General features: G+C 31.9%; 6 protein-coding genes across 8 annotated transcripts; all 6 read left to right on the plus strand.

Moving 5' to 3' along the window:
• Positions 1 to 7071: 7071 nt before the first annotated feature.
• Positions 7072 to 12446, plus strand: LOC134681132 (uncharacterized). The gene is made up of 2 exons (XM_063540581.1): positions 7072 to 7190; positions 9271 to 12446. The coding sequence occupies exon 2, from the start codon at positions 9388 to 9390 to the stop codon at positions 11539 to 11541; it is 2154 nt and encodes a 717-aa protein (XP_063396651.1). The 5' UTR covers positions 7072 to 7190; positions 9271 to 9387; the 3' UTR covers positions 11542 to 12446.
• A 4219-nt stretch (positions 12447 to 16665) lies between these two features.
• On the plus strand, positions 16666 to 35996 carry LOC134681133 (VWFA and cache domain-containing protein 1-like). Of its 3 annotated transcripts, none has more exons than XM_063540583.1 (14): positions 16666 to 16723; positions 21881 to 22057; positions 25229 to 25291; positions 25906 to 26070; positions 27697 to 27905; positions 28411 to 28576; positions 29448 to 29682; positions 30110 to 30235; positions 31367 to 31431; positions 32078 to 32222; positions 33061 to 33337; positions 34254 to 34365; positions 35063 to 35243; positions 35888 to 35996. In XM_063540583.1, exons 2-13 carry the CDS (start codon positions 21923 to 21925, stop codon positions 35222 to 35224), a joined length of 1860 nt encoding a protein of 619 aa, XP_063396653.1. In that variant the 5' UTR covers positions 16666 to 16723; positions 21881 to 21922; the 3' UTR covers positions 35225 to 35243; positions 35888 to 35996. The 3 variants fall into 3 exon arrangements, with proteins under 3 accessions (XP_063396653.1, XP_063396652.1, XP_063396654.1); XM_063540582.1 differs by lacking the exon at positions 16666 to 16723 and adding an exon at positions 18266 to 18359; XM_063540584.1 differs by lacking the exons at positions 16666 to 16723; positions 35888 to 35996 and adding exons at positions 18266 to 18359; positions 35724 to 35735.
• On the plus strand, positions 35890 to 49168 carry LOC134681135 (VWFA and cache domain-containing protein 1-like). Its single transcript, XM_063540585.1, has 11 exons — positions 35890 to 36024; positions 38284 to 38450; positions 40347 to 40457; positions 41143 to 41244; positions 41775 to 41877; positions 43422 to 43517; positions 43886 to 44020; positions 44663 to 44763; positions 45212 to 45331; positions 47468 to 47601; positions 48604 to 49168. The coding sequence occupies exons 2-11, from the start codon at positions 38389 to 38391 to the stop codon at positions 48918 to 48920; spliced, it is 1281 nt and encodes a 426-aa protein (XP_063396655.1). The 5' UTR covers positions 35890 to 36024; positions 38284 to 38388; the 3' UTR covers positions 48921 to 49168.
• Positions 49169 to 52344: 3176 nt separating this feature from the next.
• On the plus strand, positions 52345 to 78223 carry LOC134681136 (VWFA and cache domain-containing protein 1-like). The gene is made up of 19 exons (XM_063540586.1): positions 52345 to 52466; positions 56763 to 56963; positions 59543 to 59605; positions 60982 to 61146; positions 61885 to 62093; positions 62912 to 63077; positions 63832 to 64063; positions 65725 to 65850; positions 66481 to 66554; positions 67018 to 67162; positions 67602 to 67881; positions 68740 to 68851; positions 70450 to 70633; positions 72226 to 72362; positions 73550 to 73716; positions 74119 to 74229; positions 74993 to 75088; positions 77230 to 77333; positions 78126 to 78223. The coding sequence occupies exons 2-18, from the start codon at positions 56832 to 56834 to the stop codon at positions 77306 to 77308; spliced, it is 2478 nt and encodes an 825-aa protein (XP_063396656.1). The 5' UTR covers positions 52345 to 52466; positions 56763 to 56831; the 3' UTR covers positions 77309 to 77333; positions 78126 to 78223.
• A 39001-nt stretch (positions 78224 to 117224) lies between these two features.
• LOC134727754 (uncharacterized) lies at positions 117225 to 119168 on the plus strand. Its single transcript, XM_063592141.1, has 2 exons — positions 117225 to 117235; positions 118724 to 119168. Exons 1-2 carry the CDS (start codon positions 117225 to 117227, stop codon positions 119166 to 119168), a joined length of 456 nt encoding a protein of 151 aa, XP_063448211.1.
• A 15680-nt stretch (positions 119169 to 134848) lies between these two features.
• Positions 134849 to 135349, plus strand: LOC134727756 (uncharacterized). Its single transcript, XM_063592142.1, has one exon. The coding sequence runs from the start codon at positions 134849 to 134851 to the stop codon at positions 135347 to 135349; it is 501 nt and encodes a 166-aa protein (XP_063448212.1).
• The last annotated feature ends 8830 nt before the right edge of the window (positions 135350 to 144179 follow it).

Below are 144179 nucleotides of genomic sequence, written 5' to 3' on the forward strand. Positions count from 1 at the left end.
TTGGGAAAAAAAGTAAAATCACAAAAATACTGAACTCCAAGGAAAACTCAATCGGAAAGTGCCTAATTAGTTATCAAAAGTACCAGGATTATAATTTTTTTATACGCCAGACGCGCGTTTCGTCTACATAAGACTCATCAGTGACGCTCAGATCGAAAAAGTTCAAAAGCCAAACAAATACAAAGTTGAAGAGCATTGAGGACCCAAAATTCCAAAAAGTTGTGCCAAATACGTCTAAGGTAATCTACTCCTGGGGTAAGAAAATCCTTAGTATTTCGTAAAATTCAAAGTTTTGTAAACAGAAAATTTATAAAAATGACCATGTAATTGATATTCATGTCAACACCGAAGTGCTGACTACTGGGCTGGTGATACCCTCGGGGACGAAACGTCCACCAGCATGGCAATATCAAATGACAAAACACATCAAACGAATGAACAACATCTGTCATATTCCTTACTTGGTGCAGGCATCTTAAAATGTAGAAAATGGTTGATTGAATCGGGTTTTTATCGCATTTTACAACAGTCTCGTCGAATTCGTAATTTCTAAGTTCAACGCGTTCACTGATGAGTCTTATATAGACAAAACGCGCGTCTGGCGTATAAAATTATAATCCTGGTACTTTTGATAACTATCTTCTTTGCCATAGATTCTGGTAATAAGTTGACCACGTATGTCAAATTATATGTCTGTTTATATTTATCGTGTAGAGACGATTGATAATTCACAGCTCTTTTTTTGGTTTTTCAACTTTTGAATTCAACGTTTCATCCGAAACCTGATTATTTTGAAATATTCTGACATAGTGTTCAGTTTTTCTCTATCAGCCAATGCTATGGTGTATTCCTCAATATTATCCATTACTACATGTACTATTTTGATGTCAAAGTGTGCTTTAATTATTCTTTCAAATCATGGTCCTGCAATGCTTGCTTATAGTTTATTGCTACTGTGTAGATGTTACTGAAGGATACGATAAGAACAGAATGGTTTTGAAAATACAATGGCATTTAAGATCTTAACTCCGTGTGAGGAAAAAAAATGAAAAAATCAAATCCTTTATTTGAAAAATGAACTTAGAGTAATGTCATTTTCATATCTTGTAAATGTTCCGACCTTAAAGGTTCAAAAATACGGAAAGGGACAAAATTACAAATGATAAGATGTTTACGTTAAGGCCAAACCATTCTCTAATAAATTATCAAAAATTATGCACTCTCTGATGACTTTTTTTTAAAGAAGATAATTTTATGTAATGATTGTCATTGAGACATCTCAAATTAAATATCGTGTCATTAAAGAAAGAGTTTCTTCAGGTACCAAGCTTTTTTGTCAAAAATATGGAAAGTGTGAAAATTATAGATTAATATGAAAACCACATTTAGCGATTTATATTGAGTCTTTTTAATGAATTGATAGTCCAGAGACCTCAATTTATTGTGTTGCTGTGAAAAAAACCAGGTACAAACTTAGACCTAAAAGTGTAAACAACATCAATTCTAGGATTTCAATAACAACATGTATTTCTATGTCGAAAATCAATCCCAGAACTAATTTCAGCCTTTGAATAGAATTGATTGATAAATAAATGACGCTGATTTTACCAAAAAATAGTATATATCTTTTATAATAAGTTAACTATATATGTAGGTCATCGTACGGCTTTAATTTATCAATTAACAAAACACCATACCACATAACCATATGTGAAAGACCCTCACACGAGATATCAACGTCTTGATAAATTTACAAAACAATAGACAAAACGTATATGATAAACAGTAACAACGAAAAATCAATGACTATGGAAAGACATTTTCAGAAAAATTCATAACCAAATTACGACAACACCTTCTGAAACATGAGCATCTCATGCAACATAGTGTGGTTTAAAGTCACGTCTTCATAAAAAAAAAAAAACAAAAAAAAAAAAACTCGATGATTGATTTTGAAAAAAAAACAAAAAATCATGAGATATTGTTACATCAACAAAACATTATAAGTTATATGGTTTGCTACTGACCCCCTACGGATCCATAGAGGGTTAGTAAAATCCATAGGGGGTGAGGCCGTAGGCCGAGTCCCCTATAGATTTTACTAACCCTCTATGGATCCGTAGGGGGTCAGTAGCGAACCGTATAACGAATTTATCGCACTGAGAGCGTTTTGTGTCAAGTTTAGTATAAAATATCAAATTAATAACAATAACAATAGGAATTTATTAACACCTTTTCTTACAAGTATTTAAAGTATTTTCTAGTATGAATTTGGAAAGTAAGTCATTTGTTCAATGTTAGATTTTGAATGATTGTCACTTTACATTTGTGAAATAATTGAGGACCGGCAGCTTGTCTTGTGTTGCTAACATTTATTGATGATGCATTATAATCAAAGTCTCCTAATATAGCGTTCAAATCAAATCCTTCGACATCGGAATGCAAAGTCTGTGGAGTGTCTGCTTCAATAAGAGCAGGTGCCATAGATCCATTTACAGTAAGTACTAATCTTGTGGGAGGTGCTGTTAGTGCTTGTCTTATAGGAGGTGCTAGTAAAGCCGCTATCTGGGCGGGCACAGCTCCCATAGTTACTCCCAGAGCTTGTCCCATTTCTAACTTTTCTTGCGTGTCTACCCGTTGATAAACGGAAAGAGATTGTACGGATTTGTGACCGGTAACAGACATTATCTGAGCATCATTAAATTTATTTTTTGACAAAATTGAAGCTCCTGTTGCTCTGATTGAATGATTTGTGTATTTCTGGCTAAGTTTACATGACAAACTCAAGTCACTCATAAATGTTTTTAGTTTTTTCTCTCCAACAGGTGCGTTGTAATACCATATTTCGTTGTCATCATCAACAAAACAATCCCTTGGACGCTGCCACAATCTGAAAATTTTAAAATGAAGAATGAAATGAAGAATTAACATTAAAAAAATCTGTTTTTTCTCTACCTTTAGAGTAATTATTACACATGCGATCTTAAATACACTTTGAGTGGATTTTTTTCAGCTTTTTTTTATACCAATGATGTTTCATATTTTTGTTGTTTTTGGTCCTTATGATTTTGTTTAAAATTGTTTGAAGATTGTAGCTTTTTTTTTGCTAGATTTACTTACCTATCACAATCAGGATGCAGTTTGTCTGTATATTTTATAAAGGAATTCACTGGACAATACACTGAGCCTGGAATACAAAATTCTATATGATGTAGATCTAGGTATAGTAAAAATATACATTTTCAAAGTATACTAACATTGAGAAAATGTTGATATTTTTTTTTGTGCTGCAGTTATTGACAAGTAAAAAAACAAACCATACCATGCTTTTTTAAAGATATTTATAGATTGATTGTCTGTGAATAATCAGGTTACATTTTTATTTTGTGTTTGTTTTGGGATTAAGTCTCTTCAACTTACCAATAATTCTGAGGTTATTCTTAATAAAAAAAATGGGGTGAATGATTCATGTATAACTAACCTAGTCTGATAATTATAAAATATATAAACTAATGTACCTGTAGCTTCTGGCATGACCCCACTCGTTGTCTCCTTGTCATTTCCTCTATGGTTTTTGGTTAATTCATCTAAAATCTTTTCGATGTATCTCATTCCAGTATCTGGGTCTGTTTTCAGAGCAAAGGTTGACTTGGTCATTGTATGCATATTTTCTGCACCTCGTCGACAAAAGTACAGTCTTATATCATACTGGACTTTATTAAATAGTCCTGTGGGGGTATGTGTAGAAAAATAAACTGACTTGTATAGCTTGTCAGATTCCTGTATTATTGGATAGTGTTGTACGTTTCCCTTTCCAGCTTGTTTAAGTTCGGCCCTCGCAGCGTCGAAGCTCATGTTTGCATATCGGAAAGCTGTATCTTTTATAATGTCAAATACCTTATTGTTCGGAGGTGCTTTAAGGTGGCGATTTAAGCCATGTCGAATAGATTCCAAGGAAGAGGTTTTATACATTGAACCATCTATTTTTCTAACATCAAGGTAGAAATGAGACAACGCTTCATCCAAACGTTGTGTTGTAAAGCTTTCAAAGTCCGCTTCATGGTTTTTACTGGTAAGATATTCCTTGAACAATTTTGCAGATAGGGTGTTACTCTTTTGTGTCTTGTCGGCGTGAATGTTCCGTCTTTTATCGTCAATGTCCTGACGTGTTGACGTCCCGAATCTCTCCATTTTGTTGCAGACGAAAATATGACGTCACATGTTGTTTGCAATGGGAGATAACTTCTTTAAAGGGCTGATTTTGTATACTGATCAACGGGGGACAACTCCCAAATAATTAATTGAATCGATAAGGTTTGCGTTTAACAAATGTACCGTTTTGAAAATTCGAAGCGGCACATACGTCATCTTCCATCGCCGCCATGACACCCCATATGAATTCTATTGACCCCCTACGGGCCCATAGGGGGTCACCACGTGACGGCGTTAACCCAATCACAATGTGACTATTTACTCGAGGTGCGATAATACAATAGAAAGAAACAGTACAGGACAATCTAGGATAATTATAAACATACATGTATTATATTTAAAAATATGTCCCAAATAAAATGAATAACAAACAGTTCTACTCGTAGTGACTTCAAAATTAAAGCACATTAGCATCTACATTTAAAAAAAAGAATAAACTTACAAGTTTTAACCAAGACAATTTATACCATGCCTCAATGTTTCATTCCATATATTATTGATTACCACACGAACAAATATTTCAGATGCTTTGAAATCGACAAGAAAAAACAATAAGAAGTAAAAAATAAAGGATTTTGTTGACTGTGGGCCAACATAACAACATTTTATTCGTTGTATACAAAATATTGCAGAAACACTAGATACGTATAGAATCAATACACACATATAATTGACAGATAACCGATATAGTTGATACGAATATGAACTTTCTAATCAAATATAAACTATTTGTACAGACAAATAAATATAGATTACGTGACAAAATATTTGTAGTTCAATCAATTAAATATGCAAGTGGGTTAAAATTTCGATGATGAACAATGAAAAAAAAACAATGAACGACGCATTTTTCTTGAAAAATAAAGTAAATGCCTAACGAGCGGAGGGAAATATGTAGACGTTGGGTTTGACTAAAGAAAATAAACCAAAAAAAAACTAATAAACCATACGGAAGCTAGGACTAAAATATAAAATCTATTTTGTTGTACTTAGTATTAAACTTTCTGCATTTTTGGTGACCAGAGTGTTTACCTTTTGGATTGGTGACTTGGTTGAGAGTTGTTTGCTCTCAATACATTTATTCAACTCCTTTTTTACCTTAATCTAATGTGGTTTTGTAAGTTTTCAAATGGTTTATAAAGTATTTAAGTAAGCTTGAGTGGTCCGAATAAATATTGACAAAAAATAAGTCCATAATGCTGCTGTGGACTGATTTACCATTATAATATTACAAGACAGAATTAAGTACGTCGATGCTAACATAGTTTTTAACAAACATTTCTACGGGTTTTTTTTTTGGTTTGTAATCCTTAAAAGAGAGCTGTATGACTAGGTTTGAACTACCTTGGACAAAATAGACCTCAACGCTACCTTTCATTTTACAAATGCTGCTTCCGTGTCAATAAGGAGCACCACCTATAATCATTGAATTACAATCTATATCTCTTTGCTTCCGACCTATTAAAAGTAGCGGTGATCGTACTCGTGAGTACCTAAACGAATCATCATAAATACTTTTCTGTTAAGCTTAAAAACTTGAAATATATTTTTGTATGATATATTTGGTGTAATAAAAAAACTTCTGGTAGATATCAGGACTGAAAATTTGTATAAAACATTAGATGATTATATGATTATGAAATCAATAATGAATTATAGAAAGACTAGAAGAATGCTTTCTTCACTCCTAAACGGTTGATATGTCATACTAACCAGTTCGCATTGTTATCCTATATGATATATGCATTTATCATATATTTAGTACAAAATACAGCTATTTTGTATATCTAATAAAGGTTCGTTTTCCAGTCTGTATCACCTACCCTGTATCGCATACCCCGTATCGCATGGCTAAACCCGTATCGCATGGTAAAACCCGTATCGCATACCTTTTTTTTTTTCTTTTTTACATTAAGTCATTTTTTTGGCTCAAGAAAAAATTTCCTCAAAATAGGTAAATTTTTTGAATGACGTCATTGTTTGGTATGTAACGTCACGAACGTCAAGTTGTCATATTGTATGTGACGTCACGAACATCAAGTTTTCTCAACATATTTTTTTGCACAATAAATGCAACTATAAAAAATACAAAATACTCAAATAAATACAATAATAAACAAAATATTTATAAAACAACAGATTGTAAGGTAACCCAGGTGCTTCGTATAAATAATTAAACAGTTATTTTAAGGCTTCGAAACAAGACAAAAGCAAAACTGAAGGTAACCCAGTGCTATGGATCAGAAAACAGTTCATATAATATAAATAAATACTCTTCTGTTGAAATATATGATAACGCGTATAATACATGGCAAAATCCGTATCACATGCCGTATCACCCTCGACCAATATCATCCCTCGGGCCTAAATGCCCTTAGGCTGATATTGATGTCTCGGGATGATACGACATATGATACGGATTTTGCCATGTATTATCCTCTATGTATCAAAACCAGTTGATAATATTATCAATAAAATCGTGTATTATAATTACATAACAAAATTAATGTAAATGTAGTTATAATATAATTTTAAAATATATATATAATTGAAATGTAGTATTAACACGACAAACACACTGTAAAAAAAGAATAACATTGAAATAACAGATAACACGTGATAACCTTGGGAATTCCAATTTATCATCAACGGTATGTTTATGCTATCTTCACAAGAGATGTAATGCAATTAACATGCCGTACACTTAATTGGATGAACTATCTTTATAGATGTTTACAAGTTTGTCTTAGAGGTTATTGGAAACACATCCGTCGTACTATGTTATAATTGTCTTGTACATACTTAACCCAATAATGTTTACTATTTTCGTATCTATCTCAAGTGTGTAAGAAAATACACGTTCTGTTCTTATAAGTAAAGTCTATATAGTTTTTTAAACAAACGTTGAAGTTTCTATATCAGTTGGAAATATATATCAGAAACAATTAGCTTTGAGAGACATACTGCAATGTTTTATGGTAAGTCATTATCAGTGTTTATAGTAAACTTGATAAAAATGGCAGTTGTTATCTTATAGTTCTTTTTTTTTTTTTTTGTCGTTTGTGGTTGCACTTCATTGTTTCTGTTGTGTTGTTTTCCTCTTCAACAGTAGTATATCGCTATTCAAAATTCATAAATTGATTGAGAGAAAAAAATCCAGGTTACAAAATAAAAACGATGGAAACACATCAACTTTATAACAAACTAAACCGCGGAAAATACATCAACTACAACAAGACATTAGTTTTACAATATAAAAAGAAAAATGGAGTGTGACTGCTAATGAGACAACTCTCCACAAAAAAACAAAATGACAAAGAAATTAACAACTATAGGATAACCCATGGCCTTCAACAATGACCAAAGCTTATACCGCATAGTAAGATATATAACATGTTCGTTTAAATGTTCAAAAATTTGTCTGCAAGATATACCTATATCAGTAATGTTTTTCAAAAACATAAATAAAGGCAACAGTAGTATACTGCTTTTCAAAACTCAATGATAAAAAATAAAATCGGGCATCAAACTAAAACTGAGGGAAACGCATCAAGTACAAGATGAGAGCATCTACACAACATTAAAATGCAACACAAACACAGAAACGGACCAATCACTAGACAAAATCTGATGAGAACAACAAATATAACATCAAAACCAAATACATAAGATTGTCGTAAAAAACGTGTATATCATCGAGTTAAAAACTAACAGCTTGATTTTAAGTAACTGCATGTACTAACATTATGAAAATACGGTCAACTTATATTTCCATAAGAAAAAGATGTTTCTTATAATTCTATCGCAATAAAGAATAAAGAGATGTTCTTCACTGCATAAACTAATCGTAGATTTTATGTGCGCCTGACGTATGGTTCGTCTACAAAACAATCATTAGTGATGCTCGAATCGATATTCGGGTGAATAGTCCTTAAATTAGACGATGAGTTGTATTGCTTAAATTTGAGTCATGATAATGTTTCCGTTCATTCAAGACAAAAGTTAATCTATGTTGCTTTCAAATATTTAAGAAACACAGACAGTAAACAAATATTCCACTCAGGAAGTCTAGGTTGTTGTTTGTGCAATGTTCTTAGAGGCGTTATTAACGTTTACAATCGCTAATTGCAATTTGTTGATCTTTTATCATTAGTTCAAGGTGTTTCGCGTATCATTAGTTCAAGATGTTTCACGAGGTTATTTGGTAATATTAACATCCATCGGTAGGGTAAATCATAATGTGTGTCAAGAAATCGCAGGAATCGTTAAAGTGCCCAAGAAATTTGAAAATCAAATAATTACATTGATAAATGAAAAAAAATTTACTCAAAATAATCTTTTCATGGATGAATTATAAGAAGATGTATCAAACAGTCCCTTAAAGACACAATATATAAAAATGATAATAAAAGTGGCATTTGAGGTGAGCAGATGCTCTTCAAACAAACATTTCTTTTGTTTAAATACATAAAATAACTTTTTTCTAATTAGATGTATATTACTTAAGTTTAAACTTATATTCAGCTTTTATTCTAGATTAAAAAAAATCTTAATTCAAAATGTTACAGTATATTCGGTCGTATATGGACATAGTTTTCATACTTTGTATTCCATAATATACCATTGTGCATTTATTGTAAAATACCTGAAATATTTCACAGTCGTGTTAATCATAAAAATATTAAAGATAAGTGCATATAGCGTGTACGTGATAAACCTGCACACAACTGTTGTAATATAATCTTAGTAAAAAAAATTGAAGCCAACACATCCATTGGCATAAATAAAAGCAAACGTGTCTCATTGGCAATAATACCACATCTTCGTTTTTATATGTAGAATACCGCTGTTTGACAGTCATAAATCGATTGAGAGAAAACAAATCTAGGTTACAAACTTAATCTGACAGAAACACATCAACTATATAAGGAAAACAACTACACAACAGAAACACTAACGTGCAACAAAAACAAAACACCAAAACTAGCTATCTTCATTTCAATTTTGTTTTAGCATAAATACAGAGACATAATATTTGAATTGTTTATTTCTTTGCAGATGCTAAAAGTGGTAAAAGACTAAAATAGTTCTCAACTACGCAACGTGTCAATAACCTTATAATTCAGTTAGCCAGTTAATGCTTTATAAAATACTCAAAGGTGATCATCTTTAGATATGTATAGAAAATATGTATCAGTGATTTTACTGCAATTATTGTGTGTGATCTTATCTATACAGTCGATTTATACAAAGAAGGAGGAGATAGAGAGACTACAGACAGAAATTGGTAAGCTCTCCCGTCAAGTTATGCTACAACAATTATTTATAGAAGAAAAAATTCGAAGTGACGGCGATTCAGGTTTGAAACAAACGAGAATTATAAACGTTGGAACAAAACCGTACCACTTTCCGACAACGAGATCAAAACGGGGAGTTGCAGCCATTCATGATCACTCCCATATGAAACGTACAATCGGTGTCGGTGAATTTGTTGCCGTGTTAAATGGAGTTGAATTCAGAACACGACATAATGATCCTGAACTACGCATGCCAAGTACTACATCAAACAATTTCTTAGAAACTGAAGAAATACCTTTCCCTGATGTTCCACCTGAGGTAATACAGAAACCCACTGAGGCTGAACAGGTACAAGAAATGCGCGAGTGGTTTAGGGCTTTTAATAATCAAAATTACACAGAAAGGGACTATCGCAAATATTTCAAACCTGTTCTGTGTTATCTAGAGGGAATGTGGGTCTATGATAACTATTCTCATATGTTGGAACCATTTTTAAGTGACAGGCATCAGTTTGATGCAAGCACTTTTTATGACCTTGAAGAGAAAATAATGTTCACATCTTACGGAGGACGAAAAGACGGTCTTGAAAATTTTGGATGGCTACCAAAAACTATAATTAATATTGAAAATGGGAAATCCCCATTATACGGCCAATGGATATATAGAATTGTTTGTCATCCTTTGAAGCGTGATCTTCCATTAAACCGTTTGCGCATGGCCGATGATTTAAGCTCGAGAATGATGTTCCTACGTTCAGAAGAGGAGGAGATAAAGACTAGACGTGCCCGTTTTAAACTAAATCAACGTGACAGTAACGTCTGGAATGAAAGATTCAATCAAAATACCGCTTTAATTGACAGCTTAATGGGTGAAATACCCGGATTAGACAACTATGGCGGTAACTTGACAGACGAAGCGTTAAATCTTCCAGCATATAGTGCTGATGGTAAAAACATGAAAAAGAAAAAGTTATTAAACAGTGCATATTATCATCGATTTTGGGAGGAGATTCGACCTGATTACATGCGTTTATCGTTACGAAAACGAGCTTTTTCTGACAGCAATCTGTTTATGTCGATGACATCACAACCACAAGTTGGAGGAAAAAGTTTAAACTATTGCACGAAAGAGGAATCATTACAGAACAAACCTTGTAAATATTACAACCAGCGATGGTCATATGCTGTTCCATTTGAAATCATATACCTTAACCCACTTAGCAATTGGAATCCTTATAATATTACCTACAAAGGTCATTACAAGAATGACCCGGAAGCACAATACGTTACAGAGAAAGGGAAACGAAATGGCGGTAATGATATTCATACAGCATATAATGGTACAAATAGTTGGTATTTTTTCCAAACCCCACAAAGTTTTTATAGTGGAAAAGAAAGGAAAAGGGGAAACGCGGGAAACGGAGGCATCGGTGTGTTAGATCGAACCGGAAAAGTCAGATATACCAGGTCAGCAGGTATTCGGGTATTTCTTCCAGAAATTAAAGATATAGGGATCATTCGTCAGAGATACCCAATCATGCCACTCTACAGCGAAGGTAACGCCGCGTATAAAGAAATGGAATCTCTAAAAGACATAGTTTTGGAAAATAACAAATATCTGAAAATGTTCCACAATGTACTTGAAGATGAAAGTATTGAAAAATTGAGAAAGAAACAGATCAAATTGTCTATGAAAAGTGGGATAACGCTGATAATGTCAATGGCAACCATATCCAATCCGGGTCCGCATACTCATTATATTGATTTATCAGCAGAAAACGTCAAAGCCTTAAAATCGAATAAAAAGTTAAATGTTAGAAGCAGTGAGGATAGTGGTCATTTTCATCGTGTTAAAATTATCTACCGACCACATCTTAGTAATCCATTCGTTATGAAACGGTGTGACAACAAAAGGAAATGTTGGGATGGACATAAAAAGCTTTACCTTGAAAACGAGGCGCAAATGCCGGAAGTCGAAGAAGCGGGAAAAGACGTAAATGAAGACGAGAGACCAGAGAGTTATAATGAATAAATTTTACACTAATATTTTTCTGGATCTGAACACTAAAAAATTGCTCTACAGAATATTTGATTAAGATGGCATTTATATGTATGTTGCAATTTGTTATACCAGCTTATTATGGGGATAAATCATTTTGACTGTGGCACTTGTAGTTTTAATGTAATTTTTTGTAAACGTGCATAGCTCAGTGCATGCGAACAAGCTTTCGGCAAATTCGATAACGGGAGGACAATACTTTAATCGCAATACACTTCTGCAGATTATGATAAAATAAAAGTTAATGTATATAACAAAAATTTGCAAACACTGTGAATATACCATTGAAGTATATAAACATTTCAACTGAATCCTGAAAATTTGATGTTTTATGAGACTAAAATAAGTCTCTGTATAAGAGGGCCAAATGAAGCTTGTGTGTTATTCTTAAGAAAGGTATACGAATCAAACCTTCTTATAAGTTGCATGCTGGGTTTCACTTCACTTCATCTACCATGAATTGAATATGAAGGCATCCAAGCAAGAAACAACATATAAACATATGACAAATACAATAAATTCTTTCAAATTACAAAGCAAACTCATCGATTAAATCAATATTGCTATTGGTTTGTGCAATTTGCATTAGACATCTGGTTTGTAGAAACTGGAATTTGCAAAAGGGTCATGAAAATATTATGTGTATTCCAAGGTAATAAATAAAATAGCCTACTTTAAAATGTATATTCAAATAGTAGCTGGACATATACCCTTTAATATTCACAATTATCCAGCATTGATTTCAACTAACTTGTGCAAGAATGTACACACAATTACATATTGTTGATAAAGTTAGTTTAAAATCATCATTATCGTCTTATATTTGCAGTCAATTGTTTCAGATCAAAAGCAAACAAAAATTCGTTAAAAATCTTTTGGCGACCACCGATCTGAGGTTCACATATTGCTTTTCTTTTTTTTCAAATTCTTTTTTATTCCATGGATGTGTGATGAATAGTGAATTCGTCGATAAGTTTAGCAGTTATGGATGCTACAAAAATATAAGCATGTGGAACATGTTACTCTAATGTTGATAGGTAAAAAGTCATTACGTCTCTACTTTATACATTGGTTACATTGTATTAGTTTCCCTGATTCCAAACCTTTACTTTAGCAGGTATTTTTTTTAGGGTGGTACAAAACACTTCGACTAAAATTAATTTGTCTCGCTTACTTTTAATAAAGTTTTGACAAAATAAGTACCTTGACCCTTTGACAAAATATTTGTAAATTTGACAATTGTGCGTTTCAGAAATCTTCTGTATAAAAATTGAAAATACTAACAGTTAAATAAATTCAAAATGATTCTCTAAATTTTAATATTCATAGGTTATTGTGAACTGAGTCCATATTTGCATGTTTTAGGTTTGATATTCTATTTTTCTATAAACATCGATTCTCTTTGATATTTTTATCAAAAAACGAAATTTTCAATAAAAGTTTGAACGTGCGTAAATGTGTGGGTGAAAAATAAAGAAATAAGGACAGGTTTGGGTAGGCGTTAATTTCTCAAATATTTCATTAACAACAACTCTTTATTTTTATTCTAATACAAGTTTTATCGTTGTTTATGAAATATGTTAACAAATTGGCTGGTAAACAATAAGAAAATAGAAAAACAACATATGATAGAGATAAGAAGATGTGGTATGAGTGCCAATAAGACAACTCTCCATCCAAATAACAATTTATAATAGTAAACTATTATAGGTCAATGTACGGTCTTCAACACGGAGCCTTGCCTCACACCGAACAAGAAGCTATAAAGGGCCCCACTATTACTAGTGGTAAACCATTCAAACGGGAAAACCAACGTTCTAATCAATAAAAAAAACGAAAAACGAGAAACACGCATAAACAAATGAAACTGCGAGCTACTGCTTACTGATGATATCCCCGCCGTAAGTGAATAATTTTTATAGTGTACAAATATGCAAGTCTTGTGTTATCGGGGCATTTTATAGCTGACTATGCGGTATGGGCTTTGCTCATTGTTGATGGCCGTACGGTGACCTATAGTTGTCAATGTTTGTGTCATTTTGGTCTTTTGTGGATAGTTGTCTCATTGGCAATCATACCACATCTTCTTTTTTATAAGTGTTCGGTAAACAGGAAGTGATGAATCTGAAAACAAATCAAACGGTATAGCTGACTTGTGTAAATCATAAAACCAAATTTAAGAAATCCTTGTATTGTAGTTCCTGAGAAAAATGAAAAAAAATAACTTGGCTATCATGTGCAAAATCATACAAGTGTTTGGTAAACAGGGAGTTGCTAAGTGATGAATCTGAAAACGTATTGACCATCATAGCAGAGTAATAAAAACCCTGAAACCAAATTTCAGAAAACCTGAATTGTTGTTCCTGAGAAATATGTAACAAAAATTTTCAACTTGGCTTTCATCAGACAGACGGACAGACAGAGGTAAAACAGTATATCCCCCTTTTTCAAGGCGGGGGTATAACATGTATAATTACATAAACAAACCACAACTACTGTACATCAAATTCCTGACTCAGGGCAGGTGCAAACATTTGCAGCGGGGTTAAACATTTAATGGTACCAAACCATCTCCCTTTTTCTGAAACAATAGTATAACATCACAACATAGAAAAACACACAATGAAATATCAATTGAAAGGCTCAACTCAATAAAAAAACGTAAATTAACAACACATGAACGAATAAATTTGCGATTTGAATGCAAATGAAGTTAATAAAATATAAGGGACAAACATTTAAGACCAAAAAGCAAACAAACAAGTCCAAACAAAGCCATGACAAGACACCACCGGGAAATATATAAAAATCCTCAGAAATTGATCACTTTTGAAAAAAAAACGGTTTCTCATAATATATTCATATTAATATATATGAATCCATATTAATATGTCTGATTTGCACTCCAGATTTTCTGAGAAAGAAACAAGTATTTTATCATAAAATATGCATTCCAGTTTATTCGTAACTTATTTGTGCTTTGTACAAAATGACTAGCTGTTACTACTCAGGTTGTTTTCTTCGTTATTTAAAGCAATGACATAGTAAAAAATATTTTTCTGGTACTGTACTTCAAATCAATATTAACAGTATGTGTTACCCAAATTTTTGACAATCTTAGGGGAGGGTGGGGATCCCGCTAAAATGTTAAACCCCGCCACATTATTTATGTATGTGCCTGTCCCAAGTCAGGAGCCTGTAATTCAGTGGTTGTCGTTTGTTAATGTGTTACATATTTGTTTTTTTATATAAATAAGGCCGTTAGTTTTCTCGTTTGAATTGTTTTACATTGTCTCATCGTGGCTGATTATGCGGTATGGGCATTGTTTATTGTTGAAGGCCGTACAGTGGCCTATAGTTGTTAATGTCTGTGTCATTTTTTGATTCTTGTGAACAGTTGTCTCATTGGCAATCATACCACATCTTCTTTCTTATAAGAAGATATGGTATGAGTGCCAATGAGACAACTGTCAATCCAAGTATTTCTGTTTGTTTTGCCCACAATATTGTCAATATTATGGAATTCTATGAGACTGTCATACCAGTGATATGATCAGATAGCTTTAACTCAGATTTACTGTGCGTATTGTTGTGTTTTTTTGTTTCATTGGTATACGATACGGTTGAGATCCCAGAACACACGTTTTATCCCTCTGCATATTTGTACCTGACCCAAATCAGAAGTTTTTTTGCCTTTGCTAGTCTTGTATGCTTTAAAATATATACTATTTATATGTTTTGGAGTTTAGCATGACGCCCAATGTCACTGATGAACTGGTACACTTTTCTATGTAGAGGTCTGCTAAGGACCACCTCTGGTTCCGGGATTTTCTCTCTTCGTTGAAGACCCATTGATGGCAGAAGACTGTTCGCTGCTCTTTGGTTGGGTTGTTGTCTCTTTGGCACATTTTAACACCAGGTTTTATTCGCCGCTTCTACATAAGGCCATGACCAACGTTGTTTTCTTTTAGGTTGTTTTCCTCCGACTAGTAGTAAAACCCTCGCAAAAGTGGGGCATCCGTTCGCTGTGCGGGATGTACAAATGTTTAGATACGTCCGGTAAGTTATATCAAATGCCACGTGTAAAGATTGTCCGTAAGTGACCTGTTGCAAAGGTAAGTTTCTATCCCTATCAAATATACCCTCATTTATCGTGACAGTCTAAATTTTTCCCGACCTTAACCCCTGACGCCTCATTTACAAAACCTACCTTTTGTATCTATTTTCAAGATGTTCTCGTTCTAAATATGCATGAAGTATTTGCCACTGAACGTTTCGCAACCATCAATGAGTCTGTTCGCTTGATGTGTTTGAGGTTTTGATTTTTATCAATCGAAAAATCCTGTTTGAATTGGAAGGTTTTCTATGAAATTTAGCTGACAACACAATCTTGTAAAATGGCATTGCTTTTTCAACTGATTTTTATAGTTTGTTCTTATGTTGTACTGTTATACCACTGTCCCAGGTTAGGGGGCGGGTTGGGATCCCGCTAACATTTTTAACCCGACACATTATTTTTGTGTGTGTCTGTCCCAACTCAGAAGCCTGCAATTCAGTTGTTGTCGTTTGTTTATGTGTTGCATATTTGTTTTTCGTTCATTTTTTACATAAATAAGGCCGTTAGTTTTCTCGTTTGAATAGTTTTACATTGTCTTATCGGAGCCTTTTATAGCTGACTATGCGGTATGGGCTTTGCTCATTTTTGAAGGCCGTAAAGTTACCTATAGTTGTTGATGTTTGTGTCATTTTTGGTCTTTTGTGGATAGTTGTCTCATTGGCAATAATACCACATCTTCTTTTTTATATCTACTTTTAAATATTGTTCATTTATAATATAGAATATGTCTTTATATCTTTTTCGCCTCATCATAATCTGCAATTGTATATTATCACTTGGCTAAAATTGAAAGTTCAAGATTTCAAAGACGACCCTGACTGGTGACCTTAACGGGAAATACTTTTATAATCAAACACTTTCGGAAAACTTCCTAACCGTAACATACATATAATGTATATGCAAATTTACCCGCTACATAAATAGTTTAATCACGCTACAGTGAGTTGAAAACAGATATTCAGAATACATTAATATGCAATAAAAATTTAAATGTTTACAAAAATCACGATATTTTTATTTTAAACTGAAAGCGTAAAGGTAAGTAGTCATTGCATTTTGTTATTATTATCATAATTGACTTAGTTTAAACATATTTGTTTATAGTGGATTGGGAAACAAGTTTTACAACTTATATTAATCCCTTTCCACTTTGCGGGTGCGAGTGCTGCCTTGTAGCGGCATTAGCCTACTCTTTTAAATTGACTTGGATGGAAAGTTTGTCTCATTGACATTCATATCATACCTTCTTACTTATATATTTTTTTAATATTTTCTAATATTATACGAAATCACAAATGAATAAGTCATGGTGACTGGCAGCAAACATAACAGGAATACATGTATGTCGTGTTACCTTCAAACTAGTTTAAACCGGCCACATTTTGAATATGCCTGTCCAATGTCAAAAGCCTGTAATGCAGTGGCAATTATTTGTTGCTGTATATTATACTTGCATTTTCTTTTATTATTGTGAAAGAAATAAGGCGTTTATTTCCTGTTTGACTTGTTTTACATTTGTCGTTGAAGGACGTACGTTGACCTAAAGTTGTTAGTTTCTATATCATTTGGTCTTTCATTTGCAACTTTTTCACATTTTCTTATTTTTATATCCCACTTTAAGACAAAGATTATAAAAAATGACAACCGTATTCCATATATCTAGTTTTGTAAATGGTTGAAGCAAGTGAAAAAAATACTCATTGGTCAAGGGACATACGCTGTGAAAAATCATGATCACAGATTTAACTTGATCATACTTATACGTGCAAAAGCATCTAAAAAATAATAAAAAGCCAATAATTGAGAAACATAAATCGGGAACATTGTATTATCATTACAGGCGATTTTTTACCAGAAATCATGAAATTAACCATCGAAGTGACGTGAGAAAGCTGTCGATGATTATACGACTCAATATAAACACAAGTATACATTTTGTAGATAACAAACACGAGGACTGATCGTATAGTGACAATTTTTCTAAGTCTGTTTCATTCTATGTCATAAATTTTTAACTTGTATGATTTTTAAATGAAAGTTTTTTTTTCTCTGTTGCTTGATGATTTCTAATGTCTAGCTAAGGGTCAAACTAAAAGTTGCATAAAACGGATTGAACTACGTTTATAAAAACAATATTGACTTGGAAGCCATAAATACTTGAGCCATATTTTGAGCTTATTTTCACAAAATTTAACTTTACTGGCCAATTATATCGGAATAATGAGTGTGCTTATATAAATGTATGATACAAAAACTTTTTTTTTTTGGTTTAAATCGTAGAGTTTGCCTTTCTAAGGAAAAGAGTATAACATTTTTATTTATAATACATACAACTGCATTCATACACTGTTACAGTTATACGGTTGACTACAGAATAATAACATTCTTAATTTAGATCGGGTATTCCCAACGTTGGTTCCTCGACTCGCGGAAAGAGACAAATTAATAGCGCGAGACGGTTGCAAGAACAAAAACTGTGTCAAATTAGGCTATGCATAGTCATCCATGTATACGTAGGTGTACTGTTTTGTTGCTTTATTAAACTTTATTAAATAACTTTTACTTAAATTACTGTATTAAATTGTGTGGTGTCTATTACTACATTTATGTTGTGTAAATACCCACAACTTTTTAACAGGTAAGGCTGAGGATAACAACAGTTTCACCAAATGAGGTAAAGTAACTTTATTAAACTTAGCTGCAATTCTTATTTCTTGTGAATATTTTCTTTCAAGATTTAGGTGCTGAGAAAATGATAAGTGAGAAAGAGTCTCCGAGTATGTGTATATCTTGCTCAATAAACATATTGAATAACAATTGGTGGACTTCGGCTGTTGTTTGCTCTTTGGTCTGGTTGTTGTGTGTTTGACACATTCCCCATCTCCATTCTCAATTTTACGTATTAAAAAACATACGATATGGAAAAAAGTGGTGATTTAAAAAAAGAGTAAAACAGATATATCACTTGACCATTGGTAAACCCGCTGCATTTGTAATGACCTGTACTTAGTCAGGAACCTGTCGTTTAGTGGTTGTCGTTTGTCAGTCGTGTTTTATAAGACTGTTTCTTGATTTTATACAGATTAGTCCAATATTGTGCTACCTAATGCGGTACAACCAGACTTATACTAATATTTTTAATAATTTGTTATTTATTTTGCAACTTGTAAACTATTACATAAATTTTATAATTTAACTTAAATCTACTGATCAAAATTAAAAAGTGGATAGTTCATACATGTATTTCAAAATGCACGTGTATCACTGCCACATTTTATAGTCGGTAGCATCGGCAGTAGTTGTATACTACTTTTAAATGTTTGTTTCTATTATACCATTGATGCAATATCCATATATTTATTGTTATACACATTAAATAGAGTCTATTCAATTATAAATTAGACCTTTTTTATAGACACTTTTGGCTGGTTGAATACTTGTTTGAAATTGTATATAAAAAGAAGATGTGGTATGATTGCCAATGAGACAACTGCCAAAAAGAGACACAGACATTAACAACTAAAGGTCACCGTACGGCCTTCAACAATGAGCAAACCCTATACCGCATAGTCAGCTATAAAAGGCTCCGAAAAAATCAATGTAAAACAATTCAAACAAAAAAACTAACGGCCTTATTTATATAAAAAAAAAATTATGAAATCTACGTTGCCTTCAAGATTTTAATTGGTTATATTTGTCGTTAATTTGCTACCTCTCATTGTCGTCGTTAAGCCAACATCTACTTTAGCCAATAATAAACAATTGGAAAGAATGAACACAAAACTGTCATTTGCAAAGATCAAGTACAAAGATCGAATTATCAATTATTCTATTTTTAGACTTTCCTATAACTTTATTTTACACATATTTGGTATAGGTACATTAACATGCATGTACGGGGCGAAGGGTACACATTAGACTGCTAAATATTGTCTTAAAATTGAAAATAGTTTTTGTATACCATCACGTCGATTCCTTCTTGTTGAATAACGTTGAATGCAATTGTTCATTGCTACATCAAATAGACGGTGTACCGAATAGAAAAAAAAACATCTACTTATTTTATCTATTATACCAATAAACTATAAACAAATTCATTGGAAAGTACATTTCTTGTTATTGAACAAATTAAGTATTCAAAAACATAATGAGGGAAAATATATAAATAAAAAACTGAAATGAATATAACATCATTGAGATGGGAGCGTTCTCATTGGCCCTTTTATAAATAACCTGGGATCATGTGTTCAAATATACATTATTTGAATCTTATATTATGTGCATATGTTGTTCTTATTGAGCTATAACCTTTGCATAATGAAGAAAGGCATTCCAAAGTGTTTGATAAAAGATCCCCGTCGATGAAAGGTTGCTTAACTTCAATATGTTTTATTAAGATTAATAAAAATCACCAATATATATATAATGTTTTTTTTGTTTGCATACTATAAAACCATAACATGTTCATTTGTATATGGGTAAATGATTTTTGTGACATAAATTATGGCAAGCCGTTGTGGAATTTATTCCCTATTTATCAATATTGATAAATTATTTATAAATGATTGTGAACACGTTTTAAAGCTTGGTAATGCAGTGGAAACATTGCCAAAATATTATAATTTAAAGAAGGTTAAACAATAAGTTTAGAAAACAAACCGTTAAAGTATGCTTCAACGATATTTTCTTTCATAAGAAAGTACATGGCTATATAATAAAAAAAAATGGAATTGAAATTGAATTTTAAAAGGGTAAAAGATAAGTTACGATTTCTCATATGGTATGTATATGAAAGCGATCGATTCAACATCAATATCCAACCTGTCATCCGCAGTCAGTTTGATATTCAGATATTCTCAGTCCGACTGTCAGGAGTTAGTTTGATATTAAGATCTCAGTCCGACTGTCAGTACAAGTAATTGTAATTTCTCGTTGTCTTCGAATCTTAACCCTTTAAAAAATCAGATATTTCCAATTCAAAAGCCTCTTAGCGTTGGTTTATGTCTGTCAAGTTTGTTTGACGTTAACTGTTTTAAATGAGGTCGCAAGGTTTTTATTATTCTTCTGATTATTTTTTCTTCTTCTTGGTCTTCTTCTTCTGCGTCTGGGATGCTTTTTTGTCTTACAACATTTTGAATGGATTTTCGGCCAATGATGTTGTACAGTAATGGGGGTTTAAAAACTATCCCTGTGTGACCGAACACTTATTCTTATAGGAGTTATCTCCATGTGTCCCCTTTTTCTTGTTATCGCTATATTTCTACAACCGTTAAAGATTTTAGCAAACTGTTTTCACCAAATTGTTCGTCTACTCTTAAGAATGATTTGGTTGGTTTTGACTTGAGTGAACAGAAGACCATGGGGAGTTGTTTCCCTTTGAAAATTTAAGATAGGCGATTTGTTGGAAAATTTCATACGTTATAAGTCGTAGGGCCTACAGTATTTAGGTATAAAGCCCTGGATGCATTTGAAGGAAATTGAGGTCAAGGTCATGTAATAAATTTGAAATTTTGCTTGTTATTGTTATTCCAAAGAAACTGTGACAGTAAACGAAATGATGTGTTTCCCAAATAACTGTTTACAAAAAGCGCAACTTCAACCTATTTAAGTTGAGGAGTTTTGGTAAACCCTTATAGGAGTTTTCTCCACTTTTGTATTTGAAATCTTGGGGTCTTTTGATTTCAGATCACTGACCTTTTACCTCAAAATTGAGGTCAAGGTCAAAGGTCAATTTGACATTCTAGATTTTAAACTTTGCTAAAAATTCTTTCTGGTTCATTATAAAACAATTAAGTCTTCTGCATAAACCTATTCATCTTTTTTTATATATCAGTTTGATTTACCACATTTCATCAACACGGAGTGACATTTTTGACATCGTTTTTTAAATATCATTCTTATTATCGAGATGAAAAGACCTTCAATTGTTCTCGAGGAATTGGTTTTTAATTTTCCTTTGAAATTATTTCATATTTGTCATATCGGAGCCTACTTTGTCAGACAATAAGGTATATATTTTTTTAAATCGACAAAAGGCCGTATGCTTTTCTACATCACCTAATCCTTATTTAATGTATACTGTCAAAATTTATAACATATATAAGCTTGTTTCGAAACAGACAATAAATAAATCAGATTATACGAAAAGTACAAAGCAAAGTAGAAAATCCCAATTATTGTCCTTTTCTTTTGTAGGAAACAGTTTTAGCCTTAAGTTGCGTTAAATTAACAGTGGATATGTTTCTGATATTGACGTTTCTGATTGGATTATTTACATGTTCCACTGTAACTGCAGTTGACAGTATAGATGGCGCTTTATTAGCAGCTGAACTGAGAAAAGTCAAAGAGGGGATTGGTGTAAACTATTTACAGGTAAGACGCGTTGTCTTAAAAAGGTAAAAAGGGATATTGGTGTAAACTATTTATCCGTTCTCCTAGAAAGGTAAAAAAGGGGAATCGGTGTAAACTATTTACAAGTAAAGACGCGTTGTCTCGGAAAGGTAAAAAAGGATATTGGTGTAAACTATTTATCCGCTCTCTAAGAAAGGTCAAAGAGGGGATTGGTGTAAACTATTTACAAGTAAAGATGCGTTGTCTTAGAAAGGTAAAAGGGATATTGGTGTAAACTATTTACCCGCTCTCTAAGAAAGGTCAAAGAGGGGATTGGTGTAAACTATTTACAAGTAAAGACGCGTGGTCTTAGAAATGTAAAAAGAGATATTGCTGTAAACTATTTACCCGCTCTCCTAGAAAGGTGAAAAAAAGGGATCGGTGTAAACTATTTACAAGTAAAGACGCGTTGTCTTAGAAAGGTAAACGGGATATTGGTGTAAACTATTTACCCGCTCCCTAATAAAGGTCAAAGAGGGGATTGGTGTAAACTATTTACAAGTAAAGACGCGTGGTCTTAGAAAGGTAAAAAGGGATATGGGTGTAAACTATTTACCCGCTCTCCTAGAAAGGTACAAAAAAGAGAATCGGTGTAAACTATTTACAAGAAAAGACGCGTGGTCTTAGAAAGGTAAAAAAGGAATATTGGTGTAAACTATTTACCCGTCCTGTTAGAAAGGTAAAAAGGGAGATTGATATAAACTATTAACAAGTAAAGACGCGTTGTCTTAGAAAGGTAAAAAAGGATATTGATGTAAACTATTTACCCGTTCTCCTAGAAAGGTTAAAAAGGTGATTGGTGTAAAATATATACAGGTAAAGACGCGTTGTCTTAGAAAGGTAAAAAGGGATATTGGTGTAAACTATTTACCCGTTTTCCTAGAAAGGTAAACAAATGGGATTGGTGTAAATTATTTACCCGTTCTCTTAGAAAGGTAGAAAAGGATATTGGTGTAAACAACATCAGAAATCACATCCTAGACATGTATGCCCAGTACACTTTCACACCTATTTTTGAATGGAATTCCAGTTGAATTATCAGAAAATCATGATTGTTGTTTTAACTTGCTTTGATGTAAATACTGCATATTTTTAGCTTGGTATGAGTAAAACATTGAAGATTTCAAATAAAAAACACAAAATTTAATTGTTATTTTAAAGGGGCACTAGCAACGACATATTATGCTTAGAAAGATTGATGGTGAATTATTGACTTACAACGCCAAAAAGACATTGCTAAATCTCACTGTAGTTAGAAACAATGTTGTCCTAGAAAGGAAAAAAGAATATTGGTGTAAACTATTTACCCGTTCTCTTAGAAAGGTTAAAAAGGATATTGGTGTAAACTATTTACCCGTTCTCTTAGAAAGGTAGAAAACGATATTGGTGTAAACTATTTACCCGTTCTCTTAGAAAGGTTAAAAAGGATATTGGTGTAAACTATTTACCCGTTCTCTTAGAAAGGTTAAAAAGGATATTGGTGTAAACTATTTACCCGTTCTCTTAGAAAGGTAGAAAAGGATATTGGTGTAAACTATTTACCCGTTCTCTTAGAAAGGTTAAAAAGGATATTGGTGTAAACTATTTACCCGTTCTCTTAGAAAGGTAGAAAAGGATATTGATGTAAACTATTTACCCGTTCTCTTAGAAAGGTTAAAAAGGATATTGGTGTAAACTATTTACCCGTTCTCTTAGAAAGGTAGAAAAGGATATTGATGTAAACTATTTACCCGTTCTCTTAGAAAGGTAGAAAAGGATATTGGTGTAAACTATTTACCTGTTCATTTAGAAAGGTAAAAAGGGATATTGATGTAAACTATTTACCCGTTCTCTTAGAAAGGTTAAAAAGGATATTGGTGTAAACTATTTACCCGTTCTCTTAGAAAGGTTAAAAAGGATATTGGTGTAAACTATTTACCTGTTCTTTTAGAAAGGTAAAAAGGGATATTGGTGTAAACTATTTACAGGTAACGACGCGTTGTCTTAAAAAGGTAAAAAGGGATATTGGTGTGAACTATTTACCCGTTCTCTTAGAAAGGTAAAAAGGGGTATTGGTGTAAACTATTAACAGGTAAAGACGCGTTGTCTTTGAAAGGTACAAAAGGATATTGGTGTAAACTATTTACCGGTTCTCTTAGAAAGTTCAACAAGGGTATTGGTGAAAATTATTTACCCGTTCTCTTAGAAAGGTAAAAAATGGATATTGATGTAAACTATTTACAGGTAAGGGATAACGTAGAGTCTGAGTAAGACCAAAGAGGGGATTTGTGTAAACTTTTTACAGGTAAGGGAAGACACATATGCACGGTCTAAAAAAGCTCATATATAGTATTGGTATAAAACATTTACCGATAAGGTCAAAAACATGATCTTTGAGAGGTCAAATAGGTTATTGGTGTTACCTATTTACAGGTAAGGGAAGACACATGGTTTATTTCTCCTTTCAAACAATTAAAACATTTCAAAATTCAAAATGTAAAGTTTTTAATGAAATATGTTAGATAATTCAAATAGGGAATGATTATTGACTGCAATTTAGATATAGTAAAACACAATGGACTTTACAGTAAAGACTTGCTAATTCAGCTGTTGTAATTGTCTTGTGTCATATATTAGTTTTTACTTATCTTTCTTCTGTTGGTATTTTCGTTGTTTTACAGTTTGTCCTTTGATGACCCTTTATAGCTTATACCCGGTGTAGGAATTTCTCATTATACAAGGTCGTAATGTGAACTAATTCAAAGTAGCTTACATTTACATTATTTCGCAATCGACATTCATACCACACACATATATTATACAGTCCTTTATCATGATTTGCTTCGTATATTGATGATCTTATAATGAACTGATTAGGCCAACACATTTTCAACTGTAATTGACCATCGTAACTGCAGGCTAAATCATGATTAGAGAAATGTTTAAACTTAATATTTGCCTCATCGTAGTTTTTAAAAAAGGATGGACATTTGGAAGATGAGTTTCCATTAAATTACACAAAAATCACAAGGGGTTATAAAAAGTCAGGAACAGTTATTTGAATTGTGAAATAGGCAAGACGTTACTCCTTTCACACAATAACGGTTTCTTATTGGCGAAAACAAAACGTTGTATAATGCAAACTTGATAAAATAATCATTCTTTTCATTTCAGGAGCAATTTAACAGTTTTCCATATGAAACAAAATCAGACACCGGAAACCAGTTGTTACAGCGGGTAAGAAGACTCTAAGAGTTAAAAACGGTTTCAAGAGCTTGATGAATTATCGATCGTGCAGATGGTATTGCTAACAATGTAATTGACCAGCATACCGCACGTACTTCCAAAATTGCATACATCATTGCATTTACAAACAATACCTTATTTAAGTTAAGATTGCAGCGATGCTTACATTACACATAAAATCTATATAAACGACACATTATTATGATGTCCTTATATATTACAATACGGTAGTCACTACCTTTTGTTCATTGTTGAATACCGTGTGTTGGTCTATAGCTATATATCATTGTCCTTGATATTTATATTTCTCCAATGCACCACGGTATTTACACATAATAAGACAGACTGGTATGGATACTATGTTTTATACACAATTCATGTTATACTCCGAAGTTTGATATTGATATTTCTGAGTTTCAATTTGGAAATGGGATATTTTGTTATCTTTCAATCCAAGGATGAACTATTTCCATACGGACATTCACATGAACTTACTTCGTATAAATCTTAGCGATATTGTCAATACACGGGTAGTGGTGATACATGTAATCAATCAATCTACCTTGACAATGACATCTATTATGTAACACTATATTTCATCACAGATTCAGTCTAGTCTCGATGTATCGTTAACACAATTGAACAGAGTATTGACCAATGTAAAAGATAAGATAGTGAGCGTTAATACGGATACTGATAGTTCTAGTCTTCCAAGATGTTGTGATATACCAGACGACCAGCTTACTTACATTCCAAAGTTCCAAACAAAGGTAAACATATGAATGATTTAAAGTAAAACTGGCAAAGCAAATTAACAAACAAAGACTTCTTCTCAACAAATCTTTCTCTCTCCAAGTGTTCACACAGCACGAAAAAGTTAAAACAATGAGAAACATTCTGAAACATAAAAAAGAAGATGTGGTATGATTGCCAATGAGACAACTATCCACAAAAGACCAAAATGACACAGACATTAACAACTAAAGATCACCGTTCGGCCTTCAACAACGAACAAAGCCCATACCGCATAGTCAGCTATAAAAGGTTCCGATATGACAATGTAAAACAATTCAAACGAGAAAACTAACGGCCTTGTTTATGTAAAAAAAATGAACGAAAAACAAATATGTAACACATAAACAAACATCAACCACTGAATTACAGGAATGTTTTCTCACCATTGTTATATTATTTAAGTATTGTGTTTGATACTTTCACTTTTTTGCCTAAAATCTATAAAAACATCTGTCAAAAATAAAATCTATTTTGTTCAATTTTTTTTATTCAAATTTTTTTTTTACAAAAATACTAAACTCCGGAGAAAATTCAAAACGGAAAGTCCCTAATAAAATGGCAAAATAAAAAGCTCAAACACATCAAACAAATGGATAACAACTGTCATTTTCCTCACTTGGTACAGGCATTTTCTGTAAAAAGTTTCTTTTTGAGATACAATCTTTTAAAATTTCAAAAGTTTTGGCAGTCAAAACACTGCATACACGGCTTTATACTGCAAATAGACTGATTAAAATGAAGGTGACTTTCAAAATTTAAAGAATTGTCTACAAGTTACAAATCAAATATCAATGCTGATAATGTCAGAAGCAAGCATCCATACACATATTTTTAGTCCACAATCATCATTAGGGTATCTAGTTAAAAAATGTGTCCGATAACCCCGCCGGCGAACCAAGACGGCCGACATTGCTTAAAATAGTATATAGGGTAAAATGCAGTTTTTGGCTCTTATCTTTGAAACCAAAGTATTTGGAACAAATCTGCTGTGATAAAATTGTTCAATAGGATAAGATCCATGTTCCCTGAAATTTTCAGACCGACGGGCACTTGTTGTGTGGTTGCTACCCCTGAATTGGTAGTTATAAGAACATTTTGCAGCTTTTGGTTACTATCTTGAATTTTATAATATAAAGTGATAAACTGAACACAGCAACACTGGACAGCAAAGTAAGAGCTAAAATTAAATCAACATGACAAAAGTGGTCAATTGACCCCATTAAGGAGTTCTTGCCTTTTATTATATTTATTATATTATATTGTAAATTTTTGTAAATTTTTACAAAATATTTTCCATTGTCACATTCTGGGCCAATTCTAATATCGATAGTTTTAATTAATTGTAAGCAGCAAGATTGTTTAGTAAAGTAAGATCTACAAACACATCACCAACACAATAACACAATTTTGTCATGAATCCATCTGTGTCCTTTGTTTAATATGCACATTTTTGTCATGAATCCATCTGTGTTCTTTGTTTAATATGCACATTAACCAAGGTGAGCGACACAGTCATTCTTCGCAACTCGGCCGATTCCGTACCTTCATCTTAAAGATGGAGAGAGGCGGAATCACCCGATGTTTACCGATTGACATTTTAGGTAGATGTCAGTACAGCGTGTGTAACGGCTTCACCTATTGTAATGGACAACTTAAAATATCCGACAGATCAAATCAGTGTAACCATGAAAAACAATTACGACTTAAACAAGAACGTTTTATGGCAGCATTACAGTACAACAGAAGGAGTATCTGTTATTTATCCTGCAACTAATTGGGAAAATTGTAAAAACTTTGATCCCAGATACACGTAAGTTTGAATATAATTGTTAAATCTGTAATTAAGTATCTCTAAATTACAAATTATATATCATTTTATGATTTTACTATGAGTAGTAACAGCAAAAAATACGTAGTTTACTAATGTTCAAATCAAGGTATAAAAACCCAAAATCCGAGGAAACTGTAAAACTCCAAAAATAGTTTGCGTTGCAATTTCTTTGAGGTCAATTAATATATTGACTGGACTAAAAGGATCCAGACCACTACAGGTACTATAGACAAGGTAAAATCACACGAAACATAAAGAAGGAAAGCTTTATAGAACTGCTAGCAATTTTTTTTAGAATAAATCAAAAGACGTGTGATATATCAGGATCCACTTATGACATGTTTATATTTTATATATAAAAGAAGAGATGTAATATGATGGCAATGAATCAATTACAAAATGACATGGATTTACTCAAACCACTACTATGTGTCATACATATGGAAGAGTTTTAATGGTATTATTTACTATTCCATCATGACAGGTCGTCCTATGCCTCAGCAGCTTCTCCCACAGACAAGGATGTTGTCCTCGTTATCGACACGAGTTCCTCCATGAAACAACCATCTGGTATTACAGCCAAAACAAAAATGGTCATTGTTAAAGAGGCAGCAAATAATGTCATCCAAACGCTTAAACCGAACGACAGAGTAAGTATACATATGTACATGGGTGTGAAACTAATGCGTCTATAGCATTAGGTATTTTATGAATCAACAACTTATGACCATGTCGTAGCTGTTGTTTGCACGTTTATGTTTTTTCTATTGTTTTCTTTTACTTAGTCGTTATTTGTCTGTAACGATATTTGATCATATATATTGGGTCAAGCGTTAAGTGCTCTGCTTAAATTTGAATTAGTTCAAAGTGTAGCAGACGTAAATGTATTAGTACTGTTCTAAAATAACTGTTCTGCATGACGAGATGCATAAATACATAGCTACTTCTAACCGTAGTCCATTTCATAGTCCGTTTCATTTTGTTCACTGCCGTGCAGTTGGCACTCTAACAAAAGTACTCATAGCAAAGTACACAATTTCAATTGTTATGTTCTTCCCTTTCGACTGGAGGTTTGTTTCGGGAAATTATTTCACAGTACCTGATATATTAAATTATGTAATATGCACGTCGAGATTGGCACAAAAAAAAAAATAAAAAGAGGACTAATCGAGTTATTGTATTAATACTATTGTCCTCTAAATTAATCAAAAAGAGGATTTCCACATTATCAGAGGGTTGAACAGAAAATGTAATTATCAAACATGTCTCTATTTCCCCAGTGACCAATACCAAATTATTGTTTTGGCGGACCTTTCTTTTATTGAAAAAAACAACCATATAACTTGTAAAGTTGTAAATAATTTTGTATGATTGGTTCTTTTCAATATGCCAGTGCTATCTCTTCATAATAATTAGATGAAAAACCTAAATAGCTATTTATTTTTAGTTTATTTGACTCTTGTGTTTGTGTTGTGATTTGTGTCATCAATTAATACACAAAATTACTAAAATATTAAACAGGTTGGACTGGTTTCATTTGATAAGGAGGCAAAAACACCATCGGTGCCGTCAACCAGTCATTCATGTTATGGAAACGAGTTAGCTTTTGCAACGAAGGAAAATACAGATGAATTGAAGCAGTATATCTTCACATTGAACACTGGTACTACAGGAGATTCAAACTATGAAAAGGCCCTGTTAGCGGCTTTCAATTACTTCCATTCTTCAAACAACACTTTAGACAACGACAACCGAGGTATGTTAATAAATCCTTGCCTCTAATAAATTTATTAATCTAATAAATTGAACTATTCGGATAAATTTCTTGATTCTGTTAAGTTTTAAAGTAGTATATGTAATTTAGGCTTTATTATTTTTATTCTATAGCAAAAATCGTCTTAATTTTAATTTCTTTTCGTTCAATCTCTCTCACACAGATTTAAATATTGTCCATACCGTGTAATTATATACTAAACGATTACGTTTCTTCTTGGTTGTGTAAGTCTTGATGTTTTATCTTAATACCTGTTCGTAAATTTAAGTATTTTAGAGATCAAAATACACAAAATACACAATCGTAAATATAAGCATTTTATACACATAATACACAAAGTACTGATCTGAGTCTCAATTGTGAACTTTGAAAGTAATATACATTTTTGGACATTATGATTTTATTTCAGTGAAAGTGATTTTATTCATAACTGATGGAAAATCAACATTGGGAGGAAATCCTGTTCAAGTAATAAGTGAAGAGAATGCCAAATTGCAGAACAAAATAGCAATCTTCACATATCTGATAGGACAAGGTTATTTATGTTTTATAATTTTTCCCTCCTCCACAGTTTTGGTTAAATTGTCTCATAATTTGTACTTAAGAAATATGTTCCCAGTTAAGATATACGAGATAAAAATTGAAATAGTTCATGATCGCAAGTGAAGTAAAATGCCGCTGTATTATTGTATGCGATGAACTGTTTTGTCTCGCATCACGATGCGGAGCTATTAGTTTCAGTCGACATACATGAATAAATTACTCATCACATGATAGATTCTGATTGGCTGCACTAAGATGAGGCTGAGAAACAGCAACAGCTATTGGCTTAAATGGGACAAAGAATTACAGACTGTTCTCGTCCAGGAAAAGAAGTCAAAGGCCGGAAAATTGACTTTGTGTATTTCAGTTTAGATCAATTGTTATTAATTCATGTACGTTTTATTATGCATATACTTCACAGATACATTCAATTTTGAAATATCAATTACTAATACGTGTTTTTTTGCTTTGTAATTCTGTAATTTGTACGATTTGATTTGCTAAACAATGTCCCTATACAATGTTTACACAAATGCATTATCTGTATTTTATAACAACTTCTGACAATCTAGGTACACCTTCAAAGATGTACACCTCAAGAGTCGTATCTAATTATAATTATTGTATTAATTTTCAACAAATAATTTAAAAAAAACAAGGCATTGGTGTCTAACGCGCATTCTAAAAGTACATTCATTTTGTATATAATAACATCTGACAATATAGGTACACATTCAGAGATGTACACCTAAAGAGTCATATCTATTTATAAATTTTGCTTATGTGCATTGTCTGTATGTCGATTTTTGTTTTGTCTGTTGGGATAGTTATTTGTTTTTTTATAATTATTAAGATTTAACACAATGCGAAAGATACCAGAGGGACATTCATAGTTATAAATCCAAAATAAAGTAACAACGCCATGGCAAAAAAAAACAACAAACAAACAAATAATGTTACACAAAACACATCACAAAAAACTAAAGATTACGAAACACGAACCACACCATAAACTAGGGATGATATCGGGTGGTCTGGAAGGATAAGCAAATCCTGTTCCACATGTGTCTCCATTGTTTTGTTCATGTGATGATATGTTAATTTCATATTCTATATCTAACAGATCTAGATGCACAACAACAATTAACAGGAATTGCTAATCAAGTTCTTGCAATTGGACCTAAGCCAGTGAGTATCGGAATATTTCGTTCATATGATCATTTCAGCAGTAAATGCAGACAATCATGAAAAAAGGCAACAGTAGTATACGACTGTTTAAAAGTAATAAATCGATTGGGAGAAAACAAACCCGGGTTATAAACTACAACCGAGGGAAGCACATCAACTATAAGAGGAAACTGCGAAATAACAGAACACAGAAGTGCAACAAAACACAAACTACAATGCAACATTCATAAAATCGAACTTTTAGATAACAACTACTTCATTCCGGACTTGGTACAAGCCATTTTTAGAAGAACAAATGGAGGGTTGATCCTGATTTAGTGGCTAGTGAAACCCCGTTTAGTGACCGTCTATTATTTAATTACATACTCTCGCTAGTTATAGTTAATTGATTTTCAAATATTGAATTAAATGTGTATCTTAGTATATGCAACCAATGTAAGTATTATAATGTAGTTTGTAAAAGATATTGAATTAACCCCACTACATTATAATAATTCTGTACCATAATGGGAACCAAGATATTATTTTTATCTTTCGAATGTAAATTTGTTTTTTGGTTGTTTGGTATATAAATAAGAAACTGGACACGATTAAGTAATGCAGTTTGCTTGTTGTTATTTAAAAATGATGTAAACAATTCTTTCAGGTTGGTCATTTTGAAGATTTTAACCAGAATAACCAGAAACTGCTTTCAACTAAATTAGCCACATTTTATATACATCTGCCAACAGGTAGTCAGTCGGAACAATCTACTTTCACTGTTCCCTATGTCGATCGGTTCTCAGAAGTTGGTAAGAATTATTGCAATATTGTGTATATTTCCATCATTTTTTTCACCGATTCAATAGATTGACACTTTGTCAATGATACTGACTTTTTCATATTAGTTGTCGAAATTCTCATCAATTGGAAGTCAAATCAGCGATGTTATTTGTACCAGCGAATCGGTACCTCCTCTGATGAACTTTTAGTCAGAGTCACATTCTATTATTAAGTGCATTGATACAGCCATGTTGGTTGATACCTCTGCCGATGAATAGTTAGTACCACAGTCTATCACCCTTCCAACAGCCAGTATTTTCATGTAGATGTAAGTATATGAATCTACAATTCCCTTTGGAATTTTTACATACTGGTAATTTCTTTCAAAACAGCGAATGTATGCTTTCATTGCATGTGTGTTTATGTAATATCACCACTGCTAACTTGTTAACGTGTACTAATTCTGATTTGTAGATTTTCCTGTGAATGATAAGTACTGCTCAATTATGCTTTCATTGCATGTGTTAACGTGCACTCATTCTGATTTGTAGATTTTCGTGTGAAAGATAAGTACTACTCAATTTCTTCCTTCAATTTCAGATAAATTGTTACATACTGGTAATTTCTTCCAAACAGCGAATATATGCTTTCATTGCATATGTGTTTATGCAATATCACCACTGCTAACTTGTTAACGCACATTCATTATGTTTTGTAGATTTTCCTGTAAATAACAAGTACTACTCAATTCATTCCTTACATTAATGTATCTGAAATGAAATAATTAAGAAGGAATTATTTGATCTTGGTGGATTAAAGTTATACGTAGTACTTCACCGCTGTACATATAAATTACATATTTTGTAGGTTTGATAACATCATTATGCCGTCCTGTTAACGTCATTAGCTTTCATGGAGTCATGTGTACAGATGTGAAAATAAGTGAACTTTTAACTGAAGTGGAGTACTTTTCAGAAGATGAATATTCATATGCCTTTATGATAGATGGACTTGGGAGAGTTTTGATGCATCCATTGTTGCCAAATGCAGCTTTTGTAAAATCAACCGAAGACCCTGTGTTAGTTGATATTGGTGTATTGGAAAGAGAAGTAGACGCTCAATCTGTTATTGAGTCTATGAAAAGGTAATTTCGTATTAAAACAAGTACTGCACGTTATGTCGTAGGGGAATTGTTAAAGTTTCTGTCCATGATCTTGACCATTTATTAAAAGAGTAATTTAATGAATTCAAAAACGATGAAGCAGATTTTCCTCAAAGATTCAAAATTTTGATAATCCAGAACGATTTTATTTATTCTGCCCCTTCAAAGGACATTGTGGTGTTCGGTCTGTGCGTCCGTTTGTTCGTCTGTCAGTCCACATATGTTAGCGTTTTTGGTCAAATGCAGGTTTTGATGTATTTTACGTCCAATCAACTTGAAACTTATTACACTTGTTCCTTATAATATAATTTCCCTAATGTTAAAGCAAAATAAGAGTTTTTTTAAACAACTTTTATGGTCCACAAATGATAGTGTGAGTGGGGCATCCATGAACAATTGGCACATTCTTGTCTAAAAACATATTGTTTAAAAATCATATTATTTTTATTTTAAAATGCATAGAAAAATGATAGTGATAGTGGTTGCGTTAAAGTTTTTCGTCCATGTAGTTTTTGTTGAAGTTCAGTCAATTTAGAACATGTTCCCTTTGATATGATCTTTTGGTTGATGTCAAATGAGAGATTTTACTTCAATTTCACAGTCCACTGAACATAGAAAATGTTGCGGTTCTTCTAATTTCCAGGTTTTCAAATGTTCTGTTTTAGTTGTTCTTGATGAACTTATTGCGGGGTTCGTGTTTCTTAAATTCTTTAGTTTACTATGTTGTGTCATGTGTATTATTGTTGTTTTTTTGTCTTTTTCATTTTTAGCCATGGCGGGGTTTTTTGTTTTTTTTTCATCTTTTCGATTTATGAGTTTAACTGTCCCTTTGGTATCTTTCGTCCCTCTTTTATTAAGTATTGCATTAAAATAGTGTTGTTTTCAATTTTTGTGTTAGTGGTGGTATGGGAAAGAAAACATTGACGAAGTTTTTTACGAAACCACGTGGTAAACTTGTGAATGATGGAAGCAGAGATGTTAGTCTTACAGCATATTTCTATTGGGGTTCGGTAAGTATTTATACGTCATTTTAGCCGTTTTTATACATTTTATAATTCAAAAGTCATTCATTTAAATCAGATAATGTTCGATCTTCATTCTTTGATATGTTACAGTTATAGGAAATGGAAGCTTTATATATGATCGCTTATCAAACACAATTATCAGATACGGATATTTGGAACGAATGCAGATACAAGAACTATCCACCATGTTCTTATTTAAGCAACTTTATAATGAGAAAAATCAACAATGTTTGATCAGCATTAAAGGTCCGGCATGCTAAAGTATGGAACAATTCAAACGAAAACAATGATAAACGAAAAACACATATGACAGACAAAAAACTCTGAACTTACGGCCCTTTGATGTAGACAATCAAATGTATAGAATTTAAAAATATTGTAAACGCCCATCTCTCCCAAAACTTTGGAAAATGTTCTAACTACATAGCGTTCGGTCAACCTGTTAGACGCATTTGACAATCGAAGCTAAGAACAGGAAACTTTAATGTATATAAACCTTTCGTAAACATAATATTTTTTTCATAAAAGAACATGAAGACTATTGCTGGCCAATGTTAGGAATATAATAGTTGTTTTCCATTCGTATTGTGTGTTTGAGCCTTTGGTTTTGCCATTTGATGGTTTTCCATAGATACTCCTGTATTCATTCATATACAATATAACTTTCTTGTCTCATCTTTAGATACCTCAGAGTAATCTTTCCTTGTGTGTTGTTCTTGTGGACGAGTCGTATTCCGAAATAGACGAAAGTCAATTCCAGCTCAGCGATGCAGATTTACCAAATGTATTTATGTACCACAACAGAAGCCTTTTGAAGGACTCCTTTTCTGATTGCAAATTCTAGTCAAGACGAGTAACATCAGGTATGTAAAGTTTGTTTTAATTTGTACAAAAATCAAGCCGTAATCAGTTCTCGTTTAAAATTACTTTTCCCATTTCGGGTCGTTCCATAGTTTGCTTTACGTTATATGATGTGCTCATTGTTAAAGGTCGTTCGTTGACCTATAATTGCTTACTTCTTGTCGTTTGATTTCTGATGACAAATTGTCTTATTGTTTATCATACCGCATCTTATCAATTTTTTTTCAAAACAAAATATGTAACATATGCGTACACTAATTTTAAAGTGATATTTTTAGAAAAGTTTAGTTTACACAACGTATCTATTTGAATAATTACAAGACTCGTTACCTTTCTATAAAATTCAGAATGGAAATGAGGAATGTGTCAAAGAGACAACAACTCGACCATGGCGCAGACAACAGCCGATTGTCACCAATGGGTCTGCGATGCAACAAGAAACTCCCTATGTCAATATAATGAATATATTCTACTTTTTTTAGATCGAAGTAGTGTAAACAAAATTCTCAGTCTCCTTATAAAAACAAAACATATAACAAAAGCGAATTTTAATATTAAGGTGAAATTTTCAAAAAAGTTAACTGAAGTTTAACTAAAAAGCTCGTTACATTTCTAAGTCAATATAAAGATATTTTCTACGTTTCAGATCGAAGTAGTGTGAAATTTTCTCAGTCTGCATTTCAAAACCCTTTCCAGTACTTAGACCGCGATGGGACGGCTGAAGATGTCACAAATTATGGCAATTATCTTACAAGGCAAAAATTAACAAATCCTGGATTTAAGGTGAGATAATCGTGATAGCAGTTCAACATAATTATTATTGAAAAAATGGTCATTCATGGACTACATACAGAACATTGGTATTAAGAGGCATATTTGATCATAAATCTTTCATTTTCAAGGTTGAATTTGAGCGTTTATAATTACCAAGTCGGTCAACAATCTTTTACAATACCAATTGAATCGATTGACGTAGATACTTAAGTGTTTACAAAATGTGAAAATAATTTAAAAAATCTTACATCAGACTAACCCGGGTGTTGTTAATGTTCGTATTTTCTATGTGTAAGATTCGAAGCTCCTTTGTTGATTTAAATTCACCTTTGTTGTATACTGTTGGTTTAAAGATAATAATTTTGAAAATTAAAAAAAACAAAACGATTTAGAATATAGATTGAAAATTACAACTTTCAAAACAATCATTTTTTTAGGTTTAATCCACCATACTTTGCTTAAGAAATATTTCAGTATCAAGTCAGGAATATGACAGTTGTTATCCATTCGTTTGGTATCAATGTACGTTTGATTTTGTCAATTGATTAGGGACCTTCCGTTTTGAATTTGCCTCAAAGTTTAGTATTTCTAAGATTTTACTTTTCACTTTTGCTTTCAACATGAAAAAAATTAAAATCATCAATAGAACTAGTTTACATCTAATTTTGGCAGTCGACTTAATGATCAGCTGTATGGGCTACATATAAAGCGGAGCAGTATTAAAAATCTCATCCTGCGAGATTCGTGTCATGGAGATACATCGGAACAAAATCAAGAATGATACTCTTTACTCTCTTTCTCTCACCCTTTCCAGCTCTCTGTGTCAGCTTCTAGTATACCCTTACTCCGATCAGTCCCTCACATCCGCTCTCACCCTGTCTGAACCTCTCTCACTCTATCTCACTCTCTCACTCTATCTCACTCTCTCATTCTCCCTCTCTTTCACTCTCTCCCTCTCTCTCCCTCTTCCATTATCTCACTCTCTCACGCTCTCAAGCTCTCTTTATTCCACTCGCTCAAACTCTCTTTATTCCACTCGCTCACACTTACTCTCTTTCATTCTTCCATTATCTCTCTTGCATTTTCTCTCTCTCTCTCTCTTGCAGTCTCTCACTCTTCCACTCTCTCAATCTCTCACTCTTCCACTCTCTCATTCTCTCACTCTCTTCCACTCTTCAACTCTCTCACTCTCTTCCACCCTTCCATTCACTCTCTTCCACCCTTCCATTCTCTCTCTTCCGCTCTCTCACTCTCTCACACTCTGTCACTCTCTTCCTCTCTCTCTTCCACTCTCCCTGTCTCGCCCAGTCAATCTCTCACAGTCTTCTATTATCTATCACTCTCTACAATCCTTCCAACACTCTCTCCTATTATATATAGAGAGAGAAGTGGATTGTAAAAAGTTATAGAGTGAAAGACAGAGAATAAAGAAAGATTGAGAAAAAAAGAAAATAAGGAAAAGAGAAGGATTGAGCAAAAAAAGTGAAAGACAGATAGTGTGAGATTGTTAGATATAGTGAGAGGAAATGAAAACGAATTGAAAGGAAGATTGAAGGGATATTGAAAGGAAAGATGAAAAGTAGAAAGATAGGTAGAGATCCCTTCCAAAATAAATTCTTTATGGCCATTTCAGACCCATAAGAAAATACACCTTGTACAGATGCACGGCTCAAGCAGTAAAGGGTTATCCACCGTCGGTGCTGTACATTATGACAGTCCATTGGTGAGAACACTACTGCCTACCAGAATTTTGGTAAGGTTGGCACCCTTACCTTCAGTTCCCTTCATTAGATAAGAGTGCAGGGAACAAATCGAAAAGAATCATTTTATGTAACTCAAAATACTGCAAGTTGAGGTATTTCTGATTCCTTCTTTTTGCAGTTACACTGTCGAGAAGGAATTCGTTGAGATGTTATTGTCATTTGTATTTTACATTTTTATCACTCTATTGAATTTATAGAAAAATACAGTTACAATGTTTTATTTTAGAAAATATTTCAAAATAATTGAAATGAGCAAATTAAGGACTAGTAACTCTAGTTGTTTCATATATGCATTACACATAATAAACGTGTTTCTTTTCTATTCACGTAGAGTCTACATTAAGTACCACAGGACATATCGACTTTATGTAAAGGATGTACTTAGGTGAGGTTTTGGAATTTGTATCAAAGTTTAGTATTTCTGAAATTTTACTTTTCACTTTTGCTTTCAACATGAAAGAAATCTAAATCATCAATAGAACTAGTTTACATCTTATTTTGGCAGTCAACATTACGATCAGCTGTATGGGCTACATATAAAGCGGAGCAGTATTGGAAATCTCATCCTGCGAGATTCGTGTCATGGAGATACATCGGAACAAAAGCAGGAATGATAAGAATTTATCCTGGAGTTTCATTGCAGAAACCTTATGATCACGAAAAGAGAGCATGGTAAGAAACGGATAAGTTTTGTTGATTAGTGACTTTTCATGTAGTGCATTTAATAAAAAAAACTTTATGAAAAAGTTTAAAACTTGAAAAACGTCAGTTTTTTTTTCAGGCAATGTACATGATGGAATGGGCCATACATCCTTTTTTTCTTATAACTTGGTTTTTACTGATATTAAAAAAATGAAAACAATTGAATACGTCTGGAGCGCTTATCTGCATTTACCTTCATCAGGTACGGTCATAGTCGAATTTCAGATAAACAACATTTAAATATTATCTTTATTTTACTGATAAATATATGTAAGAAGTAAGGGCAAAAATAAAATAATGTTTATCTGCCAGAATATAAAGAACCTGGATTTAAACAGCTAAAGGTCCCTTTATGGCCTTCAACAATAAGCAAAACCTATGCATCATGGTAAGCTTTACACGTAACAAATTTCTTTTAAATAACTTTTGGAAAATTTTTCGTTAATATAAAAAGAAGATGTGGTATGATTGCCAATGAGACAACTATCCACAAAAGACCAAAATGAAACAAACATTAACAACTATAGGTCACCGTACGGCCTTCAACAATAAGGAAAGCCCATACCGCATAGTCAGCTATAAAAGGCCCCGATAAGACAATGTAAAACAAATTCAAACGAGAAAACTAACGGCCCCACTTGAGTAAAAACATAAACGAAAAACAAATATGTAACACATAAACAAACGACAAACACTGAATTACAGGCTCCTGACTTGGGACAGGCACATATACTGAGCCAAAAAAGTTTAGCAACACTTTTTTTTTATAAATTTTTTTTTGGATGTTTTTGGAAAAAAATATTTAAACATCATTGCTTTAATCCTTAGTTTTACCTGTAATTCAAAACAGTCGTAATTTTTCCCTGTTGATTGATTTTGCGCCATTTCAGCTTTGCACGTGTAAATGATTGTTTATCTTCTGTACCTGTACTTTAAAAACGATATTAAAAATTTCTTTTTCACTAACGTTTAGAAACACGCCTTTGGTAAGAAAAACACAAACACCTTTGGCAAAATTGCATGGGGCGTCAACCAGGCCTCCCCGAAAATGACAGTCAGAAAGGTCTTGAAATGGTTGATGCCGGAATGAGGGTTGCTGACATCATGGCTCGATTTCATGTGCACAAGGCAACAGTTTAGAGACAAACAAACAGATATCGACAAATTTCAACTGCACATGATAGGTCGATATCTCGTAGACAACAAAAAAAACTATCATCAAGGGAGAAGCGCTGCCTTCGCTTTACGTCAACACGTGGCAAGTTTTTTTCCGGCTAAAAAAGTAGTGCATTGACTAAGGGAAGCTGCTGGTGTGCCTGCCAATTCTTTATTGGTGTACTTAGGGCAAGGCTGAGAAATTTATTTTGAGAAACACTATACTCATTTACGCATTTTGATCCTCCCGCGCTCCATACAAAGAAAATCTTAATGAATGTGAGTAAAAAACATTCACGTTGCTTCTGACATATCATAATTCCATTTTTTTATTATTAAAATTATATGTAGTTATGATTTGGTAATAAAACAAAATTTCACATTTTTGTTGCTAAACTTTTTTGGCTCAGTATACATAAATAATGTGGCGGGGTTAAACATGTTTAAGTTTATTCTGTAGATTATCCGAAAATACTGGAATATAAATACTTATAAGCGATAGATTTGTTCATAAAAAAACTATGAGTTTCTCACTATGATAATACGCTTTCAGCCTACTTAAATTTTCCCACAATTAATGCTATGACAAACAATCAAATTTTTCACGATCATGATTTAAAAGTATTCATACGTTTCAAGTAAAATGAAAACATGATTTTCCACTGATTTACTTCACATGCATATCGTGTACGTCACATGTTTTATTTATAGGTGGCGTCAGGCCATGGCACATCCCAATAAAATGTTTTTAACTACTCCTTATGTTGATTCGTGGGGATCTGGAATAGTCTTGTCTCTCGTGCACACTATATACAAAAAAGGGTAAGTCGTGTATGTTGTAAAAAAAACTAAAGATATTAAAGATAAATAAAAGTAACGAATAAAGGCAACAGACGTATACCGCTGTTCAAACCAAACGTCATATATTAGTTGAGAGAAAACTAATCCGGGTTACATACTTAAATCAAGGAGAATACGACAGTTATAAGAGGAAAACAACTAAACAACAGAAACACTGAAGTGCAACAAAAAGAAACGCCAACATGCGTATGAGTATCATCATATACCGCTGGTCTGCTGCTTTATTAAACACTACATTTTTCTTTCAATTTTCAATAAAATGGGGAAAATTCTCTGTTCCAAAAAAGGAATATTTCCAATTTGTGTATTTGACTAGGTTTTACTCATGTCGGAACAAAACAAATATATCTTCAACCTGACAATGAATTTACGTAATCGTGTCTTATTGAATTTGGCTGATCTTCATTATTTTCTATTCTTAAACTTGTTTGTTTTATGACCAGAAAATACATTGCTTTTAAAATGAATTACATGTATGTCTTCGGGTACATTTTATTCATATGATTTCAAAGTTGTTTCTGATTGACAAATTTTATCTATTTAACATTGCAATCATATGAATACATTCAATTTATAAACACACGTATTTAGTACTGTTGTAACATGCACCTTCTTTGCGCTATTAAATTCTGATATTTCATTGTAGTTCAACCACAGTAACTGCTGCTGTTGGTGCTGATTTTCCCCTGGAATACTTCAATTGGTTGTTTAGTAGTGTTTATCCTACTTGTAATGACGTATCTTACTGGTACGTTTTTCGCTTCCTATATTTTCCAGAGTAGCATCATACGTGTAGCTAGTGCATTGTAATCATTAGTCAATCAGATAAAGCTAGATTATTTGCTGTTTGGTATTTTTTTTTTCTTCATTTTTTCGATTCGGATTTTTTTATCAATTTTCATTATAGTTGTGTGCCTTTCTGCATTGAGTTGCTTTGCATTGATCGAAGTATATCTTAAATAGATTAATGGCCATTGCAAACAAAAGGATGATTATAAATCTTTTTTTTTAACTTCTGAACAGTAATATGATATAGTTTTGTAAGTACTTTCTTTTAAACGAGGTTAAAACTATATTTCAAATGTTTTGATGGTTTTGAATGTCATCAGTTAATTTTAAAAACATGAACTTAGAAAAAACGACTATTTTACTTCTGGTAAGAATTTAAAAGCGAAGCCATCATCACAAGCTTTATGTCATAAGTAGTCTTGGAACAGTTACAACATAACAACTCTGTTTCTGGGCTTATATTTGTCTTATACATTTACTTTTTGCCAGGTGCATTATTGTTGACGACAGTGGGTTCATCGTTATGCATCCACGACTGAAAGAAACAACAATTGAATCAGGTTTCAAAGAACCAAAACATATCACTATTGAGGTTTGTCACAAACATAATACTTTTATTAACGTATTGACTAATCGATGTAAGAAGTGCCTTAAGGTGGTATGAGTGTCTTTCGCCATCTTGGATTGTAAAAAACAGAGAATCTAAGGTCCATATTTTCTATCAAGTTAGCAAAATTTGATGCAGGAATGCAATATTTAATATGAATTTTCATTTAAAAGAACCAATTTATAAGAATATAACTTAAAAATATGAAATTTTTACAAGTGTAGATTATTTTTGGTTGTTTTTCTAATATTTTCAAATTGGCATTTTAAGGGGAGGTAACTCTAAAACATTGCATTTTCTGAAGGACTCTACATGAAATTTTCCTATTTTGTCTTTTAGCCGGAAAAAACGTACGGTGACCCTATCTTTTCTTTTGATATTCTAAAAGCATTGTCTGAAAGCTATCTTTTTCTAATTTATTATACGATTCTATCATTTTGTTTAGTTTCTATTCACAAAATGGTGCTTTTTCCTGTATAATCCATATAAAAATTTGTCATTTTGTCACAACCTGTAGCTAGAGAAAATGCGCGGTGACCTATCATTTTTATAAAATTTTTGAACATGTATCAATAGAAACTACATTTTGACAAAGTATGAACAAATTCTATCATTTTTATTTTACACTCCCATACCACCTTAAACAAATAATATTTAAAAATTTTAGTTTCACTATCAAAATTTTATATTTTCCTTTTTGTGCGTTTAATTCTTCTTAACAGACGTTTTTTAACATAGTCTACTAAAACAATTACCGATAAAAAAAAGAAGATACTTTCTCTCCCTTACTTCAAATATATATCTAAACTGCAGTTTGTTATTCCTAAATATGTATATTCCTGCTATCAGTTAACGCCAACAAAACCAGCTTTATTCCTGTGTAATTACCAAGAATTGTCTCATTGGCAGTCATCTTCTTTTTAATGTATACCTAACCCTACTGAAGTGCAAACTTTTGTATATATCAAATGAGAGATGGGTTGCTTCTGAACAAAACTAAAAATTTGTTTAGCTCTCTGTGTCTCTTTTCTGATTTTATTGTCATTAGAACAAGCATGTAAAATTTGAAATCCTAGATGGTATATACATCTGCAGTTATTTCATCACGAGGCTTGTGGGCACATCATCATAGGCTCAAATTCGACTGGGGTAGCTTATCATAATAAGACATGAATCTAATCTCATATTCAATTTGTCCATTTTTTAACAAATTCATTTATTGATATGTTAAAAGCACCTTTAATATCAAAAGAAATCCTGCCCTCAGATATTTATAATATAATTTTGACATCTATGTACTCTGAATAATATCTGAGTAAAAGCAAGACACAAAAAAGAAGTCAAATGCGAGTTATGTCATCACTTTCATCATGTTAATGGCTATCTTTGTTTGTGCATAGAACTGAAGTATTTTTCTTTGTGTTATGCTGTTTTGATCCATCATTGAAAGTATTCATCTGCATGCTCTGCAAAACAGAGAATACAAAATACTGTTTTATATTTGTTCTCCTAATGCTGTTATTTTTTAGGAACCAGGTATTGCAAAAATTCTGAAACGGGAAGGTGTACTTAACTCGAAAGAGTGCCAAGATTTTTCGAAGAATACAAATTTAAGGTCCTTTCGGGTGAGTTGTAAGCATGTAAAAGATGATATAACTTCACAATAAAATGACAATAAAGATAATAATCAATGGGTAACATCTGTTTGTTTTACTTCTTCGGTATGAAAAATGTTTCATTATTTTTTATTAGCTTTACAACTTCGAACATGGATTGTTTGGTATTTTTATCGATATTTAGCTGAAAATGCGTTGATGTTTAGCTAAAAGAAGTCACTTAAATAGATTGTGTTTGATGAGTTTAAAGTTGTTTTAATCCACTACGAATAGTGTACAATTATCTAATTATCTAATTCATTGACCAAATCCGGACTTACCATATCCAATATAATTATTATTAAATTCAACACAAGTTATTTAATGTTTTTGATTAGGTGACTATGCCAGTTAACAAATTAGGAGGGCTTGATTTCAAAGACACTGATGAAACATTTGAAATACGACCTATTGCAGAAACGAATGTGTTTATCATAAGGAGACAGACACAACCAACTACCAACTGTAAATGTGTGAGTACCATTTATCTTCATTACAATATACGTATTTTATTCTTAGCGCTTAAATATATGTTAAATATTTTGATTCAGTTCTCTTGAGAGGTACTTCTATGAGAAATATCACAGAGATTGTAAATCATTGATATTCTTCTACTGCTTGATAAGATGAGAATAATAATCACACATATGTTTCATATTGCATTTTAAACATGTTTTTTTTTTAATTATTTTTAGTCTTGAAAGGGAGAACAGCACAAAATACACACTCATGTGTTGACTGCTGATAGAAAATATGATGGTAAATTACATAGAGCTCTTTAAAAATTGTAGAGTGCGTAGTATGTAACGTAAATACTTGATGAGTGTTTTGTTATTTTTGTGAGTGTCTATAATGAATTGATATCAAACGATTTTTATTGTAAAGAAACACTATTCAATTACTAGTAATATGAATATCAATTTTAACTTTTTACGATAGTGCATTATCGGTGAAAGTAATATAACAAATAACTGCTTTTTCACACTGACCTGCAGACACTAGCGAATCCTATTTTTTCAAATAACACATCGGAACTCATTTTATTTGCTGTATATTCTTACATGATATATTTAAACTTCTAATTCATCTTTGAATTCTTTTGTGTTATCTTGCAGGACTCTACATCACCTGATATCGTAGAATGCAGTAACCAGTGTGAATGTTTATGCCACAGTCCAATTATTTATGATGTATGTTCTAACAAATATAATACAGGGTAAGTATGCGAACAACTAAAGTCTTTGTTTATTGTAGAAGGACTTACGGTGACCTTAAGTTGTTGTTCTATGTCATTTGGTCTCCTATTAAGAGTTGTCTCATTGTCAATCATGCTACATCTTCTTTTTAATATCATACGGACTTTCAATTTGAAAATAATGCCTCAATTATAATTTTATATTTGTTCCGAATGGCTGCTTCTCACTAAGGTACTGTTTTTGTTCATTCTACCTTGAAATGGCAAATGTAAAGTTGAAAGTGTGAAGTCAGGAATATGTGACAGACGTTTTCTATTTATTTGATGTGTTTAAGCTTTTGATTTTGCTATTTTTGAAAATGGACTAAATAAACTCAGAATACGCAAATGATTAAATGTATAATTTGGATACTCAATGTATACAACTAAGTTAAGCAATAGTTTAACAGATATTATTTTGTTTCAATAGGTCTGCTAGTCCACCGTGTAGTGCCCGATTACCAGATACATCGGGTGTAAGTCAACCAGATGATACACACGGTCTTACCACATGTTATGTTCCAAAATGTCATCAAAAAGCAACAAAGACGTATGTGTTAAAAAAATAATATCCAAAAATTTTATGTCATGGATTGTTCGCCTAAGGTTTAAAAAAGTCAACAAATGACGGCTTAAGTGTAGAAATTGATTTTCACTTCACATTTTAAAATCACTATATTCATTTCAAAGTGTTTAGTCTTAAGATAGAAAAAAAAAGTCCATTGGAATAGAAAACAAATAAATAGTAAACAGAAAAGCAAGATGGATTTTTTTGTCAATACGGAGGGGTTAACATTTTTTAATATAACTTGATAACTTACTGGGTTCGTCACAAAATATCGGAAATGAAGAAAAAATTAAAGGCTTAGGATTGACCCATTTGCGTGTCGCGGGCACTTGCAGAAGGCTACCCTCAACCATCGAAGCGACCAGTAAAGAAACGAAGAAAAAAAACCGGAAGTTGTCAATTATATAATTTTCTACTCTATAGTTTGATGAGTGTTTTAAAATTATAATTTGAACAATCTCGACAACAAAATGTCAATTTTGACGATTTATTGTGTTTTGAACTTCGTTAATTTACTTCCTCAAATATAATACGAAAACTGATTTCAGAAGTGGTTCAAAATTGGCAAAAATAATGGGAAGAAATTCATACAAATATCCATAAAGTTTTCGTTAAAAACAATAATTATTTAAACATATTTCTTAATAGTATAAAAAGTATGACACAATATATATGTAACACTCAGAAACGTGTCCTTCCCCCCAAACGTGTCCGATTCCCCCAAACATGTCTAGTTGAAACTGAGCCAAAGCGTGTCATTTGTATAAACGCCCAAACGTGTTCATTTCTCACTAACCCCCAAACGGGTCCAATCTCCAAAACGTGTCCATATCAAGCATTATTTGGTTATTGCTATTTCTTTAACGTATACTAATTTTACCATTTCATTAAAAATATACATAAGGCACGTTAGTACTTTTTCAAACCGGAAGAATTAAACTGGGTTAAAGTGGGGGCGTCATTTCGACTATATCGTATGTAAATTGTAAGCACACATGTTGAGTTAAACTGTACCGTTAACGGGTTAAAGTGTCCCTTTCTCTGCGCGTTTAAACTTCAATGTTCTCTCTAATTATGCATGATTCGCAATCAACAGTCTAAAGGTAATTTACTCAGCAGAACTGATAAAAACATTCAAGCTTGTATGTTTTTTTCCTAATTTGCATGAAATACTTGCAACTGGACAATACGCAACCAGCAGTCTTAAGTTTATCTTAACAATATAACAGTAAAAAAATTAAAACATGTATGTTCAAATGTAAAAAAAATAAAAACAGGTAGTCTATATTCTCTCTAAAGAGAACTGCAAAAACAATAAAACTTGTATGTTCTCTCTAAATATGCCTGCAGACAAAGTTACTTAATAATAACAGATTTTGCCATTATTATGATCATTAAAAACCTACATCGAACTAACGTAATCTAATAAATGACAACTTCATCACGTGTGTCTCCCATCATAGAATTACCGTAAACGTTATCAGCGATTTTATTTAGGAGATACCAGTATCAGCGCTAAAAGACGTGTGACGTTTTGGCGTTAAATATTGGACACGTTTTGGCGAATAACAATTATCGGACACGTTTGGGGTTATGAAATCGGTCACGTTTGGGGAATATTGTACATTTCGGACACGTTTGGGGAATATTGTACATTTCGGACACGTTTAGGGAGAAAAGACACGTTTGGGAGAGTCAGACACGTTTGGGGGGAAAGACACGTTTGGGAGTGTTACATTTATAATGTATAAAACTGTTGCTTTTTTATCTTAACTCATCGTTGTTTTGAGACTAGACAAATCTTACATCTTTGTGGCATTGAAAGTAATATTCGCAAACATTTAACTTATTTTGTAACTGTAGACTCGTTATTATTCGTTATATAACGATTTCCGTGAATCTCTAATTTAAAGGTTCAACAAAAAACATTTTTTTCTATTGTCTAATAGTCGAAAACCACGAAATCAAATATATACTTAAATCCTCATCTCTATTCACGGAAAGTAGTAAAAAAGGTCATGAATGAATCTACTATTTTTTGAAAGGAAGATATATTTGGGTTTTTCCCGGATAGTATTAAAAAATGTCACAAAACTTATTCATTTGACCTTATTTCAGAGACTGTTTCAGCGAACTAGAATGTAGTTGGTGTGAATATAACGACCTCTTACAACAAATAGCTACGCCATGTTGTAGGCTTAAAGAGGAATGTACATTTGGTAAAACAAAATCTCAATATAGAAATACGTGTGGTATGTATAAAACCAATATGTACTAGAAATGAGTAACAATGTAACATGAGTGCAAGTTATGGGGAGCAATGTATGCATCTTATAACGGGTTATCAGAGTGTTGGTTTGCATTCGTTTTACCTGGTTTCTAGTTTTGTATGTAATGTTTTGCTTACTAATTTTTTCGTCCGTTGCTTTTGGTTTTTTGGTTTGCCCAGACGATGTCAGTTTTTTTTATCGAATATATGAATTTTAACGCGCTCTAAAATGATTAGATATAGGAAGATGTGGAATGAGGGCCAATGAGAAAACTCTCCATCCGAGTATCAATTTATAAAAGTAAACCATTATGTTGGTACTATTTTATCATGAACTGTTTCTCTATAATCCTTAGTGTTCGGTTCATTTTTATATTTTTTGTGCATTAGGAACTTTGAAACAGAAAATAGGAAGATGTCGTATACTTACAAATGACAACAAATCACCGGAGATAAAGTGAAGTGGTTTTTTTTTTATTCTTACAGTTGAACCATGAAATCAATATCCACGAAAATGCAAGTTTTCTTCAATCCACGAAAATGTATATAATCAACAGTATATGTGCAATGAACAAACCTTGTACCACATATAAAGTTAAACACTTCAAATAAATTATGAATATACAGAACAAAAAAAAACAGAATGATATGCAAATAAACAAATATCAACACAAGTTGACAGCCCTGAATAACAGATTTCTGACTTTAGAATAGCATATACAGAATGTAAACGAGCACCCAACCCTAATAACCAACTGTAAAGATCACCTGTGACTCATCACATCGAAAATTTCAGCTTGCTTCGCAGCGATTTGTTAGTTGATTTGTTAACTCTAATTCGTTTATTTTTAAAGGACAAAATCTAGTTACATTTATTAAACAACTTATTATATTCCCGTTATTTTTTCAATTTTCAAAAGACGCGAAAATAAATGGAGCCTGAATATCAATAAGGTAACAGAACATACCAATTATACTTTTTTAGCAGCAGCACCATCAACCACAACTGACAAGACGTCAGATGAAATAAATGCAGGACAAATTGGCGGAATAATAGGTGGATCAATCGCCTTTGGCATCCTTCTCACTCTCATAATGATTTGTGGAATTAAGTTTTTTAGATCTAGAAATCGTAATGAAAATGCTGATCCGTATATAGAGGCTATTCCAGATTATGAACTTAGACAATACAGAGAAAAGGAGGAATGTAGTAGTACGGATTCACCACCACCGCCATACCAGATTCAACCGGCAATTAATCATAATTTTTATGTTGACTCATCTCCTGGACATAAAGTTTGATAGACAAATGGTCATAAAATGTTTTTTTCGTAACATCCGTTTTCCGCTAGTTTCCATGTTATACAAACCCATATATTGAACATTATTTATATTCTTTGTTTCTGACTTAATTTTTTAAAGTTTAAATCTCCTCATTTTATAATTATATACATACATATATTAGCATGTTTCCCTTTGTTAACCTATTTGAATAAATATACTAAAAAACAGGATTAGTATTGCATGTTTTTTAAATTTTTGATAATTTGGTAGACGTCACATCTAGAACAGATAATACATAGACCATTTTTTTTTATATATGAAGAATTTACATAATGTGTTTCTTACTTATTTTTTTTTTAGTTTTATATATCCTAATTTAATATTAATATATATGTGTGTGGCACGTTTAAATTCTTCTTATGAATGCACGTTTGTAAATTTAAAATTCCGGAAAATGTTTATTAATATCAATTGCTTTCAACATTCGGTTTAGTATACATAATTTCAGTTTGGTGTTTGCCGAATGTTAGGTGGCATGTAATAGAGTATTTTCATATTATAGACTCCACAATTATTCGACAGGTTATCTACTCTCTGTTTCTGTGTTATGTCAATTAAAAGCAGTCAAAAAAAGTAAAAATCAAAGATTTGATCAGTGCAATTTTGGGGGAAAAACTTGTCGATTTTCGATGATAAAGTCATGTTTAGAAAGCATTTGAATAGTTAACTTTCCCTCAAAATTGTACGGATTAAAATCTTTAATTTATTCATTTTCGATGATCTTGCTTGATTGAGTATGTTCTACAACAGTGAAGGTAATCTGTCGAAAAAATAGTAATTTTTAAGGCAAAAGTTGGTAATGTGAAACATGGACTATTAAATTAACATTACATTCAGAACAGTATCAATCTTAGTTTCCTGTTATAGTAGATCACACTCTCTTGATGATATAAAAAAAGAAGATGTGGTATGATTGCCAATGAGACAACTATCCACAAAAGACCAAAACGACAGAGACATTAACACCTATAGGTCACCGTACGGCCTTCAACAATAAGCAAAGCCATTTATTTTTTCTTGCAATGTGCTCTTTAAAAGCACAGTTTAAAAAACAAATGAAAAACAGCACGCCTTGCTGAATTGGTATGATATTTACAAGAGATACAGCAGTGTGAGAATACTAGGTAGTAGGGGTATAATTTAAAAAAAATGCTATTATGTTAATTAACCAGACGATAACATATGTTTTTCACATGAATAAGAATAAGAATAGTTTTTATTGAAAATTACAGCGCCCAAAACTGAGCTTAACAATTACATTAAATGTATGTACAAGTATAACAATGATTATCTAAAACAATTGAAAATTTAAACAAAATGGTCCTAGTAAAGCAGTACAAATAAATAAAATAAAATAAACCATATATAAAGATGTGGTATGATTGCCAATGAGACAACTATTCACAACGGATCAGAATGACACAGACGTTAACAACTATAGGTCACCGTACGGCCTTCAACAATGAGCAAAGCCCATACCGCATTGTCAGCTATAAAAGGCCCCGATAAGACAATGTAAAAAAATCCAAACGAGAAAACTAACGGCCTTATTTACATAAAAAAGATGAACGAAAAGCAAATATGTATACATAAACAAACGACAACCACTGAATTACAGGCTCCTGACTTGGGACAGGCACATACATAAATAATATGGCGGGGTTAAACATGTTAGCAGGACCCCAACCCTCCCCATAACCTTGGACAGTGGTATTACAGTACAACATAAGAACGAACTATAAAAATCAGTTGAAAAAGGCTTAACTCATCAGATGGACAAAAATACAAGTGGACGTGGCCGGGTACTTATACATCCCGACACAAAAAGACACAATGAACAGATCTGAGAGTACTCGCAGTTATCTGAAAGCTAGTTCAAAGCCACTACCAACTAATTAAAAAATTATGCATCTAAGACGCAATATTTGCCATTAGAAATTTTTTTTTGCGATCAATAACATGAATAGGAATAAAAACGACAATGCATCCAATGTACGAAAAAAAAAATGATTTTTTATTTGTTTGACTGCATATATAATTTCCATGGTTTTCAATTGATTATGATTTATTAATCGTTTCTGTATTATACTAAGAACAACTTTCTTTTGCTGATGACTTTTGGTGTCTCATCCCATTCGTTCATCTTTAGTTGTAAAGAAGGACGAAAAATGCCAGAGGGACTGTCAAACTCATAAATCGAAATAAACTGAAATGGTCATGGCAAAAAAAAAAAAGACAAACAAACAATAGTATACATAAAACAACATAGAAAACTAAAGAATAAGCAACACAAACCCCCACCAAAAACTAGGGTTGATCTCAGGTGCTCCGGAAGGGTATGACTTGTGAACGTCATAAGAAGCAATGCTAGTGGGATCCATTTTTTGCTTAATACAAAGCTTTCTCTATGCTGTTTATTTACCTATAAATCCAGGTTCAATCCACCATTTTAAACATAAGAAAATGCCTGTACCAAGTCCGGAATATGACAGTTGTTATCCATACATTTGATCTGTGTGAGGTTTTGATTTTGCCTTTTGATTAGAAACCTTACGTTTTGAATTTTCCTCGTATTTTTGTGATTTTAACTATTTTCTATTCATCAGGAAGTTATTATGAATTTTCCCGAAACATTGCTTTATATAGAACTAGGTTTATTTAATAATGACTTATGTTGTTATTTTGCATACTTTGGAACAGCATGTCAGTCTTTGTAATAGGAATCTAGAATACCTATGTTTACTATAGACTTTCATGCTATTGGAGTGTACCCATAAACAATTGATCGAAAATAAACTGACAAAAGACAAATATTTTTTTTCTGTTTTGAATATCTTCGGCAGTCGTTATTTTCGTGATTATATTAATTACAATTTATTAATCATAAAAGTTTGAACGAATAGAAAACAGCTGTCATGTTCCTAGCATGGTACAGGTATTGTGCCAGGATTATTGAGTTTAAACCTGTTTTTTTTGCTAGCAACACATTTGAATGTGATACTGTGAATTTAAAAAAATCAGAAAATTTCAATAGTCTACGTATTAAAACAATCAGGAGAAATAGGACCGAATTGCAGCAGAACTTAGTAAAAAGGTCGAAGAATGTCGTCTTTAAACATATGTAATTTGATTATTTTTATGTTCACATTGTGAGTTATTTAAACTCATTCATTTTAATATAATACTTATTAACATATCATTGGCATTTTCTATCAAATTTTGTTGTAAAAAAATAGTAAACATATCATATAACATTTAAATTCGTCTTCATATCTGTCCACCTTTAATATCAATATTAATTGCTATATCTCAAATTAAAGTTTACAGACCGGTGAACACAGGGAATTTAACAAACTAAAGAACAAAAGGGTTACTAGTCGTTACGGACATTTTTATAAAAATATAGTTTTTTAATATTCGTACTTTTATATTCAACACAAATATAATAATGGCAGTACGATCAGTACTTTAAATGTTTACAATCGCTTCAATGGATTTGAAAAGGTTTTAACATATATATATATTAGTAATTTTAAATATTTCCTGTTAATTAATATTTTGCATCATGAGGAATAGTTGGTGAATTATCCTAAGGTTAGTCATGTATTTATAAATCAATTAGTGTTTGTTTTTAAATTATTAGGATTAATTTAACACAAGCTTTATTTTTTTGCCAAAATATTTTGACGTTTTAACCTATTATATCTGTTTGTTTTTGATTACGCATTGTTGTTAATATAATTGATTGTATGTCAAAGAGTTGATAAACTAACTACCACACCAAGTTTAATCAAATATTTTCTACATAATAAAAGCAAGTTTTAAAGTCGGGAATATGACATATGATTCCTATTCGTTGGATATGTTTGACCTATTAATTTTTATACGCCCGTCAAAATTTTGACGGGACGTATTATGGTATACAAATGTCCGGTGTCCGTCCGTCTGTCCGTCTGTCCGGCGTAAACATGTCGCACCGTAATTTGAGAACGACTTATCCAAATTTCATGAAACTTAATATGGTTGTTTCTTATGATGGTCAAATGATCTGTATACTTTTTGGTGAAAATAAGATTTAAACTTTTTGAGTTACGGCACTTTGTAACTAAAACAGGGATGTGTTTTTTTTTCACATGTCGCACCGTATCTCAAAAACGTTTCTTGATTATTGCTTAAAACTTTACACACTTCTTAGTTATATTAATCTTAATATCTGTATACTTTTTGGTGATGATTCAAAATTTCATTTTTGAGTTTTTGAGTATTTTGTAAAAAAGGGGGAGGTTTTTTTTACATGTCGCGCCATATCTCAAAAACGATTTATGATTATTGCTTAAAACTTTACACACTTCTTTGTTATATTAATCTAAAGATCTGTATACTTTTTGGTGATGATTCAAAATTTCATTTTTGAGTTATTGAGTATTTTGTAAAAAAGGGGGAGGTTTTTTTTACATGTCGTGCCGTATCTCAAAAACGATTTATGATTATTGCTTAAAACTTTACACACTTCTTTGTTATATTGATCTAAAGATCTGTATACTTTTTGGTGATGACTCAAAATTTTATTTTTGAGTTATTGAGTATTTTGTAAAAAAGGGGGAGGTTTTTTTTTACATGTCGCGCCGTATCTCAAAAACAATTTATGATTATTGCTTGAAACGGTACACACTTCTTTGTTATACTAATTTAAAGATCTGTTTACTTTTTGGTGATGATTCAAAATTTTATTTTAGTGATATTTGTAAAAAAAAAAAACAGGGTGGGGGGGTTTCACATGTCCCGCCGTGTCTCAAAAACAATAAATGGTTATTGCTGAAAACTTCCTCAGAAACTATTTATGAGTATTGCATAAAACTTCGACACATGACGTCGGGCGTATCATGCGCTCATGGCGCAGCTGTTTATTTACCTTTTAAGAATGATCTTTCGTTTTGAATTTCCCATTGAGTTCAATTTATTTTGGATTTTTTTTTCTTACTTTTTAGTTGTACAAACATATATGAATATTAAATAAACAAAAAACAAATAAAACTTTGTGACTTTATCGAAATTTGTTTTATAATGAAGATATTAAACCATGAACATACATAAGGCCGTTTGAATTGTTTTACATTGTCATTTCGGGGCCTTTTACACCTGACTATGTACGAATTCAGCTCATTGTTGAAGGCCGAACGGTGACCTCAATGTGTTAATGTCTGTGTCGTTTGGTCTCTTGTAGAGAGTTATATCATTGGAATTTATACCACATCTTTCTTTTTTCTTTATAAAATTAAGAATGGAAATGGGGAATGTGTCAAAGAGAAAACAACCCGACCATAGCAAAAAAATAAAAACGATGTTATCTAAATAAAATAAAACGATATGTTAACTAGATAAGATAAAAGACGTAAAAAGGGCAATCTGTATAGTAAACAGATTTCTAATATGCATTCAACTGACTGCATCAATTGCTTGAAATTAATTTAAAAACGTGTTGTTTTCATTTTTACTTATCTATAACAAAAAATGACAACGATAAATATCATGAACATAGTTTACGTCTTTAAGATTATAATAAATAAACACAATTTGGGTAAATGCATTTATTGTTTTGTAAAAAAATATTTCTTATTTGAAAAAGGATACGCATACGAAATGTTCGTGACTTCTGTGATACTGTCTATTACATCTCGTGCTTATTTTATATTGATCTGGTACCGGATTTTGTTAATTAGTTAATATGTCTAAAGAACAACACTTTAAGTGCAGGAAATCCGACTTTATTTTCGACATATCAGTTTGAATGTCATTCCGGTATTTTTCAACCCTCTTTTAAGGGGCGAACTTTTTTTTTTTCTCAGGTTAGGATCAAAACAAATTCTGCTCGACAGAATATAATTTATTCAAGTTTGTAACGATATCTACTTTGTTTTGATGTGTCAAAAGATAATAATATTTTTCCGTTATAATGATGCGCAGAATGTTTATTTCATTTAATTTCGGTCAAGGTTATTTTTAAAGGTACAATTGTACTAAGTTTAAAAAAATCAATATTCAAATGCTCAAGGTTTAATATTATTACTTATTAAGATAATGTTATTATTACAACATACACCAGTAAGGTATATAGGGAATTAAGAGCCTCTTAGACAATCATAAGAATATTCGGAAGAATAATAATAAATGAGGTTTGTCGGATAAAAATCGAACTTATCAATTGCACATCCACATATACATGGTAAAGACTCTGATTAATTTTTCTCACTAACAAAATTGAAAGGAAATCGACACACAATTTTCAAAATACTAAAACAAAATTCAAATTTGTTTTAAAATATGTAATATGCTACTGTGGATTCATGATTATTCGTTTAATTCCAATTTTCGTGTGTTTTGTGGGTAAAGGTGAACCACGAATTCAAATGTTCAACGAATAACATATGTCCATAGGCTCTGTATACAGTGATTGGTAAAACCATGGAATCAAATATCGGCGAAAATGCAAGTTTTCAGCAATCCACGAAAATTGATACCCACGAAAATAAATGAATCCACAGTAATCAAATTATGTTCATGTTATAAATTTATAAATTACGGGTTGAAATATTGTTTTTTAAGGGTTTATTCTTTGTAAAAAAAAAAAATTTTTTAAATCTTTAAAAAAAAAATAACTTAAAAATGTATTTACATCTCAAATGAATTATATAAGAAAGCACCACACTATAAATTTGGAACCTTTCAGATAAGTTTTAAGTGTGAAACCGCGTATTTGAATTTCTCTTTCCTTATCTTTATATGGTAAATGAAAGAATAATGTATACATTTTACCGATTTCTTATGGGGCCGAATTTCGTTTTTCCAATAAACGAAAAAACTTCATGATTTTTATAAACAAGTTTATTGACCATTGATTTATGAGTTTTGAACAGCGGTATACTACTGTTGCCTTTATTTAAAAGATTTTTATAAGACCTGTTGGTGACCTTCTGCTGTTGTCTGCTCTATGGTCGGATTATTGTCTCTTTGGCACATTCCCCATTTCCATTCTCAATTTTAAGTGGAAGAAAAACCTTGTCTTTACATTTAAATGAGAGAGTGTCATCATTAGTTGGATTTTCTGTTTTTAAAATTGTCTTTTTTTTTGTAAATTTTGTCCAAAAATAATAATTTCGCCCAATGTAGTCATGGAAGCAAAAAATATTTTGTAAACGGATTTATAGTTCTGTGGTCATTCAGTATTACCCTGCTCAATATTGGTTGTATATACTGAAAACGTCATCTTCAATTCGAAAACAATGTCGGGTATCGTGTCTTTTGTTGACTAGTATATACATCAATTACAATTACGTGAATACAATAGGTAGACACTCATTGACTCTTTGTGAAAACACAAAGATCACCTCGAGGTTACTTTAATTTTGTATAACAAAAATATTAAGCAGCAAAAACGAATTCATTTATTTTTTTTTGGAGTTAAATATCTGTTTGTATGTATTGAAATTGGTACCTTTCATCAAGATAACGAATATCAATTCAATTTGTATACAACTTTAAACTTTTTACTTAATGTTGGGATAACCTTATTTGAAGATTATACTTCCTTCTATTTCTAATGATTATTATTTAACTTGTTTCGGAATATATTTCTATACCCAACGTGATATATCATATATGTGTTTGTTTTAATTGAATCTGTACTTTCTGTTGTTGAAGTTGAAGAAACGATGAGAACCTGATCAAGTTTTTTCAATAGCAGCAATATTAAAGCATAGAGCCTTATATTATATTCAATTAAGATACGTTTTTCTCTTTTAGAAAAAAGACGTTTTAATAAATTCCAAATTATCACGAGTCATCAGCTAAGAATTGAAATATAAAAGGGAAATGTTGTGTGTATACATTGTATACATACTTGGCACTTTATCCTGTGGATATGCTGCTGAAAGCATTGACGGAAAAAGATTAGCAGAGGAACTTAAGAAAATAAAAAAAGATATCGGTGTTGATCACATGCAGGTAAAATGCATAAAGATATACCTATAGCTCCATTCTGAAAATACTAAACAAATATCTTTGATTCAAAGCGACTTGATTGTAATAGATAACAAAACTGAAAACTGTAAAAAGCTTGAACATAAATATTCAAAATTAAGTATATAAATATAATACAAGTTTTGTACAACCTTTTAAGTTTACAATTTTAACGTAATTGATGTATATTTTAAAACTACTCTTATAACTGCGTGACTGCATGTCGACAAAACATTAACATAAAAATGAAATTTTAAATATGTTGTCAATTCGATGGAAATATATCCAACTGTCATACAAGTCAGCTGCAAAAAAAAACATATTCTACATAAGAAAATGCCTGTACCAAGTCAGGAATATGACAGTTGTTTTCCATATGTTTTATATGTATGAGATTTTGATTTTGCCATTCGAGTAGGCATATTTCATTTTAAATGTTCATCGGAGTTCAGTATTTGTGTGATATTACTTTTTTTCTGTTAAGATGTATTTCTATTTTACACATTTCTGATGATTTAATTTTTTCAACCGATTATTATTGTTTGTTTCAATGTTGTAAGTTTCAATGCTGTTGGGGTAGGGTTGGCGCCGTCGTACAAGTTTAGAACCGCCACATTCTGAAGTTGTCTGTCCCATATCAGGAGCCTGTAGTTCATTAGTTTTTTTATTGTTGCTCTGTGACATTACATTGAGAATTGAAATGGGGAATGTGTCAAAATGACAACAATCCGACCATAGAAAAAACAACAGCAGAATGTCACCAACAGGTCTTCAATGTACTTGCTTCAATATACTTGTTTTTTGTTTATTATTTTATTCCTGAATTATGCCGTTAATTTTCCTGTTTGATGTGTTAAACTTTCATCATTTCAGGACCGTTAATAGCTGACTGTGCAGTATGAGCTTTGGTCATTGTTGAAGTCCGTACGGTGACCCTTGGTTGTTAATTTCTCTGTCATTTGATCTCTTTTAGATATTTGTTTCATTACGTCTCGGTCATCGAATGACACAATTGACAATTTTTACATTAGACTAATTATCGCTTTGAAATTCAACCTGATCAGTAATTTCAATATGGCTATATTCAAGTTTTAATGTGTGTCTATTTCAAAAGCCTTACTTCTTTATATCTCTCTTTTTATAAGTACATTCTAGGCTTTCACATCGGTTTTATTGTCGGTTATATTGTCAATATATTATAATCTTGATTGGGAGCATTTTTGAACTAAAAGCTTAAGGAAGACCTCAGCCGCAACCTGTCTCTCTGGTATCTTTCGCCCCTCTTTCATGAACCTGATGTACAGTGGTTGTCGTTTGCATTGTTAATGTATTTGATACGTGGTTCTCATCTCTTGTTTTTTTTATATAGATTAAACCGTTGGTTTCCCCGTTTTATTTATTGTACACTCACTATTCTGGAGCCCTTTACAGGCTCCATGTTGAAGACCGTACTTTGATCTGTAATTGTTTTCTTTTACAAATTGTGACTTGGATTGAGAGTTGTCTCATTTGGTACTCATAATACATCTTCTTATATTTACTCAACATCTTGTAGTCTACCAAATACAGATTAGCCATATTCTTTATAAAGGTTTAAATTCGTTTCAAAAAGAAAGAAAATTACAAATCTTATATAAGAAAAAATATAAGGATGAATCTTCCGCAAAAATTCTTCCCGGTATAGTTTATCTAGGTACTTGACTTAAAATATAAGGAACCATCATCATATATCGTATGATTTCCCTTGAATTTGTTGTATATGACGATAAAAAATATGGAAAAGCTTAACAATTAAAACATATTCCGTGTTATATTTGAATGGATCTATCTTGTATTCGAAAAACTTTTTAATTGCCAACAAAATAAGTCCTATGAGGAATTTATTAAGAAGATGTTTCAATGGTTCTTATGTAATAATTTATTTAATGTCAAAACACTAACGGCCTTGTGACATTTTATCCTAGAATTAATTCAGAAAAAAATCAATATTTTCTCATTGTTTAGTTAAAATAAGAAGATGTAATATGAGTACCTATGAGACAATACGGACCTCATAGTCTTTTGCGAGTATCTTCATGTTTGAATGTTCAAATCCTTAAAACTAAACATAACCGTGCAACACAAATTAGTTATAAAAAGCTTTTTCAGCTTTCTGAAAACTTCTTTGCGGCAATATTGTCTTACTTATCATTTAGACAATCACCACTATAATATAATATATTGCTATATTATCTAATTAACTCATCTTTGATCACCATATTGTTGACTTTATAACGGAACAATATTCATCTGTTAGTAGTGATTCCACAAGCTATAAAACTAGTTTAACCTACGATTTTCTTGAGAAAAGATAAATTAGCAAGACAAGAATTTGACAGCTGTTTTCAGTTCTTTCGGTTGGTTGAAAAAACTGAGCGTTTGATTTTGGAACAACAGAATTAACCTGTAAATGCTTACAAATCAATATATTGAATTTGTATTGTTATGTCTCATTATTGTTTTAAATGTGTTACATAATTTTTGCAGTGCTGTCTGTAAAATGACTTTTACAAATCTTCTTTAAGGAACAATTCAATAATTTTCAACATGACATTAAGTCGGATACAGGGACCCAGTTATTAAACAAGGTAAGACACAATATTAAAAAAACATATATGTTAAAAAACTTATGCAGTTAGAAAATAACTTTAGAATCAAACGCCTAGTTTGCATATATCGTTTATAATCGCTATTTCACGAGATTTTCTTTTTATCTTTAATAATTTCTTTTCTCCGCACAGTAGAGTATTATGAAATACTATCGCTATAACTAAGGACGCACCTGCCGTTGTGAGTAAAATTCACAACGTCGTCATAGGTACAAAAGCGATTGACATATTATCATTGGCCATCTCAACTTGATAAAAGGTATTCTCAAACAATACTATAATGGCATGTGCATCATTTCAACCTGTATACATGTTTTCTTTTACATTTCTGTGACTTATATGAAACATTCAAATGTAGACCAGAAATTTAATGCAAAGGCAAGCCAAGGTAGAGACAAAAAAAAATCAGCTATCTACCAATACGAGCACAATGAAAATCATAAATTACTGTAATTATATTAAGGAAGCTGGCTTGTCATGTATTGGATTTTTTGTCAGATTTTCGGAATTCTCTGGTTTTATCCATTTTTGTAAATCTTTTACATGTATAATGATAAGCCATCTGTAAAATACTTATAAAATTTTAATTACTTTTTAACAGTTTTTGAGAACTGCAACTTGTCAATGATAAACATGATAAAGCTATGACAAGTCAAGAGAGAATTATTTCGTGGCAAAATTTCAATGGCATATATCTCGAAAATAAGCACGGCGACCTTTATATTTTGTTTGCTCTTTGAGTTACTTTATTAACCCCCTATATATATAAACTAGTGTATTGAAAAGTTGATTACTTTGAAACTGAGAAGCCAACTCCCTTAATGCTCTACAAAGCTCGCTTGATAAATATTACTAAAACAAATATTGTTAATACGAACTATCACCATTCACCTTCTTTGAAAACACTTTATCCCCAATAGTACAAAAAGGACCTCAATAAACACTTTGAATCGTGATACATATCTAATATATAAAAAAGAAGATGTGGTATGATTGCCAATGAGACAACTATCCACAAAAGACCAAAATGACACAAACATTAACAACTATAGGTCACCGTACGGCCTTCAACAATGAGCAAAGCCCATACCGCATGGTCAGCTATAAAAGGCCCCGATAAGACAATGTAAAACAGTTCAAACGAGAAAACTAACGGACTTATTTATGTAAAACGATAAAAAATAAACGAAAAACAAAAAATATGTAACACTTAAACAAACGACAACGACTGAATTACAGGCTCCTGACTTGGAACAGTTCATTTTAAAGTCTGTTTTGACACGTTTGCTAACGAAAACACATCCTTCAAATTGTTATTGAATGCTTACTTTTGTTTCTGTTTGCTCCATTATTAGATTCAATCCAGTCTTGAAACATCCCTGAATGACTTGAATACAGTACTAGACAATGTTTATTCAGAAATTGTATCTGATTCTCAAGATTTACCATCAACAAATCTACAGCGATGCTGTGACATACAGGAAAGTGACTTAACGTACTATCCGGAGTTTCAGTCAAAAGTGAGTAAAATTTTAAAATATGTTTCTGCATTGTAGGGTTAAAGAGTGTCTATACGCGTTTAAATTCATAAAAAAAACATGCAGGAATAACTTTCCACGAAAATTAGCAAGTTAATAAATGAAGAGTATTGTTTGTTATAATATTACTATATGCAAAGGAAGTAAAGTTTGGTTTAAATATTAATAACGATTTAGTAAATATCCAGTTGTAAGTGTTTACAACCAATACGGTGTGTATCCGATATATTCATTAAGGTTCATTAAGGTTCATTAATAGATATGCTCTGGGCATTGTTAGTCTTGTATTATTTTAATTTTAGTTTCTTGTGTACAATTTGGAAATTAGTATGGCGTTCATTATCACCGAACTAGTATATATTTGTTTAGGGGCCAGCTGAAGGACGCCTCCGGGTGCGGGAATTTCTTGCTACATTGAAGACCTGTTGGTGACCTTGTGCTGTTGTTTTTTTTTGTTTTTTTTTCTATGGTCGGGTTGTTGTCTCTTTGACACATTCCCCATTATCATTCTCAATTTTTTAGTATTTATAATTTTATTTTTTGTTCTTCACTAAGAATCCAAAAAGTGTTGGCTGGGCATAAATAATTGTAAGTCTGAGTTTTCTCCTGCTTATACTTCAGTAACACCTGTGTCAAAAAAGACCGAGCATTGTGTTAACCTACACGTAGCCGGCCCAAATGGCCAATCGTTTATTTTGTTGTGTCACTATATCTTTTCAGGTCGATAGAAGTAAAGCGTGTGTTACCACATCGCTCTTAGCTGGAAACAATATGAAATACCCGACAGACCAAATCAGTGATGTAATGAAAACCAACTATGAAAACAATAAGAACGTGTTATGGCAGCATTACAGCACTATAGAGGGTGTGTCTGTTATTTACCCCGCCACGAAGTGGGAGAACTGTCAGAACTTTGATCCAAGATTTAAGTAAGGATGTAAAAGACTCATCAGTGACGCCCGAATCAAAAGATATAAAAAAGACAAAATAAAGTACGAAGTTGAAGAAAATTGAGGACTAATAATTTCTAAAAGTTAGGCTAAATACAGATAATCTATTCCTGAGTAGAAAAGCTTTGTTATTTCAAAAAAAAAGTTTTGCTAACAGTTTATTCATATTTATGAACATATCTGACTACTGCGCTAGTGATAACCTCGGGGAATTAAAACTCCAACAGCAGTGGCATCGACCAGTGGTTGTTAATAAACTCATAATAGATACCAGGATTAAAATTTCATATTCGCGTTTCGTCTACACAAAACTCATTTGTCAATAACAAGGTTTTAAACAAACAATTTAAAATCTGACGAATTCTCCTTCTTTGTAAATTGCAAATTATATTTTTTTTACTTATCTTGAATGACTCAACTGCTCTCACTCCATCTAGAGATCATCCAGCGATTGCATCTACAGTCACTTCCATTTTTGTGTGTAGTGTGCTTGCACAAATCATATTGTTCTAAATTTAGATTTCTAAAATTAAAAAATACATACTAATGTAAAATAATGTCAATATGCGAAAGAGACCAGGAAATTTCAAGAAATATCTTGACTGATAAGCGGTTGAAAGAGCACTCAGAAAACTGATGAAAGATCAAACATATTTTTTTTGTACGTATACTTCGGGCATATTCAATGTTATCTGATATGTCTAAGTAGATTTTCGGGTAATGTATATCTTGTTTATTTCTGTTCAGTATGAAACCACCGATTCTTCTTTCTTTTTTCTACATTCTTTTTCATTCAGATCTTCATACGCCGCTGCAGCGTCGCCAACGGATAAGGATGTCGTGATTGTGATTGATGCAAGTGCGTCTATGAGACAGCCAACTGGAGTGATAGACAAAACTAAGATTGTCCTTGCCAAAGAGGCAGCAAACAATGTATTGCAAACACTTAAACCAAATGATAGGGTAAGCTCACGTGATATTTGTTCACAAATGAAAAGGCCGTGTGATGGTTTGCTGATGTAGTTTAGTTGAAACATAATTTATTGTTCAAAATTGACAAACGGATTAGACACAAGTTTTTCAACTAAGTAACGTCTTCTCCAATACATACATTAATGTTCACAGGAATGCATTGATGTATCTTCTGAATGAAATATGAAGATGTGGTATGATAAGACAAATAATTAACTTTAGTCTCCGTTCGTCACCAACAATGAGTTAAACCCTTTCCGCATAGTCAATTCTAAAAGAACCCGAAATGTCAAATGCGAAACAAAAAATCTAACGCCCTGCTTGATTTAAACTATTCAAAATTGGGATATTTTAGATTTAGAAAAATTAATCAATTTACCGCATTTGCAGAAGACTTCGAAAAGACGACAGTAACTTCAATGTATTTTGAACTATTATCTTTTGAAAACTTAGTTCTTTGTTTACAATAATAGATTTTGTTTTGAATACATATACAGTCACAGTTAAGAGACCAACTATGTTAAGTAAAAACCTGTGTAAAAAAGACCACCAATTTTTGATCCCTCTGTAGTACATTTCATATAAGATTGAAACTGTATTAAAAGACCACCTGTCTCAAGAGACTACTTTTTTTATCTCTCTTAAGTGGTCTCTTAAAACAGGTTTTTCTGTAATTTGTTTTTACTTTTTTGTAAAAGGTAAGGATTGTTCGATTCGATAAAAATTGTTTTACTTTTTTTAATAGGTAGGGATTGTTCGATTTGATAACAATGCATATACTCCAACAGGAGGAACATATAGTTCATGTTATGAAAACCAACTTGCATTTGCAACAAAAGAAAACACGGACAAACTAAAGGGATATATCTTTTCTATAGAGCCATCTGGGAATTCTGAGCGTAACTTTGAAAATGCGTTATTAGCTGCATTCAAATATTATAATTCCTCTCATGAAGATGTTCAGCTTGACAACAGAGGTATATTGTGTGTCTTATATAGATATAGGAAAATGTGGAACGAGTGTCAATGAGAAAACTTTCCATCCAAGTCACAATTTGATCTAAGAAGATGTGGTATGAGTGCAAATGAGACAACTTTCCAACCAAGTCACAATTTGATCTAAGAAGATGTGGTATGAGTGCAAATGAGACAACTTTCCGTCCAAGTCACAATTTAAACCATCATAGTGTGTCTTGTATGTTTGGTTTCTCATTCAAGTAAACTATATTCATATTCACCACGAATAAAATGGCGTCCTTCAGACGTGCGTTTGGTCTACAAAATACATATCTCTGACGATTGAATCAAGAAGATTAAAACGACAAACAAAATACATATTCGAATTGCATTGTGGACCCAAACATTCTGGATGAATTTGCCAAATAAAGCTAAGGTAATCGAATGCTGTATTTTGAAAATATACAATAAAGGCAGCAGTAGTATCCCACTGTTCGAAACTCATAAATCGATAGAGAGTAAAACAACAAATCCGGCTTACAAACTAAAACTTAGGAAAACGCATCAAATATAAGAGGATAACAACGGCACAATAGACACACAACAATGCACAATATTAAAATGTAACACACACAGAAACGAATTATAATATAACAATGGTCTTTTTCCTGACTTTAGTTACCTGTTAATTCACAATTATGACTCTATCAATGGTAATCAATGTCAACACTTAATAGCTTACTACTATGCTAGTAATATTCTTAAAGAGTCAACCAAGTGGTTAAGATTGTTTGAAAAAAATGTGTTTTCATTCTTAAGTTTGCTAGTTCAACTCTTCAACACGTAAGTGCGTGTCTCGTTTGATTTTTGCAAATATCAAATACACCGAAATAAGAGAAAAACCCTGATTTAATTGTGAGTATCAGTTATAGCTTTGTTTGTTGTCGCTCCAAATTAACGTGATGGTTCTTTCTGGTGGCTTCCTTTTTTATTATTTTTTAATATTAACAATTATTTTCTATTAATAACTGGAAAAACGGTGAACGGTGTGACCGATCTCCGACTAATACTTAAACTGAAGATCGAATGCATACTTAATCAAATGATGTTGAATTATTGACTTAAAAACGAAACCATTTTGTTTTGATTTTTTTCTAAAAAGTAAAAGCACAAAAATACTGAACTCCGAGGAAAATTCAAAATTGAAAGTCCCTTAAACCTGTTCTCCATAGAAATAGTTTTGATTTTTGGAATATTGTTAAGTCCCTATCATGATGTAGTATCTTAGAGAGCCCTTGAACTCAGTTACTCTATAAGATCTTAAATATGTCTAGAAAAATGTTTTAACCTTTGATCTGACTTTAAACCGAACTATAGATTTTTCGGAGATGTGGAATGAAAGCCAATGCGACAACTCTCTCACCAAAGTCACAACTTGTAAAAGTAAACCATTATAGATCAAAGTACGGTCTTTAACACGGAGCCTTTGCTAAAACAGAACATCAAGCTATGCATAGTTTATTATGGGAACATGTAGCAAAACGACTATATAGTATTGCTGTCAACGTCAATTCTTAAATGAAAAAAAAAAATAGAAAAAAGAAATGAATATCTGCAAAGATATTCATAAACGTCAGGCATGCAACTAAAGATATTATCCTAATTAATTACTGTTTTTCAGAACAAATAATTCTTTTTATCACTGATGGAGTATCTTCATCTGGGAAGAATCCGGTTCAAGTTATCAGCAATGAGAATTCGAAATATGGAAATAAAATTGCAATTTTTACTTATCCCCTTGGGCAAGGTAAACACTTTGTTTGTGTTAAATAGTTATTTTTAAACTATAATTCATTGTATACTTAAAGTCTCATCAGTGAAGCTGGAATAAAAGAAAAAAGGGGGTCAAATAAAGTACGACGTTGAATAGCATCGAGGACATTCCAAATTTATTGTCATTTACAGCTCAGGTAATGTATACCTGGGGTAGAAAAGCTGTGTATTTCAAAAAATTTGTAAACAGTTTATTTTAAATTATAACCATTTTAATGATAATTCATGTCAAAATAGAACTGCTGGATACAGGGCAGGAAACGGAAAAATTTATCACAATCATGTATCTGACAAGCTTTAAAACAATTACATTTTAAAATGACAAGCTTATGAAGACGTCAACGTTAATGCCAGTCGTAAAATATGTATCTTATGTCATGTTGAAATATCCTTCTTTGTCTAAAGCAATTAGAGTAATTTATGCCATAATTGAATAATAACATAAACATGTTTGAGTGGACGAATAATCGTTTTGAATAACGTTAGTTTTGTCGTCCCTAGCAAGTGATTGAAACAAAAATACTATCGGTCTCTATTTCAAATTTATTTTAATTGTACAAGATATGTTATTAAACTGTTGACTTATAAAATCATATCTCTTTAGATGAAAGTGCAAAGACACAGTTACAAAGTATGGCGAATCAGTCTCTACACAATGCTTCTTACGGACCGAAACAGGTAGGTTGACATATGTTCATAAAATCATACCTAATTGAACGGTGCTGAAACTGCCAATATTCTATGTTCTACAATGTTTCCAATCAAAGAACGTTATCTGTATTGTAAGTTACTTGCTCTCAATTCTTGGTCGGTTTTTTTTTTAAAATTAAGTGGCTTTTGAAAAAAAGGTTTTGAAAGTCAACACATTTCAGGTATTTTAAAAAAAAATATTGAATGGAAGTAAACTTTCATAAGTTTAGTGATTGCAGAACCTGCTGAATTGGCTTGTATGTGTGAACATTATTGAATAACGTCCGTAGCGATAACACGTGGTGTAACGTCATTCAGTACCGTTTTGCCTTAAATATGTAACAGTCAGTTCGTTTTATCACATATCTTTACATATATAAGTATTCCGAAGATAACATGAAATGTTGTAATAACCTGTATATGCATACTTACATTTTCTTTGTATTTTCAGATTGGACGCTTTGAAGATTTTGACCAAGGCAACCAGAAATTTTTTCCAACAAAATTGGCTACATTTTATGTGCATCTACCAACAGCAGGCCAAGCAGACCAATCAACATACACTGTGCCATATGTAGATCCTTTCTCGGGAGTAGGTACGTATACTGGCATGATAATTGACACCTTAAAAAATGACGCTTATATAAATGATAATGATTTCGACATTCTCATATGATACGATGTGATAATTTATGATAGTATCTAAGACTGGAACCTGTATGTAGGAAGGAATTATTTGTGTCTTCTCCTTAAAAGAAAGTCGAAAATAAACTGACAATGTCATGGCTAAAAATGAATTAATAAAAACGCAACACATAATAGAAACTTTAAATTTTAGAAACACAACATAGAAAAATACAATTTCATAAACATAATGCACCTCCTTACCCCACCCGCAAACAATGGGGTTGATCTTAAATCTTACCTGCAATTTACTCTTTAATTTAAATGATGTCCCTCTAGTGATATCTTTGTGACTGTATAACTACAACGTAGCACAGAGTATTTGTTTTGATAACCTTTACGATTTTTTAGGGTTAATTACATCATTATGTCGACGTGTGCAAGTATCGAGTGGATTGCATGGAGTAATGTGCACCGATGTGAAAATAAGTAAACTTATGACTGAAATTGAGTACTTCTCTGAGGACGAATTCACCTATGCGTTTATGATAGATGGTACCGGGAGAACACTTATGCATCCTTTGTTACCAAATGCAGCATTTGTTAAGTCTACGGAAGATCCTGTTCTTGTCGATATTGGTGTGTTCGAACGAGGAGATGCTGCCAAATCAGTTATTGAGTCAATGAAAAGGTAATCTGATGTTAAGTTAATAATTTAATTTTTTGTTGCAACGTACAAGTTGAATAAATCTTTATTGTTTGGTTTTCATACGTAGAAAGGAATAAAGAAAAATGCATTCGGATATCTAGCATCGAACAGTATAGTCAAGTAAAATATGTCTACAACTATATAATACCACCTTGTTTTAATGTTATTTTAAATCAATCATAAGTAATAAAAAAACCTGAAATGGCTGAAAAAGAAGAAGACCAAGAGTCAAAGAGTACACAAACACACACTTGAGACTAGAAAACACAATACCAAGCAAATACGGGGCTGGTATCAGATACTCTGGAAATGTTAACAGATTCTGCTCCACATGTGCCTATTCTCGCATTTATCATGTTAATACACATCTGGTAATACGTCTTACTCAGTAGGTCATATTTATGAAAAGTGAAAGAGATTGTTTTAACGAAACTTGAAACATCTACAGTTTTGTCATCTGTGAATGTGATGTTACATAAAGATCAACCAACTCTTGAAGGTGTTTATAAAATTACAAATGTATGTTTATATCCATCTCAAGTCTAACAAGCAAATTTCAAAGACGCTGGTGTGTTATGTTTGTAATATTGGTCTATTAAATCATATATTCGATGATTTCCGTGGTTAATGATTGATCAAGCGATAAGATTCATCGGAGATACCAGGTCTATGCTTTAGTACGTCGGTTGCTCGAAACGGAAATTGTAGTATAATGGAATCAAATGATTTTGCACCCATCACAATTATTGAATTTCAAATGTATCAAAACACATTACGTTTGAAAATGGTATGATATTAAAAAAGATTGTTAATATATAATACCAGTTTTCTTTATGTTAGTGGAGGCAATGGTTCGAAATCATTTACGAAGTTCTTTACCAAACCACGTGGTAAACTGGTTAATGATGGTAGTAGTGATACCAGTCGTCAAGCACATTTCTTTTGGGGTTCGGTACGGGCTTATATACATTTAAGAATAACAAGTCATTCCCCAACGTATTAAATTAAGAAACACCAATCTCAGTTGTACCATTTACTGAATAAATCTGATAATTTTTAGTCATAAATCATCATTATACTTAACCCTGTTTCTTTTTATTAACGTTCACAGTACAAATGGTACTGCACACTATCACCATTCCGAAAACAGATGCCAATTATTTGAAAACTGAAAAATAAATAAATTCAAACATTGAAGAGCTATACAACAAGTTAAAAACAAAGTGTACAATCAAACTTATACACAATAAAGCAGCAAACAACAAAACGCCATTAAGAGGTCAATATATTAAAGGTCATGATGATATCAACATGGAGAAACCATACAATTTTAAAGACATTTTAGGTCGATATCTAGTTTGTTACGACCCGGTTTAAATTAAAAGCAACTGAAAATTTGAAATATTAGTAAATGAGTCTTCAGAGTTGTGATTAACTAGTTAGACCAGTGTCAGTCAACATATGAATTATGCATAATCTAAAAAGGTATAATAAAAATCAAAGGTAAATTCAAAAAGGTAAATTCCATGACAAATGACAAATGACAAAATAAAATGTTATCAACCAACGGAACCAGTGGAAAACTAACGTCATATTTCTGTTTCGGTACGGACATCCTCCGACGAATATGATGAGATGAAATTGAGAATAGAAATTGGGAATATGTCAAAGCGCCAACAACCCGACCATAGAGCAGACCACAGCTTTTTTTGGCCACCAATGAGTCTTCAATGTAGCGAGAAACTCCCGCACCCGGAGTCGCCTTTCAGCTGTCTCCTTAACAAATAAGTATACTAGTTCAGTGATATTGGATTTCATCATAAATTCAGAATTATACACAAGAAACTAAAATTAAAAATCATGCAAGACTAACAAAGGCCAGACGCTCCTGACTTGGGACAGATGCAAAGTTGCAGCGGGGTTAAACATGTTTTTTTTATATCAACCCTCCCCCTATACCTCTAGCAAATGTTAAATCTAGATAACCTGGTTTTATAACTAGTTCAATTTCTAAGGCAGTTTTTAAAAAAGAACTGATATATTTACGAAAATTAGATTCATAAATGGCAAATCTACGATCAGAAAATAATAATATCTTATGAAGAAGAGATAAAGTTTTTAAATTCAAAAAGATTGTATAAAGGGCCTCAACAGGTGATATTTACTTATTGAGCGATATAAGTTGCACATACTCTATAAGATATATACTAAAAATGTTGCCAATTATCTGCCCTGGTAAGGCACTAATTGAACAATATCATGAATTTTCGTCATCTTTACTCATGTTCCTATTAATTGCAAAAAAACATGTGTAGCCTTCAGTTAAGAAAAAAACACAAAAAATGATTTTCCTTGATTCGTAATAGGACAAATACTTAATCATGTATTAAATTCAATTCATCATTTACGTTAATCTAATTGTAATTTTATGCCATAAACTTATCGTGTGTATATAAATATGAAATGATTTAGTAACCAAAGATACGTCATCATTGCATGACAAACGTATAATCAAACGGACACTAATATACATTTTTTTGTGAATTGTAGATACCGAGGAGTAACTTTTCTGTGTGTATTGTTTTTGTAAACGAATCGTACGCAGAAATTTCTGAATCCAAATTTCAACTTGGTGACATAGAAATAGAGGAGGTTTTTATGTACCATAATCGAAGTTTGTTTACTGATACCTCTCTCTCGGATTGTAAATTCTATAAGAGGCGTGTAACATTAGGTAGGTGGAATAAAAAATGAACTAGAAAGTCTAGTTACAAGGCAATTTTAGGTTAAGCGGGTAGGAAACAAAGGATACAAGAAGTAGATCGAAAAGTAAAATCACAAAAATACTGAACTCCGAGGGAAATTCATAAAGAAAAGTCCTATTCAAATGGCAAAATCAAAAGATCATTCATAGTAAACGCATGAATAACAAATAAAGGCAACAGTAGTATACCGCTGTTCAAAACTCATAAATCCATGGACAAAAAACAAAATCGGGGCAACAAACCAAAACTGAGGTAAACGCATTAAATATAAGAGGAGAACAACGACACAACACCGAAACGCAACAGCACACAGAAACGGACCAAGCAACAGACAATACACCACGAGAATAACAAATATAACATCAAAACCAAATACATGAATATGGGATAGACAAGTACCGTGCCACGTCTTATTTCAAAAATAAGAGAAAACAGAAACGAACAATATTATAACAATGGCCATCTTCCTGACTTGGTACAGGACACTTTTAAAGGGGAATAAAAGTGGTGGGTTGAACCTGGTTTTAAGACATGCCAAACCTCGCACTTTAATGGCACAGTTAAATATAACATTAAAATGAAAACAAAAAATTACAGGACTACAATACAAATATCATATACCTGACTTGGTACAGGCAGTGTCTTATGTAGAAAATATTGGTTTTGTAGGTAGCTTAACCTTTCACTTGTATGACAGTCCCGCCAAATTCATGATAGGTTAAAATATCAAAAATAGAACTTAATGTAACATATTATACATTAGAACACAGTGTTAAATAACATACAACAGATATCATTTAAGCCTAATTATGATTTTTTTTTTTTTTTAAATTATGTGAACGATTTTAAAATATTGAAAAACAGATAAGAATGAAAAATATAAGGTCGACTTAGCTTGGTGCGTTATATTTAATTGATAAATATGTTTTTATATGATAACGATGTTAGTCTACTACAGATGTTTCATTGAGTAACACCGGCTCGATTTTACTGGTGGTGGTTTGTTAGTCCGATAAGTATATTTAGCTAAGTAGTCAGTGATTTGGTACTAACATGATTTAAAACATATACTATTCAAAATTGTCCGGTCATAAAAGATGTCCCAAAGCACTTTTTCAGGTTAAATCAAAAACTTATTAAGACATGTAAGAAACCATGTATTCTTCTCCCTCAGGCAAAGTTGACTTTAACATTCAAATTGGTAATTGGATAAGTTCTTTTCGGTCATAATTTACGCTTTTAAATGTTAATATTTGGGCAATACTAATGAAGGAAAACCGCTTTGTTATAAGATATTTATAAAGTACTAATTTCATCTACTTATTGGTTTGTTTTCAGGATTGCAACAATCCATCTGTTATTATCATCATATACAATCATATTCGTACAAAACCTATGTAGATGCTTATGAAGTCTTTCAAATCTTTACATGAAATTGCATTGAATATGATATTCAGTGAATAATTATATTTCCATATTATTTCCCAATTTTCCTTTGAAGTTTATTTTCATAATGCTTTTACGAGATTTTAATAATGCCGTTTATTGATTTTCTTTTCAGACCATAGTTGTGTAAAGTTTTCACAAGCTGCTTTTGAAAACCCCTTTCAATATTTAGACCGTGATGAAACAGCAGAAGATGTCAGTAAATACAAAGATTTTCTAACAAAAAATATCGACACAAATCCTGGATTTAAGGTAAATTAATTTAAAACATTTGCTTTAACACATTAAAGAATAGCAGGTAATAATTACAATTGGACAAAAATAAGTATGCTTTGTTATACCAGGGGATGAAATATATATAGTTTGATTTTATACCGAGGTAGAGCTAAGTTTAAATGTCGGCCAAGATATATTTCATGCATATTTACTCTTTTGACATTCTACATATCTCATAAATTGCTCACTACATGGTGTCTCTAATCAGTATCTTAACGGGCTTTCTGTGTCTGAAAATTCAAATATCTAAGACACGGGACTGATAATTTAACACGTCAGACGCACATTTGGTTCATAGTGGTCCAAAAAAAAACAGTTGTGACAAATTTTTAAAGGTAAGAAATTGATAAAGACCTTAGTAGTTCGAATAATTTAAAGTTCTGTCATGTAATGTTGTCATTGTAGTCTTATATTTAAAATTGCCATACAAGTGCGAAGTTTGGGTAGCCGCATAACCAGGTAGAGCTCACCATTTGTTCTTAGAACGTCATGTACCAACTCAGGAAAATGGCAGCTGTTATCTTATAGTTCGTTTCTGTGTGTGTTGCATTGTCGTTTAGGATTTTTGTTGCACTTGCACTTCAGTGTTTCTGTTATTTCGTTGTTATCCTCTTATCGTTGATGTGTTTATCTCAGTTTTAGTTTGTAAGCCGGATTTGTTTTCTGTCAATCAATATATATATGACTTTCTAATCGGGTATTCTACTGTTGTTTTTATTTATGAAAATTAAAGAAAAAAAAATTGTTCCTTTGAATTGTATAAACTATTTAAACCGTCTACTTGTATAATAAAAGTCCACCAGTAGTACAATCCACCGGTTATTAGGGACAAAAAACAACACAGATATTTCATGGATTTGTACCTTTATTCTGTTGATTCTTTATGAGGATGATTTTAAATTTGAATTCAAAAGCAAGTATTTTGTATTTTTTGTTTCAAACAGTCTTAATTCAATTTGTTACTTTTTGTAATTTGAAAAACAGTGTCACTCATTAATCGCTAATCTGTCTATCCCCATTTGCTGATATAAGTAAAGAACTACTATTTTATAACCCAAGATGGATGTGAACAGTATATTGATCTTATTATTTACAATATGTATAAATAGAAACATCTCAAAATTATACTTTAACTTATTTTGTGTTTTTTAACATTCCCGTAGTCAACACTTCGATCATCAGTGTGGGCTACGTATAAAGCTGAAGAGTTTTGGAAGAGTAATCAGGCGAGGCACGTGGCATGGCGATACATTGCAACAAAGGCAGGGCTGATTAGAATTTATCCCGGAGTAAATCTACTTAAATCATATGATCATGAGAAACGAGGCTGGTAAGCATTACGATAATGGAAAACAATAACTAAATATATTGTCGACATTTAATTTTCATTGAACTTTTAAAGGCTAACTGCACTGCGATGTCAAAGTAAAATACAAGAAATAATACCATTGAACAAAATTTAAGATAGTCATTTATTGTATTCTCTTTTTCAATGCAATCTTTAACACCACTACAATGTTTAGTGAATGCTATACTACTTAACATTAGAAATAGACATTCAAATGGAAAGTGAAAATCATTTAAAAGATATTTCTGTTATATAGATGTACCATTGAGTACACATACAGTTGATGCACATTTTCAAAGATAACTTAAAATGACTGTTAGTCTTATCTCATTACTTCAAAATAAGGGATGACGAAAATACAATGTAAAATAATTAATTTTGTAGGTGGCGACAGGCGATGGCACACCCAGGCTCCATGTTCATAACCACACCCTATGTTGATGTCTGGGGATCAGGAATAGTTCTAACATTTGTACATACGTTACATAAAAAAGGGTAATTATGCTATCGAATGAAATAGTCAAATGTTTTTTGAAAAGATCCAAATAACGTACAGGGCAAACAAAAGTAAAATTAGCTTATATTTAAATTTAAATCAAGTTACATCAGAATGAGGATGCTGTGAGATTTTATCTTTTAAAGGAGGATCAAATGTTTCAATCGAAGAAACAAATATTATGGTATGTTAGTTTTCTTGCATTGTTGAAGCCTTTCCATTAAATTATAATTATTATAATGTCGATTCATTAATTATACGTGAGTATCAATTTTCTTGAATTGAGGAAAACTTATACATTCTTTTAGAACATATACAATTTGTAATTCGTTGAACATTTTAATTCGTGGTTTTTCTTATACTCACGAAATCCACAAACATTAACATTCAACGAAAATAAGTAATCCATTAACTTTATCTGGCCTGGTATTTTGTTGTCTTCATACTTATCCATTTGTGTACTTTTCCTATTTTAGGCTAAGTGCCCCTTTCATCCTTTCAATTATTATACCCTTACTTTTTATTAATATATTCTTTTTGATTCGCATACAACTATAAACAAATGTTTTCAATCGTTGTATAAAATTGGGATTACTACACAAATACCAAGTTTTAAATGTGACATCCATTTTGCAACTTTAAAATTAACTAATGTCTGCTTGATCTGTAATACTCCTGCTAAAAAATAATTATTACATAAACTAGATAAATTCATAAAGAGAGAAAATCTAAATAAAATAATTATCTAGGATTTTTTTTTAGTTCGAATATAGTAACTGCTGCATCAGCTGCAGATTTTCCATTGGAGTATTTTAATTGGTTCATAACCAGTGTGTATCCATCCTGTGGCGGTAGCAGGTAAGCAAAATTTATTTTATTTTTTAAATATGTTCACATTTTTGTGATAATAGGTTAGCAATATTTCCCATGGGAATATTTTGATTGGTTCATATCCGATGTGTATTCGGCCTTTGTCGATTACATGAAAGCAAACTTTCCATGTGCAAATCATAATTGGTAAATAACAAGTGTGTTCTATTCAGTGACGATAACATGTAAGCAGCATTTTCCATTGCAATAATTCAATTGGTTCATAACCAGTGATTATCCATCCTATGGCGATAAGAGGTAAGCAAGATTTTTATTTTTTCTTTTTTTTTTCGTTATCACATGTCTCAGTTTGTATCTTAGTTTAAGGGTATCTTAGAGCAGCATATCTCACGTTAATCATAAATGCACGTTCTGAAATATAATACCAACTAGGAGATAAATACTCCATATGCAGGCGCTGCTAGAATTTGACTACATTGAAATGGAGTTTGTTCAATGGGGAAGTCAAATCAATAATATACCGTTCAGTTTATTTCTCTATTGATTCCTAAAATTAGGGAATAATTTTGTAACTGCGGCTTTTCTTCCCCTAAAGTAAAGTGCATTATACAGAACTATATCATTTTTTTGGATATTGATACTGTTTTTAACTTCATCATTGTGTTAGGATTCGAATGGCATTCGTAGGTAAGATGAAAATTAAAAGAACATTTAGTTTCCAAACATAGGACCTCGTATCTTTGATCAGCTTTTAACATTCCTTCACTTTGGGTATACAAATGCTTGCAGCTGCTACCTATACTTTATCGATCCTCAACAGTTTCTGATCAGTAGGTTGGCAAACCAGGGTTATGTCAAAGAACGTCTATTAAAAGAAAGGATTATCATAAGGTACCATAACATTGTTGATTAATACTCCGAATTATCTTTGAATATTTCGAAAAACTAAAGATTTTCTTATCCCAGGAATAGATCACCTGAGCTGTAATGCACAACTTTTGGAATTTTGGGTTCTCAATGCTCTTCAAATTTGTACTTGTTTGGCTTAAAAACTATTTTGATCTGAGTGTCACTGATCAGTCTTGTGTAGACGACACGCGTGTCTGGTGTATTAAATTATAATCCTGGTACATTTGATAACTATTATGCAAAGGAACGTCTCGTCCTTTATCTAAAACAAAAGGTTTTCATAAGATACCATACCATTGTTGATTGATTCTCCATATCAGCTTTACAAATAATACATGAAGGTTTTGAAGTATTTATTCTATGTACTGAAATTGTTTATCATCTTAATTTCGTGTTAAAATCTTCTTTTATTTTTCTATGTAAATTATAAACCTTTACTGTTTTTCGGTAATATTCTTTAGGCGTAGCTCGATACTTATCATTATGTGCTTTCGCCATTTTGTATTCTTGTTTTTATTTATGTATATGTGCGTTGTCTATACTTTTGCTTTTCTGTTAAGACATTACCATTTTCTGTTATAGTGATAAAAAAATATAAAACAATGTTGATTACTTTACCCCTATTTTTGCCTTATTTTGTCTATCATGTATGTTCGTTTTGTGCTGCAACATTGTTGTCAATATAATGGAATTCTAGTTGTTATAAAACAATGTTTAATACACCATTTTCTACACGAGAAAATGTCTATACCAAGTCGTGCATAATACAGGTTTTAAGTTGTTGGTATGGTTGATTTTTTAAATTTGACATCTAATAAAAAGCTTTTCGCTTCGATATTTCTTTGAGTTCGGTACTTTTAAATTCGTTCGTACTAAAGACATTATAGGTGGTATATATTCCATGTACCATATACATTGTTCCCATTAAAGAACAATTTTTCAATACACCTTATCGCTATTAAGAACTCTGTCCGGTTGACACGAGAATGTGACCCGCTTGCACTTATGTTGTCAAACAACAAACAATCTTCCATTCGGGCGTCAGATATTTTGTACTATAAAGGCAAAATTTTACGGAAACTTTTTCATGTCCAGTTATGTTGGGGAAAATATCAATAAAGTGTATCTTGCCGTTCTTAAACAAACAAACATTTGTGTTTATAAGACTTACTCTTTTTGAATTTTACGAGTGAGAAAACATGAAAAAAAAAATTAATATGAAAAGTAATAACATTTATTTTCCTTTTTTTTGGCTTCAGTTGCATTATAATAGATGACAGTGGATTCGTTGTTATGCATCCAAGACTCAAAGAAACAACCGACGAAAAATTCATTTAAGGAGCCCAAGCATATCACTGTAGAGGTTTGCTTACAATATAATTTGAAATTATGATTTCCGTTAAAATATTTCAGATGCCTCATTTATTCAATAAACCGTCGCTAAAATTGCATTATTTGAATTTCGAAACAAGGAACCTGAACACATTACACATATACTGTTTCAAAGAATTAATATTTACACAACATTTTGTTTTAAATTTACATTTTTTTGGAATTGCTTCTAAGTCATTGCTTAAATAAAGAGCAGTGAGTGATAGATACAATTGTTTAACATAAATAACTTATAATTCAGTTTTGGATGTAACTCGATCGACTTTTTATTGGCAGGCGTTATTTTGTTATCAGCCCACAGACATAATTAAGTCATGTGACCATGACGTCATCAACGATTTTTCATGGTTTTCTACGGATTAAAAGGGAATTTCGAATTAAATTATAAAAAATGACTGTAATATTTTTTTCTGTCTATTCGAAATAACATACAAAATGTGGTGCACACTGTTAAATAACCCGCTTCGCGCGTTATTCAGTGTGCACCATATTTTTTATGTTATGTCTCCATAGACAGAACAAATATTACAATCATTCCTTAAATAAATACAAAGAAGAACCCATACTTTGTTATAGAGAGCCTTTTAAAATAGACATAAAAGACACAAAGTAAGCTGAAGTTTCTCACTGCATTGCAGACTTATTGGTGACCTTCTGTCTGTTCTATGTTCGGACTGTTGTCTCTTTAACACATTCCTCATTTCCATTCTCAATTTTATTTTATAAACATTACTTTATTTAACTGAATATATTATTATTGTAGGAACCTCGTATTGCAAACATATTGCGAAGTCAAGGCGTGTTAATTCAAAAATCATGTCAAGATTATTCTACGAATAAAGAACTTTCGTCGTATAGGGTTAGTTTATTTTAAAAGGAAGCAGTTCTGCTAAGTTAAATAATGTTGACAACAATAGGAAAATGCATGGATAAAAGATAGAAGATATGGTGTGATTGCCAATGAGAAAACTCTCCACAAGAGACCAAAATTACACAGAAATTAACGACAAAAGGTAACTGTACTGCCTTAAACAATGTCCATTTAGTGCATCTGATAACTAAAAGTGTAGTATGAGTGTCAATGAGATAACTCTCCATCCAATTCACAAGGTGTAAAATGTAAACAATTATAGGTCAAAGTATGGTCTTCAACACGAAGCCTTGGCTCACACTGAACATCATGTCATAAAGGGACTAAAAATGACAATGCTAAACCATTTAAACGGGAAAAACAACGATCTAATCTTTATTAAAAACGGGAAAAGAGAAACAGTTCTGAACCCCGTCAACAAACAACAACTACTGAAGATCAGGTTCCTGATTTTAATCAGATGCAAATGAAATGTAAACCTATCTTGTAACCATCCATTATGAATCAATACAGTATGTAATATACACAACACAAAAATTAGCATACTTATATAAAGATGAACTTATATTTGAATGGTTTCTTATGATGTAAATACATCTTCATGTCATTAACTATAACAAGAGAGAACACATGCTAAGACATTAATGCAATTTGTATACAAAATAACCAAAACATGTTGTGGTATGAATGCGTAACAATTATTATAATAACTAATTACACACACAAATAAAACTTATTCAGTAGAGTTTATTTTATCACTTAAATTTGACATAACCAAACACTATTATTACAGAGGGAACTTATTTAATAGAGGGTTTTTTTGTATAAAAGTTGACGTTACTAGCAATAACGTCTAGCGGAATACATCTGCCCAACACAAATAAAACAAATTAATTTAGTAAATTTTTTCTATTTAAGGTGACGTTACCAACATATAGCGGACTAGAATTAACCGATACAGGTGACACGTTTGAGTTGCGACCTATTACTGAAACTAATCTGTTTATTATCAGAATCAAGTCCGAGCCAAGTCAAGCGCTACCTTGTACTTGTGTAAGTTAATATAATATACGAATTGGGTTTTTCTTTATATTTGATAGGCTTCAACTTGACAAGTCTTGAGATGTAATCAGAATCAATAACCATGGTTTCCTTTTCAACACTTTTAAATCGGTTGTTGAAATAGAATTAACAAACAATATGAGATTATTCGCTTTTTCCGTTAAAATTTCATAAACATAATTGACTTACTTCCTCAGTGTTATGAAGCCCAGAAATCACCAATGTTATGCTGACATAAAATATCATTAATAGAGTCTCGTTTTGCGAAAGTTATAGTCATATTGTATCCTGATCAATGCTAAGATATGAATGGGTCGAGTTGGGTCATTTTGATGTGCAATGCTTAATAAAACTTGTGAATCGAAAACAAACTGACAACGAAATGGCAAAAAATTAAAAAGACAAACAGACAAACAGATAAACAACAGTGTACAAAACACAATACACAACATAGTAAACTAAATCCAAACGAACCCCAGTGATTTCCGTTATTTCAAACATCGTTTAATTGTTTTGCTTTTAGAGTCTTAGCGAACCTTATGATTTTTTAGACAAAACGAAAGACAAAACGAACGAAAGGCTTGCTGAATAACAAGTTTAAGATTTGTGATGATTTTTGGGGTTCGTGTTGCTGATTCTTTAGTTTTCTATGTTGGGTTGTGCATACTATTTTTTGTCTGTTTATCTTTTTCATTTTTAGCCATGCCGTTGTCAGTTTATTTTCGATTTATGAGTTTGACTGTCCCTCTGGTAACTTTCGTCCCCCTTTTATTGATTTAATAAAACCTTCAAATGCTTTAGTGATTCTGTCAACGCGTTTATATCCAAATATAACTATACCGATCTTCAGATAAATCAACATTGCAAACATCGTTTGAAGACACAGCTATTTCCACTAAACTACGATTATAACTAGTATCAGGTTTGCAGTCTTGAAAAACCAAATAAGCTAAAGAGACACAGTCTCATGACTATATCATAAAATCGTTGGAACGTTCGACCCCATATACAGATGATTCCTCCTAAATGACAATTGTATGAAACAATTATTTATCAATGTCAATAGCTTCATTCGATAGAATCTAATTATAGGATGACTCTAAGTCCCCAGATGTTGTGGAATGTAAAACCAACTGTTACTGTTTATGTCATAAACCTATCATCTACGATGTGTGTGCCAACTCATATGATACAAAGTAAGTAATGCTGTAGCGGTTAGTGTCATAAAATTGACAATGGAAATGGGGAATGTGTCAAAGCGGCACCAATCCGACCATAGAGCATATAACAGCCGAAGGCCACCAATGGTCCTCAATGTAACGAGACACTCCCGCACTCGGAGGCGTCCTTCAGCTTGGCCCTAAACAAATATGTATACTATAGCATATATCATCTTTACTAAGCCTATAGGGGGTGGTTGATTTTCATACAATACAGACATAATCTTTCAGTCAGTTTAATTGAAATCTGGATCTAGCATGTCAGTAACTGGTAGTAGTCCTTTGTAAGTTTATGTTGATCAATGTCTTGTTGCTCATTTTATTAAGTTACCTATTCTCACCTCTGACTTGGACATCTTTTGAATAAAGTTTTACTATACGTTTTGGGTGTGAGTTTGTTTATTCCAAATTTATGACCCTCTCCATTATTTTGCTTTGTCCAAAGTCAAGAACCTCTATGATTTCTTAGTATATTCAATGTTTGTTCCTTTGCACGTTTGAAAGTTTATTGTGGCGCCCATTTCGTTGAACCAGTATACATTATTGTTGAGGTGGAGCCCGAGTCCACCTCTGCGTGTGGTATATTTTGCTGCGTTGAAGATCCCTTACTTGCTATGGATTGTTTCCTGCTCTATGGTCGGTTTGTTGACTTCTTGAAAGATTCTCTATCCCATCTATAATGTTTCCACAATCAGATATGAAACAGAGTTGGTCTAAATGAGTGTCATTTTTGTATAAATGAATTGTTGCTAGATTTTGCACTGTCTCAGATTTTATACAGAAGATATAATAGTGTGGGATATTCCTCAACGCGACCCATCTAAACAACTCAAAAACAAACATATAAGCGGGAAACAGCTCAAGCATTTAACAACAAAAAGAAACTATACCGTTTTTCAAGTTTCACATCGGGTCAAGGCTAGACAGGTTGCAAATATGTTTGACCTCATTCTACTATTGAATTTCTACTATCTTCATGTAATTTAAATATTTATTAAACAGATAACGAATTGTATGCACACAAACAGTATAATTCTTATGCTTCGACGCACCAAAACAATATTATGATAAATAATTGCGTTCACAAATTGTCTTTCTAACTTTTTATCTGAGCGTCACTGGTAACGAAATGCGCGACTTGGGTGTCAAATTATAAGCCTCTAACCTTTGATAACTAATTGGAATTTTTCCAAAAAAATATATATATATTAAATCGTACGAATACATACTATGTGTTTTTCTATATTTAGATCTGCCCCTTTCCCATGCAGTGCGAGGCTACCTGATACATCAGGAGTTGGTGAACCTGATGATACAGATGGACTGAATGCATGCTATATTCCGACATGTCATTCCCAACTAAATAATGAGTATGTCTTCCATTTCTTTCAATATAAGATTTAAAAACAATGTTAGAGAGAAAAGAAAAGAAAAATGTACTTAAGTTATAGGTTATTACATTAGATATTATAAGTTATATGTATCGCTACTGACCCCATACGGATCCATAGAGGGTTAGTAAAATCCATAGGAGGTGAGGACGCAGGCCGAGTCCCCTGTGAACTTTATTTACCCTATATGGATCCGTAGGGGGTCACTATTTAACCGTATAACGAATTTATTGGACGCTGGACTTTTTCTGCGGCGTTTTGTTGAAAAATAAACAATGAAACACAACAACATTAAAAGATGACGTCGCCATTAACGCGTCATGAACCCCATATGAAACTTACTAACCCCATACGGTCTCATAGGATGTCACAACGTTTAACCAATCACAACGTGATAATTGACCTGTGGTCCGATAAATATCAATATAACGTCGTCAGGTCTTATCAGTATATGATTCTACAATTAATACATATATGAACACGAATTATGTATAACATAATTCCCCATCGATTATTTCAAAAACTCTAAGAAAATGACCAGCTATCATGTAATTCCTCACGTATTGAGTACGTATAGATTTATTTTCATACATTGGTATTCATGGCTACAAAATAGGCGGTCCCTATAGAAGATAATTTGTACTATCAACATCTATTCCTATTTGCGGTATAGAGTAAAATCCCAAAAATTCTGAACTCAGAGGAAAATTCAAAAAATTAAGGTCCCTGAATGATATGGCAAAATCAAAAACCACATAAAACGAGTGGATAACAACTGTCATATTCCTGAATTGGTACAGGCAATCTATGAAAATATTGATAAAAGATGTATATAACTGATACGAAAATCCGAGTATCTGGGTGTATAAAATATCTTTCATAGCACTCCCCGTTGTTTGTCTAAATAAAATGTACCCATTTAATGTAATTATAAATGTTCATTGATCACACTAGAGTTCATAGCCTCTTAAAAAGTAAAAACACAAAAATACCGAACTCCGAGGAAAATTCAAAAAGGAAAATCAAAAATCAAAAGGCAAAATCAAAAGTCCAAACACATCAAACGAATGGATAACAACTGTCATATTCCTGACTTGGTACAGACATTTTCAAATGTAGAAAATGGTGGATTGAACCTGGTTTTATAGCTAGCTAAACCTCTCACGTGTATGACATTCGCATCAAATTCCATTACATTGTCAACGATGTATGAACAAAACAAACATACTCAAAGAGTAAAAATGTCAAAAATAGGGGTACAGCAGTCAATATTAACTTTCTATTAGGAGCAAATATTTTCATATAGAACATCTTTGATTAAATTGACACATGGATGTTCTGCAGGGCCAAGTGAGCTCTGCGTCATTTTGCCTCCGTCGTCAGTCGTCATCGTCTTTAACTTTTACAAAAATGTTCTCCTCCCTGATATAAGTGAGTCAAAAATATTCAAACTCGGCCACAAACATTATTGGGATATCTAGTTTTAAAAATGTGTCCGATAACCCCAAAATGATGGACATGTTTAGTAAAAGAACACAGTGGTAAAACGCAAGTTTTGTGTATTATTTGAAAACCGTTATAAATAGAGGACAAACTGTTGAGAATATTGAGCTCTACCAATTGCTACTTATATATTATACATAAAAAACAATCCGATATATGGTACCAAAATAGAAGTATTATAAAAAAAAATAGATGTGGTATGATTGCCAATGAGACAACTATCCACAAAAAACCAAAATGACATAGACATAAAAAAAACTATTGGTAACCGTACGGCCTTCAATAATGAGCAAAGCCCATACCGCATAGTCAGCTATAAAAGGCCCCGATAAGACAATGTAAAACAAATCAAACGAGAAAACCAACGGCCTTATTTTTGTAAAAAAAATGAACGAAAAACAAATATGTAACACATTAACAAACGACAACCATTGAATTACAGTCTTCTAACTTGGGACAGGCACATACATAAATAATGTGGCGGGTATAAACAGAATCTTTATATGTATATTTTTTCTTTTCAGTTTGTTTTTAATGTTAGACATCCCTCCCCCTAACCTGTGACAGTGGTTTAACAGTACATCATAAGAACGAACTATAAAAATCATTTGAAAAAGGCTTATGGCCATTGTTATATTATTGTTCGTTTCTGTGTGTGTTGCATTTTAACTTTGAGTCGTTTGTGTTTTCTCTTATTTTTGAGATATTGAGATAAGACGTGGCACGGAACTTGTCTATTCCAAATTCATGTATTTGGTTTTGATGTTATATTTGTTATTCTCGTGGTGTTTTGTCTGATGCTTGGTCCGTTTCTGTGTGTGTTGCGTTTCGGTGTTGTGTCGTTGTTCTCCTCTTATATTTAATGCGTTTCCCTCGGTTTTAGTTTGTTACCCCGATTTCGTTTTTTTGTCCATGGATTTATGAGTTTTGAACAGCGGTATACTACTGTTGCCTTTACTTAACTCATCAGATGGACAAAAATACAAGTTAACGTGGCCGAGTACATGCTATTTCCGAAAAATATGTAAAGATTCGAAATATTGCTAAGATGGAAAATATTTGCTTCAACCATGTGGCTATACTAATGAAGATTCCTCTAGAATAATTGGTGTTTGAAATTTTATTTCAGTCATTGTTTTAGCGAAGCTGAGTGTAGCTGGTGTGAATATACGGACGAGGGTCAGCGGATAGATAACCCATGTTGTAGATTAAAGGAGGAATGCACTTTTGGAAAAACAAAATCTACGACAAGAAATACTTGTGGTACGTTTAAACAAATTAAAAAGCAATGCAAAAATAGTAGAATGTGCATCCGTGCATGTGGTGTGTTTTCTTGTAGGTAAGATGCAGTCGAATGTTTGTCCCTTACATATATCATAATAGTTCATTCATATGAAGAAAAAAACATCCAGGTGTACCAAATCTATAAAGTGTTATTTCCATTTAAAAAGCATTATAAATGCTTACATCTGCTCTATTTGAACGTTGGTGAAAGTGGTCTCATTAGCAATCATACTACATATCCTTATTTTCATATGCGAGGTTGCGCGTTTTTGAATAAATCATGGATCAGAAAAAGATTTCAATTTAATTGATGATCGAACTTGTCTATTATAAGATGACATATTATCTGGATTGCACAGAACAATTGGTTGATATGAAAGAATATAAAGTCTTATAAATAATGTTCATCAAAATTCAAAAATAATTTCATCTTTCTGAAACGCAAAATAAATTTAACTTTCATATATCAATGGATGCCAGACACCAGACCTTTAAACTTTTCCAAATGGACAGGTTATTCTTTACTCAGTAGTTTTTGTGGTGTAAAAACATTCATTTTTGTTCCATGTTTATGATTAACCTTAAGCAAAAAGTTAATCAATGATATAACCATTATTTTTTTCAGCACCACTACCAACAACACCAGATAAATCAGCAGGTGGTGCTGATAAATCGTCAGGTGGCGCTGATGCAAGTACAATATCGCCGAATTTTTGCGCTTGTCCCAAGTCAGGAGCCTCTGGTCTTTATCATTCTTGTATTATTTTTAATTTTAGTTTCTTGTGTATAATTTGGAGTTTAGTATGGCGTTCATTATCGCTGAACTAGTATATATATTTGTTTAGGGGTCAGCTGAAAGACACCTCCGGGTGTGGGAATATCTCGCTGCATTGAAGACCTATTGATGACCTCCTGCCGTTGTCTGTTCTATGGTCGGGTTATTGCCTGTTTGGCACATTCCCCATTTCCATTATCAATTTTATCATATGAATAGATTCCATTGATTTGGTTAGAAAAATCGCCATTTCAATTTACCAAGCTTGAATTTGAAAGTTATCAAGCATTTATTTTCTATGGTTTTAAAATAACGATCTTTGAGTCTTTACATTGAACCTTCTTAGAGTCATTTGTTATTTTTCTTATTCGATTTGTAAAGATCCATTCTATCTTAAAAAGTGTAATTTAAGTGCATTCATGAAAATTGAGATGGAAACATTGGAACATATCACAATTTTAAAAACAACAAAATCAAAAACAGTTTGCCTATGACTTTTGATAAATTTTATTCTGTAAAATAACTAAATAAAACTAATGGTAAATTAGTATCCTGATATGATAAATCTTATAGCAAAATATTAATTTGTCTTTAAAATGAAAATTGAGATGGGTACATTGGAACATATCACAATTTTAAAAAACAACAAAATCAAAAACAGTTTGCCTATGACTTTTGATAAATTTTATTCTGTGAAATGACTAAATAAAACTAATGGTTAATTAGAATCCTGATGTGATAAATCTGATAGCAAAATATTAATTTGTCTTTAAAATTAGGCTGTCGGATTGATCTTAATAAAACATATATGAGTCTTAGTTGTTTTTTAAATGCTAGTGAGTATTGATAACCAAAAGGCAAACCCATTAATTGACTGTGATATATAAAACATCAATGGACTTTTCTCTCATCCCATGACAAGGGCGTCCGTTTATCATTATCCATAAAGTTAGTTTTGCTGTTTTGTTGTCATGTTGTGCCATGTGCATGACAGCATCAATTATAGTTGGAAGCCAGCTAAAATAAAATGCAGAATTGTGATAATATATGATTCAAAAACACTGAAAACAGAAGAAAAAAAACATGTGTACTATGGACTTGCCAGTTTAACTTGTTCCAAACATGAATTTAGTAACTGATACATACAATGTGACGAGTGTTTCAAAAAGTAAAATCACAAAAATACTGAAATCAGAGGAAAATTAATACGGAAAGTCCATAATCACATGGCAAAATCAAATAACAAAACGCATCAAAAACGAATAGACAAGAACTGATACATATAGAATAAAGGACTTTTTGTTTTTGATACTGACTTTATCACAGTAAAATATCAGGTGAGCCCGAAGGTCGAGCCTGCTATTTTCTGTGATAAAGTCAGTATCAAAAACAAAAAGTCCTTTATTCTGTTTATCGGTAATTTAAAAAAAAAATTAAAATCACTATAATAATAGAGAAAATAACAAACGAACTTTTTTTTCGTGGCGAATCACAGCGAATCACACATGACGTCACAGGCTGCATTACGTCATTTGAAATGTTATCACAGTGCAGTAAACATGACGTTCTCTTGCACAAAGTATTGAAAAGGAATTATTGCATGCGTTTCATTAATATTCTGCTTCGGACATGACACTAACAATGGCAAATATAATGGTAGCATACCGGTAAGTCAAGTTTCTTTATTTTTCACAGAGCATCATCATAGTGATAGTCAGAAATAAGAAAGATATGATATGAATCAGCAGATTTTTCATCGATCATCATTTTGAGTTCAACGACAAATTTTAATTATATTTTACTTAGTTTAGTGGATAAAATTACATAATTTTGTCACTATTCGCTCAGTGTTCATCATAAAAACGATCACATTGATATCAAATAATTTTAAGAACGCCCTGTGAGGAGACATTTATACAGGAACCCCACCCCCCTTTTCCTCCTCCTCGAGGCAATGTAAGCTGACAAGCTCATTTCCTGTCAACTTTATAATTATTTCAAACATTTCAATAGACGTCACTAAACTTTAAGCTGTATTGTAATTCTTTTTCGAAGTCGTTTATCTATTTATCAACACGGACCGGAAATATGAAACAGAGTTTAAAGGCCCTGCGGTTACCTTTAATTTCAGAAGCGAATTTAGGGGAAGGCGACCGGGTCACAGTCACCCCTTATAGAGGCTACAAAGCAGACTTTTAATAGTTTGGTGCCACCGGTTTATATACCCCCCTTTTAAAAATTTATCCTAGATCCGCATACATGAAGATAACGGTTCATAAGTTTGTTCTTTGTTCTATGAATATCTGTTATATTGACAATGAAACTATACATTTTTAAAATTGAATATGATAGTCCCTCAAAAATGTCGAAAATGCGTAAATTTCATTTGTTCCCCCTAGCTTCTCTGATGCCATAGTGGTACCTTTTTGGTCACTATTTATGTGTTGCGTTTAAATATGATTGTAACACTTTATAGTGAATGAACAGGTAAAACAAATACTTCTCAAGAAATAGAAAACTACTCGGAACCAGGCTATGTATTGGTATTGGAATCATAGACGGTATGGTATGTTAGTTGTACTTCATATATATATCAATTATTCTTTTTTTTAACAGTCTTTTTTTCATGCATTTTCTGTTCACATATTCACAAAAATCATTTCAAACAATGTCAAGTGTTTTATTCGCCAAAAATATCGTGCGTTTCTGGGGAAAAAAATTACGCACAATTTTGTGAATGAAAGGGGAAAGTAGATCCTTACGCGTTGCATTCGCGCATGTCATTTGCGTACTAACCCAATAATTTTTATATCACGGCCAGTCCTCTGATACTGACATTATCAGAGAGTACACATCAAAGGAAAAATGTACAATATACCTATAAATGTTATGTAATGTATTTGTTATTTTTTTTTCTATCTATCCTATATCATAAGAAAAAAAGAACAAGTCTGATTACAAAACTTATCCAAAAAGTTGTAAGGGTTTCGCGGAATCCAGTGTCTTGCCTACTTTTGCTGTAGATCGCAGACTCAACAAAAATGATGAAAAAAAATCAATAAAAATATTCCTCTTGATACAATCTTTTGATTGTCAGAAGTTTCTGTCCCATGTTTGGTAAAAATCCTGCATAGTTTATGAATCTAATAATGTCTTAAAAACTTTAACTGAAGACTTTACAAATATTTAATGTTAACTGGAAGAACATCTTAGTCCACTCAAAATTTAAATAACGAAAAAGTGGATTATTTCTTTTACAAAATTTACTTCTGGATACTATCTTATGATCATAAATAAGCTTCTATCCAATTCTGGTACAAACCCAGGATAGTTTAAGAAAGTTATTAAAATTTTAAAAACTTTAACCACAGAATGAATGTAATGTTTCCCCGCAGAAAAACTAAGTCCATTTACAAGTAAAATATGGAATAAATGAAATTTTATTTTTACAAAATTTTCTTCTGGATACTGTCTTATAATCAGTAACAAGCTTTTGTCCAAGTTTGGTAGACATCCAGTATAGTTTAAGAAAGTTATAAAGATTTCACAGACTACACCGGAATGTAGGATCGCTTAGTCTCGCTTTTTCGACTAAAGTCGAAGGCTCGACAATAAAGGCAACAGTAGTATACCTCTGTTCAAATGTCATAAATTGATTGAGAGAAACTAATATTTGAAACAAACGAAAACTGAGGGAAACACATTAAATATAAGTGGAGAACAACTACACAACAGAAACACTAAAATGCAACATACACAGAAACGAACAATAATTTAGCAATGGCAATTTTCCTGACTTGCTACAGAAAATATGGTGTGCTTATCCAATGTATCATATTCATTGTTGTTGTTAAGATTGATAGCGAGGCTTATGGTAATCCTGTTCACTCTAATGTCTATTTTGCAATCAAATGATCCCATTAGGCGTTCTCTTTTCTCTTTTCCCTTGTAAAATTCCTTGAAAAAAGAATTACATAAATACCAAACTAGATACCCTAAGTTTAAGAATATTTGTACATTGGTAACGTCCTTTGCTTTGTATTAAAAACCTATATGTAGATTAACTCAAAAGATTAGAAAATTAGTTCAAAGAACATAAGGATGTTTGATGCATAAGACCGATTGATGAAACATAACCAAACCGACAATTGTCATGTGTATAACCTGTTCTTCTAGCATTATAAAATAAACATTTGAGAACCATTAAAACACACTTAAAGTGAATTCGATATGAAATTGTAACCTTGTAAGGAAAGCAGCTAAAATGAGGATAAATGTGAAGTGGATTGAATATCTCAGTTTTCTTTCACTAGCTGTATATCTACCATAATGCCATATCAATGCACGTTTGGCTAAAATAGAAAGTTAATTCAATTGTCAATATATACTTGACAAAATACACTATTGAAAACGTTAAATCCTTTCCACGTTTTCAGTAGTGTAATTTGTAATAGTGTCATATTCCTATACCAAGTCAGGAATATGATAGTTGTTGTCCCTTCGATTGATGTGTTTTATCATTTGATTTTGCCATTTGATTAGGTACTTTCCGTTTTGACTTCAGTATTTATGTGATTTTACTTTTTTCAATCAATTAAAAATTCCTTGTGTAAATGACATCTTGAGAAAAATATTTCAGATCCCCGAATTTCTTTTTATTAAAATTCTTGTCACTGTTTAGAATGTTCCTACAATACGTGTCTATAATGATAAATACCATGTGTTATTGCGATTTAAAATAGGAATATGTCAAAAGATGAACACAATGTTTGTCCATATAACAGCAAGCCTTACTCAATAACCAATATAATGAAACCGAGAAATCTTGATTTAATCAGAAATATATACTATAAATTGTTATTTGGATAGACAGTTGTTTCATTGGCACTCACATCACATCTTCCTATATAAAGGAGTAGGTCCGGTAGGGGCCGATTTTGGCCTCAATTTTCAAGTCTGACGAAACATTTTAGACACTTTTTAAACACTTAAGTGTCTATTTCAATTGATTCAACTAGTTTTTGTGAAAAATTTTAACTGTTTAAGTCATTAAAAATGCTCCGATTCAAGCTTGAATACGAAAAATCTATCAAATTCGCCAAAAATCGTCACTTTTTGAATGTTTTTTTGTCAAAATGAAAGTGGCCGCATCCGTGTTCAACCTTAACCTTTATATATAGTATGTATTATCATTAAATACAATTTACATTTCAATATTATGAATGAACACGAATGCGGCCACTTTCTTTTTAGACAGAAACCGTCTAAAATTTTAATAAAATGCTAAAATTGTGAAGATTTCAGTAATTTAGCATGATTTTAAGATGCTAGTACCCTATATATGTGCATTGTATTGTCAAAAACAGCGCATATTTATGTCGCAAAATCTTTCTACTTTCCAATGAATACCTTAACGATTTCATTATCACAAGTTTGTAAAACTGCTGTATTTTGGGGCCAAAAAGGGGTCTTACTGAACCTACTCCTTTTACAAAAGGGGCGATTTCAACTTCAATTAAAACCATTGGTTTAAAAGCTTCCTTGTGAATAGCGACCATCTACAATGAAATCAGGATATATATAGAAAATTCAGTTTCTTGAATATCGAATCAACTGACAGATATATTCTCCGTATAAAGTTGCTGCTGAAATGTGATAGATATAAATTGAAAGTTCATAATGTTTATGCCTAAATCATCTCTTTTGTCCTAAAGGTTTGGTTTTCAACAGATGCTCATTGTCAATTACTAGATGTAGGTCAAGATATAAGGTAGACTCAACTGTATATATTTTACTTTACCTCAAACATGATTGGCTAGATGCGTTATGTTTTAAGAAAAAGATTATCAATTATATGAAATAATACTTTGATAAATGTTTATTCTACTTCATTCTATAAATCGTTTTCATCGTTTTGCATGTTGTTGTTTTATTTGTACATTTTATAATAAGTGTTCTTATTTACATTTTTTATATTTTTATGTGTATATATCATTAATGTTTTGGCCAATATTGAAATGATATGGGTGACGTACTAAATCTGGTATCGATGAAATGTAGACCACCTCATGAATCTTGACATATACCAAATAACCAATGTCAGCAGTATTCCTTGAGGTCAAAGTTTTTTAAATGAAAATTGTTGATAGCTTGTAACTAGATGGACTTTGTTTGATAACAATATGCTTAGAAGATGCAGTGCTTCTGTTCTTCTTGTTTTTCTTTCCAGGTTTGTTTTTTTATCATAATTATTAGTTTTTTTTTATCTCATAATTTCGCCTGGGACAACCATCTCTCTTTTCATTTTTGAGACTTAAAAAATGTATTCATCACACACGTAACAGATGGTAGCAACATTTTTTTTGTTATATTATCTGAAACATTTTGAATAATTAAAACACTAGGGTAACGATTGTATCAACCTATTTTTTTAAATATCTAGTTTCCATAAACTTTTTATTTTTATGTGTCATTTTACTTTATATTTTTGTTGGCGTGTTTGCTGTTTATATTTATTATTTTATAACATTTTGTTAATTGATGAAGCGCTATGCTATTGTTTTCTTTTTGCTCAACATATGTATTATAACTGCTTTCAAAATATAGTAATCAAAATAATTATATGTTTTATTTCCATCTTTCTAATAATTGTATTATTTTCGAAAAGTATTACAAATACATTTCTATCAAAACAGACGTACACCTTTCCATAGTACATGGAACAGATAAAAACGTACAGTATACAGATGTGGTACAATTGCCAATAAAACAACTATCCATCAACGTCAAGATATAAGCTGTAGGTCGTACAACATCGAACACACCAATACTGTATGGTCAACTTCTATTCAGACAAAGGGTCATTCGAAGTATCAAGGCATACGGCAACAAATTATATGATGCAAACAATGTACATGGACAGTAAAAAAAGCTCCTTTCTACGATCAGTACATGCAATTGACGTTGTTCACTACACCTGAAAAACAAAGTGCTAATCAAATTGAAAAGTAAAATGTTTTAACTTTTATTCGAGGGATAATGATGAGTCATTTGTAGACGAAACAAAAATGGAAGCTTTGTATCTTTGATTAGTACATTTAAATACAAGTCATTTTGAAAGAGGGGCTAAAGATACCATAGGGACAGCCAAACTCATCAATCGAAAAAAAAACTGGCAACGTCTTGGCTAAAAATGGAAGAGACAAACAGACAAACAAAAGTATCCATGACAAATCATAGAAAACTAAAGAATAAACAACACGAACCCCACCAAAAACTGGGGTGATATCAGGTGCTCTGGAAGGGTTAGCAGATCCGTCGTGTTGCTCATGTTATAACACATCGGTGAAATAGTCTAATTCGCTAGGTCCCATTCATGAAAGGGAAGGGGATTGTAGTTACGACGTAAGGAACATATCCGATATCATCTGTGAAACGGTTATTCCATAACGGTCGACCAACTCGTGATGGCGTCCGTAAAATTTACGAAGGGATGATTTCAACTTCATCATTTGTAACTTTTGGTTTAATAGTTTCCTTGTTAGTCGCAACCCTCTATCAAGAAAATTAGCTCCTATACCATGTATACGAACTTTGGTTGATTTTAACTTAAATATGAAGGGTAAACTTTAGACTTGAAGTTTTCCACAACAAAAAATACCATGTTTATAATTCATGCAATACTGATCAGTCTGTAGATCCTGTACGATATGAACTCTATGACTAGTAGCTTTACTTACTTTTTTCAAACAGTGCTTCATTTAGGGTTTGAATGTCAGACCTTGTATCCTCATAGTTCTTCGTGAATGTACGAGCAGAAACAAAAACAAACAGGAGAAAGAAGGAACAATTGATTCTTACACAGGTTATAAAAAATACAGATTGGCAAAGTACTATCCTGTACAAATGGATGAAGACCTATCATGTACGGATAAGTAAAGTCCTAGCCTGTGCAGATGGGTGAAGTCCTAGCCTGTCCAGATGGGTAAAGTCCTAGCCTGTCCAGATGGGTAAAGTCCTAGCCTGTACAGATGGGTAAAGATATACCCTGTACAGATGGATACAGTCCTAGCCTGTACAGATGGGCGAAGTTTTAGCCTGAACAGGTGGGAGAAGTCCTAAAAGAGGGGCGAAAGATACCAGAGAGAGAGTCAAACTCATAGACCTGTACAGATAACATACTTTTAAAAGTCTTCGTATCTACAAAATAAATTGATTACCGGTATGAAGCACTACAATTATTTGTTCTCTTAACATATTGCATGGCATATACAGAGTGAATTCATCATGGTAGAATGTTTAAGATGGCCTTATAGGTTCTTGATTCCTTCTGAATTTCTTTTTGTAACGTCTCGTAACAGTAGAAATTTCCTTATGACGTCACATAGAAAGAAGAGCTTTCTGCAAACGTTTGAAAAAGAAGGATTGAGTTTGTTTAAATATCGTTCGGCCGTTATATCTCAGACTGGTGAATGACGATTTTTCCACTCTGAAACAGGTAACTTTAAATATATAAAAAAAAGTTTAGTAAACCTAGCTTTTAAAATTTAAAATTCAAAAGTCTTGAGTTGAGAAATTACGTAACACACGTTATGCAGTGGTGGAATCTATATGCATATTACTAATCGTCAGTTGATAAAGAATTTAAGAATTATGAACACGAAATTAGGATCGAATTCCGTTAATAAGTTCATCTTTTCTTTAATTGTAGTTAAGAGCAGGTTTGCTTCAGCAAACATATTCGGAATAAATGTCTTCAATGTTTAGTTGAATGAATGAATTTATTTGCAAAAGCATATAGAACATGCTATGGCAATGCATAATGTGACAAAATACTGGTAACAGAGAACAATACAATAATAACATACATGTTGTAGCTAACCAATAATATCAGATCTAGCTTTCCATGCACTCTTCAAATAGTTACAGAGCTTAATTGTTAGAGATGTAGATATAGCTTTCAACAAACATGATAGTTTAAAAATAGTAGGCCATGCACAATCATAACGTGGGAAAAACAATATTCTAATTGCCCTATATGCTGGACATACCAATACAAAATGGAATTCATTCTCAATACATTGCATATTAGAACATACACAAAGACACATTTCTCTTGGTATATCAGAGAAGCGACCAACTTCAACATTAAGTTTCAATGTACCACTTCGTAGTTTTGTAAGAATGTTACTATAATTAATATAGCAAAAATAATTGTCAAGACAAAATCAAACTCTATACTACTATACAAACTTAATTTCTCACAGTCACATATACCTGCTGACCATTTTTGTAGATATATTGGTCTTTAATGCGTGTCTTTATAACATCAAACGATATATCAATATTATTACGATCAATCCAAATATGGATCATTCCAAGACTAAATAAAAAATAACGCACATTAGATGCCGAATTTATTTTATATACATTATATACAAATGCTTGTTTATATGTAACAATACGTAACCAATATTTCAAGATTAATTGTTTTCTCAAAACATACATAGGTAGATAATCAAGCTCGCCACAAAGAAAACTAATAGAAGCATGCGCACGTTTACCTAATTTTGAAACTAACCTAAAATAACGGTTATAAATAATCTCTATGTCGTTGGCACGGTAAAAAACCCATATTTCGGAAAAATAGTTCACTAGTTTTTTTTAGTCGATGCTGTTATGAATAAAAACCGAATAAATAGTGATGAGTACAGTTTATGTATTATTTTATCTAGACACAGTATACAGATGATACTATTAAAATACGTTAATTCGTCATTTTATTTACACTGAGTGGCTTAATGATCTAGTCTGCTACCTTTCTTTTTAGATCGATCCTTTGATCTCCATATTATCCAAATTCCATGGCGATCAAAAGGAATTCGTCGACCTTTTGTTGCTACTACGGACAATATTTTCAAGACGATGTAGATAGTTCATTTTCTGAAATGTTCTTCCGAATGTGTACCCAAAGAATTGTAAAGATTCTTATCACCAATATCCTGATCAGAAGCATCAAGCTAGATACTTATGTTTTCATTTTCATTGAGGTTGCAAAACAGTTACCCTGCATTATGTGGTCAAATGTATATGGACAACTTTTCTGTATGGTTTATCGAAACAAGTTAACGCAAGTGATTAAAAATTAAGCACTCATCTGGATTTTAAAAAGACCAATCATATACAGATTATTTTAATCATCACAATACTATGGCTTTACAATTCAATGTTTGATAATAATATACGTTTATACTTTTGGATCAATAACTGATCCAATTATTTGGTCTTTGACCATAATGATCAATGATATTTGTTTGTCTAATAAAGGAAAACTGTCAAAAACATAACATAATCAAACAAAGACAACAACCAAGGTGTGGCAATGTTAGAATTATATCAAAGATCAGTCGCAGCCTCACTCATTGGAGGTCGAATCTTCTCGTTGTTGAGAGCGATTCAATTTACATGTAGCTTATTGTAGTTATGATTGCTTATAAAACGTAAGTTGTGATAAGTAGCCTTTTATAAACTGTTTCATGTTCTATTATTCAATTGTACTAAAAACAGGATTTTTCATATTTTTTTTTGTTATCTATCCCAATCTCTGTCGTTTAGTATCATAAAACTATCAATGTATCATTTTGTCGATGAAGACATCAATTTATTAAAAAATGCTTGCAATGATCTCAGAAAATGAAAATGTATATGTTGTATTCACCTTTTTTTTCAAAATGCGTTGTTGGATATGATGTTTAGTGCATACTCAGTCTTTTTTTATTCTTCCCGTTTTGTGCACAGCGTGGACACATTTTACCAATTTTAAAATTAATATGATTTTTTGAAAAGGTTGAAGTATGCCCATCAGATTAAATGCAAACTATCAAATTATTAGTATATAACTTGTCACAAAAATAATGTGTTTACGCAGAAATTATTCCCTTAGATTTAAACAAAAACATGATTGACTTGGATATCGAATGTGATATAATCCTTATTTTTATGATAATAAATTACAAATTTTCTCTTAATATTTTCTGAAATTCCCTGATTTTAATCGTAGACTAAATCCATGGTATAGCGGATCCAATGGTCAATATTTCTCCATTTTCGTTCATAAACGCATCTTGATACTAATTACTATAAGCCTTGTACCTATTTACTTGATTTTTCTATGAACAAAAAAAATGCAAGCATGTCTGATACCATTATTTGTTGTACATAAGAACAATGAACATTCTTCTATAGATCATAGGAAAGGTAAAATAAATTTTGTTTCGATATACGTGATATATTCTAAAAATTTATGAGATAAATTTATTCCGCCATTTTATAACATGCAAATAAACGATATTTATCCAATCCTGATGTTAAACTTTAATGATTCCATATTGCTTAAACATTGTTAAACTTTCGTAGGTTTTTTTATTTGAATGGATTTTTGAACAAATAAGCACATTCCCCTGCGAATATATTTTCCATTACATCGCTTCTCTCGGAATATGGATTAAAACAATTACTGTTTATTGAATTTTGAAAACTGATATTCACTTCAGCCGTTGGCCTCATTGAATAGCCTATTTTTAAGTCTATAAAACCACACATTTACCTCATCATAAGACAATAATTGTATCATATCAAAGGCTGAAATTTACAAGTTTTAAAATTAAATATTTTTTTTCTTTTCGAATTTGAATCATCGGGCAACACTTGATGTAACGATACGATTCCTATTTCACTGTGGAGTCGCTTAACAATGAAACATTATAACACTAAAAGATTAAAAGACTAAAGACAATTTTACTTCCTGATAATCACTATTCTCGCCACAGTGAAATAAAAATTTTTTTTAATTCGTATCTTTTAGCAAATTTATTTCGTTCAAGTAAATTCACATGCAAAACTATATTTTCGAAGGTAGACTGACAAGGCAAATAGAAAAGTGAAATTGCACGGTAATTTATAGAAAAGTGATATTGCACGGTATTTCATAGAAAAGTGATATTGCACGGTAGTTTATAGAAAAGTGATATTGCACGGTAATTTATAGAAAAGTGATAGTTAATTTATAGAAAAGTGATAGTTAATTTATAGAAAAGTGATATTGCACGGTAATTTATAGAAAGATGATACTTGACGGTAATTTATACAAAAAGTGATAGTGCACGGTCAGTAAAAAAGAAGAGTTTTGCCCAGTAATGTATAGAAAAGTGATATTGCACGGTAATTAATAGAAAGGTGAAAATGCACGGTAATTTACAGAGAAGTGATATTGCACGGTAATTTATAAAAAAAAGTGATATTGCATGGTAATTTATACAAAAGTGATAATGCATGGTAATGGATAGAGAAGTGATAAATGGTGATATTGCACGGTAATTTATAGAAAAGTAATATTGCACATTAATTTATACAAAAGTGATAGTGCACGGGATTTATAGATAGCTGATAGTGCACTGTAATTTATAGAAAAGTGATAGTGCGCGGTAACTTATTAAAAAGTGAACATCTACAAACCGATATACTTGTGACGTCAACTTATATATATCATGATATTGTTTTTAGAAAAGTGTATCGATTGATTAAAACAAAATTATTAAAATATTTAAAATCTATAAAAAAAAAAGAAAAGAAATAATTGAAATCAGGACAAATTGATTAAATTGTTAAAAAGACAATTGTTGTAAATTTCAACACAATAAAATCGATCGAAAAAGAAGGTATAGTGCACTCACGATTTTGATATACATATAGTCGGCAATTTAAAAAAAACAATTAAAGCCTTGTCATACAGTCAATTCAGGATACATTGACCTGATACAATTGCTATATTTGAACATGACTACTAGAAACGAAGTGCGCACGTGTCGTAGTCAATCTAAACACCAACCACGTCATTCGCAAAATAGCGATTCACCGATTATCAGTGGTCATTTCAACTTGATTAAAAGTCTCATTTTCATCGTTTTCTACCAACTCAAATCAAAAAAATAAATATTGTTGAGATGACCAATGAAAATCTATAAATCTATTAAAATTCCAAAAATTAAATGTTAATAACTTTTATACTGATTTATTGGTATAAAAATACATTCGGGTGTTAGAACATTTGTAGTTCAGTGCGTAATTATAATTTTGGGAACATTATTTTGTATATTTTTTTCAATATGAATGCATCAGGGGTGAATACTATGTCATTGTCAGCTAAACAATATAGTATTAAATAATTTTATTTTTATATATCGTCTATAGATATCAAAGGTGGCATATATTCTACCACTATGTCTTGTGTAATACGATATTTCTCCACTTGAGACAGTTAAATTTTAGACTATTATAAAAGATGGCAAGTCTTCGCGTTTCAAATTTGAAAGTTAACTGTATCGAGTGGAGATAAATCGTAGTATAACATATATAGTTTTAGAATCTATATATCTGAACGAAACATTCTAACGTTAAGTATTTGGTATTGCTGAATAGTTCCTTTGCCAATTATCAACTTCCAATTGTATCAAATGACTGTACACCGTTTAATCACAAACATAATTAAGATACAGAATTTAATCGGCTGCTTCTTTTTTGACAGACAAAATGAATTCAAAGGTATGCGATTCCGTAAGCTACTTTTTTTTGGACGGTAAAAACGAAGGTATGCCATTCAGTAAGCTACTTTTCTTTTGACAGACAAAACGAAGAAAAGGCATTTGATAACATGCTTCTCTTTTGACAGACAAAATGAAGATACGCTATTCAGTAAGTTACTTCCCTTTTGATGGACAAAATGAAGGTACACTATTTAATAAAATACTTCCATTTTGACAGACACAATGAAGGAAGATTATTTAATCATTTACTTTTCTTTGACAAACAAAATGAAGGTACGCTAATTAGAAAGTTACTTCTCCTTTAACGAACAAAATGAAGGTACGCTAATTAGTAAGTAACTTCTCTTTTGAAAGACACAATGAAGGTAGATTATTTAAGAAGTTGCTTTTCTTTGACGGACAAAATGTAGATACGCCATTAAGTAAGTTACTTCTCTTTTGATGGACAAAATGAAGATAGACTATTTAATAAATTACTTCTTTTTTGACGGACAAAATAAAGGTACACTATTTAATAAATAACTTCCATTTGGATGGACACAATAAAAATCTGTCATACGTCGTTTGCGCTTGCGCGCATAATTTTATAACATCAATTGTGAATAAATGACATGATAATTTTGACGTTATCCTATCATAAAGGAACTTAACAAACAATGTTGCATTAGAATATTTAACAAATTGCTTCTTTTTTCAGATGTTTAGGGGTATATTGAAGGTACACAATAAAAAAAAAGTTGCTTCTCTTTTGACGGACATTACAAAGGTACGTCATTTAATAAGTTATTTTTCTTTTCACAGACATGAATTTTCATTGCCAATGAAGAACAATACAAACTATATGATTTTCTTTTCATGATGTTATTTTTATATTTATGTTTCACATCTATTAGCTTATGTGTCTTTTTGTTAGGCTTCAATCTTTTGATAGAGATATTTATTTTTTCAATAAATATATTTATTATTTTTATCAATTAACGTGTTTTTATTAGATATGTGTAATGTATTAGTGTTCAAAATGTATTAGTTACAGTGTCATACGATATTTGGCAACTATTCTATTTTTACCAAGTATATTGATTTGTTTTATAATATAATAATGATGGAATAGACAACAACAAAGCAATACAAAACTAAATAACTACGTTTTGTGCGGTTTTTTTTTTAAATGAGAGATAATGCATAAAAATAAGCATTTTCAGCCTATACACCAGTAAACTATTTCTTTTTTTAATCTTTACCTAACAAAGTAATGAATTTTAATTTCTAAAGACAAATATAAAAACACAACTAAAGGTTAAACAAAAATTTCGATGGGTTTATTCATATTCACATTTCACAAAATACAAAACATACAAGTGTAACTCAATACAAACCATACAAGTATGATTCAATACAAACCAGAAAAGTATGACTTAATACAAACCACACAAGTATGACTAAAAACAAACCACACGAGTATGACTCAATACAAACCACACAAATATGACTCAATACAAACCATACAAGTATGACTGAATATAAACCATACAAGTTTGACTCAATACAAACCATACCAGTATGACTCAATACAAACCATACAAGTGTGACTCAATACAAACCATTCAAGTTTGACTAAATACAAACCATACCAGTATGACTTAATACAAACCATACAAGTGTGACTCAATACAAACCATTCAAGTTTGACTAAATACAAACCACACGAGTATGACTCAATACAAACCACACAAATATGACTCAATACAAACCATACAAGATTGATTCAATATAAACCATACAAGTATGACTCAATACAAACCGGACAAGTATGACTCAATACAAACAAGAAAAGTATGACTCAATACAAATCACACAAGTATGACTCAATATACACCACACGAGTATGACTCAATACAAACCACACAAGTATCCATAAATACAAACCACACGAGTATTACTCAATATACACCACACGAGTATGACTCAATACAAACAATACAAGTATGACTCAATACAAACTAAAAAAGTATGACCCAATACCAACTAAATAACTACGTTTTGTGCGGTTTTTTTTAAATTAGAGATGATGCATAAAAATAAGCATTTTCAGCCTATACACCAGTAAACTATTTCTTTTTTAATCTTTACCTAACAAAGTACTGAATTTTAATTTCTAAAGACAAATATAAAAACACAACTAAAGGTTAAACAAAACTTTCGATGGGTGTATTCATATTCACATTTCACAAAATACAAAACATACAAGTGTAACTCAATACAAACCATACAAGTATGATTCAATACAAACCAGAAAAGTATGACTTAATACAAACCACACAAGTATGACTAAATACAAACCACACGAGTATGACTCAATACAAACCACACAAATATGACTCAATACAAACCATACAAGTATGACTTAATATAAACCAGACAAGTGTGACTCAATACAAACCATACCAGTATGACTCAATACAAACCATACAAGTGTGACTTAATACAAACCATTCAAGTTTGACTAAATACACACCACACGAGTGTGACTCAATACAAACCACACAAATATGACTCAATACAAACCATACAAGAATGATTCAATATAAACCATACAAGTATGACTCAATACAAACCGGACAAGTATGACTCAATACAAACAAGAAAAGTATGACTCAATACAAACCACACAAGTATCAATAAATACAAACCACACGCGTATTACTCAATATACACCACACGAGTATGACTCAACACAAACAATACAAGTATGAATCAATACAAACTAAAAAAGTATGACCCAATACCAACCATACAAGTATGACTCAATACAAACCATAATGGTATAACTCAATATAAACCAGAAAAACATGACCTAATACCAATCATACAAGTATGACTCAATACAAACCCTACAAGTATGACTAAACACAAACAATACAAGTTTGACTCAATACTAACCACCAAAGTATGATTCAATACAAACCATACTAGTTTGATTATGTTGCACATTTAAAAAATTAAATAACTAAAAACGTGTTACGTTTGTCTAATATTACTATTTAATTATTGTAATATTTTTTTCAGAAACAATTTACCCTATATTACGGAACATTGAAGTAAATCAAAAACCTGAAGATTGACAATTTAAGAAGGGCAATTGCAGATGGAAAATTTTAATGCGAACTTCAATGAAATTCAAGGCAGAGTTATGAACACTTCGGTATGATATTAAAAAAAAATATGTTACCATAGATTATTTAAAAAAAAAAAGATATGAAAATTGTAAATTGGATTGTTCTTCAATAAATTTGATAAATAATATAAATGTCCAACACAAATATGCACTTATCTGTTTGATAAAAATAAATTTGAATGAATATTTTCAAAATGAATAATCTTGATTTCGATAAGACTTTTAATCAGAACAGACAGAGTTATACTTCTTTAAATTAAGACTTCAGTGGGGAGCATTGCATTGTTTTGTTTAATTATTATCTTGACAACAGATATGATATTATTTTATTGCAGGTTATTGATAAGACGAAGACAGGCGAGACGTGTCCACGGCTTTATAGTTTTATATCTATGCTTATGCATTTAGATGACCTTCAAGGCTTAAATGCATCCATAGATGAAACTGTAATATTTGACTATGATAACATGGATAATAGCGGCGAGTTCTTAGAATTCATTGAAAATATCTCGTCAATGGCAACTATGACGAATATGACGTATCTAGAAGGAGATACTATTGTTATCTTTCCTATTACTAATATATTTTGCACTACGTTAAGTAAGGTTATCTATATCAGTGTAATAGGCGCAGGTGTTGCCTCTATACTGATAGGAAATTGTCTAGTTATAATCCTTCCTTTTATGAATCAGCACTTTCAGGTACCACTTTTTATAACCATTCGTTCGTTTGCATTCGTATCTTTGTTTAGAGGATTGATCTTATTTATTGAAAGTATGTCAAATTGTCCTCAGATCATTAACATTAATGTTTCAAACTTCCGATGTGTTATACAAACATTTAGTGCATTTATTTAAAATGTTATTTCACTTCATTTATGCCTTTTGGCTTGTTAACGTCTTCTATTCACTGTGTGTCCCCTTAAAGCTAGACTGTACAATACAAAGAGAAATATACGTATTGCGTTGTTAATCGTATATTGTGTTTGTGTTTTATTGGAAGTCGTATCGAATTTCTAAGACCTTCGATATTGTGGACAAAAGGAGGAATTTAAAACAATTCATGAGTTTGTTTTATCACACATTGATTTGATCTTTTTCAATATTTTATTCGGTGTTTTTCTTATGTCTGCAATAGTCGCATCAGTCATTAGAAGAGCAATATCTAAAAATATTTTACAGACTGCAGGGCAGCAAGCACAGTCCCGAATTGCCTCTGTCTTTGTTATCACTTATATATTACTTTTTATTCCAATTCACTATGTACCAATTGGTATGAAGGATGTGTGTACTGGTGATCAATATAGAGTGATGATTGATACAATAAAAACGTTTCTACAAGTCATTGTTTATTCTTTAAATCCATATATTTTTTGTTTAAAAATAAGGGCTGCAAGAAGTTCACTGTTAAAATTGATGCATAGTTACACAGTGAAGAAAGGGGTCAATATTTATATAGTATACAAAATACTTACATTTCTGTGTTTGTATATCTTTTTATGTGTGCATGTTTGTTTCTGTGGTAACAGTATACACATCACTGTTTTAAATATCCTGTGGTGTTTATTGTTGATGGAATATTTTCGTTGTTATTCTGTTGTTTGCATGTTTGTGTCATTTTTTATTTTATTTGTTTGTGTGTTTCTTTGTGATGAATGTTCTTGCGTGAGTTTGTGTCGTATTTCTTTACGTAGTGTTGTCATTTTAGCGATATAATTGTTTTTACATGGTCATAAAGTTTCAACCCACCATTTGTTTTCTTAAAATGTCCTGTACAAAGTCAGGTATATGGCTGTTGTTATGAAATAGTTCATTTCTATGTATGTCGGTGTTTGTTTTTGTTGCACTTCAGTGTTGCTGTTATTCCTTTGTTTTCCTTTTATAGTTTTAATTTGTAACTAGAATTTGTTTTCTCTCAACCGATTTATGACTTTTGAACACCGGTATACTACTGTTGCCTTAATTTTACAAAGTTCTTCAAAGTTATAAAGCTTGTAATTTGTGCATCCGGGGTTTTTCATAGCAGTTTTTAGCACTCGTCACAACTTTACCGATTCTGTTCCTTCATCTAAGATAGCGGACATGATTTGAAAGATAATTCATATAGATCAGTTTGAATGATGCAAGGATACAATGCATTATGAACATAACACAGTTTCGTGCTTTTTCGCCTTGGATTGTGATCGGTACTTTAAGTTTACATAAATGATATAATCATTATGCATTTGACTTTACTTAATATACATGTGTTATTCAATTGTGAATATGATGCTGTACATGTTGTACCTTATCTTATTATTAGTATTTATTATAATTCTGTTCTATAAAGGCAAACTTAAATTTGAATTAATTAGTCGTATATATAAAGAGGAAGATGTGGTAATAAGGTATGCAACCAACTTATTAAAGATAGTTCCTGAAATGCATGATGTGTGCATTTGTTTTAGATTCTCCTACATCCTTCGCAGAACCAAATGTAAAAAAAAAACTTTAACGATTGAATACTTCTACAACATATGATTAACACGCACAAGTAACCTCCAAAAAGTTGTATAATTGTATCCTATACCCAGTCAGGGGCATTACTTAAACACGTTACTTTTCTAAGTTACTTGTATGTGTAATTTTTGTGTTTGAAAATAACAAAATAACTTAATAGAGATATTTAAATGTAGTTTTCAGACAACGAAACATCATTTTATATCATTGAAGAAAGATTTTTTCTGGATTCGGGAGGAAAATAGAGATAAAGGGTTACTTTAAAAATAATGACCAAAGTATTACTTGAATAAGTTAATATTTAATATATTTGTTAAAATAACACTTATTAAAGAAACATATATTATGTAATTAATTTGGGTTACAGATTACAAATAAATTAAGGTTTTAATTTATTCACAAGCCTCTACCTATTTATACCAGTCTACCTTCCAGATTTTTTATAGAAATTTTAATTAGACAAAGCCCCAAATAACATCGTTTGTGTGTGTAAAACGAATTAGGTATTGACAATTCACTTGGAAACTCAACATATACCCTCACGACACTTACCAAAGAGGAAATCCTGGATAAGCATAGGTCTGTTCTATGTTCCTTTGGAATTTCAACCAAAAAAGAAGAACTGGATCTTCCGTCACTGTATTAGATACCTAAGCTACATAAGTGTCCTTACAAACAACGGTATATTGCTTGGTCTTCGAAGTGCTCCACGAAACCTCCTTCTTATTTATTAACATCTATTGTATCAGCAATCAAAGACGGGCTTCAAAGTAATTGTGAAACTGCCTATTCTAGAGGTGGCGTGAATCAGATGTGGATACTTAAAACTTCCAAAGATATTTTAGAGTATAAACAATCTAACTCTCTTTCATCTTGTAACAGTATTAAAACATTTTACTTTTCTACTCTTAACACAAGTATTCCACATTCCAAACTTAAAGACAAATTGAAAGAGTTGGTATTGCTTTGCTTCATAAAAAAAGAATGGCCAACGTAGATACAAGTATCTTGTCTTGGGGAGGAATAAATCCTACTTTGTAAAGGATCACTCTGACTTCAAACCAAAAATTCTCTGAAACTGATATTATCAAGATGTTTGATTTCCTGATTGCCAAGATATTTGTAACGTTCGAAGGACGTGTTTTTCAATAGACTGTCGGCTTTCCAATGGTAACAAACTGTGCCCCTCTACTTGCCGACTGATTTCTTTATTATAATGAGGCTGACTTCATGCAGGAACTTCTTAGGAAGAAGGATAAGATGTTAGCAATTTCCTTTAAGTCTACTTTCCGCTATATAGATGATGTTCTTTCACTAAATAATTAAAAAAATGGTGACTATGAGGGCCGGTTGAAAACAAAACTTAATGACAACAGAGATGATTTCAGCTTTCCAATTGTGGACTTTCAATTTCTAAGTAGCAAAATTCCAGCAGCACCTGCATACGGGGTATATATCTCGCAATTGATACGATATTCACGTGCTTGCATTTCCTATCATGATTTTCTTAATAGAGGGTTGCTGCACACAAGGAAGCTATTAAATCAAGAGTTCCAAATGGTGAAGTTGAAATCATCCCTTCGTGAATTTTACGGTCGCCATCACGAGTTGGTTGACCATTATGGAATAACCGTTTCACAATGATATCGGATATGATCCTTACGTCGTATCTAAAATCCCCTTCCCTTTCGTGAAAATGATCTACCGAATTAGACTATTTACCGGATTTGTTATCACATATGCAACACGACGGGTGCCACATGTGGAGTAGGATCTGCTTACCCTTCCGAAGCACCTGAGATCACCCCTAGTTTTTTTGGGGTTCGTGTTGTTTATTCTTTAGTTTTCTATGTTGTGTCATATGTACTATTGTTTGTCTGTTTGTCTTTTTCATTTTAAGCCATGGCGTTGTGAGTTTGTTTTAGATTTATGAGTTTTAATTGTCCCTTTGGTATCTTTTCGTCCCTCTTTTAAATAGTCACAAGAGACTAATCGTTGACCCTAGATATGAAATATTCGCTCGTCAGAAAGGGAATTAGTGTTTCAGAACAATTAGCTTTTATATTTCATGGGAAAAAAAGAAGATGACTGTGAAATTTGTTAAAGCTAATAAAATCTATAAAAATAATATTCAGAACAGTTACTTATTTAAGTAAAATTTAAAATAGCCTCGTTTTCAACATATCTTGTATTGGTAAGTAATTGTTACTTCTTCAAGTAATGCCGCTGACTGATACGCGGGTCTATCGACAGAGTGGTTTTTTTCTGTTTAAATACGTCTGTGTAGTTATTCAATTGATATTATCTTCCAGCTGTTATTTACTAAACGACAGTAGTAATGGCCTTTTTTAAGGTGTTCTGAAAGATAGATTGACCGAAAATAAGATGCATGAGAAAATAAATAAGCGTTGGTTCGCTGCATACAGATATTTGATACACTTTGAACGAATGCATTCCTTTACAAAGACATATATGACTTGATACACAACAGTTTTTAAATCATTAAACAATTCACATAAGAAAACAACACGACTCAGACTTAGTATTGATGACTTTGTTTTAACAAAGAACTGTACTTAACGAATCGTCAATTTGTATTCTAAATTCTTCCGTCTTCCTATCAAATTTCATTTGTTTTCATTGTCATGTTAGCGGTTTAAACACAAATATGTCCCAAATTTTTAAGGTGTACATTACTTTAACATTTTGTGTTATATAAATTTGTCTGTTTTATTTAATCTGACAAAGAATGATGAGCTTAAAACAAAGTTTTTCAAGATGAGTTAGCGCAAATAAGTTCTAAGGTAAGTTTGAATTTAATTATAGTTTAGATAATAATGAAACAGTTCTTAATGATGGAGTAATGACTGTAAATTGCAGTAATAAGTAGGCTTCATAGATAGTCTTAATTGTCTTGTTTTTTATGGTGTTAAATTAGCGATACAGTTGATATAACAGTTATTCAGTTATTCAAATAATTTGTAATCGGTATTTAGTTTAAATATAAGAAAATCAATAGCATTTATAAACCAACAATTCGAAAGGTTATGTTAAATAAAGCTGAGGTAATAAGTGGACGTTAGCAAGAAAACATGAAGTAGAGGGTATTTCGTTACTTCTAATTTAGTTTATACAATATTTGGAAGAAACTTTTTCATATCAAAACCTGTTATTTATTTAACATGAATAATGGATGATCATGGTAGGATTCTTGGTCAGATGGAGGTAAATGCAACATAACCTCGTTGTGTTGACAAAGTTGTTTGTTACAGACAGAGCTTGTATGCACGTCATATGCCTCCATCCATGGATACACATCACCTTTATTCAATTAGAAACAATATACTCGGGTTGTTGTCAATTTGATATTTTCCTTTTTCATTATCAATTTTATAATTTCGACCTTTGTGAAAAATATAAATTGAGATAAAACAAATCAATAAAAGCAAAATCACATAACAAAAGATTTATAATGTTTAATGAAGAGCAATAATAATTTGAAACAATATAAAAGTTAGAAGGAAACCCATTTGAAAGAATGAAACTTCCAAAAGAAAAGTCGTCATCTACTGTTTTATTTAATTTTATCTAACTATATATTAATAATGATATAATAGTTATTATCAAAAGCTACTATGATAACCAGTTATACAATGTAACATAATTCAGATATTACTATGTTTGTGTATTCCTTCAAGAGAAAATTGCCGATTTTTACCGAGACAGATTGCACGTTGGCAAAATAACTATTCGAGAAAATGCGCATAAGCAAAAAAGGCATCAGAAATATTTTAAATATGGTGCATATTTGCACGTCGACACATATATCATTGTTGACGTTATATAATATAAGGAAAATTTTGACATGGCCCACTGAAATATTTTCAGTTTCGTTTAACTGTGGTTTCATTTTATTGGTTTTCATTTTATCATGGATAAATGTCTGATGTATGCATGTATTGCATTGTTTCAAACAACGTGTTTACGATTTCATTTCATTTTGTTTTTAAACTTTTGGTTTACACAACCAATACAAAAAGTCAAAACACGGTTCTTTTCATTGTCTGGTATAAGGTGCTTTATTGATTATGGCGCAATTTAAAAAAATATGTTTCTAAAAATTTTCATCCATTCAATATATATTCGGTTTGTATTTATCAATGTTTAACATAATATGCATAGTCTTTATATAAGCCATCATAGCCACATGTACCGGTAACTGTGCAATAGAAATGTGTATTATTACTGGCACACACAATTATGCACACCTGAACCTTATTGGTAATAATATAATCAACAATTTAAAACCCCTGAGCTATACATTTGTACATACATGTATGAAATTGTAACACCATCTTAGCAATGTTAAACAATTCTATGTTGTATCAAAAAACAAAATCACGAACAGTCAATATGTATGCCCTCTCAGTGTATGATATGCATATATTAATTGCAGTAAGAACAAAGAACACATTTACACTGACAATATATATGTTTTATGATAATGATTATAAAATTGATATATACTTTGGTACCAAAACACACCTTCTGCCTGTGGGGAATGATATAACTGCGTTATAAATCAAAATAATTTCGTTCACAAGACCGTTTCAAACTTTAATTCAAAATAGACTGAACTGATAATTCTGATTTTCAATCTAATTTGGAGCTGAACATTTATATTGAAAGTAAATGTTTCTCTATGAAGATGCAGCCAGTTTCGTGTGTATTATATTGTAAATCATCCTGTCAGTGGGGTTGTAAGCTAAAAGGGTCCCTGATTGAGAAATTGGGAAACAATAAAAAATGGAAAATGAAAAACCTCAATTCAGATAGAACAATAAACGAAAAAAAAAAGTATGTAAGCAATTGAATTACAATGTTCAGGTTTTTTGAAGAAACATTTATATTCTAACAGGATTAACATATTTAACTACATGTATGAGCTAGGCCGTTTTCTATTATATATTGATATTATTATGTCAATGGATAAGTACTGGATTAGATTATATAATGATAAACCTAAAGATGCTTTACTGTCAGAAGCATTAGCTGAAAATATTACTATGATAGATAATAACCAGCAATGTTGGCTTAGTTGTATTAGATGTATTTTGAATGAATGTGGATTGTCACACTTTTATAAGAATCCAAAATCTATTAAAAATGATTTTTTGTTAGTATTAAGAAAGTGTCTTCAGTGGAAATTTAAAAACAGTGGTCTCAGCAAATACAAACTAGTGAAAGTTGAGAACATATAGATTATAAAGAATATTTTTAAATTTGAAAAATATTTATCTGTTGTAAATAATGATAATTATAGAGTAAGTATGACACGGTCCAGAACCAGCAGTCATAAACTTTATATTGAAATTGGTAGATACACCATACCAAAAACTCCTATAGATAACAGGATTTGTAAGAACTTTAATATAAATTTGGTTGAAGATGAGTTACATTTTGTATTAAACTGTCAAAATTTTTCTCATTTAAGAACGGAGTTAATATACAACTGTTTAAATAAAACATTACTAATTTCAGTATTGATTCTCAGTTTATGTGGTTGTTAAGTAATGAAGACACTGATATATGTAAAAGTATAGCTAAGTACATAAACATGTGTTTTTCACTTAGAATATAAGTGTGAAATGTTTGTTTGCTGCTTATAATGTAAAATGATTACTTATAATTTTTACACTAGAGTTTCTCCCCTTGGAACACACATACTTTGATACTTGTGTAGTATTAATTTTAGTTAAGATTGTTTAAATGTTATTCTTTGTTATATCTATGCTATTAATGATTATGTTCATAATTGAGCTTTCTTTAATAAATATTTCGTATTTCGTATTTCATATTTATATTAACGCGAAACACTACCCATAAATTTTGACAGTGTTAACAAAATAGAAAAAAGTGTGGAATTTACGATTTTTTTTCCAATCATTGAACAATGTTTAAACTTAAAATATGGCATGATATCTATACTACTTTCAATTAATATGAATATTCAAAACAAGCATATTGCTTCATACCGTCATTATGTATGGTGTAATGGTGAATGGCATATGGTGCAATGATATAAGGTGTAGTGTTATGGTGTATGGTGTAAGGTGAATGTTGTAATGGTGAAACGTGCGATTGGAAAAGTTGTGAATGAATAGTGTACGACATTTAAAAATTTGCAAAATAACTGATGTGTTATTTCATACATTAGTTTACAATATTGTGATCAAAATTCATTTTTTTTTAAATAAATAAATAATTATTGTGTAGTTGTATGCTTTGTTTGAAAGGTAAGGTGTATGGTGCAAAGGTGAACCGTGTATGGTGTAATGACATAGGGTGTATGGAGAATGATGTAATGGCGTATGGTGTAAGTGTGAAGTTAACACCATCCAAGGACTGTATCACTAAAGCAATGCAATTGAACTTATTGAATTTTCTATGAGCTATAATAATGATAATAATAATGAAAATTTATAAAGCGCCCTATATAAGAAAATAAAAATTAATCTAATTTACATAGTAATTAAAACAAATCAATGACAAAAACATAATACATAAAACATACATCGTGTCAGATTCGTATACTGAAATAAAAAAATACCTACCATAAAATAAAAGGTCCGTACGAAAATACATGTAAAAACCAAGAATTATAAATTAACAATATAGGTTAAAAGCATGCAAACAAGCAAAAACTCTAAAACGAAATACAAATAGTAAAAAAGCCCGTAAAAGAGAAAAGAATTCAATCTAATTAAAAAGCAATTCGATAAAAATGAGTTTTAAGCTGAGATTTAAAACAGCTAGGGACTTGCATTGTCTTAAACTGCTCGGACGATTGTTCCATAGAGATGTCGCTGACCAATCAAATTGTCTTTCACAGTACGTCTTCGTCCTCACTTTTGGAACGGGTAGTAGTTTTGTGGAGCTTGAACGCAAAGATCGGTTTGGCACGTGTAGATTGGCTAGTTCCCGACTGTAAGCAGGGCCACTGTCATTCAAAGCGCAGTACACATAAGTCAGTATTTTGTATTGTGGTCTATATTTGATGGATAAACAATGTAAATCAGCAAGTATCGGTGTAGTATGTTCATGTTTTCTTGTTCTGGTTATAAGAAGAGCTGCTGTATTTTGTACTTTTTCTAATCTATTCAATGTAGTCTTGTTGATATCGTTCAGCAGAATATTCCCATAATCAAGTTTGGATGTTACTAGACTGTTGACTAGTGTCTTGCAAGCAGTTGTTGTTATGAAGCTGCGAATGCGTCCAATATTACTGATGTGAAAATGACAGATTTTCCTATGGTAGAAACTTGCCGTTCCATTGTAAGATGTTGATCAACATATACACCTAGGTTTTTCACGCAAGATACACTACTTATAACAGTACTGCCGACTTTGAGTTGGAGATTTGGTACACTAGCCTTCAGATATTGCGGTGTGAATATGATAAGTTCTGTTTTAACATTGACATCCATGAACCAATGTCGGAAAGACATAGTTCAAATTTGAAAAATAGCATTCCCAGTTGTCTAGCGGCTTGATAACCATGAACACTTCTGTATCGTCCGCATAATAGTGATATGTCATGCCATGGCGACTGCGTATTTCACCTATTGGCTTCGAGAAAATACAGTACAATTTCGAGCCAAGCACGGAACCTTGTGGAACATCAAATGTTAGATGACATTTCTTCGAATTGGTTGTTCTAATCACCACACGCTGATGGCTATTCGTCAAATACGACTTAATCCATTCGAGAGCACAACCAGTTATGCCATATGCAAATGACAGACGTTCTAGAAAAATTATGTGATCTATGACATCGAATGCAGCGGAAAGGTCCAATAGCACCATGGCCAATACTACTGATGACAGTTTATCAATAGCCGCAGTTATATCATGATGTACAGCTAATGCAGTTTCAGTTGAATGACGTGGTCTGTATGCTGACTGAAGTGAATCACTCAATGAGTTAGAGTCCACATTGAACATCTAGTTTCTTCTCAACTACCTTTTCTAGAGATTTTGAAATAAAGGGTAAATTGGACACTGGTCTGTAATTTTTGTAAATTTCGGAATCAAGTGCTGGTTTTTTCAGAAGAGGTCTCACAACAGTCTGTTTGAAGTCTGACGGCACGATTTTCTCATTAAATAATGCATCGACTATATCGGAAACTAGTGGCACAACAACATCGGAACACTGTTTCAAGAATAGGATCAAGATCGCAGGATTTGTTCGGGGCTTTTCGAATGATAGTTCGTATCTCATCATTGGTTTTGTGTTTGAATGACAACACAGGTGTACCAGTGACTTCAACATCAGGCTGTAGAAATGATATGTTATCACCTTTCACTACGTTGTTGTCTCTTAGTCCATTTCTTATTATTACAACCTTATTGACAAAAAAAATCAGCAAATGAGTTTGACAGCTCTAAATCCGAGGATGAACTTGACAACTGGGTTTATTGTTGTTTACCCATGAGATGTTTTGTTAGTTTAAATAACTGTTTGTGGTCAATTCCGCAATTCTCAATGTTTGTGCAAGGTTAAAATCTTCAAGGCTCTGATAGAAACGTAATGCGTCTGGGTCGATGAGATTATCTAGGTGGAAATTGAAATCTCCGGTAAAGAGAACGTTATGCGCAGGTACTAGAATAATAATTTCATCAAGGTATGATTCCCAATCCTCAAAGAAAACAGTATTGCGAAAACCATTAGATTTAGATGGTGGGAGTGTGTATATTACACACAGACGAATATTAAAATATCCAGAATGTACAGAGAACTCATATGTTTAAAGTGAGTAAAATGTTTTTCGTGGATGTTCAATCGTTTTATGCAAATACCCCCTTTGAACAGAAGTGCTATCCCACCGCCTCGACGAACACTTCTACTGTGATGTATTATGCTGTATTCAGATGGTACTGGGTCTTGAATAACACTTTCATCAACGTAAGAACCATGCCATGATTCCGTGATAGCTAGAATATCTTAATCATGAGAAGTAACAAAATCACAAATGGCTAGAGCCTTGTTTTTAACAGATCTGCAGTTTAGAGTGACAAACAGCATGTTACTTTTGGAATAAGTTCTGATAATGGGAATCATATTCATTGACGCAAGAGTTATTGGGCGATCAGAGTTTCTTCCCGTGTATATCCCAACAAGTCTGTGACCTACACATGTCATGATATTACTTGTTGACTCTGTATCAGTAGGTGTGCTTACTATTATACGATTAGAGTCACAGTTGTTCAGATTTACGATGTTATTAAAGTTTATGCCAATTTGGCTATATTTTTTCACCTTGAGATATCTATTACCTATCAGAGCTGTAATTTGTCGTATCACACGCGTTTCTGGCCGTGTACCTCGTCTGGTCCGACGTGACGAGGTGGTGAGTAACGATCGTCCTTGACAGATAAATGGCTGAGTAATCACCGATGTTATTGTATTCAACAATGAAATGATTAATTATCAAACTGAATCACTTTAAATGTTTATCAAAATCCACAATTTAGTTTATAAGTAGTAATAGATTGTAAATCTGGAAAACAGTTTCATTAGTTTGCGTTATTTTTAGCACTTAAATTTCATTAATACATTCACTGTAATGGGAGCATCCACTAAGCGCTAACCACAGTTCAATAATTGAAATGCATTGCCAAGAAATCAAATGATAACTCAATTAATGTCAACTTACCAATTGTGAACTTATCATTTCTGAATTCCAAGTTGTTTAGATGAAATCATAACTTCGTAAATTTCACGCACGTCTTCACGAGTTTGTTGGCCATTATGGAAATCTGTATTTTTATAAGCAACACGACGAGGTCCAAGGTTTGTCAAGGTTATGACCGCACCCATCTGTTTTACAATTCAAAACATTTTGCCAATTTTACCCCTGAAGACACTTGAAGGTCCTGATTTAATATTATATTTTTAGAAATTTATCTATGACGTAACTTTTTCTGACGTTGATACATTCGTATGATGCACAGTGGATAATTTTACTGTGCTGTCGTAAATCAATTTGAGGTGTTCGTCGATATTCTTTGGTTAACGTGTTGTCATGTACTATAATTTTATGTATTCATGTCTTTCTCAGTCCTGAGTAATTGCCGTTTTATTTGTATTGTATTCCTGTCACGTAATTTTGTCATTTTAGCGGTATTTTTAACATTGCCATACAAGCAAGAGGTTTGGCTAGCCATTTAACTGGAATTCAACCCGACATTGTTTTTTTACCGAGTCAGGAATATGGTAGTAGTTATCAAATAGTCCGTTTTTAAGTAATTTTGCAGCGGTTCAGTGTTTCTGTTGTTCCGCTGTTTTCCTCTTACAGTTGATGTGTTTCCTCAGATTTGTTTCAGTTCAATCGAATCATCACTAATTTTGTCTTGTGATAAATACCATGTGATTCAAACAATTTAATAATGACTTTGCAAATATGTCTCATGATTAGATTACATAGAATTATTTCTGTAACCCTGGGACTATTGTAACATACATAATAAGTATTAAGGCAATAGAGTAGTTGCAAACCCCATTTTATTTAAAGAGATCAAAAGCAGAGGAGGAAAGGTAATAAAATGGATTTCAATCAAACTCTGATCGGAACTATGATTTTCGTATTGTATACCACATTCACCTAACAAAAGATTGTAAAATAGGATTTCTAACGTCAAAATATGATTAAAATGTGGCTTTCTAGTTAATTGATTTTTCATATTTTTGGTGCGCCCCTGCACTTTAAAATGCCAATATGTGTGCATTAACAGCTTTGGTTATATCCAAGTAAAACTGAAGTTGCCAGTACTAGTGACCCTAGGTAACTAATTAACTATATTAAGTTGTAGCGACATGTGTTTTTCACAAAAAGTATATAATACAGTGACAATAAAAACTTCTTAAAACACCCTACAATTCGAGCCTATAAGTCACTTTTAACATGATTCGGGTAATTGACATATTCAAATCAAGTTATTATGCACAAAATGTATTTTAAATTTGAATAAATGTCTTTTTATTTACTTAATGGTAGGACACATATTTCAGGATTTTTAAAAGCAGCTTGAATCATAGGATTTCAAAATAACGACTAACATCATTAAGCAAATTACTAGCTGTACCTAGTCAGGAAATTAACAGTAGTTACCTTATGGTTCGTTTCTGTGTGTGTTGCCTTTTCGTTGTTTTTATTTTTGCCACTTCAGTGTTTCTGTTGCTTCGTTGTTGTCTTCTTATAGTTGATGTGTTTCCCTCGGTTCTAGTTTGTAACCCGGATTTGTTTTTGTCTCAATCGAATTATGACTTTCGAACAGCGGTATACTTCTGTTGCTTTTATTTACTGTTTAGGCGTTAGCATATTGTCTATGATTTAAACTTGATACACAAAATGACAAGGATGACTCCCCGTGACGTTTGGGAACTATTTGAACCGTTAACATCGTACCAAAAGTTGATACCCTTGAACATGTATCGGATTCCTTAAACACCGGTACACATGATTTTAAATGAGCACAGTCTCGAAGACACGACATCTCTGTTTTACCGTTAAGTGTGATGATTCACTCCGACAAAACTTCAATTTAGCTATTGGTCATTGATAAGGGGTCATTCATATATCAGTTACCAATCATTTATCGATCCTATCAGTTCCGATCAAGCATTTAAGATTACCACCAGTTTTTGGTGAGGTTCGTGTTGCTCGGTCTTTAGTTTTCTTTGGTCTTTTTCTTTTTAGTCACGTTATCAGTTTTTTTTCGACATATGCATTTGAACTTCTCTCTGGTGTCTTTTACCTCTCTTTTACGCGTTAAGTTGTAGATACTTCAAATATGTAAACACACTTTTTGACTATTCATCGGGTGAGGGTAATATATAACAGTACTTAGGATCAAGCATGTATACCTTAAGTTTCAGGTTCTTTATATATGTATGAATGTATTTATTTACTGAATACAAATACTTTCCCCCATCATTCACTTATTTTTAATATAACAGTATAGAGTAAACGTCCCGTTTTAAGTGGCAACGAGCATCACTGAAGAGACATGTATTGTCGAAATGCGCATCTGGTGCAAGAAAATTGATAACGTTAATCTTATTTAATGAAGTTTAAACCATTTCTTCAACTTAAACCTTAGAAATAAAAAAAATACGATAACAGAGCGACATTTCCAAAATCCATCTTCATCCTTGTGTTTGTATCAAAGTGAAGAGATGAACACTTACTGATTACATGCTTGTTCAAAATGTAAGAGCAAGAAAATTTAACCATACAACTTAACATTGAAACTAACTCTTTTGGAAATTGTACGCACATCTGTTTACCTTCAAATATTTATGCTTATAACTAGAGTTGTCTCATTTGCAATCATACCACATATTCTTATTTCTATGTTAAAGTGTTCAAGTGTTCAAATAGTCCTAAAGTCGACGCTTTTAACCACTCATATTCCTAGAAATGTATAGGAGGTAAGATAAATCATGATATGAAGCCGACCTCCTACTTATAGAATATCATATTACCTGGTACCTTTAATAACAATTTACCCTGTTAACTGAGATGTAAAAGAGAAACGAAAGGGGCAATCGAACTAAAAGATAAATACATTTCAAAATGTACAAAAACTAATTCAGGTACATAGCCAGGATAGGACAGTCGTTTTTCATTTGTTTGAAGTTAATGATGTACTTTTTATTTTACCATTTGATAATGGACTTTCTGTTTTAAAAATTCTTTGAGGTGTGGTATTTTTATTATTTCAACTATGGGTATCGAGTGAGAGGACATCATCAAAATATTGAAATATGAAATTGAAGAGCTTTGCATGATGTTTTCTATATTTCTTTTATTGTGAAGTTCTGTTTAATTCCGATTCATATAAATATATAACATATTGTCAAAACCTTTAACATGTTTAATAAAATCTATAACAAATGCAAATATTGATTGCAAACTCATGATTTCAAGTGCATAGATTCGATAAAAAGTGTATGTCACACTAAATTTAGTACGATAACAATACGTTTACTCAAAATTACAATTTATATTAAACAACGGTGCAGCCGATACCAATAGGGAAAACCGAAATTAATAGATCGCAGAGAGACCGGAAGAACAATGACAAAAAAAAACAGTCGCAATCTCACCTAGTGTAACAAAGTATTACTTCAGAATTCACTACATTTCTCATTGTGTATCATTCAAATTACATGTATCTATTCTATTTTTTAGCTATTAATTAGAATTTACTCATTAAACGCAGGGGTTTTGTTCTGCAGAATTTCATATATAAACACAATCAATCTTTTATCTTTGTGTTGGTTGATGGATTACGTTAAAGTTAGAGAACGAAATAGAATTGAACAGGACTACTGTGTTCATAATTGTTTCCAACCAATATTTCCTTCTTCTCGAAAAAAAAATCATTGTTTCAAAAAAGCTTTTTATTTTCTGTTTGTTTGTTTAAAATTAGTTTTTGTTTGATCTTTGAAACATTTGTGAAAGAAATGAAATCATATCAAAATTTATTTTTTGGAACGAGCCGGTCGCATTAATGCATTTTGCAAATTTCATAACTGCTTCAAGTCTCTTAAATTCTATTAATATGTACGGAAGGTTAAAATATCCGCATCTTAAACATGCAAACAAAGTGAAAAATCATCTGTAACCCGTGTTGCCAAACTTTACGCTCTTACAGTCATATGAAACGTAAAAGTTAACAATAAGTCGGCATGTTCTATGTACCAAAGGTCAAAAGTTTAATAAGCAAATGGGAACGCATTGACAAGATAAAAACAAATGTTATTTTAATTTACTTTTCAGTCACGCTTTACACGTGCACTGTTTTATTGATTGTCAATGTCACAATTCGGTAAAATTCGGCAACAAACAAAAACAAAAAGAGTATAAGGAAGAGATGTAGATACTACAATTAAAGGAAGCAGTCTATTCTTCAGTAAAAGTGGATCCAAATATGTTGAAAAAGTGTCACCACCAAAAGCATTGGCTATTTTTGATACTAGCAAATCTAAATTTGGCCTATTTGAACAAACTAGTTCTAATGAAGTTAATGACAATGGTCACACGTATTGTGTCACAGCTGCTGTCACCACAACATACGCAGATGTTCGTGAAGCTGCCCGACAAATAATGCAGGGCCCAGTATCAGCATGCACTTACAACACATTAGTATATCGGTTTACAGACAAAGACGGACATACACACGACGGGTACGATGATGACAGAGACTACGGAATCGGATCAAGGATACTTGACTATTTAAAGGACATATATGCACCTAACATAAGTATTAATTCCTCACATAGACTGCCATCTGGTACAGCAAAGCAATATTATCTTGGAGGGAGTAAAGTCGGTTCTCCGCAAAATGTAGAAAATTAAACTTTAAATCAATTTACTGTTCTTTGAACTCATCTTGATAGACAATTAACATGTAGTAAAGCATGTTGAACACTAATTTTCTTTTCTTTCAGGTTTACAATTTTTTAGATATTATATATTAAGTTTCATGTATTCTCTTTTCAAAGCCTATATATCAACTTTTTTCAAAGTATCTTATAAGAGTATCCATTCTCCATTTTACTTCATGTATATTTATAATTTTCACCACTACTTATAAAATAATACCGATTTATAAGTAGATGAAATTCAAATGAAATACTTAGGTCATTTGTAGACAAAACTAATGTACATAGAAGTTTATCCGATTCTTTATGTAAATTATGTCACCATGAATTAAAAAAGTCAATAAAATACATGCAGCATATATTGCGATTTTATATAACATCATTTACTTACGTTAACGGTACGCAAACATCATAAATGTAACCATCTTCTTTGTGTATAACTATAATCCCGGAGAAAAAAAATCCCATTTTTTTCTTTGTTGACAATATATTTACATAAATTGCACATGCACACGTTAGAATAAACATGTTACCTCTAGTAGAGGGTATTCTATAAAATGAATCCTGATTTCCTTTTTTTTGTAAAGCACGAATACCTTTCCCCAGCTAGCCTATGTTGGTGATCAAAAAGTATGTATGCATCCATTCACATGTATAAGCGCACTTTTATACGTGTTTGCACCCATTACAAATCTTGTAATTCCAACCGTATATAATTATGCAAACAACTATCCATTCGTGAATCCAATGATAAATGCAACCAGCTGTTGCTATTAAAAATATGTTGGCAATTACAACTGTGTCCCACATTCTTACGTCGACAATAAAAGGTAAATAAAATTTACGACAAGAATCTCTGTGTACTTGTGCACGTGTATTTTAAATCGTAATTGGGTCATCTTTAGTAAAGGTTGTAAATTGTATTGCTTTTATGTATGAATGAAAGTTACATGTACTTTAACAGTTTAAACCGTAACTGGTTTACCTATAGTGTATTCAGGTCATTAATGAATGAAAGTTACATGTGTTTTATTGAGACTGAACAATGAATATTAGAAACATTGATATTAAATATATGGTTTAGGTCAGGCAGACCGAACAGAGAGAATTCTCTCTTTTTGGATTGTATTGTATTTTTCTGTATTTTTTTCTACTTAGTTATATAATGTTCAACTACGTTACGTGTATTACATATGAAATTAATAAGACTGTAAAGCAAAACTAGATAATGGCTAATCATTGTATCAATTTAACGTCTCTTAATGTAAATGGCTTTGGAAACGATGTTAAACGCAAATCCATGTTTCTTTGGATGAACAAATTTCAGAGCGACATCATTTTCTTACAAGAAACACATAGTATTGAATCCTATGAAACTATATGGAAAAAGGAATGGGGTGGAGATATTTATTTTTCGCACGGGAAACGAACTCCAGAGGTGTTGCTATTGTGTTTAACTGCTCAACCTATTATATATTAAAGGGAAACATAGCAGATGAAACGGAAGGTATCTCATTCTACCTGTTGAAATTGATAACACAGATTTTGTTTTTGTAAATTATTATGCGCCCACGGACAATTTTGAAAATGAACAAATAGTATATATTAAAAAAATCAAGATTTTATTAAAAGAAAGGTTAGATCAAAATCTCGTTTTGGGTGGAAATTTTAATACGATACTTAATCCATTTTTAGACAAAATGAGTGGTTCCATACATAACACACCTGCCAAATATACGAGTAAATTAGAAGATTATATAGAAGAATTTGAGTTATGTGATATTCGGAGGACACAAAATGTTGATTCTAGATTATATACTTGGCGTCAAAGAACCCCTCTTATACAATGTCGCTTATATTTTTGGTTGATATCAAATTATCCAATTTAAAAAAACGACAAGACGAAATTCAGAAAACTCTCTCTTGTACATAAGTAGTAGTAGAATAGGGATAAGAAAACAGTAGAGCAGGTAGAGCAGGTAGAGAAAAGTAAACATTGTGCTAGTGATGGTGGAATGTTTGGTCCACGTATCATACTTTTGACCAAGGTAGAGCAACATTGGTTGGTAACCAGGGTATGTTTGTCGTCCATTTTGTTTTTCCACGTTTCAAGTTAGAGCAACATTGGTGATTAACCAGGGATATGTTTGTCGTCCATTTTGTTTTCCACGTTGTAAGGTAAAGCAACATTGGTTGGTAACCAGGGTACGTTTGTCACCCATGTTGTCCTCTTTGCAGAATTTTGTGTTGTTTTTTGCTTGTCTAAATTTTTATTTGCTTGGAGTTAACCAATATGTGAGAGAGATGGTTGTTGACAAGGGGTTTGCATCCATTTTCTTTCCACAACACACAAACTACAGAAACTTGAGAAGAGATAAAACAAAGATTGAAAAAAATAAATTATTTTTATTATCAAAAACTTATATACATTATGTATACATCACATTTGGTGTAGATCATCATTATTGCAAAAACTGATTGAGTATTTTTAGTATAAAAAATAAATATTACAATATATGTATAGTATATAAAAACTTGTATTAAAACCGATATTTAAGCATACAACCCTGAGTTTGTTTCTAATATATATAAAATTTTATAAAGCTTCTAAAACAAATGTTTTTTTTTAACAAGAATGGATTTCTAAAAAGAGACATGTAAAAGATTACATATAGTAATATGATTAACTAGATGATCTTAGTTTTAAAAAAATGACTACAATATAAAAAGTAACTTGATGGAATGTGATAGAAGATAAAATATGTTATAAAATAAAAATATAACTCACATGGTTTCCATGTTTAAAATGAAATCATGCATGAAGCAAACATTAAAAGATGGAATGTTACACTAAAGTAACAAAATATAGATAAAAATATACAGGTATGATGGTTTGGTTAACAACCGTAAATGCTTATTTTTTCAATATAAGAATACACAGCACCAAAACTATAGTATAAGCACTACTCTCTTTATAAAACTTGTCTTTATAGGGGAATCTGGCAGAATGCATAGCACCATAAAATAGTTAGCACCAAAACTATAGTATAAGCACTACTTTTTTTTTTATAAAACTTGTCTTTATAGGGGAATCTGGCAGAATGCATAGCACCATAAAACAGTTAGCACCAAAACTATAGTATAAGCACTACTTTTTTTTGTATAAAACTTGTCTTTATAGAGTATATTTTCCTCTCTTAAACTATCATGAATATATTAAATATATATATAACAGCATGTTATCAGGAGTACAACTATCATGATTTGAAATATGAACTTTAATGATTATCACAATTATTTAGCACCAACTTTAGAACAATTAACACATAATAAATTATCACAACTATATTGCTTAATAACAAGAAAAGCAAAGACTATATACATGTTTTATATTACAGTATAAACATTTCATATACTACTAAGGTCTGACTAATGTTCCCCATCAACCTCTATAGCATTTTTGATATTGTTAAGACCAAATTAACGTTATCTTTTAATCTGATAGATCATATCAGATAATCCCTCTGATGTAAAGCTTCATAAATATTTTGATTTTCTTCCTTTAGAAGTTATTATACTGTGTAATTACTAAATATTTTTAATTACAATCAAGCCTCAAGCTAAATAACTGTTGATAGATAAACATGTATAACAATCTGTAGATGTAGAGTATAGGAAATTGTCTTAATTGCAATCAAGTTTCAAAACTGATTAACAGTTAATGGAGAACATCAGACAGGTAAACATATATTAATACTAATTTGAGTTAAACTTCTTCTTAACATAACAAAACAGACTTGTGTAAACATATACAAAATTTCTTGATATGTATAATATAAACAACACCCTTTGAAGTAACATCATTTCAAACATCTGACTTATTCTCTATTTTCATCATAAAAATAAATTTAAAGAGAGAAATTAAGTGAAAAATGTATCAATTTATCCATAATTTATAATCATGTCAAACACAGGATGTTGAGTCTTCCTTATGTATAGAAATTTATCACTTTCCTTTGTTAAAACCTTCAATAATAATAATAAAAAAAGCCCCCCTCAATAAACTTCTTAAGATAATATAGCATAGAAATGCTAATATCTCCTTTGTCATCACAATGGATGCTTAGTCATATATAGATTAATCCTTATCTTCTCAGTTAAGTCTAATTGAATTAAATTTATCAACCCAACTTTATTTAATGAATCTTATCATAACCTAGAGAGAAGAATAAGTCCTTAAATATTTAGGAAAATTGTTATACTTTCATTCTATTTAGAAAACTTTATGATGGATCATCGTGCTTCAATCAGTAACTTTCTTTCTCAATTGACTATCTCAACATATACCAGTAGTTGGAATTCATTTTCCCCATGTTATAAGCGTTCAATACAACCTGAGTTGTTTGAAGAAATAAAGAATTGATAGACACTGCAGCTCCACTACCTCATAGCTTTCATCAACCACACTTCTGCATTTCCTTATATTAAGGTCATGCACTTGGCCATTACATGCAACTATACTAAACAACAACAAACACTTAGCGGGCACCATTTTTGATTTTTCAGTTTTTTCTCTGTGAATTGTCTGCACATGTGCACATAATTAACCGTTTAATTAAAAATAAAAAGGCGGGAGATTATGATTGTGTCAAAAAGAAGAACAATACGAAAAAGAATAAATATGAAAGAATTGAGATGTTGCTATATGATATTCAACAATAGTATAACTCGAAAAAAGGGGGAACGGAAACACATATAATAATAAAATATTAGGTACGAGACAATGACGCTCATAAAAAAATTTCAGAAAAAAAATCGAACGTTTTGGGTTTTATTTTACAATGTAGCTGCTTTGTATAAAGATTTTAAGTTAAGAAACCCAAACATAAAGCAGATGACATATTATCACAGTATAGTTTCTAGAGATTCATCAACACGTTGTTTTGTTGTTAAGCGCATTTTTGTTTGCGCACCACATAAACAATTTGGTATACAGTTGTTATGTGAAACCTAAGAATGGGGTGTTTATCCCTCCATTAGTTCCACCCCATACTTCAAAGTGTAGTATTATTGGTTTAGATAATAGTAGCTAGAACAATGAAATAAGTATAAAAGTGCGTATTTTTCGTTTTCAAGTCAATACTTCTAACCTTTGTCTAGAAATATATTTACGATTAAGTGTTATAATGGCAGCCGAAAATGTGCAATTTAGTCAAATTAATACTTCTACTGGTAGGACGGAACACAAAACTCAATATCAGGAGAGGGAAAGTGCTTTCCTTTAAAAAGTCCGCTAGAGAAATCTTTTATTTAGACTTGATTGCGTCAAATGGATCTATGAAGCTGAAATTAGGAATGAACGAGCTGGATGATCTGTTTACACTGAGGGGGCACCTAGAGTCCCAAACGGCATACTTTCCACAGGTAAGACTATTTTCTTTCCTTTTGTTTTTACACGAGGTTCGCATGTAAGAGTTTTCTTTAAAAACCGAGGAAATTAAAGATTTTACCCTTTGAGGTGTTTTTTTCTCTCTGTTTGTATGCGCTTACCGTAAACAACAGGAAGGTTTTAAGTATTGTCTACTACCGTTTATCTTTCTGTTTATCTATCTACCTCGCTTTTGTTAGGGAAGATATTGGTGTTCACATTTGCCTTTCTTTTTAACTAATTTAATGCAACAATTGAATAACATAAAACGAAGATGTGGTATGATTGATAATAGGATAACACAAGAGACCAAATGATACAGAAATTGTCAACTTTTGATCACCTTGCGACAATCAACAATAAGCAAAACCCATACCTCATAGTCAGCTATAAATAGCTTTAAAATGATGAATGTAAAACAAACATCCGAGGGGAGAAAAAAGATAACAACCTAAGTTATGTACAAAATAATGAACGAAAAACAATATGCACACCACCAACACCTCTCGCAAGTATAAAACTTTCTTCATAACATTTGAGTTTGAGTTTTATTTTATTTTTCATGTTTTAGCCGCTCTCCCAGTCACAGGAGCAGGTTGTGCCTAAAGGAAATGTAGCGCCGGTTTATGCACCGCCACCACCACCACCACCTTCCGTAAATATAAAAAAGAAGATGTGGTATGATTGCCAATGAGACAACTATCCACAAAAAACCAAAATGACACAAACATTAAAAATTATAGGTCACCGTACGGCCTTCAACAATGAACAAAGCCCATACCGCATAGTCAGACATAAAAGGCCCCGATAAGACAATGTAAAACAATTCAAACGAGAAAACTAACGGCCTTATTTAAGTAAAAAAAATGAGCGAAAAACAAATATGTAACACATAAACAAACGACAACCACTGAATTACAGGCTCCTGACTTGGGACAGGCACATACATAAATAATGTGGTGGGGTATAACATGTTGGCGGGATCTCAACCCTCCCCTAACCTGGGACAGTGGTATTACAGTACAACATAAGAACGAACTATAAAAATCAGTTGAAAAAGGCTTTACTCATCAGAAAGATAAAAAAATAAGTTTACATTTATTAATGTAGAGTTTAAATATGTTCAAGAATCATGATTGATTGTTGGTTGCTTAACGTTCAGTGGCAAATATTTCATACATGCTCAGGGTGAGAACAAGTTAACAATACATACAATAGGTAAGTCTTGCAATAGAGGGTGTTTTTTTTCTTCTCAAGAATCACCATGTATTCATAACTTGATACAATGCAAACAAAGCAATACTTGTTTTTTAAGTATAGAATTGAACTTGCAAACAACCTTTTTGTCCTTAAAAAAAAAGATAAGCAACACTAAAAGTATTTCATTTCTCTCTGGTTTATTTATTTAAACATTTCATTTTTATTATTGCAGGCACCTCTAACACTAATATATGAAAACGAGGCCACTCCACTTCAAACAGACCCGATGCAGAGTAAAGGAAGTGCAATTCCGGTGAGGGTGGCCACAAAGAAACGGGAAGAATTACACCCACAGTGGGCTAGCAAGACCGCAAAATATGAACAGATTACTCTAGTTAAAACAATCTATACGATTTCTCTGAGGAGGAGATGGGAGCATTTTTTCAGACGATGTAATGACGATGTGGTGTGACTTTCATTCAGTGTGGTGTTTATAGGTATACCATTTATAAATTTCATTATGGACATATATGCAAACAGACTTAGACGGTTAGTTTTTTAGAATATTTAATAAATACTATCACTAATATGTGTCTATCTTATAATGTCCATAGGCATAGCTTTCAATTGGGTTCTTCCAGTAACATTTATCATCAAAACTACACAGTCCTTTTTTCACAACGGTATCCATGAACAGTTCATGATTTTTACTTCTAATGCACGTCTTTGAATTGGTGGTCGTAGTTTCTTCATTTAAACATTTCTTATACATTTCATGTCGGAGAGTCTGTTTTATTTCAGTTTTTGAAATACCTTTCGCCACTTTTTTTCCTTTTCGCATGTTATACCTTCTGTAGAGGTCTGGTTATACAAAAGGCTGTACATTTTAGGTCTCAAGCCAACGACTTCTTTTAAAGGAACACCTGAAAAGATGTTTTGAGGCACATGAGAAAGACAATATTTAATAATAATTTAACATAAAATTCACATGAAAAAGGAAAATTTAACATAAATTTCACAAGAAAAAGGAAAATTTAACAGAAAATTCACATGAAAAAAGAAAATTTAACAGAAAATTTTAAAGAAAAAGGAAAATTTAACAGAAAATTCTCAAGAAAAAGCAAAATTTGAAAGAAAATTCTAAAGAAAAAGGAAAATTTAACAGAAAAATCACAAGAAAAAGGAAAATTTGAAAGAATATTCACACGAAAAAGGAAAATTTGAAAGAAAGTTTATGTTAAACTTTAGAGAGAGAGAAACAAATGTTTGTTTGAAAGAACTCACAACCAGCTCATCTTTAAATTTCCCAACGACGTTTTTATATTTGCTGGAAAAGAGATGTTTCGTTTTTTTGTATGAGCCGTAGTTGGAGGTATCGAATAGGTCTTTGATAGGTTTCATGTCTTCATATACATCATCAGTCAGAATCTCATATTACAACGAATCTAAAATGAATTCAGAAATGTTAGCACAATACCAAAGAGGAATCACTTCCTTTATTCTACTTATACAAAGGAGAAAACAATGAGAAATATTAGAAATTTAAAAGAAACAATGGCTTTTACTGTAACAAACAAAACAAACAAAAATTATCATTCCTGTATCTGTAAACAGCAAGTTGATCTTGTCACCGTACTGAGGCTTCATCACCTTGTAATGAAATTCATACATCAGTCTCTTTGAAAGGTCTAAAATAGCTTGTCCGGCATAGATGGGTTTATTGAGGGTTAGGTTGATCTGTTGGTTGTGTACTCAAACGAGGTCTTCATTGAAAATTTGACAGCATAGAAACGACGGCTGAGCTACTAACTTTTTTAGTTTTTCTTCCGAGGCTGAATTGATTAGTCTTAGATTCATTTTAGCACGCAAATTTTCCATACATTTTCCAAAAACACTGAAAAAGGTAGGAACACTAGTACTAGAAGCTAACACAACAACCACACAACATGTTAAATCAATGTGGGTAATGTGACAATGAGACAATAAGCAAACTCGAGATCCTGACAACACTTTAAAATCTTACACATTTAAAAATAACATAGATATAGGAAGATGTGGTGTGAGTGCCAATGAGACAACTCTCCATTCAAATAACAATTAAAAAAAAGTAAACTATTATAGGTCAATGTACGGCCTTCAACACGGAGCCTTGGCTCACACTGAACAACAAGCTATAAAGAGCCCCAAAAGTGTAAAACCATTCAAACGGGAAAAAAAACAACGGTCTAATCTATATAAAAAAAAACGAGAAACATACCTATTACATATCAGTTTGAAAAAGTCCTTCTCAAAGTCGTTGTTTGCCTGTTTTCTCATGTTGGTGTTGAATTCTATGTAGGTTTTAAGCCATGCCTTTTGTTGAAATCCTAATACTCTATGAATTTTAGTTATTTTCATTCCAAGTTCTGTATAAAGTTGTAAATTTTGAAAATGCACCACATAGTTTGTCTTTTTCTTCAGAGTTGGAATTGATTTTCGGGTTTAAATCCTAGGTATCACTTTTTCCACACCATTTGCATTTTTCACAGAATTTAACTTTCCCCATAAATCAGTACTGTATTTCGATAGATCTTTGTCTTCAATGATTAGATGTTCGGTTGCCAGAGGATTATCGTTATGTTTGTTGCGGAGATGTTCAGTATATTCTATGTCTCCTTCTAAAATGTAGCCTTCTTTTGCGTCTGACTCGACTTTCTGTAACTCAAAATGAATAATTTCATCTTCATTTAAAAAATGGAAAAAAACATAAGGCAATGGTTGAGACATTGCCCAACCGTAGAAATTGTTAGCATCTAGATACATGATGTGTTTTTTCACATCTGAATCATTAAAGTCTTCAACATATTGATGATTAGCTCGACTGTAATCATACTGACCCCACCTCGTGTTTCAAGCTCTATCATTTTGTACATGAGGGGATCTGTAATTAAATCCAGGCAGACACCGCTTATTTTCAATGCTGCTCGCCATGCTAAACCTGGACTCGTGAAAAAGTGACTAGCATCCAACTTGTAATATTCAAGAGTCATGTCACGGAATCGTTCGAAAACATCTGCTAAGAGTAGCGTATCTGTTAATACATACCAATTGTGAAAATGCCCTAAGGTTTTCATATTGAACGTGTTCCAGACCTTTTGAGCGTGTTCATACTTTTCATCAGAAATAGCTTCTTTGGTTAAGGAATTATGAAAAGCTGCTTTAGAAGGGAGAGCTGTCTCTTCAAATCTTTCAGAATAATTCACATAATCATCACAGTATTCGTTTTTCTGTAGCAAAAGTTTAGCGTGTTCTTCATTAGGGAAAGCTTTTTGAAATTGTTTTAAATTTTTAGAACCGTCTGCCGCTAAATTAGCAATTAACGTTTCCAAAGAGCTACGCATGCACTGGTATGTGTCTAAAAACCTCAGTTGTCCAACAGAAAAGGACACATATTTCTCCATATTGATGGTATACATGTTAACTTTTTCCAACGACTTACTTATATTTGTTAGAAAAGAGATATTGGTTTTGTTGAAGGCGCCATAAGTTGAAGTGTCAAGTAGATCTTTGATAGTTTTCATATTAAAAAGAAGATGTGGTATGATTGCCAATGAGACAACTGTCTACAAGAGACCAAAATGACACAGACATTAACAACTATTGTTCACCGTACGGCCTTCAACAATGAACAAAGTCCATACCGCATAGTCAGCTATGTTTATATTGAGCAACAAATAAATTTGAAGGCTTGATTTTCTGTGATTTGTCAATAACTTTTATCTGAAGTTGATGCATTTATGAGAAACCCTTTTTCGACTTTAAGGAATAATTGTATAAATATAAAATGTATATCGCACACCTGTGTCAGTAAACAACAAGCTGATCTTGTCACCCTTCTTTTGCTTCATGACCTTGTGGTAGAATTCATACATTAAAACCTTTGATAGGTCTGAAATTACTTGTCCTGCATATATTGTTTTGTTTTGTTGAGAGTTAGATTGATCTGTTGGATATGTACTCAAACTTAGTCCTTAGAAATTTGGCAGCGAATATAGGACGGTTTAGCGACCAACTTGTTTTAGTTTGTCCCCTGATTTAATCAGCTTTAAGTTCATTTTTGCCTGTAAATTTTCCATGCATTTAATAGACACTGTTACACACCAGCCTAAAAGAAATCTATTCAAAGTCGTTTGTTTTGCTTCTTTCTGCATATTGCTATTGAAATGTATGTAGGTTTTCAACCAAGCTTTCAGGTAAAATCCTAACATTCTGTGTAGTTTTGGTAATTTTCATTCCTAGTTCTGTGTACAACTGTAATTTTCGATAATGTGCTATGTAGTCGACGTCTTCTTTAAAGTTGGAATTAAATTCAGTGTTTTATCCTAGGTTTGACCTGTTCCACACTGTCTTTATTTTTTACGGTATTGAGCTTTTCCCACAATCCAGTACTGTATTTCGATAGATCTTTGTCTTCAATGAGTAGATGTTCGGGTGCCAGAGGATAATCGTTATGTTTGTTGTGGAGATGTTCAGGATATTCAAGTCTACTTCTAAAATGTATTCCTATTTTGCACACTGTGATTTTGTATCGGCTCCGACAGTTGAAAAGTTTAAGTTTCATTTTCATCCAAAAACGAAAAAAGCCATAGAGTAAAGGCTGACACATTGCCCAACCATACAAATTGTTGTCATCTAGGTACATGATGCGTCTATTTGTAGCGGATTTATAAAAGTCATCAATGTATTCATGATTAGCTTCACTGTATTTTGTGTTAAAATATTGTTGTGACGTCATTTTATTGTTGAACCGTTCTTTATTTCAGTGATTGGACTGGCATCTACTTGTAAGAATCAATTATGCTACCTTCGTCCAATATTTTTAAGGAGGATCATTATTTTGTACATAACTTAGGTTGTTATCTTTTTTCTCCCCTCGGATGTTTGTTTTACATTCATCATTTTAAAGCTATTTATAGCTGACTATGGGGTATGGGTTTTGCTTATTGTTGATTGTCGCAAGGTGATCAAAAGTTGACAATTTCTGTATCATTTGGTCTCTGGTGAAGAGTTATCCTATTAACAATCATACCACATCTTCGTTTTATGTTATTCAATTGTTGCATTAAATTAGTTAAAAAGAAAGGAAAATGTGAACACCAATATCTCCCCTAACAAAAGCGAGGTAGATAGATAAACAGAAAGATAAACGGTAGTAGACAATACTTAAAACATTCCTGTTGTTTACGGTAAGCGCATACAAACAGAGAGAAAAAAAACACCTCAAAGGGTAAAATCTTTAATTTCCTCGTTTTTTAAAGAAAACTCTTACATGCGAACCTCGTGTAAAAACAAAAGGAAAGAAAATAGTCTTACCTGTGGAAAGTATGCCGTTTGGGACTCTAGGTGCCCCCTCAGTGTAAACAGATCATCCAGCTCGTTCATTCCTAATTTCAGCTTCATAGATCCATTTGACGCAATCAAGTCTAAATAAAAGATTTCTCTAGCGGACTTTTTAAAGGAAAGCACTTTCCCTCTCCTGATATTGAGTTTTGTGTTCCGTCTTACCAGTAGAAGTATTAATTTGACTAAATTGCACATTTTCGGCTGCCATTATAACACTTAATCGTAAATATATTTCTAGACAAAGGTTAGAAGTATTGACTTGAAAACGAAAAATACGCACTTTTATACTTATTTCATTGTTCTAGCTACTATTATCTAAACCAATAATACTACACTTTGAAGTATGGGGTGGAACTAATGGAGGGATAAACACCCCATTCTTAGGTTTCACATAACAACTATATACCAAATTGTTTATGTGGTGCGCAAACAAAAATGCGCTTAACAACAAAACAACGTGTTGATGAATCTCAAGAAACTATACTGTGATAATATGTCATCTGCTTTATTTTTGGGTTTCTTAACTTAAAATCTTTATCCAAAGCAGCTACATTGTAAAATAAAACCCAAAAAGTTCGATTTTTTTTCTGAAATTTTTTTATGAGCGTCATTGTCTCGTACCTAATATTTTCTTATTATATGTGTTTCTGTTCCCCCTTTTTTCGAGTAATACTATTGTTGAAGATCTTATAGCAACATCTCAATACTTTAATATTTATTCTTTTTCGTATTGTTCTTCTTTTTGACACAATCATAATCTCCCGCCTTTTTATTTTTAATTAAACGGTTGATTATGTGCACATGGGCAGACGATTCACAGAGAAAAAACTGAAAAATCAAAAATGGTGCCCGCTAAGTGTTTGTTGTTGTTTAGTATAGTTGTATGTAATGGCCAAGTGCATGACCTTAATATAAGGAAATGCAGAAGTGTGGTTGATGAAAGCTATGAGGTAGTGGAGCTGCAGTGTCTACCAATTCTTTTTTTCTTCAAACAACTCAGGTTGTATTGAACGCTTATAACATGGGGAAAATGAATTCCAACTACTGGTATATGTTGAGATAGTCAATTGAGAAAGAAAGTTACTGATTGAAGCACGATGATCCATCATAAAGTTTTCTAAATAGAATGAAAGTATAACAATTTTCCTAAATATTTAAGGACTTATTCTTCTCTCTAGGTTATGATAAGATTCATTAAATAAAGTTGGGTTGATAAATTTAATTCAATTAGACTTAACTGAGAAGATAAGGATTAATTTATATATGACAAAGCATCCATTGTGATGACAAAGGAGATATTAGCATTTCTATGCTATATTATCTTAAGAAGTTTATTGAGGGGGGCTTTTTTTTTATAATTATTATTGAAGGTTTTAACAAAGGAGAGTGATAACTTTCTATACATAAGGAAGACTCAACATCCTGTGTTTGACATGATTATAAATTATGGATAAATTGATACATTTTTCACTTAATTTCTCTCTTTAAATTTATTTTTATGATGAAAATAGAGAATAAGTCAGGTTTTTGAAATGATGTTACTTCAAAGGGTGTTGTTTATATTATACATATCAAGAAGTTTTGTATATGTTTACACAAGTCTGTTTTGTTATGTTAAGAAGAAGTTTAACTCAAATTAGTAGTAATATATGTTTACCTGTCTGATGTTCTCCATTAACAGTTAATCAGTTTTGAAACTTGATTGCAATTAAGACAATTTCCTATACACTACATCTACAGATTGTTATACATGTTTATCTATCAACAGTTATTTAGCTTGAGGCTTGATTGTAATTAAAAATATTCAGTAATTACACAGTATAATAACTTTTTAAGGAAGAAAATCAAAATATTTATGAAGCTTTACATCAGAGGGATTATCTGATATGATCTATCAGATTAAAAGATAACGTTAATTTGGTCTTAAAAATATCAAAAATGCTATAGAGGTTGATGGGGAACATTAGACACACCTTAGTAGTATATGAAATGTTTATACTGTAATATAAAAATGTATATAGTCTTTGCTTTTCTTGTTATTAGGCAATATAGTTGTGATAATTTATTAAATGTTAATTGTTTTAAAGTTGGTGCTAAATAATTGTGATAATCATTAAAGTTCATATTTCAAATCATGATAGTTGTACTCCTGATAACATGCTGTTATATATATATTTAATATATTCTTGATAGTTTAAGAGAGGAAAATATACTCTATAAAGACAAGTTTTATACAAAAAAAGTAGTGCTTATACTATAGTTTTGGTGCTAACTGTTTTATGGTGCTATGCATTCTGCCAGATTCCCCTATAAAGACAAGTTTTATATAAAAAAAAAGTAGTGCTTATACTATAGTTTTGGTGCTAACTATTTTATGGTGCTATGCATTCTGCCAGATTCCCCTATAAAAACAAGTTTTATAAAGAGAGTAGTGCTTATACTATAGTTTTGGTGCTGTGTATTCTTATATTGAAAAAAAAAGCATTTACGGTTGTTAATCAAACCATGATACCTGTATATATTTTATCTATATGTTGTTACTTTAGTGCAACATTCCATCTTTTAATGTTTGCTTCATGCATGATTTCATTTTAAACATGAAAACCATGTGGGTTATATTTTTATTTTATAACATAATTTATCTTCTATCACATTCCATCAAATTACTTTTTATATTGTAGTCATTTTTTAAAAACTAAGATCATCTAGTTAATCATATTACTATATGTAATCTTTTACATGTCTCTTTTTAGAAATCCATTCTTGTTAAAAAAAACATTTGTTTTAGAAGCTTTATAAAATTTTATATATATTAGAAACAAACTCAGGGTTGTATGCTCAAATATCGGTTTTAATACAAGTTTTTATATACTATACATATATTGTAATATTTATTTTTTATACTAAAAATACTCAATCAGTTTTTGCAATAAAGATGATCTACACCAAATGTGATGTATACATAATGTATATACGTTTTTGATAATAAAAATAAGTTATTTTTTTCAATCTTTGTTTTATCTCTTCTCAAATTTCTGTAGTTTGTGTGTTGTGGAACGAAAATGGATGCAAACCCCTTGTCAACAACCATCTCTCTCACATATTGGTTAACTCCAAGGAAATAAAAATTTAGACAAGCAAAACACGACACAAAATTCTGCAATGTGGACAACATGGGTGACAAATGTACCCTGGTTACCAACCAATGTTGCTTTACCTTACAACGTGGAAAACAAAATGGACGACAAACATATCCCTGGTTACCCACCAATGTTGCTCTACCTTGAAACGTGGAAAAACAAAATGGACGACAAACATACCCTGGTTACCAACCAATGTTGCTCTTCCTTGGTCAAAAGTATGATACGTAGACCAAACATTCCACCATCACTAGCACAATGTTTACTTTGCTCTACCTGCTCTACCTGCTCTACTGTTTTCTTATCCCTATTCTACTACTACTTACATATTTAGATAAAGATATAAATACTATTTTGATTGAATAAGACACTGTTAAAGAAGATTTAGAGCAAATAATAAATAATCAAACAAGGGGGCTATTATACGATCACACGCCGAGCACTGTGAAGGCAATGAAAGAAATGAGTTTTACAATTTTTTCTGGATTAATATAAAAAAAAAATATGTTAGAAAGCTATGAATATTCCTTCGAAACCGGAACCCGCTTAATAGACCAAAGACGGGGTATTCTTACTCTTATTCCAAAGAAGGATAAAGATAGAACACTCTTGTCGAACTGGCGTCCCAAATTATTAGCCAAAGTTATTACGGAAAGAATGAAATTACTTCTTCCAGAGCTTATAGCTCCGTACCAAACGGGATATGTGGCTGGTAGATACATTGGTGAAAATCTACGACTCATTGCTGATATTATATTGTTAACTACTTTAAAGAATTATCCAGGGCTTATATTACTGGTCGACTTCAAAAAGGCGTTTGATACGCAAGAATGGAAATTTATTCAAAAAGCATTGGTTGGTTTTAATTTTGGTAGCAATATCCGTAAATGGGTTTTAACTTTATACTCAAATATATCTAGTCTTGTCGTTAATAATGGATTTAGTTCTAGTCCATTCACAATTGAGAGAGGTGTTCGACAAGGGTGTCCTTTGACTCCTCTTTAATTTATTTTGGCCGTTGAACTGCTGGCAATAAGTATTCGTAAGAACAATCAGATATCTGGTATAAAAATTGGGGATACTGAAATCAAAATTGCACAGTTGGATGGTGATACCACTTGTTTTTTTGCGCAAATTTTATTAGATTCCTTTTAAGATTTTGAGAAGAGTAGTGTTCAGGATTAAAAGTAAATATTTCTAAAACCGAAGCAACATGAATTGGAAGAAATAAGTTTAACAAAGAAGGTTCCCTTTCTATTAAATGGACAGATGGTTTTAAAACCTTAGGTTTAAAATTTAATGCTTTTGAAGAAATGGTTTGTTCTTATTTAGAAACATGCATAGAAAAAATGGAATCAATAATTAAACTATGGAGGATCAGAAACCTTTCCTTGATCGGAAAAATTGTAATTCTTAAATCACTTGCAATATCGAAGCTTATTTATGTAATAACATCTACATATGTACCAAAATCTTATGTAATTAAAATACAACGTGATATTTATATTTTTTATGGAATGGCATGCAGTACTCCTAAAGTTAAATCGGAAGTTATTCAAAAGTTTAATAGCGAGGGGGGACTGAAAGCTCCAAATTTTGAAGTACAGCTGTTATCCTTTTGTATTATGTGGGTAAACAGATTTCTGTCAGACCATGACTCAAAATGGAAACATGTTTTCAAAGCATCTTTCTCCCTTTTTGATTTAGACGACTTGTTTATGAGCAGATTTGAATTTGAGTTTTTAAATTTGAAAGCACCTCTTTTTTTATATAGAAGTGCTATCTGCTTGGAAACGTTTCAAGGGTTTTTTCATACCGTTAAATGCATTTCATGTTAGAAAAGAATTTATTTGGTTTAATCCGTTTATCAAAATTGATCAAAAGAGTATGTTTTACAGATCTTGGTACATGAAAGGCATAAGGTTCATCAATGATATTGTAGATGATTAATGCATTTTTTTGTCAGCAACTCATTTGAGTTCGTTTTTGAGCATGAGAATAAAAAAATGCCTATTAGTAACTTATTTGCTAAAGATGTATTTCACTTTTTATCGATCGGGTAAGTGTTTCTCCTATTTAACAACAAAGATGGGAAGAAAGTTTTAATATAGAAATTACTGACGAACAATGAAAAACTATTTGTACAATAGCTTTCAAATGTCGTATAGAAAGCGAACTACAAGCTTTTCAATATAAACTACTACACAGAATAGTCTCACATAATTATCTTCTTAAAAAATATAAACTTTCCTAAACTAATGAATGTGCCAGTTGTAAAGAAATAGAAACTAAAGAGCATACATTTTTTGAATGTACAAAAATAAAACAATTTTGAAGAGATTTTTCAAATTGGTGGTATTCAGTTTTTGGAGTAAAACTATCTTTGTCATTTTTGGTGTATTGAATTCTGATAACTTAGTTTTAAATTATTGCATCCTACAGGCAAAAAATTACATTTATTATGTAAAGAACACACAATTACACAGACTGTTCATATCTGTGCAAGCTTTTCTTAATTTTTTTAAAAGACGTCTGAAGATATTAGAATATTTATATATTTCTAAAGGCAAACACGAGTCATTTATCAACAGATGGGGGGATTTATGAAAGCTATTTAATTAATTTTTTTTTTTAATATGGTTATAGTATAATGTATTCCAAAGTAGTCTTAAGACTATCATATACTGAGTATTCACACCACTAACTTGTAAAGTTTTACTATGTCTTATTTGCATAATGTCAATAGTATAACAATGCCTTACATGTCATGTCATTCACTTATGTCTTGTAAAAATGTATGTATGCACTGTAGTTTGAACACCAAAAAGATCAATAAAAAAGAAAAGAAAAAAGAAAAAAAGGTGGATTGAACCTGATTTGATGGCATACCAAAATATTTAGCTTTATGACAATGTTTATCGCTAAAATGACAACACTACATGAAATAAATACAGCACAGTCACACGGAAGAACATGCACAAAACAACAACGAACATATTCCATCAACGACAAACGCCACATGATATCAAAATCAGGACGCACTTACGTAACTTTCATGAAATCTCGGACCTTATTCAATTATTTCCCAATACTCGTCCAAACAATTTGTATGACAATGATGTTATGGAAAGAAAGTTTTTAATAATTTTGAATTCAAACGATCATAACAGATGATTACACAACCCAAACCATAAAAATCAAGTTTCCTTCGTTATATAACTTTTCGATGAATATTTTTTCTACACTTTCTATACAATGCAACTGCTGGTTCACGTTCCATTTTTGTGTTGATCAACAAGTAAGAAGACATCCCTTGTGTCGCATGAACTATCATTAATAACGTCAATGTAAATTGAATAATGTATAGTATAATAAGATATCACGTAGTGTGAATCGATTCTGATATTTTTGTCACAAGCGACAGAGCTAGTGAATAACATCGACACAGAGTATACTACGATGATTCATACCGATGAGGTTAATATTTTTTTCGGTATTATAACAAATAAACGTTTCTTTTTTTTTTGTCAGAAAACCCTCGTGGAAATAACCCCAGGAGAGTTAAAAAATTCTATTATTCTTCTTCTAAGAAAGGAAGGAAATAAATTAAGAGCAGACACATTTTATAGAGTGTTTAAAATGATATTGGTCCTGAAAATTATTTTCTAATAAAAAGTTTGGTAAATGAAATGAATGAAATACCCAAATATAGAGTCGGTGATCATGAATTTGATATAGAAAAGGGAAGACATAATGGAATACCTTTTAACAACATATTTTGTAAATTACGTTACAATGACATTGTGGAGGATGAAATTCAAGACTTCTTATTGGTTGATGTCAAATGAAGTTTCAATAGTCAATGTTATTATTACAAAATTTATATACAGTATTACTAAGATTAGAACTGCAAACTTAATAAATAAGTTATGATTGACAGGCCAGATATGTCTTGAGTAGTACAAAGATACTGAGTGTGTTCGCTCACTCAGTATCTTCGGGAATACACTGTTAGCATTGTTTCCTTTTCATATATAGAAATACATGTTTTACATAATTGTTACTTAAAATGATAAAACCACACAATTATGTGTATACTTGAATTAAACTGTAATTGTTTACGGGCTCTTAATTGACAAACACAAATTGGCTTTGTTGTTGCCATTAAAACGGTTTTCTAAAAAGATTTAACCCATGTTATAAATGTGTATGTTCATTTTACAGATAGAAGATGGAAAATTGGCAGCTGAATGAGGTAAGTTTTACTCAAGTGAGAGAAGTCTTATTATTCGAATTTGTTATAAAGCATAAACAATCAGTTATATCGTATTCCGAATTCAGATTTTGACGTAACATCAGTTCTATTAAAATTTACTATAGTTTATAGACCTATTCAATATATATCTAATTTAGCTAAAAGATTAGCATTAATTTATATTTTATTCAAATAATGTCATTTCATTCCGTCACATTATGTTCTCTTCTTCCTTTTACCCTTTTTATTATTTTACATGACATTAATCAGATTATCATGGATTATAATATATTTTATAAATCCCTTTCAATATATTGTTGGATGCTATCCAAATGATTACTCTGCTTTGTGTACTTTGTAAACATTTGAAAAACCTGATTGCCAAATCCAATATATTGCTTTGTTTACAGCTTAGTTAATGAAAGGTTTGGAAGAACAATTTTGTACGTTTATGTTTCAAAGATGTGGACCATTACAACTTTTCAAGTATTATTACTTCTAGTTAGATTTTGATATTTCACATTATTGTTACTTGAAACAAATAATATTGGCTACTTTTCTATCGTAGACATGTGTCATTTAATCCAGTCGGTTTGAACTACCTGTGTATGTTATTATAATTTCTTGCATGTTTGAATGTGTGACTTTTGTCATAAATTGGTAACTGTCAAATATGTTGTAGTGAATACGTTAGTGACATGGCAGTTAGTGAACAGACTGGTTTGCAGAAATAACAATGTAGTAACACATATTTATCCTTGCCTTTATGAAATTTGGATTTGCGCGTTCACGATCACGGTTAATTCAGAAAAGCGTTTCAGACCCATCCCATGTTATAATGATACTTTAAAGTTTTTATAAACAATGGACAGTCCGTTTCAAAAGTACATTCCTAATTGGAATATAGTGGTAGTTCTGATTTGAGTTTAAACAACCACGTCATGAACATCACAACAAGTGTTGTTTCAAACTGTTCATTAACCAATAATATAAATCGTACATTTTCTTTATAGGTTTTGATTAAAACATAATATGACTTATCATTAGGCTATACCTAGTTAGAAACATATCGGTTGTCACATGTCAATGAGATACATGTTGTCCATTAACACTATGTGATGTAACTCAATGTGTTTAAGTGGTCTCTCTTTGATTTCACTTCAATTCTATGTTCAATGTTTTATTTTATTTTTAAGTGTATAACTTGTATATTTTTGATACTATGTTTCATTCAAGCAAAGTAATGTAGAAATTTAAATCGAAATTTACAAAATGTATACGGACATGAAACTTGTTTGTAAGACTTTTCATTATAGAAAAGCATTATGAATTGATCTGAAGTAAAATATATATTATAATATAAAAAAAAAAATATTGATTTTCTAAAAGAGAAATAGAACTTAACTAGTTGATCACGTCGACTGTACTGGCCGGACCAGTGAGTGTAACCAAGATGACTGGGTTTAAGTTAGGACAAAACAATCAGGAGCTGACTTTTATTTTACTTCCAATCCAAAAGGTGAAAAATTGAATATACAAATATAACATGTATAAATACAATTTTGCAATGTGTTCAATGATAATTAAAGTCCATTAAAAATACGAATAAACAGTTCGTAGATATACCAAGCTGCTAATGTTCTTTATAATGATGCATAGATGAATATTCTTGCACACGTCGGGTTCTGTCTTGAATTAAATTGTGTAATCGCAGATACGAACAGTCATAGTTTCTTTATAACATAGGAAATATATTAAAACAGTTTATCACTGATATAAAGACATGATTTGTAATGATTTAAATGTAACTCACGCTGTGGTTAGCCACGAATTGTTCCTTTGGACAACGTGTCCGCTGAATGTTCCGTGCAGTTATGCACACGGCCTGCTGATCAGTTTTCGTCTCTCAGAAGAGAGGGAAAGTCACACGGATTCCTACACTGTCCTGTATAAAACTCCTAAAACTGGAGCACGTAAAGCGATGTACGCAATATTAATGAAACATTAAGAATATAAAATGATAATCAAATAGAGAACAAATGATAATAAGTTAAGAACACTCCCCGTCTGATGTCTATTTGACATCACGTTTCCATTATCAAAAACAAATAAAATGTTAAATATATAACAACAGTCCAAAGTTCCACTTAGAAGTAGTCCAACGGGAGGCTGGGTATTTCACAGCTTCTATCCTAGACAAGGCTGTGTTTCCGACGAGATCGCGGCGATCTAAGACCCAACCCCAGGGCTGTAGTTCTGATGGAAGAATCTCCTTTCGACACGGATATGCTATCCAACGATGACGTCTTGTGAGACGGACGCTTTCCTTTACGTTTACGGCATACAGTAGACCATCCGGTGCCATGTTCCTTTTCTCTGTGACGTAAGTTGGAATTGTCTATTCTGCTTTCCTCTTGTCCTTGTGTATCCTAATGCGACTTGAAGTTTTCCTTGGGAATTAAATGTTTTCGGATGCACTTTTTTTTGTCGGCATTCACTTTTGGTGGCGTTGCTTCCGGAGTGAACTTTTCGGCTTCTGCAAATCTGACGATCGACAATGATCGAAGTCGCTGATTTCGTTTTCTGTTGCCCATGTAAACTGGGATAATGTTTAAACGACTCAGTTTGAATTTCATTTGACTGGGTGTTTGTTTTATTACATTTAGGTAATTTCTTTGTATGTGGTTTCACGACACTGCAAGTTGGATTTGTTTCCTTTGTAGTGAGTTCAAGGTGGACATGATGCTTATCGGACCGTATTTCTCCAACGATAATCCAACCCAGGTTTATTTTTTGCGCAAATGGAGCCTTTGGTGGTCCTAGAGGTGTCATACCACCAATTAATCCCTCAAATTTAGAACGTATGTGAAAGTAGGCCGACTCGGACAAAAAATATTGCATTTGATGTCGTTGTTTACTTAAACTAACCAACAAAGTGGCAGAAATAAAACTTTTGGTGAAAGAGAAATATATTAAGACCATTTTGAGCAAACAATTACTTGTTTATGAGTTTGCATTCAAAATTGAGGATTAATGCACTCCATAGTATACTAATTTAAGATTTCCAGAAAACCAGGAGTTATTTTTAGTGGTACCTCTATTTGAAAGACCTTTTCTTTTTTATATGATTTTTAACATCTGTTGAAAATTGGCATGTAGAAAGCTGATACATTTACGATTCAGGATATACCTTGTTTCTATGAAGTTAAAATTAAGGTAAAATATTTAGAAAGCTGTGAAAATTGTAAAATTTGGTTGAACAGATATGGACTTTTAATTGGTGGTATGACACCTAGACGTTGATCAAGGACATGATGTGCCTCTATAAGGTCTCTTCAAATGAGCAATATAATTCTGCATTTTCCATCAATCGGGTTAATATATGTTTTTGTAGTTCTTGCAAGTGTTGATATCAGGGTTTCCGCTGGCGGTCGCCATTTTCGCATTTTGCAAAAAAATAATAATTGTTGCGATAAAAATTCGTCATTTGCGAAAGAATTTGGCGAAAGAAATAAAAAGAACGATATCTTTTCCTCCATCTTGTTTATTTCCTTTTTTGAGTTCCTCGGACTTTACCAGATCAGACAATACTCGGAATTCACCTTGACCTCATTAAGGTTTGGACAGAAAATCAATAATCAGCTGATTGCATTTTATAGCTATCGACAACAAAGGACTATATTAATAAAGGTGTTGATTGAATTGTTTGACAAAATGATATGGTTAAATGGCTTCTGCTAAATGTCAGATACAGAATTTATTTACCACTTTGCGACGCATGTGTTTGAAGCAAACTTTTGACGTCTCCTCCGCTTTTAAAGATAGTCTAGAAAAGAAAGCTGTTGTTGTTACGAAAAATATCCAAAAGCAAGAAAAATCTCGGATTTAAAACTTTAATTATCCTTTGACTTAAATATCGGTAATTGATTATGAAGACGTTTTAAAAGTCGTTTGAGTGACACACGTGTTTCAAGCCTAGTTTTACGATGGTCAAGAAAAGAAAACTTTCGTTATGAAGAAATCTATCCAAAAGGTTGGCTCGAATGAGAGTAGCCCTTCAATGTAATGACTACACATGAAACGAGGGATCAATTTCATGTGATAAAAGATTTTGTTTTGTTGTAAAAAAAACTTCTTAGTACAAAAGGGAACATCAGTATTTTTCTTTTAAAGAAACTTTCCATACGAACTATAGGATATAAAGACATGATTTGTAATGATTTAAATGTAACTCACGCTGTGGTTAGCCACGAATTGTTCCTTTGGACAACGTGTCCGCTGAATGTTCCGTGCAGTTATGCACACGGCCTGCTGATCAGTTTTCGTCTCTCAGAAGAGAGGGAAAGTCACACGGATTCCTACACTGTCCTGTATAAAACTCCTAAAACTGGAGCACGTAAAGCGATGTACGCAATATTAATGAAACATTAAGAATATAAAATGATAATCAAATAGAGAACAAATGATAATAAGTTAAGAACACTCCCCGTCTGATGTCTATTTGACATCACGTTTCCATTATCAAAAACAAATAAAATGTTAAATATATAACAACAGTCCAAAGTTCCACTTAGAAGTAGTCCAACGGGAGGCTGGGTATTTCACAGCTTCTATCCTAGACAAGGCTGTGTTTCCGACGAGATCGCGGCGATCTAAGACCCAACCCCAGGGCTGTAGTTCTGATGGAAGAATCTCCTTTCGACACGGATATGCTATCCAACGATGACGTCTTGTGAGACGGACGCTTTCCTTTACGTTTACGGCATACAGTAGACCATCCGGTGCCATGTTCCTTTTCTCTGTGACGTAAGTTGGAATTGTCTATTCTGCTTTCCTCTTGTCCTTGTGTATCCTAATGCGACTTGAAGCTTTCCTTGGGAATTAAATGTTTTCGGATGCACTTTTCTTTGTCGGCATTCACTTTTGGTGGCGTTGCTTCCGGAGTGAACTTTTCGGCTTCTGCAAATCTGACGATCGACAATGATCGAAGTCGCTGATTTCGTTTTCTGTTGCCCATGTAAACTGGGATAATGTTTAAACGACTCAGTTTGAATTTCATTTGACTGGGTGTTTGTTTTATTACATTTAGGTAATTTCTTTGTATGTGGTTTCACGACACTGCAAGTTGGATTTGTTTCCTTTGTAGTGAGTTCAAGGTGGACATGATGCTTATCGGACCGTATTTCTCCAACGATAATCCAACCCAGGTTTATTTTTTGCGCAAATGGAGCCTTTGGTGGTCCTAGAGGTGTCATACCACCAATTAATCCCTCAAATTTAGAACGTATGTGAAAGTAGGCCGACTCGGACAAAAAATATTGCATTTGATGTCGTTGTTTACTTAAACTAACCAACAAAGTGGCAGAAATAAAACTTTTGGTGAAAGAGAAATATATTAAGACCATTTTGCGAAAAAATAATAATTGTGGCGATAAAAATTCGTCATTTGCGAAAGAATTTGGCGAAAGAAATAAAAAGAACGATATCTTTTCCTCCATCTTGTTTATTTCCTTTTTTGAGTTCCTCGGACTTTACCAGATCAGACAATACTCGGAATTCACCTTGACCTCATTAAGGTTT

Source organism: Mytilus trossulus, chromosome 8 (assembly GCF_036588685.1).
Source record: "Mytilus trossulus isolate FHL-02 chromosome 8, PNRI_Mtr1.1.1.hap1, whole genome shotgun sequence".
In the NCBI taxonomy this organism is placed as follows: domain Eukaryota; kingdom Metazoa; phylum Mollusca; class Bivalvia; order Mytilida; family Mytilidae; genus Mytilus; species Mytilus trossulus.

Coding starts and splice junctions, on each gene's coding strand:
- LOC134681132 (XM_063540581.1), top strand. CDS start 9,388: ATGTATAGAAAATATGTATCAGTGATTTTACTGCAATTATTGTGTGTG.
- LOC134681133 (XM_063540583.1), top strand. CDS start 21,923: ATGTTTCTGATATTGACGTTTCTGATTGGATTATTTACATGTTCCACT. Junction 30,236..31,366: donor CACATATCTGATAGGACAAG/GTTATTTATGTT, acceptor TATATCTAACAG/ATCTAGATGCACAACAACAA. Junction 32,223..33,060: donor CGATCGGTTCTCAGAAGTTG/GTAAGAATTATT, acceptor CATATTTTGTAG/GTTTGATAACATCATTATGC.
- LOC134681135 (XM_063540585.1), top strand. CDS start 38,389: ATGATAAGAATTTATCCTGGAGTTTCATTGCAGAAACCTTATGATCAC. Junction 40,458..41,142: donor CACACTATATACAAAAAAGG/GTAAGTCGTGTA, acceptor ATTTCATTGTAG/TTCAACCACAGTAACTGCTG. Junction 47,602..48,603: donor TCAATATAGAAATACGTGTG/GTATGTATAAAA, acceptor ATACTTTTTTAG/CAGCAGCACCATCAACCACA.
- LOC134681136 (XM_063540586.1), top strand. CDS start 56,832: ATGTTGTGTGTATACATTGTATACATACTTGGCACTTTATCCTGTGGA. Junction 63,078..63,831: donor CACTTAAACCAAATGATAGG/GTAAGCTCACGT, acceptor TTTTTTTAATAG/GTAGGGATTGTTCGATTTGA. Junction 67,163..67,601: donor AGATCCTTTCTCGGGAGTAG/GTACGTATACTG, acceptor ACGATTTTTTAG/GGTTAATTACATCATTATGT.
- LOC134727756 (XM_063592142.1), top strand. CDS start 134,849: ATGTTAGAAAGCTATGAATATTCCTTCGAAACCGGAACCCGCTTAATA.